This window comes from Rhinolophus sinicus, chromosome 4 (assembly GCF_057876585.1).
Source record: "Rhinolophus sinicus isolate RSI-liver-muscle chromosome 4, RSI-T2T, whole genome shotgun sequence".
Lineage (NCBI taxonomy): Eukaryota > Metazoa > Chordata > Mammalia > Chiroptera > Rhinolophidae > Rhinolophus > Rhinolophus sinicus.
Genome location: NC_142504.1, coordinates 80235813 through 80357708, shown reverse-complemented (window position 1 = coordinate 80357708; position 121896 = coordinate 80235813). Strand labels below are relative to the sequence as shown.

The following is a 121896-nucleotide window of genomic DNA, read 5'->3' as shown; positions in this document are numbered from 1 at the left end:
AAATGTAAATTTACAGAATAATTTTTAAAAACCTCACACCAACACATTACCCACATTTGCCCGTCGTCCTTACATAATTTGAGAGCTTTGTTGTTGTTTTTTCCTAACACTGAGTTGAAGCCTGGCAGCTTGGGCCTAACTTACAAGGCACTAAGTATGTAATTGGAAAAGAGTGAGGGTGCCCTATTTCAAAACTTAATTCGAAAAATCCAAATCAGACGAAATAGACCCGACGTTTCTAAGGGTTTGTCCCAAGAAGCGAACCCCTCCTCTGGTACGCTAGCCAAGTTGGCCGACTGCCCCTGAGTACTGGACACAGCCCTGTTTCCCGATTTTGAATCAGGCTCGCTTCCAATTGTTAGTGACGACGTGTGCGCGTGCGAGACTGTGGACCCAGAGGTGCGCATTTGGGGCGTAGCCGAGCCGTTTAAACCAGCGAATCCGCGTTCACCTAGTCCTCCACCTCTACCTTCTGTCAGCAGATGCTCCAGCGGTTTGCACCGATTCCCGTGTCTTGACCTTCCTCCTCCCCTATCCGGGGTGCCTAGACAACTCGAGGAGGGGTGAGGATAAAGTTGGAAAAATTGAACTAGATCAACAACAGTGCCGAAACGCAGTTGGAGGGACCTTTCAGCGCGCCGAGGAGGGAGGCAACTTGCACCCGCGTGAAAGGGGCGGGCCAGTTCGGGCCACTAGCATTTCCTGTGACGGGCTGCCCCAGCCTCTCACTCTCCCGTGGCGGCGGGACCATTTCCTGAATCGCTGAAGCGGAGGGAGGGCTGGGGCGCGGTCCTACCATTAGCGCAAAGGGACTGGGGGCCATGACAGGAAAGGTTGAAGAAAGAGAGGTCGATCAAAAAACAGAGAAGTTCCATGGGGGCTTCGATTCTCAAATAACATTCAGAAAGAGGACGTCTGTGGGCCAGAGTTCCTCCGTTAGGCCAGGCAGGCCTCCCGTTTGTTCGGCACTGGAGCATCCCCCCTCCCCGCGTTCCCGAAGTGGTTCAGCCCGAGAGGCCGGCGTCTTTCCCCCCAGTTTGCTGTTCACCCGGTGCGCTCGGGACTTGCCGATAGTGGTGACGGCGGCAACATGTCTGTGGCGTTCGCAGCCCCGAGGCAGCGAGGCAAGGGGGAGATCACTCCCGCCGCAATTCAGAAGGTGAAACCTCGCGGGGACGGGGATGCCAGGCCCATCCCGCCTTTGGGAGAGACCCCCGGGGGCCGGGCCGAGAGTCGGTCGGGCCGGGGGCGGAGGCGGGCCTGCTGGGAGGCGGCGTTGTGGCAACACGAGCCACGGGCTGTGCCTGAGTGGGTGGCGGAAGACGGCGAACTGGTTCTCTCACCGAGTCCTTGGCACATTGGGGCTCTTTCCTACAGGCACAAAAGCCCAAGTAACCGCCGCTGGATTTCTCTAGGGATGGGGCGGCGTTCGGGCTGCGGGGCGCGTGCGCCCGGCGGCGCTGATCGCGCGGGGTAAGGGCTGTTACAGCCGGCGCCCCCCGCGGCCCCGCGCGTCGCTCCGGAGTTACTTTAGCGTCGCCCCGCCCAGCGCTCCGTGGCTGCTTGGTGTAGACCCGACCTGGGTCGCGGGAGGCCGAGGGGAAGTCGCCGCCCTCCGCGGTGCTGCAAACTCCAGCCGAGTTGCGGAACTCCGAGAACTTGGGAGACGCTACAGGGAGCCTTCGTAGCATCAGAGGGGTAGGCGAGGGAGAGCCCTCTGGACTTAAGGGTTAACCTCGGAGTCCCCTTCTCCATTCCGGATTCACCCCATATCCGTTTACGTCTCAGCAAATTTCATTGAGCGCCATGTCTAGGCTCTGAGGCTACAGTGGTGAGCCATGGACCCTGCCTTCATGGAGTTTACAGTCTAGTGGTAGAGACAATGTGATAATTATAACCAATTACAGAAGTCGTGATAAATACACTGGGAGCCGCCTCCCTTTTAGAGAGTAGTACTGTCTCTTGTTGCCGTGTTACTGCCAATTAGGGACACAAAGGTTCTTTATTGTCTTCTACCCTGGTTGCCTTATGAGCAAAGCAGCATTCTGAATTTTACTCAGCCTGACTTTGAAAAGTTACTTGCTAAACTTCGTAGTTTACCTTAAAGATTTCGAGTTTGTTTTATGCACTGGAGTAGGGATGAAACGTGAAGAAAGGTGAGTTTTTAGTACTAAGGCAGCATCGCATGTATTACTACTACATCGTATGCCCAATAGATTGTACATCAGTTTCTGTTTACTGTCAGGTTCTTTGTAGTGTGCCATTTGACATTTATTTGCCTAACTGTGACCTTATTTTATGAGCAAACCGGCTTGGCAGTGCCTGGGTGCTGTATTTTCATACAGTGCATTGGGCTAAGTCTGCAGTGTGGCGAACAGCTCCAAGAACACACTCAAAAACATTTTTTTTTGTGGGGGGAGGGATTCACTTTTTATTTTTGGACTGTAGGAAATTCCTGAGTTTTTCTTTTTCCTACAGAGTTTTTCTTCTTAAGATATTTCTCTTGGGTGATTATTTAAGGAGATGTTGATCAATTAGTTTTCATCTTCAGATGAGAAGGGAAAGTGGATTCCAAATCAAGTGCCTCGTTTTACAGTGTGAGGGATTAATTTTAGATATGAGACATTCTAATGATACAGTTTGTTGGGCTGAGAAATCTACTGAGAAGATACATTGTGAAATGGTTTGATTGCATTATAAGGACAATTTTTTTTGGCATCCAGTGAGTCTATTTAAGAAATTAACAGTATTTTTTTCCAGCAAGTTAAGATTATGATTCATATGCAGAAAAAAAATTAGTTACTGTCAAATGGATCTTCGTTTTTAATTGAGTTATATTAACTAAATTATTGAGATAGAGTGATTATGGTATTCTACTTCATTGTTCCTCCTGTACTTGCCGGGAGGGATGGGGCAAGTATAGGAGGAACAGCTACTCCTGTCCCTTGATCTTTCAGATAAATCTGAAATTTTAAGTGGTTTGCATGGGATAGCAAAGCTGGCACTAAAACTAACTGGCCTTTTAATTGCCATTAATACATGAGTATTCTTTTCTCAGTGTCACTTTGCTTAGATGAATTATTTAATCCTTAAAACCAATATTGCTTTAAATTGTTATAACATGATAGAGTGATAAATAGGTATGCTTTTGTTTTGAAACTTTTGGGACAAGTGAATTATAAGGTAAGCCTGCAATAAATTTATTATACATAAGTAGAAATTATTGTATTTGATTATTTCATGTTTGGAGAATCACAGAACCATACTGTGTAAAACTTGGAAACTGGCCAGCTATCTCCTCAAGCTTCCTGGGCTGAAGTTTTTATGTATTTACTTCATTCTGGATAAGGAAGGACAATTTTCTTTACTACTAAAAAGCTTTAGAATGATAGAAAGCTAACGTGGACTCAACAGTTAGTCTTAACAGGCTAAAGCTTCTATTACATATATAGCAGGGGTAATTAGTGTTTGAATACAAAAGAAACTTCAAATTTTTCCTTCTGGGCTGCGGGAGCATAATTGGAATAGAGTTATTTAAAAATTGTTGATTAAACATGACATTCCAGAGGTGTAAAATAAGATTTAAAAGATCTGAGTGGATTCAGTTTCTGTATAAATATTTCTAGAAATTTGAAGGTCTTTTAAAAATTTTACTTGATAACACTAGATTTACAATAAACTTTTTCCAATTTTATTTCAGATGTTGGATGAAAATAACCATCTTATTCAGTGTATAATGGACTATCAGAATAAAGGAAAGACCTCAGAGTGTTCTCAGTAAGATTGATATGAAATTTTCTTTTAATTTTCATTTTTGTGTTGAAATTTAAATTTCATTTTGTGTTAACTTTTTACTTTTTTAATAGCAGCTTTATTGACATATAATTCACATACCATACAATTTACCCATTTTAAAGTATAATTCAAGTGTTTTAGAATATTGATAAGTTGTACTACCATCATCTCAATCAATTTTAGAACGTTTTCGTTATCCCGTCAAGAAACTGTATACACATCAGCAGTGATTCCCCATTTCTACCACCTAATTCCTCACCCCTTGACAACCACCAATTTTTCTGTCTGTGTAGATTTGCCTGTTGAGGACATTTCATATAAATAGATTCATACAATATGTGGTCTTTTTTGACTGCTTTGTCTTAGCATATTTTCAAGATTCATCCATGCTGAAACATGTATTAGAACTTTCTTTTTATTGCTGAATCTTCCATTCATGTATAGCTATGCTGCATTTTATCCATCAGTGATGGACATTTGGGTTGTTTTCATTGGCTATTATGAATAATACTACTGTGAACATTAGTGTGCAATTTTTTGTGTGACCTTGATTTTTACAAAAGAAAATTTTCTTTGGGATGGAGTGGGTATTAATTGTTTTTTACACTTCTTACATTATAAAATAATGACTTCAAATTTGTGTATAGTCTGATTTGTGGAAAAGTTAGGTCTTCAGATAGATAGGATGTTTAGTTATATCTATGTATGTGATTGAGAAAGCAAAACTCCTATCTAATAAATAGAGAATTGGTCATCATTAAGAACTAAACTTGTTAATTTGAAGTAATATGTCTGAAGAAAACAGCATCCCTTAATAGTATCTGATGGAGTGGGGCAAGTTGAACATTTTACCAAAAGTCTCTAGAACAGCACCATCCAGTAGAAATACCAGGGGTGCCAAAAAAATGTATACACATGATTTGTATTCATCTTTTGTTATCGATATATATTATTACAATCTTAATACAGTTTTTTCTTTTCTTAAAACGTGTATACATTTTTTTTGGCACCCTCTGTATATTGCGAGCCAGATATGTAGTTTTACATTTGCTAGTAGACACACTGAACAAGGAAACAGACACAGGAGAAAGTAATTTTAATAATATGCTTTAACTTATCATTTCCAAAATAATATCCTTTCAATATGTAATCAAAATAAAATATTAATGATAGTTTACATTCTTTTGTTTCATACTAAATCTTTGAAATCCAGTGTGCATCTTAATCTAATAATATCATTTTGCACTAGCCACATTTCAGTGTATCTAATGGTTACCATTTGGCCAACACGGCTCTAGAATATGCTCACGATCATTTTGGGACATATTTGTCTTTTAGGGATCTCACTGGTCTGCTCTCAAGATAAGGTACTGCATTTAGTTATCAAGTGTCTTGAGTATACTTTAATCTGGAACTGATGTTCAGTCTTTCTGTTAACTTGGACGATATTAACTAACATTGTTGAAGAGTACAAAGCTGTCACTTTGTGGAATGTCTCTCATTTTGTATTTGAGGGGTGTTTCCCCTTGATTAGATACACATTACTCGCTTTTGACTGGAGTATTACAGATGTGATGTGTCCTTCTCAGTGCATCCACAGGTAGCCATATGATTTGTCCCAGCATTTGTCCCAATATTTCAGTCACTGAAATGGTGCCTGCCAGTTTCTCCACTCTAAAGTTAGTATTTTTTTCTTTATAATTCTTACGTGCTTTGTTGCGGTATCTACCTGAGACACATGCTGTTTCTTATACTTTCACACATTAATTTTAGCATCCATCAATGATTCTTGACTGAAACAGATATTACTATGGTGGTTGCCAAATGATAACTAAATCCACTATTCCTTCTACATTTATTTGGAGTTATACTGTAAGGAAGAAATTTTCATTCCCTTGCCTCATTCATTCATTCATTCATTCATTCATTTATATTTGAATGGATTTAGGGATTCTTATTTTATTCTCTTGGTTATAATCTGTTACTCTGTTACTTATTCTCTTTCTCAAATTGTCCTTGATGGTGGCCACTGGGAGTCCCTCAAGCTAGCTTTTTGATGAGTCTCCATTATTTTTTGAGAATTTTCTTATTTTCTTGCACCACAAAATGTTCTAGGCTTTTCTTGTACTTTTTCCTGCCCCAGTTTGGAATCACTTATTTCTTCACGCCCTGGTTCATTTTTTTTTGGAGAATGATATATTAGAAACTTAGGTATGAATGCTAGGATATGTTACTTTCTAATCATAGCACATTTTGCATTTTATATGACCATTTTCTTTTTTGTATATTGTTTCTTTGACGAATCTAGTCTGTTTATATTTGAACATACTTTTTTAAAAAACGAGCTGATCTACTTCTTCAGTTTAACTATTGATAATCACCACTGGTAAGAAGATCACTATCTGAAGTCAACCATCTGAAAGTTTAGAGGTTCTAATTAAAATTATTTTCACCTATGGCTTTTAAAACTAGGTAGAACAAGGGGTTTTGTGGCATAGCACTGGTTCATTAAGGAACCTAGCAGCACATGGCATGGGTAGAAAACACTCAGTTCTAGAACCAACTTTTCCACTTAAGTCAGCAAAAGTTTATACTATTTTATTTTTTATCTTCTTAGCCTTTTTTTTGTACATATGATAATTTCCTGCATTCTTTGCATATTGGAATAGACCTTATTTTCTCACATATTTGGTACAAATGGGGCTTAAAATTGACTTAGGTAGAATCTTAAATTCCGCTCTTCCTGATGGATTTCACTTCATTCATAGAGTTTTTTAGTTATTATTTTCTCAAGTTGTCAGAATTGGTTTGTGAATGAAGAGCAAAAAAATCTCTCAATCTTAATAAATGTTCGTTTCTTGTAGTAGAAGTAAAAGGAAAATTAAGAGGAACATCAGTAAATTACAGCCATTGAATTAATAGTTCAATTATAATTAATTCTTAAGATGTGTTAATTTTGCCTGAAACTGTTTTCAATTGAAAATAAGTTTATTTTTATGAAATCAGTATATGCATTGTAGAAAATTAGAGAAAACACATATGTAAAAATGAGATCATGAGCACCATATCCTTGCTACCCAAATGTTTTACACTGGTGACATCTTTGTACATGTTGCTCTTTGTATATTTATTTACGTATACACAGTTACTCGTATATTACACTCATGTAAGTCAGTGAATCAATTGTGGAACTCATATGCAAAGATCCTCTTCTCTTTGAATTCTGATAACATATATGAGAATGTATGACTGCTCTTTTGTGTCGTGGTTTGAGCATTTTCTAAATCAATGTATATATTTACTTAAATCAGCCTCTTATTTTTTTGTATTTGAATGCAACTATTTCAGAGTGTGCTATCAATAATTTTTAAGCAAAAAATTTGTATTCATCATGATATATGGGAATGTAGTTTTAAATTCCTAGTTATAGGAAGATAACGTTTATTCTGTAAATTGTATTCCTGTTGTCTTATAGACACAATCATCATAGCTTCTCTAATTTCTTTTAAATGAAATCTGGCTTCAGATTCATTTTTTAATTATATCAACAAATTTAATAGTGGTTATTTTACCTTATTCAAGGTAATTGATGTAGCGGCTCTTAGTGGAATCTCTGGGAAGTGAACTGCTTCATTTATTTAATAAGTTAATGATGGGTATTTCGGAATCATCAAACATAAAATGTTGAATATGTTTTATACCTGCTCTTGGCTTATATACCCTATTTCATTAATGGAGACTATTTTAGAAATCATAATACATTAAAATAAACTGTTTCAGTGACAAATGTAATACTATTTATAAAAGTGTCTCAGGAAAATGTTTCTTTACTGTTTGTAAAGGAATATACTTTTATCATTTCAGTAGTCTCAGCTGAAGCTAGATTTTTCTAGAATATTTGCTTTTTTTTTAGGTGACACAAACACAAAGAATATGATTATATAGTATTTTCATGAATGTTCATCTTTGGGCTTTGAATAAGCTTATTTCAATGCTGTAAAAACCCAATTTTACACAAAATAAAACCCGCTAAAGTGAGAAAACCGTTAAAAATGATCATTTTTGCCTACTGCCTTACATTACATTAAATAAAAAGATTTGAGGCTATTGTGACAGTTGGAGAAATTTGAATGGGTTCTGTGGATTAGTTGGTAATACTGTATCAATATTACTTTTCTCATTATAATGGTTCTATAGTGGGTATATAGGAGAATGTCCTTGTTTTGGGGAAATAGACACTAAAGTGTTAGTAGTAACGGGGTATACGTCTGTAACTGACTCAAATGGTTTTGGAAAAAAAAGTGTGTGTACTTGCGTGTGTATATGTTGGTGTATGTGTTTAGGATGGAATACGACAAATGTAAAATGCTAATGATTGGGGAGTGTGGGAGAAAGATTTTTGGGAGTTCTTTATATTCTTGAAACCATAAGTTTGAAATTGTTTCAAACTTCAAACTTAAAAATATGGTTGGAGAAATGGCTTTCCATTGAAGTATTCAATAAAAAATGCTGTATTTGTAGGTGTTTAGAACTAGAAGGGGCTTTGAGATCTACTCTGACTTTCATTATTTTACAAATGAGGCCTTAAGAGTGTGGCAGATTAGATTTAACAGTATTTTAACAGTTTTATTGAGTACTAATCAGCATTAGCATGACTAAAAGTTTTTCTTAAAGGGTCATGAGTAAACCATAGTCTCTTAGTTAGGTTTTGGTATTTTTACTTTTGATAGGGTAGACAGCAAATTTCATATCTGAGTATAATACAACCACACTAATAGAGAAGAAAAGGAAAACTTGAGGGAGTAGACTTTGAAATGGGTTATGTGTCCTTATTAAAAATGGCTGGCTGATTTAAAAAAATGGCAAGATTATGGAACCTTGTATTACTTAGAGTGTATTGACAATCTATAGAATAATAAAATAGTTCCAGCTAGTGGTGTCTGTTAGTGCTATTTGAAGAATTTCAACAACGTAATGAACTGTTATGAATAATTCAGTACAATATAATACAATAATGCTTGGTGCTTGTTTATATAAGGTTCACTGTAACAGACTGCATCAGGTCTGATTGAGCAATATCAGTGCATATGTGAGGAGGAGCATTAAGAGCATAGACTTGTTTTTAAACAACAAAAAGGGAAACAAGGAAACTTGGGGAAGTGATAGATGTCTATTACTTTGATTGTGGTGTTGGTATCATGGGTGTTTGCGTATGTCCAAACATCAAATAATACACACTAAATATGTGTGTTTCTTTGTATGTCAGTTATACCTGAATAATTGTGGAAAAAATTAAAAAAGAGCATAAACTTACTAGTGAAGAAACTTTAAGGTCAGTGAGATATAATTTTTTTTTTCCCCTAATTAAAGATAGTGAAACCAGTTGTTTCTAATAGAAAAAAAAATGCAAGAATTTACTACGATTCCTTTTATGGTGTCTGTTTTAGAAAATTATTTCATCTGGGATGTATATTAAAAGGCTTTATTTAGCTTCATAAAGTTCTTTTGACTTTCATTATTTTAATTTGTATTTAATATTTCTTAGTAAATGAAATACTAACAATTCGATGGAAGACTTATGTTTGTATATTGAGGGTTTGCAAACACTACTAATTGGACTGCTACTAATTTTAACCTGGTATTGTCTTAGTTAATTTTTAAAATTATGCAAAGAGTTTTAGCAAAACTAATTCACAAGCAAGATCACTATAGATGTGTTTCACCCTTCACTCCAGTAAGAGAATCTGCGTTATTTTTTAAAGTTAATCTTTAATGGTGTCCTATCATTTCCTCCATCTCTGTACTTTAGCATATATACATAAATATATTGTAATTGGAGACACTTATTTCATTGTCTTTTCTCTATGCTGAGTCCTAATAGATGGACAGTATAACCATAGCAGGCATAATTTGTTGGTTACTGCTGCAACAGTGAGAAGGAAAAAAATGTGTGGTTCCCACCTCCTTCCTGACATTTTAGCAGAGCATGTTGACTGTTTGTGGGTTTGAAGTTTCTGGCAACATGAAAATGGCAGAGGGAAGGTAATAAGCATATTCGTTTCATTGAATTCCTTCATTCTAGACCTCTTAAAACACACACATACACACACACACACACACACACACGGGGTGCCAAAAAAATGTATACAAGTGGACACTTTGGTCAGCGTTGCTCAAGCAGTAGTTCACTGTAATCAGAAGTGTCTGGGCACTGATGGTAGCCACTTTGAGTATCTCTTGTAATTGCAGGAGTCAAATGTGACTTGTGTTCATCTTTTGTTATCGGTACATGTTGAGTATTAACAATTCTAATACAGTTTTTTCCTTTCTTAAAATGTGTATGCATTTTTTTGGCACCCTCTATATATAGTGTGATCAAAAGATATGGTGAATGTTTAAAATAAATTTGTTACAGTAAAAGACACATTGCCATTAATCCCTCTCAAACTACTCCCCCTTGCTTCGAACATACTTATTCCATCGTTCTTCGCACTTTGTGAAGCAGTTCTGGAAGTCCTCTTTCGTGAGTGTCTTTAGTTGCGCTGTCATGGCTGCCTCAATATCCTGAATCAATGCAAAATGTTTTCCTTTCATGGTCATTTTGACTTTGGGAAAGAACCAGAAGTCACATGGTACCAGATCCGGTGAATAAGATGAGGACACACTGTAATGTTTTTATTTGACAGAAATTAATGTACCAGAAGTAGTGTGTGACACGGAGCGTTGTCATGATGGGGGATGAAGTAAAGACACTCATGGAAGAGGACTTCCAGAACTACTTCATAAAGTGGCAAGAATGATGGGATAAATGTGTTCGAAGTGAAGGGGTGTATTTTGAGGGGGATTAATGGCAATGTGTCTTTTACTGTAAGAATTTTTTTTTTAATGTACACCTTCACTGTATCTTTTGATTACACCTTGAATATATACAAGGTATGGAGCCAGTACATATCTCAGATACTCCCTTTACTAAGCTATGCAAGCTTGTACAAGTTACTAACCTTTCTAAATCTGTTTCCTCATCTGTAAAATGGAGAAAATAAGAACTTTTACCTCATAGTGTTGGATTGAGGATTAAATGAGATATATAAAAATATAAAACTAGTCATAACAGTATCTAGCACATGGTAATAACTTAGAGTTTATCATCATCTTTGAATGTATTTATTATTTGGAATTATTTTGCAGAGGAACTAGGAAAAAATGAAGTGCTATTGCTGTACAGGTAACAAATCTTTTATTAAACTCGAGAAATGATTAGAATGCTGTTTGTATTTAAGCAGATAGGAAGAAATTCATTTTTTAATGTTGATATTTGTTTTGTTTTAATAGGTATCAGCAGATGTTGCATACAAACTTGGTCTACCTTGCTACAATAGCAGATTCTAATCAAAATATGCAGTCTCTTTTACCAGCAGTAAGTACCTATAAAATCATGTGAAGTAGACAATCTTGAGTTATGTGTGGTATTACACATTTTTGTTTAGTGATTTTTGAGATTTTGTTAATAAGTCCTGCCCTCTTCTGAGAACATGAAAGTATTCACCTATATGATCTAAAAGCTTTAATGTTTTGCCTTCATATTTAATTTAAATTAATTCACCTAGAATTGATTCCCTTCCTGAGGAAGTTATATTCATCTATTAATTCACCCACACACCCATCTACTGACCTACCTACCTATTTTAATCTGTAATTGCGCAAATAATTTATAAATAAATCTGTAATATTTCAAAGCAAGTCCGAAACGTTTTATAAGCTTGTTGGTAAATACTTCAATATATATCTTTATCACATAAGGACCATTATCCCACCCAACAAAATTAACCAAGATTTCTTAGTATTTCATAATATCCAGTCTGTTTTCAGTTTTCACCTATTATTTTTTTTAAAATGTTTTAATGGTTGGTTGCCACTGAATCCATATAAGGTCCACATGTTTCATTGCTTGATATGTTGTAAGTCTCTTTTAATCTATGTCAGTTTATCTTTTCTATTCTTCATTTGTTTGTTGAAGAAACTGGGTCATGTATTGTGTAGAATTTCTCACGTTCTGGATTTGGCTGATTGTATCCTCATGGTCCATTAATATGTTCCTTCATCTCACCTGTTCCTCTAAACTGATAGAGAAACTTGATTAGAGTTAGATGTAGTTTTGTGTTAAGAGTATTTCATTGGTGGTGCTGTGTATTGCCTGTTGTAACATATCAGGAGGAACATGTTTGGTTGTTCCATTTTTAGTAATGGAAAATCTAAACTTAACAGATTTTTACATTTTTTAATATGTTTAAATCCATTGCAGTCATTCTTTGATACTCCAGTTAGCTCTTTGTTCAGTGGAAACCTCTTCCTTTGGCTCCTATGTCTTCTGATATGATTCTAGTATCCTATTTTTTTTAATAAAGATTTTATTGGGGAAGGGGAACAGGACTTTATTGGGGAACGGTATGTATTTCCAGGATTTTTTCCATGATTTTGTCCTTTCAGTCGTAGTCGTGGAGGGCACAGTTCACCTCCAGGTCTAGTTGCCGTTGTTAGTTGCATGGGGCACAGCCCACCATCCCTTGCAGGTGTCTAACCGGCAACCTTGTGGTTGAGAGGACACGCTCCAACCAACTGAGCCATCTGGTAGCTCAGCGGCAGCTCAACTCAAGGTGCAGTGTTCATTCTTAGTTGCAGGGGGCGCCGCCCACCATCCCTTACGGGAGTTGAGTCGAACCAGCAGGCTTCGGCCGTTAGGAGCCCGGACCTCCAACCGCCCGAGCCACCCGGCTGGCCCTGATTCTAGTATTCTTGTATAGCTTCTTTGCTTTCAGGATTTGAAAGCAATATCAGATTGATTGTATTTTCTGCCCCAGAACTATTCTACCTCAGCTATTTTTCCAAGCAATCCTTTTTCAATGAGAATTGATATTTAGAGGTCGTAGTTTGGATGTTTGGGGCATTCACTATAACTGAGTTTTCATTGTTAGGTATTTTTAGCGGACAGAGATAGTAAACACATTTTTTAGAAAAAGCAAATTTAATTAGTGATATTTCCTCTTCAGGAAAGGTTTTTTTCCACTTAGCTTTGATTTTAGGTATTAGGTTCTCTTGTCCCACTCTTAAAAATCTTGGTACCTTAATGACATTATAGTTGTTAATTTGCTGTATACTACTATATATTTTTTAAAATTTCTATATAACAATGCCAAGTTTACTACTAAAAAAGATACTTGTTCTCAAGATATATCCCACTGAGGATACATCATCAATCAATTTTGTTTGAATCTGAAATAATTCTTTATGTGATTATTGACATGAATTTGGTTTCCATCTAGGTAGAATTTATTTTTTGAATGCTGTGAAGACTAGGTTCAATTTCATTCGTTTCCATGTCGTTAGTTCTCTGTCCCAGCTTTGTTTACTGGAAAAGCAGAGGTATCTTTTATTTTGTCATGCCACTTATATATCAGCTGTCCATATATGTGTGAGTCTACATCTGATCTCTCTATTCTGTTCCATTGGTTTTCTTTTTATAAATTACACTATCTTGTCATACTTGTCATAGTCTAATAAATTTTGATTATATTAGAGAAGTTCTTATTCTTTATTTTTTTCAGAGTATCTTGGCTATTGGTGCTTAAATTTCAGCATGTCCAACATAATCCTGTTGTGATTTTTCATTGAGATTACCTTGACTCTAAATCAGTTTGGGGAAAATTGATACTTTTATAATAAAGAGTCTTTCAAATCAAGATCATTGCCTATATTTTAATTACGTCCTTTAATATCTGTCAGTGAAGTTTTATGATTTTCCCTGCAGAGGATTTGCAATCTCTCATTGTACTTGTTGCTAGGTACTTCATATTTTTTGAGGCAATTTTAAATGGAGTCTTTGTTTTTCAAGTTTTATTTTCTAACTGTGATTGCTGTTTTCATGGAAATGCAATTGATTTTGAATTTCACAGTCTTGTTCAACTCTTATTTCTGACAGTTTTTCTGTACTTTCAGTTTTCTATATTCACAAACATATCATTTATGAATGATTAGTTTTGTTTCTTTCTTGCCAATCCTTACACCTTTTATTTCTTTCTCTTGCCTTACTTCCCTGGCTAGGACGTCCAGTACATTCCTGAATAGAAGTGGTGATAGAGGACATCCTTATCTTGTTCCTGATCACAAAGGGAAAACTTTCACTATTTGACCATTAAGTATGATGTTTGTTGTAGTTTTTTTTCTAGATATCCTTTAGCAGATTAAGGAAGTTCCCTTTAGTTTCTATCATGTTAAGTAAGAGTTTATATATTAAATGGATGGTAAATTTTATTAAATACTTTCATTGCATTTAATGCAATGATCATAAGTTTCTTTTTTTTAGTCTGTTAATGTGGTGAATTACATTAATTCAGTTTTGAATGCTTAATCAATCTTGCATTCTTGTAATTAACCTACTTTTTTCGTGACTCACTTGGTCATGATTTTTTTTGTCATGGTCTTTTTAAAAAGTGGTATATTCAGTTTGTTAAAATTTTGATCAAGATTTTTCTGTGGTCATGAGTATAATTAACCTTTAATTTTCCTTTCTTACAATGCTTTTGTTTGGTTTTTATTTGAAGGTTATGTTAGCTTCATAAAATTAGTTGGAGAGTTTTTAAACTTTTTTTACTCTGGAAGAATTTGCATCATAGAGCTGCTGTTTCTTAAATGATGGGTATAATTTTTTAGAGAAGCCATCTGGATTAGGAGTTTTCTTTTTCAGAAGGCTTTTAATTAATTTCTTCAATGGTTATAGGACAATTTATATATTTCTGTTTTATGAGTTGCCTATTTTGGTAAATTACACTTTTAGCATTTTATCTAAATTTTCAAATTTATTGCTATGAAGTTCATGAAATCTTATTTTTCTAATGTCCTCAGGATATGTAGTGATATTTTCTTTTTTCTTTTAACATAGCTTATTTGTGCTTCTCTTTTAAAATATTTTTTTTGATCACTCTTGCCAGGTGTTACTTTTTTTTTTAAAGTCTTTTCAAAGAATCAGTTTTGGGTTCTGATCTTTCTCCGTTGCAGCATTTCTCAAACTTTTTGTTCTCAGAACGCCATTACATTTAAAAATTATTGAGGACTCCAAAAAGTTTTATGTGGGCTATGTGTGTTGATATATTTGTAAATTTTTCTGTTTTTAAATTTAAACAAATAACTGAGAAAAATTTACAAATATTCATTTAAAATGAACATAATAAACTCATTGCATGTTAATATTAAATAACATTCTTTAAAGGAAAAACAACTATGTCTTTCAGAACAAATTTAGTGAGATGTGAATGACATTGTTTAATCATTTTGCAAATTTCCTTTAAATGTCTGGTTAATAGAACATAGCTGTATTCCCATATCTACTTCTGAATTCAATATAGCATAGTATGTGTTGGTTGAAGTAGAATGAAATCCAGTCTCACACAGATAGGGAGTTGGAAAAGAGAAGAATATTTTAATAGCCTTTTCAGATTGTTGTGGATAATCTTTGATAGTTCAGCAGATCTCAACAAGTATTGTTTTAAAGGCTAGTTGTAGTATGAAATCTGAAACCATATCAGTATACTTTTCTTACTCTGTACATTAAAGATCATTGGTCTGTCTTGCATATTGGATGGATCTTTTACTCATGCATGCTTTTGTAACACCGTGCTGGTGTTGATTATTCGGAAAATATAAGTTCACTGAGTTATGCACATCTTCCAAATATTGACATATTTCATTATATGATACCAGAAACCACATTTATTGAAGTCACTACCAGTCTCATCAGAAAAGACTTTAAGTAGTGAGATGCTGTAAATCTCAAGACAGTAGATATAAATTTGCCAAATTCCCAGTTCTTGCTTGAAAAGTTGAATATGATCACTGGCAGCAAATGCTGTTGGTTGTTTTCCATGCTAACTCTTTATTTTTGAGAAAATGTCTGCCAGATACCCAAACCTGGATAAGCATAGTTTATCTAATAATTGTTCTTTCAAGTAAAAATATGTTCCATGAAAACAGTGCCTAGATCAACTTACAGCTCAATCACAACGTGCTATTATCTTGCTTTGATTTGCAACATGTGTATTATTTTCTCATTTTGTTACACAGAATATTTAACTGACACAGCGCTTTAATGATTAATTTTTACTGTTTCATCAAGGACATTCTTAAGTGAAAATGATTTTTTCTTTTCTTTTTTTTTAAAGATTTTATTGGGGAAGGGGAACAGGACTTTATTGGGGAACAATGGTCAAATTGTTGTCCTTTCAATCTTAGTTGTGGGGGGTTCTGTTCAGCTTCAAGTTGTTGTTCTTTCAGTCTTAGTTGTGGAGGGCGCAGCTCAGCTCCAGGTCCAGTTGCTGTTGCTAGTTGCAGGGGGCACAGCCCACCATCCCTTGGGGGAGTTGAACCGGCAACCATGTGGTTGAGAGGACAGGCTCCAACCAACTGAGCCATCTGGGAGCTCAGTGGCAGCTCAGCTCAAGGTGCCGTGTTCAATTTTTTAGTTGCAGGGGGCGCTGCCCACCATCCCTTGCGGGAGTCGAGGAATTGAACTGGCAACCTTGTGGTTGAGAGCCGGCGCTCCAGCCAACTGAGCCATCCGGGAGGCAGCTCAGCTCAAGGTGCCGTGTTCAATCTTAGTTGCAGGGGGCAGAGCCCACCATCCCTTGTGGGACTCGAGGAATTGAACTGGCAACCTAGCCTTCGGAGCTAGGAGCACGGAGCACGGAGCTCTAACCGCCTGAGCCACCGGGCCGACCCCCTCTTTTCTTTTTTTTAACTGCTAGTAGTCTGTTGGCAGTTTTAAATGATTTACAGTAGAGTTTGTTGCCTTGACTCATGCATATTAAGGCTCCAGCAGTCATATCCACTTTTTTTATTTTGCACCATCATTGTAAATATCAATATAGCATAAAAGCCAAACATTATCTTAGTATTATTATGGAAATAGTTTTGACCTTTTGGACCTCCTAATAGAGTCTTGAGAACCACTTTGTGAACCATTGCTCTTTTGTATGTTTTTGGTTATTACTAATTTCTGATCTTACCGTTGTTATATCCTTTTATTTTCTTTTGGTGTATTTTGCTGTTCTTTTTTCTGAGTTTTGAAGCGAAAGCCTACATCGTTAGTTTTCACCCTTCCAAGTTAATATATTTGTATTTAAGGGCAGAAATTTTTCTCTAATAGTTGTGATACGTAGTATATTCATGTATTCACTTTCAAATAGTTTCTAATTTCCATTATTCTTTTTATATGGGTTGATAAGTATATTTCTTTGTTTCTAAACATGAAAAATGTATCATTTACTTTTTCTTAATGATTTCTGGCTTCATTGCATTGTGGTTAGATAACATTTTGTATGATTTCAGTTCTTTGGAATTCTTTGAGATTTGTTTTGTGGTGCCTCATATGGTCAGTCTTTGCAAATGTTTCATGTATACTTAAAAAAGGAATGTGTTCGTTAGTGTCTGAGAAGAGGCTCCGATATATGTTTGTTAGGTCAAGTGTGGTAATCATGTTTGATTTTTTTTAACCTTTCTGATGTTTTGTTTGTCCTGTTAGTTACTGGGAGATGTATGTTAAAATGTGTAAGTGTAGTCGTGAATTGATTCTTTTTTTTTTTTTGGTAACTCTTCCAAGTTTTTGCTTAATACGTTTCAAGGCACATTAGTAGGTGCAAATGTATTTAGAAATGTTAGTTTTCTGGTTCTTTGTAACATTTGTCATGAAGTATCGCTTTTTATCTTTAATAATGCTTTTTGTTGCTGTGTCTACTTATTTGATATTTGTCTAGCTCGTCAGCTTTCTTTAGTGTTTGCATGGTATATCCACCTTTTCATTTCCATGTGTTAGAGATAGATATGTCTTATGAACAGCATGTAGATTACAAATAAAAATCCATTCTAGCAAACTTGGTTTTTCAATTGGAACATTAAATCCATTTATAGTTAATCACTCCTATATCTGACTTTAAACCTACTGTCATACAATTGCACTTTCTGTTTATTTGTTACATTTCCTTTTTCTGTTCTTTTTGGCTTCTTTATAATTATTTTTTTTATTGTATTTTTTTTCTGTGCTAGTTTGGAAATTTTATACTTAAATTATATACTTACTGTTCTCTTAGTGTTTATTATACAGTTTGTAAAATGCATCCCCAGACAATTACAATTAAAGGGCCTTCAGATACTTTATTTTTATTCATTACTTCAATGACATCTATTATTGTCACACATTTTAAATCTCTAAATGTTTACTCATGAGTGATTGTTTTAACTGTCTTTTCAAAAGTTAGTATTCATTAGAGTTATCATCATTGTTATTTCTGATACTTATCATTCCTCCCTTCATTTATAACCTTTTTTTATGAGACTTTTTTTCTGTCTGTGAATAACATATTTTCACATTTCCTTTTAGCACTGGTTTATTGGTGACAAATACCTTCAGGTTTTTTTTTGTTTGTTTGTTTGTTTTGTTTGTTTTTTGGAAAATGCCTTTATGTCACCATCATTCTTTTATTTTTTCTTATTTTTTCTTTTTTTATTTTTATTGGGGAACTGTGTTTTTCCAGCATCCATCAGCTCCAAGTCAAGTCGTCTTTTCAATTTAGTTGCAGGGGGTGCAGCCCACCATCCCATGCGGGAATTGAACCGGCAGCCTTGTTATTAAGATCTCGCGCTCTAACTGAGCCATCTGTCTGCCCCCTCAGCATCATTCTTAAAGGATGTTTTTGCCAGGAACAGATTCTAGGTTGGCATGTCAGCGCATTCAATTCATCATTCTGTTGTTTTCTGGCATTTATTCAAAATTTAGGTGTCAATGTAAATGTTACTATTTTAAAGGTGATCTGAGTATTTTCTTTGCATTGAAGATTTTTTTGCTTTGTCTAGTTTTCTGTAGTTTTATTACTACATCTGTAGGTGTGGATTTCTTTTTACTTGTCTTGCTTGGTGTTTGTTGAGATTTCTGAAATTTGTGGATTGATGTCTTTCATCAGTTTGGGGAAATTCTCAATTGGCTTTCCAGATTGGCTAACATTCCCATAACAAAGGTCCCCCCAAGTTTGGGCCTATCGCTGGATATTTTTCTTCTCCTGGATCTTGGCCTGATCATTTACTACTTTGTCTGCTCTTTCGTATCTTTAAACATACTTAGTCCAGCTTTTATTATTGTCCTCAGAGGGTTATTTGAATGTCATAGTTTGTCATTATCCTAGGTGATTCTTTTAACTATTAGAATTGAATTATGTTTTGCTATCCACATAATATTAATGACCCTTATGGCTTCTCAAATATGACTTTTTGGTGAAAGAATAAACACTTACAGAATGACTACTATGTATGGGTCCTTTTAATACTTTATTTTATCCTCAGGATTCTTTAAGATACTTTATTAGTCCCATTCTGTGATTGAGGAGGCTGAGTCTCAGGTTAATTAACATGCTTAGGGGCTTGTAGTTGGTAAGTGGTAGCATGGCAGTTAAACCTAGACCTTAGTGAAAGCAGTTTGTGCATTACGCTATCAAGTCATGTTGCTACTAGGATGAAATGGAGTAAAATACTTGACTCATTTACTCTTATGCTTGTGTATCAGGGTAGGACTTAACTCATCTTCTCAAAGCTTGAATCTAAAATTTACAAGCTGCAGTGTCTTCATTGTTCTATCGTATTGTTATAGAAATGAAGAAATGAATGCTTTATCATTTTTGGTTTATCTTGTTTGGTGCTATTTCTGTACCTAGGTATTAAATAAAAAAGTTCAATGAGTCATCTGCTTATACTTTGGGGACTAAAATACAGGTTGAAGTGTCAGGTTAAGAATTTAGCTTATATCACCATGGTGACCTGTAACTCAGTGATTTGTAACCTTTTTTCTTGTTCTAGCACATATGCAAGATATGACACATTCTCAGCATGTTCTCGTCAGTAATAACTCATTATTACTGACTAGAGGGATTCTCCAGTCAGGACATTAAGAGTAAAAGGGAGCACGTTTCCCTCTAGGGAGTCTTACCAGAATCTTGTTGGGGAAGAGGTGTAGTTTGTAGAGTGTGCTTGGATGATTCTGTATCCCTTTTACATCCCTTCTACCTAACCAACTGAGATTCTCTTAATTTATGATACTATGGAAACTGTGGATTGTGTCAGTTTGTCTTAATTTGAAATAATGTCTCCATAAAATGTGGAAATATCTTAAAATCTTAAACATTACAGCTTCTCAAATATATTTTACATTCTCTTTAGCTTTTATAAAGAACCCCAAATATTTGTTTAGATCATGTATTTTGAGGTTTACTCATTTCTTTTGCCCTTTCTCAGGAAGGTATTAATTTTTGAGATGCCAGTAAGGTAAAATTGAGCTTACCATAAAAATTCATTATGATAACAGCACAAAATCTGTAATTCAGAACTTACTATTCTTAACCTGTTGTTGTTAAGTTAAAAACTCCTACTGAATTTTTTATATGTTTATTATAGTATTCACATTTTTCTCTATAGATAAATTAGGGCAGTAAAAATTATTACCATTTATATTCAGGCAAAGTATATTATTATTTTACCATTACCTAGTTATCAACCATTTCAAAGGAAAGAGACACATTTCAGTACAAATCTACCATTATTTCATTCATTTACCATTGAGTCATCATTTTATATCATATTTTACTATTGAATATAAATACTGATATTTGTATATTTTGAAGTAAAATGTTTTCCTCTTAATACTAGTCAAAGTTTAAAAATAGATGGTGAAGATTTTACTTAAAATAGTAGATATTTTGAAGGTCAAGTTGCTTGGGAAGCTGAGTTAACAAAGGAGGAGAAGTTCTAGAAATAGAAAGAAATATATATCCTTATAGTAGTGGGAATAAAAGAGGGTTGAACCAATAATGAAAAGTGGGGCTAGAGAGGGGAAAAAAAAAATCAACTAGAAGGAAAACAATTGTTTTGGAGATAAAATAGGAAGTGAAGTGAATTTTGGGAAAACTAGAATGAAAGAATACATAATGAATATAACCAATCTGACAAAAGGGAGCGTATACTAGTTACTAACTGTACTTTGAGAAATTGACCCTGAAAAAGACCTGTGTGGCGTAGAATGATTTTACTAAAGTTTTGCAGAATGGAATTTTCACTTTACTTCATTTATCTGTTGTGGGAATTGGAAGTATGCTCATAATTACACTCGTGTGTAGGTTTAACCATCAGATTTTTTCATGTCCCCCAAAAAGAAGAATTGTATATTTATAGTAATACCGTGTTTCCCCGAAAATAAGACCAGGTTTTATATTAATTTTTGCTCCAAAAGACGCATTAGGGCTTATATTCAGGGGATGTCATCCTGAAAAATCATGCTAGGGCTTATTTTCCAGTTAGGTCTTATTTTCGGGAAACACAGTATTTCATGTACCTGAAACTAGGCTACATCTAACAAGATTCTATTTGAAAGGAAGTCAAGAATTCAAAAGCCAGGAATAAATGGAAAAATACCTATAAGGAGAAAAATAACTTATAAAGAAAGCCAGTGCACTACATAGACATTTTACTTTTTTAGGTCGGGCCCTGTATATTCTTATTACAAAAGCATTACAGGCATACCTCAGAGATAATGCAGGTTCGATTCCAGACCACCACAATAAAAGAAAAACTGCAATCAAGCAAATACCACAGTAAAGCAAGTTATATGAATATTTGGTTTCTCGGTATACATAAACGTTATGTTTACACTATACTGTAGTTTATTAAGTGTGCAATAGCTTTATGTCTAAAAAATGTACATACCTTAATTAAAAAGTACTTTATTGCTAAAGAATGCTAGTCATCATTTGAGCCATCAGCAAGTCATAATATTCTTGGTGGAGCGTTTTGTAAAATGCAGTATCTGAGATGCCTAGGAAATTTAAGTGCAATACAATGAGGTATGCCTGTTTAAGTTAATAACAGAAACTATTCTTAAACTTACACATATTTTAACATTTGTTTCTTTAATGTTAAGCCCCCCCCCCCCACCCCCATAGCTGAGAAGCAGCAAATCAGAAATGGGAGAAGAGTGTATTCTATAGGCAGGCATGCATACGAGCATCTTATCTGACAGCTAAGGTGGCCCAGAAAGACTGAATATTTATAAAAAGCTGACAATTCAAAATGTACAGTACTCTTGCCCCTTCCTTGGTAAACCTTGGAGGCATTGTTTGAATACTGGTTCTCGGAGTTGGTATTTACTTTCTGAAACAACATAAACTATTGACAATTATTTTCATCATATGAACTAGGAACAATTTTACTAGTAGAAAATAAGACTATATTATGTGTATGCAGTTCTTTTCTTTCTCACATATACTTTGAAGAAATTGCATTTCTAAGTTTTAGCCTAATATTAGTTATTGTTCATTTATTTTTGTCATCTGCTAAATTTTAGCATATATGAAGTGGAAGGCACTATTGGTTTAGGAAAGAATGAGAGAACAATTTAAATCACGAAAAGTTTTTGTTCATTACTTTTTCTTTGGGGAAAAAACTTGAGAAAATAGTCTTTCTATTTTAAGGCCTACAGTCTGGAAGTATTTCTACAGAGTTAAACATTTTAGCACTGGAAGGAACTTGGATAATGACACAGTCTAGTGGTTCTTTTCCTTTGCTGCACATTTTCAAAGCTTCTTAGGTGATTCTAATGGTCAGCTAGGAACTGAGGACCTTTTCATGCTTTTTAAATGGAGTATCCAGTGACATTCTGAGGATATGTGGAACTTGAAGAAAATCTGATTCCTATTCCTGTAGTATCTACTTCATTTGATGTGTACTATGAACTATTTTTACAGTATAAGAAAGATAATACTTACTCTGTAATGTTATGAGGTTTAAATAAAACAATTTACGGTATCCAACGTGAAGGAGGTGCTCAGTAAATTTTGATGATGATGAAGATGAAAGTAGTACACAATTGGAAAGTATAAATGGAAAGAGAAGGCAGATTCAGGAGTATTTGAAGCAAGACTAGCAGGATTCATTTACTGAATAATACGAAGAGTAAGGGAGAGTTTGGAGACTTGACATAATGATACCATTCACTAAGATTGAGTGTGTAAGCTTGTCTCAATTTTAAAAGAAGGCTGAAAACTGATTGGAATTGCTTATCTCGCTTTCACTTAATTCATTATAAGTTTTTTAAAATCCCTAATTTAATCAGATACACTTCTTGAATTTTAAATTTATTATGAATAATTTTATTTGATGTCGACTAATAAAAATTGATTTATAGTAGTTTAATATTTTACATATTTTTCATTTTCTACGTTGTGTTATTTTGGTGATGCCACACTTGATGTTCTGAGCAACCCTTGGGCAGCACTTGAATATCTGTTCATTATACAAGCTTCAGTAAAAACAATCATCTATTAATCTTCAGGTTCAGTGACCATGCTGGCAGAGCATCTGTTAAGGTACTTTAATGACTAAAATTTGGTATTATAGAATTTACTGTTTACAGGTGTGATCCAAGTGAAGTGAAGGAACACATGCTTAGAGCTGTGGAACATTTTTAAAGATCAGAATATATTTCATTTATAATTTTTAATTTAATTTTTAGCATAGGTAATACTTTGACATGGTTAGAATATCAAAAACTACAAAAAGGCATACAAAGCCTACTGCCATCTGTATCTTCTATCTGCTTTTTATGCAATTAAAAGCCACTATAAATGCATACTTCTTTTCTATGCAAGTAGAACCTGGCCATACACACTATTCTGTGCCTTGTTTTTATTACAAATACTTTTTTTTAATGAAAGAGTTTACCGTCTTATTTAGAATTATGAAAATAGCTTTTCTTAAATATTGTCATTGCTAAGAAGTTTTACATTTTAAATGTTTGGTAAACATATTTGGTATGATTGTGTTGACTTTTCTCCTTTGAAACTTTTTTTGGACTTTGTCACAAATATGAATCTTTGTTCTGCAATAAATGTTATATAACTCAAAACAAAAACTTCAATATTCAGTCTCAGAAGAGGTGTGGCTTAAGGCTCATTCCTTTAAAACCTCTGTTCCTTGACTTCTGTGATAGTTTCCTTCTTACCACACTAGCTGCTCTGCTTCTTATCTTTAACATGCCCATCAAATATTATGTTTTCGAACATCTTTTTACTATAAACACACTTCCTGGGAGATTTATCCATATTCCTGGTTTCTTATATTCTTGACTTCAGGTTCCCCAATACATTGATAGCTCCTAAATACGTACCTTCTTGCTTGAGTGTGAAACATGAATCCAGCTTCCAGTAGGCATCCATTTGGATATTCCACAGGCCTCTCAACACAATATGGACAAAACTCCCATTTTCCTCAGCTCCCTGTTTTGTTTCCTGCTGTTAAAAGGGAAAAAAAGTCCACAGCTTGCGGCTTTATATTTCCTATCTCAAGTGAGTAGTATAAACACAGTTCTTTTAGTCGGAAACATGGTGGTCATCTCAGACTTCTCCCCTTTAACACATTTACCTTCCATAGCTGGTTTCCAAGTCGTCTTTCTTTTGTACCTTATATGGTACTGCACAATAAAAGGCGTCTTATTAAAACATTTTGTCATTAAAAACAGAAGCAAGACTATAAGTGAAATGTCTTCTGAAATGTTTATTTGTATAAGATTTAGTATAAATTTAGTATAAATCAATTTTTATCTGATCTTGAAGTGTGAGGATGGCTTTATTGAGAAAAAGGAGGAAACTGTAAAGGTATTGATATGATTCTTTAAAAAATGTGACATAAAACCTTTAGTATGCCCATAAGTTCTATAACTGATATTAAAGACAACTCAACAGATGGTATAATACATGCTATTTTAGACGTACTATATATGTAAGTATATTTGAAACATGAAAGAAGTGATTAATTCTGCAAAGTGAGTGGTAGGGGAGGTTTCACAAAGGAGATACCCCTGTATTTTATAGATAATTGATTCACGGGGGCACATTTCTCTGGATTAATATAGGCAGCATTTTGCCAGTATTGCCAGCATTCTCTTTTCAGAATCCTAGAAAAAATCATGTTAACTATTTGCTGGACAGTATAAAATTCAGAACTGTCTAATTGAGTTTAGATATTGGATATATCTTATGTGAAGAATATAAATGTTAGTGTGTGTATATGCATGTATGTATGTGTATATGCATGTATGTATATATGTTTGTGAGTATATTGATTTCTTTTACAAAACTGTATTAAATCAGTGAATGTAACTTCCAAATGTACTAGGGAACCTAAAGATTGTTCCTCTGTCATTAATTGAAAATACTGTATCTAGCTCTCCCTTCTACAAACAAATTTCTGTGGTATATAGCTCAGGGAAAAAAAACAAAACCCTAAGTGTTGGAAATTAAGCAATTCACTCTTATCTGCACAGAATAAATACAGAGAAGTATTTGTACAAGACTGTTAATTTAGGCATCGTTTACGTTAGAAAAAGCAGACTAGGAACAAGTGTCAGTATTGAGGTGGGTAAAAACTGTGATAGCTTATACAGTTGAATTCTACAATTTTGAATGAGGTTGAATCATATAACTAGTAAATAATGTCTACAGTAGAATAAAAGAAACCACTGAATAGTGTGACCCTGTTTTTAAATATTAAATGTATGAATTTTTAAGAAGTTCCTGGAGGAATGCATATAAAGCATTTAGCAATGATTTCCATTTGTATTTTTTCTGTTTTTAAAATGGTTACACATTACTTTTGTAATTCAGCCAGATTGGTATAGATATGAAAATAATATAAAAAAATAAATTCAAGATTAAATCAATATATCTTCTTGTTTTCTAGTGGATGGTGTTATAACTTTAAGAAGGGTTTAGAGTCCTATCACCCCATGTTTCAGGAGTGTATTTGGGGTGTGTGTGTGTGTGTGTGTGTGTGTGTGTGTGTTAAGTATTTTCTAGAGAATTCTCTTGGTCTGGGAAGAAGACATTTACTTTTTGTTAAGATTATATGGATATGGAGAGGCTGTTGGTTAACATTATCAGGATCAGGTAGTATAAACACAGAGCTGATGTAGTCTAATGTTGGATTTGTTATCATGGGAGTGTTGCTGTTCCATAAAGGAGGAAGACTGAATTTAATGGGGAATTATTACTAAAACTGGGGAGAGTATTGTTAGTAGGTGAATCATTCTAGGGCCTAATCCCTTAGGAAAATGGGGGGAAACATGCTGTAAAAATAAGTGGGAGGTAATTAGTTAGCAAAAATTCATCCTATCAAGTTTTATAGTAGGACTGAATTTTGTATTAGCTGTCTTTTTTGAGGGCACAAGAAGACACGACAATTGATGAGATTATTGAGGAAATCAGTTGGTAAAGTTGAAAGCTTGTATAAATTCAAGGCTTTTTTGAAATTTCTTGTGGGAATGCATGAGGAATCAAGGAGATCTTCCTTAACTGTTTCAGATATGTATAGGACTCATTTTTGGAGACTGATTTAGGACTAGGAAGTAAGGCAAATGTGATACTGATGGGGCTTTTGGAGCTATTCCTGGTTGTCTAATCAAGGGCCTTTTGTTTGTGTATATAGAGGTCATCTCTTTATCAGCTTTTCGTAGTATTATTATTTATATATGTCTCCTACTTTGAATAATAATTTATTTCTAAATCTACTTCTATGTGTTATTTTAGTGCTTCCTTGTGGGGAACTATATTAATGACAGCTATACTAATGATAGTTATACAAATGAAGGATTATTAAGCTAAAAATTATATTTTGCAGTGATATTCTTATATTTTAAAGAAACACTGAAGATAATTTTATCAGACTTATTTTTAGTTTTATGGGCATTTAAATTTGAGAGTTCATTTATTTACTAAATATTAAGTGCCTACTGTGTGACAGGCAGTAAGTAACTTTGAAACATCAGTGAACAAAACAAACATTTCTGCTCTCAGGTTTTATATTCTAGCAGCAAGGCAGGCATAATAAATAATTTGTAGCCACACACCCCTCCTTGCTATAAATAAATAAATAAAGCTTGTTGGAAGATAATAGCTACGGAAATGAAAAAAATAGAACAGGGAAAGGTATAGTGGGAATGCTGGAGGCGGGGGATGGAATTTGCAACATGAAATAGAGTGTTCAGGGTAGATCTCATTGAGAAAGTAACATTTGAGCAAAGACTTGAAGCAGGGTGTTTGAGGCAGAGGAAATAAGCTGTGGAAAAGTCCTGAAATACAACTGTACCTGGCTTGTTCAAGGAACAGCATGATGGTTTTTGTGGCTGGAACAGAATACGGTAAGAAAGTTGTGTGGACAGATCCTATCTTGTAGGCTATTGTAAGTACTTTGGTTTTTACTCTGAAATTGGAACCTCTTGAAGAATTTGGAGTAGAAGAGTGAATTGATGTATTTTAACAAGCTTATTCTGGTTAGTATGTAGAAATTTACTATAAGGAAGCATGGATCGAAGCAGGGAATCCAGTTATGAGGCTATTGTAGTCATCAACATGACACGTGATGGTGGCTTGTACCATGATGGTAGCAGAGGAGGTGTTGGTAGAAGTGGTCAAATTTAACACTTGCTGAAAAATGCGAGTAACTTTTAACTTCCTTTATCTTGCTGTCTTCAGTGTTAGTCTTGTCATATGTTTTATACTTCTGCGTATGTTAAACCATACAAGTCATTGTTACTGTTATTTTAAATACCAATATTAATTTATATTTATCTACCAATTTATATTTACCTTTCCATTCCTTTCTATCTCTCCAGTTCTGTACTTCCATCTGGGGTCTTTTTCTTTTAGCTTCATGAATTCCCTTCACTTGTAAAGGAGTTCTCTCAGCTTTTGTTCATCTGAAACTATTACTTCATATTCACTTGGAGGATATTTTCTCTTAGTATAGAACTCTAGGTTGATGGTTTGTTTGTTTTGTTTTTTTTTGGTCTTAGCACTTTAAAGATGTCATTTTATTGTATTCTGTTTCCATATTTTCTGATAAAAAATTGGTTGTTAGTATTATTGGCATTAGTTACCCTAAAGGTAGTGTGTCGTATTTTCCCTGGTTACTTTTTAATATTTTCTCTTTTAAGACTTTTTACTCTGATGTGTCTAGGTATGTTTTTTTCCCATATCATGCTGAGGTTTGTAGAGGTTCATTCATTTGCTAGAGACTCATGTCTTTTGTTAGCTTTAGAAAATTCTTTACCAGTATTCTTCAATATTACCTATGGTTAATTTTCTCTATTGTTACTTATAACTCTAGTTAGAGGTGTTGGACCCTTTCACAATGTTGTACATTGTCTTTGCGCTTTTTAACCTTTTAAAGTATGCAGTTCATTTGTTTTTAGTATATTCACAGTTCTGTGCAACTATCACCACTATAACATTTCCATCACCCCCAAAAGAAACCTCTTAATTGTTGACAGTCAATCCCAAATTTCCCCTCTGCCCATCCTCTGGCAACAACTAATCAATCTATTTTCTGTCTTTCTGCATTTATCTATTCTGAACATTTCATATAAACAGAGTTATACAATGTGTGGCCTTTGAGTCTGGCTTCTTTCACTTAGCATAGTGTTTTCAAGGTTTGTCTGTGTTGTTGTATCAGTACATTATATAGCTGAATAACATTCTATCGTATGGATATACCACATTATGTTTATCCATTCATTAGTTGATAGACATTTGGTGTTTTTATCCTACTTTTTGGCTATTACAAATATTGCTATGAACATTTGTATCCAAGTTTTATGTGAACATATTATGTCTTCAGTTCTTTTGGGTCTATACCAGGAGTGGAATTGTTAGGTCATATGGTAACTCTATGTTTAACTCTGAGGAAATGCCAAATTGTTTTCCACAGTAGCTATACCCTTTTACAATCCCACTAGCATGTATGAGAATTTAATTTGCTCTGCATTCCTGCCAATAGTTGTTGCTGCTGTAGCTTTTTTTTTTAATAACCTAATGGGTGTTGGCTGTTTATTCTAGTTTTTTAGAATGTTTGTAATTTTTTTTTAGCAAGTTTCGTTTTATTATTTACAGACTAGATTCAAACAAACCACCCACTCTGCAAACAGCAAGTTTTGGCTTTGCTCAGAGCCCCCAGAATATAAATTGGAGCCTCTGTAATACAGTTTCTTTCCCAGAGAGGGAAGTAAGAGAGAGAAAAAAATAACCTTTTGCTTCCATGCTGTTTGGACAGCCCTATCTATAGCCACACACCCTTCCTTGCCTTAAACTCGGGGTCCAGGAGGAGGCCTCAGCCTGAGGGCAGACATGAACCAGTCATTCAACCTCCATCTTATTCTTCTGCAAAGAATCAACGAAGGCTTATCACTCAGCTGGATAAAAATGCTTAGAGACACTGATCTTATTCCGAATCTGTCTCGGTGTGTCTCAATAATAATTATTCTCATCCCAGGCGCGATTGCCTTATAAGTCCTCCCCATGGTTCTCCACCACGTAGCCAGCCTACATAGTCTATGAGGTCCTGAGAGCGCATTTCCTTTTCTGGGAGGCTGGCTTCTGCCGCCAGGTCATTTAGCGCATAGGGCTTCCTCTGAGGCCTCTCCTCTGTGGCCTTACCTTTCTCTTATAGAGGGGCACTGCCTTGTTGGGGTCCTTGGCCAGCCCCATCTTGGCCAGGTTGCAGCACAGTGACTTGTCATGGTCCCAGGTATGTCAGATGTAGGAGTGCTCAGTCCGCTGCGCTGCCTGCAGTCTAGCATTCCGGTTAAAATGATTCATTTAACAACCTAATCAAACTTCTGTCTCCGGGTCTTCCCCTTGGCCTTGGGCATCGCGCTGACCACCACACAGCAACTCAGAATCTGCGCCTCTCACCCAGCACCTGGTGTAGCCGACTCCTTCTGCCAGTCCGCGCATGGCTTGGCAGGCTTTTTGGGATATGTAGTCCTCCCCGTAGTTACACAGTGCTGATTACTACGACTCCAGGAGTGCAATCAAACGCCTTGTACTTTTTAACGGAATGCCAGACATTATGAATGAACAATTGTGGGGACTCTACTTGGTGTTATTTTCTTCCAAAGAGTTAAATTTTTACTTTGGTAGGTGAAGTACTATGAAATCACTTTGAGCTTATTGACAGTTGATTATAACACTTGTTAGGGTTGATCTATTTCAGTTTTGACCTTAATCTAAGGAGAGACTTTTTGAAGTCTTAAAATGAGGGCTTGAGTTATTTATGAAGGCCATTTTAACTTGGTGGGACCTATACTCCGGTTTTCTCTTGTTAGCACCGGACAGAAGCTAAAATCTCTGTTCCACTCTTTAGCCTAACTGCCGTTCTCTGCTAGTTTTCTTGAATTTCCCTCCTTTTTGTGGTTCTTCTTCTCTGAGGCTTTGTTCGTTAGTTTCCAGCTCTCTGGTAGCCAAAAACTGTTGTCTTCTCAGTCCAGTAGACCTGCCACTTTCTACTTGGACTCTTGTTTGCCACTTATACTGCAAAATCAGGGAAAAAGCCAAGGTGATTGTGTAGTTCATCTTCTATGCTTCCCTTCTTTCAAGAGTTGTAACCCTTCCTATTCTTTTCTGTGTACAGTGCTCTTTAGTGTTTTCAAACAGTTTTTACATTTGTGTAGATAACTTATCAGCAGGAGGGTTTGATACAATCCTACTCTATTATGGGAACCATGGATCCTGATGTTGTATGAACTGAGAAATTCATACCAATTGAGAATGAGAACATGAATTTTCAATATAAAATTTGGGCACAAATATAGGAGGATTTTTATTTTCAAACAAGAGGGTCAAGGTCAACCATGTTTGAAGGACGGTAAATAAACAATAATTTAAAACTAAGATATGTGACACTGAGTTAATGTTTGGTAACTTTTTTGAAAACTGAACAAGATGGTTAAGTATTTAAAGACTACAAATTGAATAAAGAATTTCAGATGAGAAAGAGACAATGTTTAATAAAAAGCATTATCTGGATTTAGTAGTGAAGAAATTAAGATTATGTATTTTAAGTGGATACTATTAGAGTAACACCTGGTTATATTTGTACATGTTAGTGATTATGGATGGAGATTGAGTGTTTCCATATGACTAAAAAACAATGTATATCTGTTAACTGTGCCAGAGAGGACTGTGTGTACAATATCTTGATGGTACAGACACAGTAACTGGCCATCTAAAAACGGAGAAAGAGAATGACTGAAATTACAAGGATAGGCATTATGTTTAGAACATAGATAAGCAGAGAAAAGAGGCAGAAATATTAGGTTGGTGCAAAAGTAATTGTGGTTTAGAAGGTTAAAAATAATTGCAAAAACTGCAATTACTTTTGCACCAACCTAATAGATATGTAAAGAATAATACTTTCCTATCCTCCTGCAGGCTTAAAAATGGGAGTTTGGAAAGAAACTAACCATTTGCTTTCTTCACCAAAATATCCCCAAGAAGGGAGCCAGGTGTTGCAGACCACCTTGTATCTATCTGTGTTTTTCCTTTCGCCCTTTTGTGAACTCTCAAGGTTAGTCAGTGATTTTCTTCACACTTTCATTAGGAAATTTGCCAAAGGCATCCTTTTGAGGCAGCTGTCTCTGTACCCTTGGAGGCCATCAGTAATGTTTCCAATCTATAGAAGCAGTCGGCACAGAAATGTTAGGCTGAACTGAGTCTTTGTGGTTTAAAGCATTCCCCAGCCAACACCATTTCCCCCCTCCCCAAACAGTATAACGTATATTACATTTGGGGGCTCTGGTTCTTTAATAATTTTTTGCTCCTGTATCTTTTAAGGTAAAATCCATCATTAATGGAAAATACATCCAAATATATTAATGATAAGAGACTTAATTTTTAAAACAATTTAAATAACAACAATGGACACATTAGAAATCCTTATACACATATAAATGAAAATTTTTTTTGTACAGGATGTTAACATTTTTATTTTCATTATTGAGATTTTATAGAGTAAAATATACTTTCGTTGTGTTCTTTTGGTCTAAGGTGGTCAGGTGATGTATTCATGCTAATGATCTTGTGAAGTTTTGGGGGCATATTAAATAGGATGTTAGTAAGTCCATGATTAAAATGCATTAAAAGAAATTTAAATGCGTATGTGATTTTGTTCCTAATTTAATAATATAGACAACTGTTATGCCATATGCATCTTTAATATATTAATCTAACTGTTTCTTGTTTTACTAAACTGTCTTCTTTCAGCCACCCACACAGAATATGCCTATGGGTCCTGGAGGGATGAATCAGAGCGGCCCTCCCCCACCTCCACGCTCTCACAACATGCCTTCAGATGGAATGGTAGGTGGGGGTCCTCCTGCACCACACATGCAGAACCAGATGAACGGCCAGATGCCTGGTAAGTTTTTCTCCTCTAAGACATTAACACCAGAGTTGCTTAGCAACTGAAACGACATGGGGGCTCAAGGGATACTAGATTGTTGATGACAAAACTGCTTTGAATGCCCCCGAGTACAAGCTCTCTTAGAGTTTGTTAGCTACAGAGCTACGTGACCTGTATTCAGTGTTTATCAGGCTGCCCTTGGGCTTTGATGTAGCTGACACACAGCATTCCTCTGATAAACAGAACTGGCTAAATTTAGTCTGTCTGAAACTATGCAGTGCAGCTGGCTTAAGAAGCTTTTTGGAAAAAAAGGCATTGTGCGATGCTTAAGAATTAAATTCTGTTTATAAAAAGGTAGTATAACATTTCCTTGAGTTTTGTATTAAAAATTTATTGGTCTCAGAAACAGTATTGCTGGAAAAACACATAGGGAAAAGAAACAACAATTTCTAAAGTGCTAATATATTTAGTATTTCCTCTTTGATACTATTGAGGCTGAGTATAGATTTGTATGAGTACATATATTTATAGCATAAATATGGAAATGAACATTAAAGCAAAATTAAAAGCTGAAAAATAATGACAGCTGTCTTATATAATGAGCCATTCCCTTTACTGTTTATCCATTCTAAGTTTAGAGCCACTTAGAATATCTTTCAAGCCATTGGATGCTTATTTAGTTACCCTTTGTTGGTCTGGATTTTTAATCTGAAAAGTAGCTTTAAATTATTTTGGTTTTGTAACAGCCACAGCCCATACTTAAACTATCTGGTGGGGTGTTTTCTACATTTAATACAAGAATATTTTTACTTTCTAAAGTTAAGTCATTAACTAAAGAAAGTATTACACAAATAGCAGTAATGAAAGTAAATTAAAATAACAGCAATTTATTTTTAAAATTAGTAATTAGCATCCTTAGGATAGTTTCATCTTAGCTGATTGTATTGGTTGATAGCATTGGTGTCCAGGGACAATGAGTGTAGACAACCAAGCTAAAGAGCACAGAGCAAGAGGCCAAGTAGCCTGCTTCATAGAAGATTGTTGTGTGATTGCTCAGTTAGAAGGGCCATGGTGTTTCAGTGGTTATCTTCTATTTTCTGCTAAAGCTTGCCCCAGTCAGTGGCCCACAGTAGTATGGAAGTAGGATTAAAGACATAACTACTTGTCAGGTTGTAGCCAGGAGGAATCTTCTTGCTGAATCCACATTTAGCTTATCAGGACACAACTTTGTAAAACTGGAAGGGTAGTAATTATACAAGTTAGCAAGTTAGAAGTTTTGTGAGTTTTTTTTTTTATGGTGGTACCTTTAATTAAGATTTTGACTTAACTTGTCCATATAACATTCAAGCCTAAGGCTGAAGAAACAGTTTAGCAGCAATATAATTACTGTTAACATGATATTTTATTTTTTGTGTAAGGTCACCTGGAATAGTTATGTTCTTTATAAGCCAGAGATTTTTAATCAGTTAGAACCTAGGTTGTCCAAAATACTGTAGAGCTTCCAAAACAATTTATAGATACCATGTTTTCCCAAAAATAAGACCTAGCCGAACAGTCAGCTATAATGCATCTTGTGGAGCAAAAATTAATATAAGATCCGGTCTTGTTTTACCATAAGACCCCGGTCTTACATAAGACCGGGGTCTTACGTTAATTTCTGTTACACAAGATGCATTAGAGCTGATTGTCTGGCTAGGTCTTATTTTCGGGGAAACACGATAGTTATAGTTAGGTGTAGGAGAAATTGAAAGTCTAGTTACTTATATTTTCTTTTTTTAATAAGTTCCTTATAGCATTTCGTTAACTGTTTTGTACACAAATTAATATATATGCTTTACATTTACTATTTTAATTTTGTTTTTAATATTTTATAATCTAAGTTGTAGAGCTATTTATATACTGTTTAATCTTGGTCAGACAACCTCTCAATCTCAGTTTCCCTTTCGAAAAAAGTTAACTGAATTTTTTTTTAAAAAAGACGAGAGAGTAAATGCATATAGTACCAAAATCGAAAAGTACCAAAATGTATACAAACCTTCACCTCTCCAGACACTTCCTGTCATTGGTGTCTAGTTCTCCTTCAAGAGAGATTTTCTGTATATAAAACGTGTATGTGTGTTTTACATATTTTAAGGATATATATTCTTTTGTCTTCTTACTCTTTTTTTAAAAACAAAAAAGTAGCATACATTAGTATTATATATCATTTTTTCCCCCATTAAAGGTGTGTCTTGGGAGATCATGAGTATATAAAGATATATTTTGGAGACCACTCAGTGTATAAAGAGCTGCCTCATTTTTTTTTTTTTTTAATTGGTGACATTGTTGCATTCTTTTTATGGATGCTTCTAATTTATTTGAGCAGTTCCCTTATGATAGAAGTATAGGTTGTTTCTAGTCATTTGGTATTAAAAATTATGCTGCTTGAATATGCCTGTAAAATATATATAACTAAGTAAACAAACACAATTTTGCATCTGTATACATATGCACACAAAAACTTGTATATTTATTTATAGGATAAATTCCAAGAACTGAAATTGCTGAGTTAAAGCTATATTCTTTTTAACATATGATAGGCATTGCCAAATTGCTGTACATAAAAAAATAGTACTTATTTGTATATTCTGTGAACAATGTATGAAAGTACTTCTTTCTTCATAGTGTAATTGGATCAAACTTTTGATCTTTGCGAATCTGAAAGATGAAAATGGGCCTCATAGTTTTAACTTGCCTTTTTGTATTATAAGCGAAGCAAGCAGTCTTCCCATGTTTATGACCCCTTTTATAATTTTTTGTGTGAACTGGTCACTCATGTCCTTTGCTCTTTTTCTGTTGGCAGTCTTTTATTTACATTATGTGTTAAGTAACTAGTTTGGTCTGTAATATATATGTCTTATAAACAATTTTTTCCCAGTATATTTTTTTATTTAATTTTTTTTCTTATTCAAATTTTTTATTTTCATGTAGTCTAGTTTATCAATCTTATGGCCCTGGATTTTCTGGCATGCTTAATTTAAGCAGGCCCTTGCACTCCAAGATTATTTTAAAAATTCTGAAATTTTCTCTTCTTTTTCTTTTTCTTCTTTTTTAATGTTTAGGTTTTTTTATTCATCTGGAATTAGTTTAGGTGGAAGTAATGTGGTAGGGATCCAACTTGTTTTTTTCCAGATGACTACTCATTTGTCACAACACCGTTTATTGAATTATCTTTCTTTTACCCACTGATGCTTAATACCACCTCTATAATCATTTACTAAATTATGCATTTGGGCCTGTTTTTAGACTTTGCTCTGGGTTCACTGATCTGTAATTTATTTATGTGCTAATACTACACACTTTTAAGTACTCCAGCTTTATGTTTTGCTGTCTTATAAAGCTAGTACTTCCTCATTACTCTGGTTTTTCAGAATGTTCCTGGCTTTTCAAAAGCATTTACTTTAATCTGTAAAATAGGAATAATAACCACCTCACAGTATTTGCTAATCATTCATGTAAAACACTTTCTTTGTTTGCTATTGATAAATACTCAAGTTATTGTTTGGTATTATTACGGTAATGCAAAAATAAAAAACTTTATAAAGATATTTCTCTATAGACCATCTGTTTAACTTTCATATTTTGCTTCTGATCACTTTTCTTCAAAGGACCTAACCATATGCCTATGCAGGGACCTGGTCCCAATCAACTCAATATGACAAACAGTTCCATGAACATGCCTTCAAGTAGCCATGGATCTATGGGAGGTTACAACCATTCCGTGCCATCATCACAGAGCATGCCAGTACAGAATCAGATGACAATGAGTCAAGGGCAACCAATGGGAAACTATGGCCCCAGACCAAATATGAATATGCAGCCAAACCAAGGTAAATAAGCTTTGTGTTTTCTTAACTAGAATGCTATGTCAGCTTTTGAAAATAAAGTTTCTCAAGTTGTTAGCTGATGCATAAAAATAGAAGTTTGAAGGGAGATTTTATACCTATAAAAAAGGAACGTTGAGTTTGAAACCAGCTTAAAATAATTTTTTGACATTTAGAAATTGCTTAATTTAGCTTTTTAAGTTTATTTATTTTTGTCTTTTGGGCAGTTTATTTGAGGGTCTATATTTTTGGATTTAAAAAACTAATAAATGAATAACCATACATTGGGTTTAAAGCTAGAAAATTGAAAATATAATTTTATTGTTGCAAGTACAGCTCCTTACAAAACATCTACTCTGTGGTTCATTTTACTCATTAAGACTATATTAATTTATATTAATGTCCCTTGATTTATACAGATGTTTTTTGATGTTGTGTTTCAACATTAAAAGGTAATTGTAACATAATTTGTTATTAGAATGTTTAATGGAGGTGCTTCTATATTCTTGTATTAGACTTGTGTGAGGTCTGTTAAAGTTTATTACCAATCTCAGAGAATCAAATTGTTATCATGTTTCTCTTTTAAGTATTCTTGTGACTAATAACTAAAAACCAGTAAGTGGTGCTCTGTTCTGCTAATTGCCTGTTAAAACATTTGGCATATTGCCAGCCTAAAGCTATTTCAATTACAAAAATGTGGTGAGGTTAAGAATATAAGATAGATTTAATGTATTTGCAATAAAATTTTATAGATCTTGATTATGAAACACAGATCACTACAGTGAACCCAGATAAAGGAAATTAATGTTAACCTTATACAATAATCTAATTTTTCAATATTAATACAGATATTTTCTATAATTTTGATGAGATCCACTGAAAACAAAGGGACATAATAGAATAAATTGTCAGTGAATATAGCGTCACAAAATTGGTGCTTGCTCCATTTTTTTTCCCAAAGATGTTTAGTGCCCACAATAGAATATTTTTTTATTAGGTCAATTAAAGATTCAAAACAATAGCAAGATCCAGTCAGTGCTAGGTCAGAATGGAGTTCAGATGTCTCTCCATATATATATGGTTTCCAGGAGAGAGAGCAAGAAAATTGATAATAATTTGGATAACAACTATAATAATGATGGCATACTTAGAAACTAGTTAAGAAAAGTTAGGGTGTACACAAAAAGTGTTGCTGCAGCATAGTTTGATATGACATCATAAGATTTGAAGAAGGAAAAATAAAGCTTGCAGCAATGTCCATGTAGAAAAAAAATAGTTACTCTTTTTTGGAGAAAGAAGTTGAGGTATTTATAGGAATTTTTCATTCTAAACTTAGGGATCAACTATTCTTTTTAAAAATGTTGTATTTTGTGCTTATGTATAATTTTTTTTCTTTCACTATGGTAGTTATCTTTTTTTGCTTTGTTCTCATAATTATGAATTTTGTAATACAAAATACACTGTACATACACTGCACAGAAAATGACTGTAGGGATCTGATTTAAAGGAAAAAAAAGTTACTTTTCAAAGAGAGACTATGGTGGAAATTTTCAATGTTTTAACAATCTCTTCAGGACAAATAAACTTCCAGTTAAATTTTGATATTTCAGAATCAAAGAAGACCAAAGAAAATTACAATTACCAAAACAAAAAAAAAAGAAAGAAAGAAAAAGAAAATTATGCTAGTTTCTAGCAATATCCCCTTTCCTAATCATATGAATTTCTTATAAAAATAATTTATGTACGTGTTGAATTAAAAAAAAAACTTTAGCATCATGAAAGTTTTATTGAAGTTTTAATATTTATTTCATTATAAAACATTTTCTTAGCTAGTTTACAAAAATGAACTACATATTTTACATTAAAATTTTTCTGCTTTTTTGAATTTGTGGAAGAAATTAAAGGAGACTACATTGTAAATATTGTCCTTAAAAGCTTGGAAAATCCCAAAAATTTATAAGAAGAAACACTCTTGACTTTTAAAAATTTCTTTTAACATTTGTTGAGATATTATTACCTATTCTTTGAGTTAAAAACAAAATATTAAAATCTTCTGATTATCTCTATAGACATACATATTTCGGTATAAAAGAGATACTAGAAAAGTATTAAAGCTAATCACCGTTTTTGTGTTTTTTTTTAAAGATTTTATTGGGGAAGGGGAACAGGACTTTATTGGGGAACAGTGTGTACTTCCAGGACTTTTTTCCAAGTCAAGTTGTTGTCCTTTTAATCTTACTTGTGGAGGGTGCCATTCAGCTTCAAGTTGTTGTCCTTTCAGTCTTAGTTGTGGAGGGCGCAGCTCAGCTCCAGGTCCAATTGCCGTTGCTAGTTGCAGGGGGCACAGCCCACCATCCCTTGTGGGACTCGACGGATCGAACGAACTGGCAACCTTGTGGTTGAAAGCCCGCGCTCCAACCAACTGAGCCATTTAGGAGGCAGCTCAGCTCAAGGTGCCGTGTTCGATCTTAGTTGCAGGGGTGCAGCCCACCATCCCTTGCGGGACTCGAGGAATTGAACCGGCAACCTTGTGGTTGAGAGCCCACTGGCCCATGTGGGAATCAAACCGGCAGCCTTCGGAGTTAGGAGCATGGAGCTCTAACCACCTGAGCCACCGGGCCAGCCCTAATGACCATTTTTAATAATGAGATTTATTAGTCATGCAAAAGAAATATTTGTTTTATTTCTTAGATTAAACCTCTGTCAAGTGACAGAAAAACGGGAAAAGTCTAATGGTGAAAATTTTGTTTTAAGAAGGAACAATTAAGTGGCAATTATTTAATTATTATTTTAATAGTTACTAATTAATTAGGTGACATATTTGGGAACTAACTGGTGATGTGGTAGTATCTACACAGCATTGTAAGTCAAATTCTAGATGCATTTATTCTGATCGTTTTGAAGTAGATTTTTAGCCTCGCTTCCCTTTCTCAACTTTGAAAATGAAATTAAGGGGAATAAAAGTAACTCATCTGAAAATCTTGTCATTGTAATTTAAGAATCTGAAATTAATCCCAGGGACAGATATCTCATATTGTAATTTAGGAATCTGAAATTAATCCCAGGGACAGATATCTGATACATTTACAATTTATCATTTTGATTGTTTAAAAATAGTAATAAAGTGTTCTGCTAACTTACACTGTTAAGTCTGCTATAAGAAGGCACATTGTATACCAGTACACTCATCTCTCTTCACTGTTAAATTGGAAAATCTACCTAATATTGCTAGTATAGCAGGTTTCTGTTTGTTACGGTTTTAGGGGTGTGCAGCTACATTATAGTTTAGACCAGATGTTTTGTCCATACATTTGATTAATATTGCCACATTGGATGAGTTTTTCAAGTTTGTAATTTTTTCCCCCAATGATGACGTTTTTTGGTTATAAAAATAATATTTAACATGAAAAATCTGGAAAATGGGGAAAACATGGAGCATAAAATAAAAAATCACCTATAATCTTGCTCTGGTAAGTTTTACATTACTCCATAGACAAGGTACAGTCTACTTCACTTATGTAAAGTTAAGTAGCCTTTACTTAGGTTCTTTGTAGCAGCAGTTTGAATACTTGTAATTACATAATTATTTGTAAATACCTGTTTAATTATTTTTCCCTAGACTCTTAAGTTCTATGGAGTCAGGAACTGTGTCTGTGTTCATCATTTCTTTATCCTGTTTGTTGACTGGTAGATTAGTTAGATTTCCTCCTGGCCTTAACAAATTAGAAAACTAGTATCCTTCTCTATGGTATTGTCATCCATCAGCTGTTATTTCATGAATGAACCAAAAAAGGAACTGTCAGTTACTGTCAGGTAAAACAGATGATTGTCAGTTATACCAAAACCTTTTGGGTTTAGGAGACAAAATCCAGATGCGTTTCTAGTCAACAGGTTATAAATTCAGTTTCATTTTTTAAAACTTTTTATTTTGAAATCATTATAGGTTTATAGGAAGTTGCAAAGGTAATACAGAGATCCTGTGTCCTCCCTTCAACCATCTGTAATCCCTGGCATGCACTGTTACTCTTCTTTCCATTTGTATAATTTTATCATTTTCAGAGTGTTATATAAATGGAATCAGACAATATGTGACCTTGTCAAATTGGCTTTTTTTACTCAGCATAATTTATATCTTAAGTTGTTGCTTGTATCATTGGGTCATTCCTTTTCATTGCTGAGGAGTATTCCATGGTATGGATGTACTACAGTTTGTTTAACCGTTCACCTATGAGGGACATTTTGGTTTCCAGTTTTTGGCTTTTACAAATAAAGGTGCTGTGAATAATTGTGTACATGCTCATGTTTTTATTTGGACGTAAGTTTTCATTTCTCTGGGATAAATAGCCAAGAGTGCAATTGCTGGGTCATATGGTAAATATATATTTAGTGTTTTTAGAAACTGCCAAACTGACTTACCAAAGTAGCTGTACCATTTTACAATCAATCCCACCAGCAAGGTATGAAAGATCTCCTTTCTCCAAATCCTTGTCAACATTTGGTATTGCCAATATTTTTTTATGTTAGGCATTCTAAAAATGTGTAGTGATACCTCCTTGTGGTCTTAATTTATATTTCTCTAATGGCTACTGATACTAAACATCTTTTCATGTGCTTATTTACCATTATGTATCTTCTTCATTGAAATATCTCTTCATGTCTTTTGCCCATTTTCTAGTTGGATTGTTTGTTTTTTTACTGTAGAGTTTTGAGAAGTTTTTATATATTCTTCTAGGGTTAATTTAAAAATTTTATCCCAATATTTTATTATGTAAAGTTTCAAACATACAGAAAAGTTGAAGGAATTGTACTTGTATATTTGCTACTTGTATTCTACAGTTAATATTTTCTTAAATTTGTTTATTATCCATCCGTCTGCCCATCTACTCATTCATCAGTGACTCTTATTTTTCAAAATACATTTCAGAGTAATTTGCAGATATTTGTATACTTTACCCATAATACTTTATTTAGTCTGCATATTATTAGAGTTCAACATTTTTTAATTTTTATTTTTTTCGTCAGGTAACATTTATATTGAATGAAATGCACAAAAATTAAGTGTATTGTTCAGTGAGTTTTGGTTATATTTGTAACACACAACCCTTAGGGTTCATTTTGTAGCTAATATCCTAAGTGCTTCCCTATGGGAAGCAGCCCTCCAATTTTAAATGTTTTATATGAACTGTAATCTAGCTTGTTTTATGGTAAAAGAGATTAATTGGTTATTTTTTCCCTTAGAACTCTATGTCAGTGTGTGGTTCTAGGATTCTCTGGCTCAGAATCATCTGGAGTACTTGTTAAAATAAGATTTGTCTGTCCCACCCTATGCCTGCTAAACCAGAATCGCTAGGAGTAAATTTTATGAATTACATTTTAACAAATATTTTAAGTCATGCTTATTTGTAGTCCATTCCCTCAGAATTTTTTCTGGACTGGATAATTTCTTTTGAGTCAGATGGTTCATAACTTTTCAGCTTCCATGCTAAGTGAAACCAGGCTATACGTTCTAATGTAGCCCATCTCCATGGCTTTCTCCTTGGGCAAGATAGGATATTTACTTCCACAGCAGATAGTCACTTGTGCCACATAAACCTAGAGCATTTGGAGTGCCTTTCAGTCTACAATAGATATTTAGCAGTGACTTCGTTTTTGAATTACTATTATTTATTACATAGTAGAAATTATATGAGAGGTTGTCTTACTCTAAGAAATTGTATAGTCTTTTATTTTGCTGAATTCATTAAGTCACAACACATCCTTTTTCCAATTTTCAAATCACCAGAAAGCTACATACATAATCTAAATCCCAAACTAATTTGTAGAGATGCCTATGATGTAAAATTATGCCCTTGAGATACAGGATTTCTTAACTTGGCACTTATTGCCATGATGAGCTGAGTGATTTGTTGTGGGGGCTTGTCCTGTGCAAGGTGAGATATTCCGCAGTATTTCTGTCCTGTACCCGCTAGGTGGCAGTAGCCAGTTGTGGCAACCAAAATAATCTCCAGACTTTGCTAAAATGTCCTTAGGGGGACAAAATCTTGCCCACAGTTGAAAGTCACAGCTTTAAAAAATGGTTAATATAAGGAACTACATATAAGGATGGTCTGTGTTACTAAAGAAAGAAATGACAATTAACAAAAGTTATACTATTAATGTTTTAATACTTTTTAATATTCATGAGAATTTCTCTAAAACTTTCATGTTACAAAAAAGTTTGTATCTGTTAATGAACTGTTACTCTTTTTATTATCTAAAATCTGTCATGGTTCTATTTTTTCATTGGTTGCTTGGAAACTCAACTAATTTTGTACTAGTTATAGAACATGACTTTACTAAGCTTCTAGGGTTTTCTTCATGACTTGGCTGTTCTTTTATCTTTGGTATTGTATTGTATCTATACGTCTTTTTATGAACTATTTAAAACTCTTGATGAGGACGGCTGTATGTTTTAGGTAAGTAAAGAGTTCTATTCATTTTAAATGGCTATTTAAAAGGTAGAGAGCTAGCTAATTGAGTTTGCTGGAATACAGAGATTTTTCTGTCTTGGAATAAAACTGTTAGTAATATCTTTAAGTGAGAGCTGTAAATTTTGAGATTAAATGGTTTACTTTGAGATTAAATGGTTAAGGAACAGGTAGTAAAATGTGAGCAGTAGATGATGAAATATGAATGAGAAAATAGGCTTGAGGAGGGTATTATCTACACAGTTTCATAATCTAATTCTTAAAACATAGATATAGGTGGGGTGAAGGAATTTCTTATATTTTAGGATTTTTATATTATAGAGATAATATGACATAGAACTGTTTTCCTGGGAGGTATACATTAGAGAAGTCTGATGTGACTTTGTAGAGGAGATGCACATGGTGTTTAAGACCATGGTTTTATAGTTCTCACCATTTACTAGTTATGCAACTTTAGGTAAGATTCTTAATGCTTGTAAGACTTAAATTTTCTTTTTTTAATTAAAGTTTATTGGGGTGACAATTGTCAGTAAAAGTTACATAGATTTCAGGTGTACAATTCTGTAATACATCATCTATAAATCACAGTGTGTGTTCACCACCCAGAGTCAGTTCTCCTTCCATCACCATGTATTTGAAGCCTTAAATTTTCTTACCTGTAATGTCAAGTTGATAATACTGTTTCATAGGGTTTGGGGAGGATAAATACATAAAGCTCTAGTGTAGTAAGCCTGGCCCATAATAAGTGCTCATTAACTGTTAACTGTCATTTTTAACCTTTATTTAAAATAATTCATAGATTAATGATACGATTTATAGTTTTAGTGTATTGGTTTGCATCTGAAAATGTGAATATATATGCGTATATGTATATAGAATTTTTTAAAATTATATAATTCTCAATTCTTTACAGATTAATTAAAACTTAATATTAGTTAAAAAAATTCTTCTTAAGTAACTAAGATACAACTAAGTATTAACTGTCTCATTGGAGCAAAGAATTCCAGTAATGTGAAATAGGGTGATTTGGGAATATTTTACATGTGTTTCAGATATACGATGTTTCCATAGAATATCTGTTAGAGTTGAAAACTCAAAATGGGAAGAAATAATGTGATGATGAACATTTGTTATATGCCCTTTCAAAACACTTTTACAAAAACATTGTAGATAATTAAGATAGTAGTGGTACCTTTGCATATGTAATATCACACTTTGTAGTGTGCAGCTTGGCATCAAAATTATTTATATACAAGATGAAGAATAACCTTTAAGCATATAGTAATGTGTGATGTTATTGTTTGTAGAAAATGTTATAATAGACTTATTTGTAATCTTCACTGTAGTACAAGTTTTTAGAACCTATTTTGGGGTAACCTTTTGAGATTGAGCTCTCTGATTTTCATTGGTATCTCAAGGGATAATACACATTTGCCAGTGTAGCATATTTCATTATCATAAAGAAAACAATATGCTTCCTAAACAGTCAGAATTGAAGTCATAATTTTTATTTTGATAGATAGAGCTTCAAGGAAAAAGATGAAATGAAAAGCACTGTGTTTAACACTGCTATCCCCCTCCATTCTCTGTGAGTTTAAGCTTGATCCTGAATGATGCTGAGAATGCTCAGAGGGAGAGAAGTGACGAAGAATAAAGGAAGGGTGGTAATTGAACTCTTTGGGATTGGAACTGCTGATAGTCCCAAAAGATAAAGCACAAGTGCCATGGTCTTTTCCATCTAGGGCTTATGCTAGAAATACTTCTCTACTTTAGAGCAAAGCTTAGAATTTTTTTGTTGTTATATCCTTTTGGATTTCCCCCTGGCCATTATGTTTTTGCTTTCTTCCTTTATTTTTAATTTTGGTTCTAATGCATATTATACGCCTTAGTTTTATAGTTATATTCTGTTAAGACAAGAGGTCATTAATCAGTGTTGGAGAAGAAAGACACCTTCATTTACACAAATGCCCAATCATGCTGTCTATTAAATTATACATGCTAGTTTTCAGTACTTCATTACATAAAAAATGTATTTTAAAAATTAATTTTTAGTTAAACTAGTTAGTGTTTTGGAAAGTTTTTTGTTGGATAATTTGCTTCTGAACTACTAGATTTGCTATAGCATAAGTAGAGACAGTGAAGAACACTGGAATAAACGTGCTTTGAAATCAGACTTGGGTTTGTCTTATTCCCAGTTGATACCTATTGACTACATAATCTTGATCTTTGGATTCCTTGGGTAAAACCTTAAAAAATAGGATCCTTACCTATGGTAGTTGTTAATAGTTTACATGAAATAAATGTTGAAAGTATGTCTGGCAGTTAAGTGCATTTAATGTTAACTTCTCTTCCCCTCCACTCTCCACTGAGTCACCTTCTCCCAACTATTAAGAGTTCGTTTCCTTGTTGAAAGAAAAATCCCAGAGGAAACTTTGAAGGCAGATATTGGTGATAAAATTAGGCAAAAGGAATTTGAAAAGTAGTAGACCAGTAGAACGTAAATAGAAGAAAAAGAGGTCTGATAAATTACTTCTATAGATAATACAGTGCTTCAAATTGGAAGAGTTGAATTCTTTCTGTTTACGTTGTTGCTGCTATTTTAGGTCAGTGATATATTTAAAGAAGTGAGTGTCTTTTGTTTGAATTTTTTATTTAAGAATGAGCTTTGGCTCATCTGGGCAATTTTGCCTGTAAACTTTTCTAGATTCTAGTCCTTCCTTTTGTATTTCTTTAACTGTCCTCAAGTAAGTAAAAGGGGAGTGTGTAGCTATTTAAATAGTAAACTGGAGATGACTCATACATACTTCTGAGGCAGTAATGGTTATAATGATGAACTCCGCATATCATATCTTGGCCGAGTGAATCTTTGAGGAACTGTTTAATAGTTAGCTGGTAACACAGAACTTTATGGCTATTGTTGATTATTTCGTGTGATATATTTCTACTGTTGCCAATGTGATGCTATAGCAGAGGTAGTTTGGCTACTTAGGTATTGCTTACTTTGGAAACTGCGTAGTTCTGATTTCGGAGTCTATGGCATATTAATAGTTCTCTGCCTAGGTGTTTTTGATTGTCTGTATGTTAGAACTTATTAAGAAGCACTACAGCCCTTGATTTCTGGAAGACCTTTTTAGTTTATAAATCTTACAGTTGGAAAACAGAAAGAACATCCTTTAAACTTTTGTCTAAAATGAAAGTTTAGGAAGTTCTGCAAACGTCTATATATAGTTATACGTGTTTGTGCAGTTTTCCTATCGACCGTTATATAATGAGTGGCATTGAAAAGGAAAAAAAATCGATATCCAGAAATTAGATTTTTCTCTTTGTTTGACTGATTTGCTGTGTGATTTTTATGAAGTTTGGTTTGTTTTGGTGTATTTTGTGTGGCATAAGGATTCTGTTTTCTAGAAAGGTTGTACAGATAAAATATATGGTACATAATGAAAAATGCATATTTTTAGGATGTTCATATATTGTATCTAGTTTTTTAAAAAATTATTAGAATACTCCGGTGGATTTCAGATCACCTATCATGGATCTGTTGTTTTCCCTTGTTTGCAGATTACTCTAGGCATGTGGACTTTAATTCAAAGATTTATTTTTATTACTTGAAGTCAATTTTTATTACAATGAATGATATATATTTTGGGGATTATATGATAAATTTTTGTATTTCTTTAAAGATGTTAAAATTATATATAAAAAAAATCATGTGCATAATGTTTTTTCTATTTTCAGGTCCAATGATGCATCAGCAGCCTCCTTCACAACAATACAATATGCCGCAGGGAGGTGGGCAGCATTACCAAGGCCAGCAACCTCCTATGGGAATGATGGGTCAAGTTAACCAAGGCAATCATATGATGGGTCAGAGACAGATTCCTCCCTATAGACCACCTCAACAGGGTAAGCTTCCATTTGGAAAATGTCCTGCTTAATATAAATGAGTAGTTGAAAGGCTTTACATTTTAATGAACTAGCCATAGTCAGGGTTTCTCTCTTTTTAAAATTTTATTTATATATGTGTGTGTGTGTGTGTGTGTGTGTGTGTGTGTGTGTGTGTGTGTGTGTGTATATATATATATATATATGTAAAATTTTTTAGGGCATATATATATATGCCCTAAAAGGTAGTATAGTAGGTACAAAGGGTTGTGGATTGAATAGGAACTTCCTGGTATACAGCTTTCTTTATTCTGGGAAAAGATTACATCATAAAATTTTATATCAAAAGCTAATTTACAGCAGAAAATACTGTTTTACTTTTGAGAAGTTACTAAATATATGATTAGAAACAATTTATTTCAAACTGCTCTAATATCGAAAGAAAAAGAAAATTTTCTACTAGTTTGACCCTCTTTATAATAAGTTAGTGTTTTCTTTTTTGAGTTGGTATTGTTTGATATTGCATGTATAATCTTAACATTAATTTTTGTGAAATGTGGTGTGTGGTGTTGGCTGTTTATGTGTAAGTGTGTGTGTGTGTGTGTGTGTGTGTGTGTGTGTGTGTGTGTATAGTTAAAAGTATATGAAATGCCAAAGCCTGGGAGGGGAATCTACAGCTGAGAAATAATCTCTCATAACATCAGATTAGAACGAAAGTCTTTGATGACCTAGAGAACAAATTGAAAGTCTTTGATGACCTAGAGAACAAATTGTTTACATCTTGACTGGTTGTGGTTTTTCAGGCCCACCACAGCAATACTCAGGCCAGGAAGACTATTATGGGGACCAATACAGTCATGGCGGACAAGGTCCTCCAGAAGGCATGAACCAGCAATATTACCCTGATGGTAATCTCTCCTACTGTTAACTTTCCCATTTTCTATCCCCGTCCAATATTGATGTAGACAGCTATTCAAAACATTTTAATGTGGATGAAGAAACTAACACTATGTTTCTTCTAAACTTAGAACACTTTAGTAATCTAAAGCACTAATGATAGTATTAGTTCATAATCTCTTTCCAAGCATATTTTGTTTAGATATTCTGTATTAGTACCATCAGGAATCATGTTCTGTCATTGGAATCCTTTATTATATAAAAGAGGATCCTTTTATATTTGGAATTGTTCTTTTGAACCAATGCCAATGTTTCTGATTTATTTTTCTAAAATAACAGCTTTATTGTGATGATTCACATACCGTGAAGTTCATCTATTGGTTTACTTTTATGCACTGTATAAATACAAAGAATTTCTTGAGTTTTTTTCCTCATGTTTCATCATTTTAATGTTGCATACGTCTTAAAAAATGATGTTTTGCATACATTTGCATTTGAGAAAAATTTGAAAGCTAAATTATATCCATAATATAGTTGCACATATTGTTAGTAGAATAGGAAAGGCATTTGGAAACCAGATTTTAATTTTAGTGATTTAGTGTAATGGGGTATGTATTTTTAGTAGGAAGATGGCTTGTGAAAAAGTGGTTAGTAAAGATGTTGCTACACTTAGTAACAATCCAAGCATCCAAGTAGGCTTTCACTTGTACAGGTCAGTCCTTTTAGATTTTCTGTATGTGTGAAAAATTTATAATACAATGGTAAAGGAAAAAACTATCCAAACATGTAAAACTGATAAATTAGAGGTGGTTAGTCACTTTACAAAATGATTTGTTATGAAAGGATTTGCCAAAGTCTTCATTTATATAGTAAGGTTTCTTGGTGTATTTAAGGTAAACCACTTAACAGAGAAACTTGGGGAAACTAAGAATTTAAAGCTAAAGTGTTGGGACCATTGACTAGAAACTAATGTAAGCTAGCAAGAACATCTAATTTGGTGTATTTAAAAACTCATTTTGCCTGCCATTTTTCATCAGTGTATAAAGCATAAAAGTACATCACTATAAGGACACTGGTTTCACTGTAGTCTATGCCTGTAGAGGCAGAGCAAACACCTATAGAATTTTGCATACAATAAATGTTAGTGATAGTAATGATACGTATGAAAAATTCCGGTTAGAAAACCTGTTTTACTTAGGTTTTCTTGTCCTGAATTATTCAGATGGTGGGCTTTTTTTCACATGTAGACATTGTATTAAGACTTTCTTTTAAATGAAAAACCAGTAAGTTTATATATGTAGGTATTTTTAAAAGGTGAAATCTAGGTTGTTAAATTTTACATATTACGAAGTCTGCTAAATGTAAATGGTTTAATTTTTAAAATATGATTTAAGTAATTGAGTTGAATTTGACACTGATATTTTTGTCTGATTATTTCCTGAAATGTGAAATTTATATTGTTATAAATAGGATCTTTTTATTTAAAATAGATAGAAATGTAATTTTTGTAAATTTCAGAATTTTAAGGTTACTATAAATAATTCATCTTACTACAGCAGGGGATTTAAAAATTTAAATGGTATCATTTTTGCAAATGTGTATTAATATATTTGACATTGACATTTACGTAGAGTATTTATAACATAACAATAATTAATTTTCTTAGACAGCATTGAATATTTTCTTACTATATTTAGATATTATGCCCATAAATATGTACATTAGGAGTTGGCAAACTTTTTTCTATAAAGGGCCAGAGAGTAAATATTTGAGTCTTTGTGTGCCATATGATCTTGGTCTCAACTACTGAATTCTTGTATGAAAACAGCTATAGAAAATGTGAGTGGGCATGACTGTTTCAGTAAAACTTTCTTTACAAAAACAGGCCACTGGCCATATTTACACTGCAGGCCACAGTTTGCCAACCCTTAATGTAGATATTTATGAGGTGGTTTGGGACCATTGGAATATTAGAGCACTGAGTATAACGATAGCATTTATTCATAATGTATTTCTTCTTCTAAAATGTAGTTTAGATTGTAGCTACCTGAAAGGTTGTTTCCTGCATTTTCTTTGTGCAACTTAGTTAAAAAGGATGAGAATATTGATTTTCATTAAAGTCCAGTCATCTTGTAGTTGAAATTTATCATGTCTTAAAACTAAAGGTGTACTCTAGCACTTCACATAATATTAATTTTATGAAAGTGTATATTTATATTACTCTAGAAATATTAAAGGCTTCTAGAATGGTAGCATTAAGCAATATATTTTTACATCTGAAAATATTTTGAGATACATATATTTTATTAAATAGAGTGTGAAAAATTTGTTTCAGTTTTTTTCAGGGGAAAAAACTTATGGAGTTCTTTTATATTTTGCATTATTTAGCATATGCTGTGGAATTGGCGACCAGCTGAACAGGTGTTTGAGAAAATATGATAATTGCTTCCTTTGTTCATTCTAATTTGATTCAAGTTATTTACATGTAAAAGGCCTAAATACTTTCATTCTCTTTAAAAAAAATGGAAGATAAAGTTTTTTTTTCCTCCTCATGAAGATTATCAGATTTAATTCTAAGTGTAATGTTTCTAAAGCTATTGTTTTTTGCTTTAAAAAAATTTGCACTTTATCAATATGAAAACAGTCACATTGGTAAATATTTGGCTAATGCAATTGAAATTATTTTTTATGTATTTCCATTTCTTTTTCTTTTTTTCAGTTTTATCTGAAAGTTTAAATATATTTAGGGTTTTCACTCAGTGGCCATTAACGTTTCTTCCTGTCTCTTGTCGAATTGATGTAGGTCATAATGATTACGGTTATCAGCAACCGTCGTATCCTGAACAAGGCTACGATAGGCCTTATGAGGATTCCTCACAACATTACTACGAAGGAGGTATCTATATACCTTCACACACATACACATATATATCCCCTTCTAAAGGAATGAAAATTCTTGCATAAGACAACTTCTACCCATGCAAAGCTCTTGTAGAATAATAGTTTGCTGGCTGTCTTGAAAGTTAGAGGGAGCCCAGAGCAATCAAAATCATTTCCTTACAAATATTTAAAATGTATAACCATGACTTTCCATTTCTAACAACAATAAAAAGACTAAAACATTTAAAAATAATTTTTTCCTCAGTGGAAATTTTCTATTTGAACATAAATCCATCAACCCAATTTTTTTTCTTGTGTGTGTTTACATATGTATAATTTCACATATAAGTATAGTACCTTTAGGAAACAGCTTGCTGATCTTGTGTAGCTAGTGTGTGCTCTTGTAGCTGTCTTTAATTTTGTCTTTTTTATTTTATTTAGCATAGTCATGATCTTATGACTGTGATGTTCCAGTAAATGTAATGCTCGTATGGCAGAGACGCTGAAAATGCTGCAGTTCAACCTTGCAAAATTGGCTTTAACTGCAGTTTGTTTGGCCGAAATCCTTCTGTTTGGTTTGAGTTTTTTCTTTGTTTTGTTAACTTTTAAAAATCAATATGGCATTTTATTTTGTTCTTGTGTTGTTGGCTATGCATCTTAGAGGAAAAATTTAATTAAGCAAACTTCTCAGTTTTTTTTTCTCTTCTCCAATTATCCTGTAGGAAATTCACAGTATGGCCAACAGCAAGATGCTTACCAAGGACCACCCCCTCAACAGGGATATCCGCCCCAGCAACAGCAGTACCCAGGGCAGCAGGGCTACCCAGGACAGCAGCAGGGCTACGGTAATAACTTACTGCAGTTTAGTTTTGTCCCCCCAAAACCTGATGACTAATGTTTTGAAATATGGAAGTGGATGTTGATCATTTCTGAAAATTCACAATTTTAGCTTAGTCTGTTATTAGAGTGTTTATTTAAAATGTTCTTAGATAAACTATTAATCAGTTTAAAAAGAAACTAGTAAACTAGAGATGGTTCACTGACCAAAGTGTGCCATGTAGCCATATAAAAGACAAGAAATATGAATTCTTAAACCTATTTGGCATTCATGACCAGCCAGTACTTTTGTATGTGCTTGGAAAATTGATGAATTGGTTGATTACAAACCATATCTACATAATCCACTTAGCAAATTTGTTTTGAAAACTAATGACTATTACTGTGAAAAGTAACACTGATTTTTAAACTACAAATGTGATCTATTCAGAATGCATAAAGAAATGTTTTTGTCATTCTCTAGTTAAGTATCAACATACACATTCCCAGGGGTATATTTAATGCAGCCCTGTATCTTACAGAGTTTGGGGAAATTTTAGCTATATTTTCCTATTATATGCTCACTATCATATCTACTAGCTGGATATCTGACTTTAAATAACTTTATTGGATAAGGAATGGGAAATGATAAGGACCTGATACCTCAGTCTTAAATTTCAGGCTACTGTAACTACTTTAGATATAGGAAAATAACAGTTTTAATGAAATTGAAGTAGCTGTTTATTAATATCACATCATCTCTTGCTAACATGTCTCTTTCTTATAACAGTAATGCCGTATTAGTTTTGTTCATTGATTTAAGCTGTGCTATCACCATGGCACCTCTCTCTACTTGTAATAGCAAATCTAAGAACCAAGATCTGGCTGAAAATTCTCTTGTGCCTTCAACATATGCATTGAAATTCAGTTAGATATTGGGAGTCAAGCATTGTCCCCAAAATGATAAGTTCTCGTTCCCTAATTCCAGATATGACTTTAAAAATATTCCATGGATTTCTTGGTTTTACAGAGACTTTCTTGCTTTTCTCAAATTGTATTTCCATTTAATGACCATTGAATATTTGTACTTGGAATAAATAGAGTATTCTGGTTTTATTGTATTTGCATAGAAACAAATATGTAACTAAATCAGGTAAACTTACTGATTTAACAGAAATACTATTTTCAGTGGAAAGAGAATAAAAGAAATTAAGTATTTTTGGTTTAAGTAGCTAAATGTTGTTTTGTTAGACATCAGGAACCCTAAAGGAGAAATTCTTATTTTGCTTATTGATAGACTTCAGTTACCAAACTTTGTTCTAGAGTTTTGATAATTGAATGTATAATCATTAAATAAAATACTAGACTGATGGAATTTATTTAAGCTTGAAAATTTATTGTTCTCTTTTGGCACTTTGCTCTGCAATCAATTTTTTTTTATGGTAGGTTTGAGGCTGTGATAGAAAATACAAGTATCAAAGCTTTTCAGCTTATGCTTTGTAAAACATGCTTTATAATAGACAATAATATAGTTTATGAAATAAATGTATTTGTTTGGCAAGCCAAATTAGGCCTTTGCCATCTCTGAAATTTGAAATAATTCATTTTTATGGATTAAGTATTAAAGGTGATTGGTACACAGATTGTAACTTTTGAGTCAAGTTTTTCCACATGCAACCTGTGGCTTTTGAAGTCTTTAGTTTCTGTGTGAAAATATTGTGATAATAAGTTTGTTGGTGCAGAGCATAAAGCATTCTTTTGGTGATTGCAAGTATAAATCTAGAGTCATACAGTAGTAAATATCATAGATTCCCAAACTTTATTCAGAAATCATTTCAATATTTTAATTTAAATTTGCTTCATGCCTTTTCTTTTACTTCTTGGTTATAGTGGTTAACTTAACAGAGGGTAGATGAATTTTCATAATACGGAGTTAACCTGCCTTACAACTTCTGAATCTTTTACTCATTTTGACATACAAATTTTTAATGGCTGATGCATAATAGTAGTTACACTGAATCAAAGCATCTGGTACATGGTGGTATCCTTACAATATTTGTGCTCTTTCTGTAACCTTTGGAATTTAGTTCAAAAAGCATTTGAGAAAAACACGATACCGAACCATCCTTTATATTTTAGATATAAAAGTATAACACCTAGTTTTAAATTCTTTCTAGAGTTCTAGGAACTTATATTTTTATCTGGGCTCTTGTTTATGTTAATTATTTTGCAGGTCCTTCACAGGGTGGTCCAGGTCCTCAGTATCCTAACTACCCACAGGGACAAGGTCAGCAGTATGGGGGGTATAGACCAACACAGCCTGGACCACCGCAGCCACCACAGCAGAGGCCTTACGGATATGACCAGGTAACTTATACGGCCAACTCTGTGATTGCCCCCATTGTTTGTTCATTCTTGATTAGGTTAAATATTTTTCACTTGAAGGCTCATTTTTCCCTTCTGTTCATAATATATGAGTTAACAACAAAAAAAACTATTTACTTTTAAGTCTTTTTTTGTAGAATGCTAGCACAGTGGATCATAATTACTATAACATAAGAAAACATGTCTTACCTCTAGGTACCAGCATTCATTCACAATCACTCATTCATATTTCATAGTCAGTAATTCCCTGTCTCATCTTTACCCCCGGGTATACTTCCCTTAGCTATTCCAAACATCATTCCTTGTTCAAAAGCCCCGAATTTCTCTGATCTTCCTTTTTTATTGCTGAAGACTATGCATTGACCTATTGAGATGTGGAGTCCATCTGTCAGTGCTATTATTAGCTCTTCTCTTCACTTTAGCATATCCACTATACTTCTTTCACCTCTGTGATATTCCTTCTTTTTTAATTCATACTTACCACCTGTCTCTGTTACCTCCTTTCATACACATTATCCATTTTCTCAAGTAATCTTTTCTCTTAATCTTTCTTCCCTGTTATCTTTCCTTTTACCTTCAGTATATACAGGTGTACCTCATCCTAAGACAACTGTATTCTCTTATATCTAGTGTTTAGTTTAGTTCTTTCTTTTCAACAGGAAACTTCTTAGAATTAATAATCTGTGCCATAGTCATTGTTTTGTGAATATTCTCATACATACTCTATAATGGAAATGAGTTATTATGTAAGCAATTTCTTTAGATTGATTGTAGGTTTGTCTAATGACTTTCTGGTGAGGGTAATCTGGTCTGTTCACCATTTAAGCTACCCAAAGTAGGTTATTTTTTGTAAGGTAGGGTTCCAGGGCCAGTGTAAGTGAGGTTTTTTGGTCATTAATTACCTCATTCAACAAATATTTATTAATTTTCTCTGGGTGCTGGACACCGTATGAGTAAAACAGACATGCTCCCTGTGACTCGTGGAGCAACTGTCTTCATCTTTTTTGACTTCACTTGAACATTTGACACATGTTCTTATTTTCATTCTTTATGGTCTCTTATGTTACTGTACTATTTTGTTCCTCTTAACATTTCCAGCGATTCCTTTATGCGTATCTTTCTTTTTACCCAAATATTAATAGATGGCTCAGTGTTTTCTCAGTCTCTATATTTATCCTGTCTTAATATTTTCAGCATCCTTAGCTCATCCCGCAACCCAGCTTTAGCTCCATTTTTCAACCTGTGTACAGAACATTTCTCTTTGGGTGTCTTGCCATTTCACTCAACTTCAGCATGTTGCAGCATAAACTAACCATTTTCTCTAGATCAACGTATTTCTAAATCCTCTAAATTTAACACGATTAAGGAAATGTTTCTTGAACAATATTTATGTGTTAAGTACCCAAGATTGGGGCATATTGGGAACTAAGATAGACATGGACTCTGTCTTTGTGAACTTAAGTATAGATGGGATACAGACACGTAAGCAGGTGACATATATAGTGTGAGAAATACTTGGATGAGGAAAGGCAAGATTTTTGTGGAAGGGAGCTTCTAATCCAGATTTAGAGAAAATGTTCCTTGGGAAGTATTACAGAAGTGTGAGGGCCCAAGGATGACTAGGTATTATTAGCCAAGTAGACACAGAGGGAAGGGTATTCTAGTCAGAAGTAAGTGTATTCACAAAGGACTGATGTTGAGATGTATGGTCCAGTAAAGCAGCAACATGGGGAAGAAGAGGCAAGACTAGAGTGATCATTTGGGGTTGGATTAGGAAGACTCTTATAAGCCATATTAGGGCACTTGGTAAATATGGTATATGACATATATGACACACAGTTGACCCTTGAAAAACATGGATTTGAACTGCTCAGGTCTACTTATACATGGATTTTTTTCAGTTGATTGCAGTTCAGTTGACCCACACAGTTCAAACCTGTATTGAACTCCACGGTTGGAAATCTGCCTATGTGGAGGGCTGACTGTAGTTATATACAATTTTCAATGGTGCAGGAGGGTCAGGGCCCCTAACCTTCGTATTTTTCAAGTGTCAACTGTACTTTTATTATCATATTCCACCCCCTAACATTCTTAGGAATTTGGGACTATACTGTAGATAATGATCCATGAAGTTTGGGTAATTGCCAGCCACATCTGCTTCCCCACTAGGAAAGGATATGAGGAGGGGACCATTTTAGCTACTTTCCACATTGTTTTATGTTTGATCTTACCTGTATCCCCCAAACACCTATTGGTTTCTTCATTTTAGGGAAAGTAGTTTATCTCTTCAAGATGGTTAAGGCAATGGAAAACCAATACAGATTCTTAAACCCAACAGTAATATAATTATAATAGTAACTTTTAATACAGATGAATCTTATAGCAGGATGAATTAAAAGGGGTAAATTGGGAGAGAAAGCCTTATTAGGAGACTCCTGTTTCTCTGTCAGTCTTTCCCATCTCAGTAAAGAGCAGCTCGATTCTTGTAGTTCCTTAGGCTAAAAACCTGAGTCATCCTTGACAGCCCTCCTTTTTGCAAATCAAACATCTCATCAACCATTAAATCTCATCATCTTCAAAACATATCCGGTATCTAGCCATTTTTTACAACCTCCTGCTCTTACCCTAATCAAAGTCACACCTGTCACTCATCGGGACTGGTACAGCAGTATGCTCCCTGGTCTTCCTGCTTTTATCCTGGCTTCTTTACAGGATATGCTCCACATAGGATCCAGAATGATCTTTTAAAAACGTTGGTCATATCATGCCACCTCTCTGCACGAAACCCTGTGGTGGCTTCAGTCTCACTCAGAGTGAAAGCCAGACCTTATAATGGCCTACAATTGTGTCCCCACCTTCTACCCCACCACCTCGTCTCTCTGTTTATATCCCAACTATTCAGTGCCCTCATTCACTCTGTTTCAGTCACACTGGCATGCATGCAAGCTTGTTTGTACCTCAGTACCTTCATATTTACTGCTCCCTCCTTTTGAAATTCCTTCCCTTGTACCTGCAGTGCTTGCTTCCTCACTTTCTTAAAATCTCTGCTCTGAAATGTTAGCATATCATATATAATTGAGTCCTTTACTGTTTAACATAATAACATCCTCCACTGCCTCGCTCTATTTCCCTATCCTTCTTAATATATTTAAACAGCTTTATTAAAGTTGACATACAGTAAACCACCTATTTTAAAAGTGTACAATTTTGTATATTTTGACGTGTATATACTTGTGAAGCCCTCATCAAAGTCAAAATAATGAAATTCCATCATTCTCAGAAGTTTTCCTGTGCCCTTTGAAATTCTTCCCCTCACCACTAAACCTTCCGTAGACAACCACTAATCTACTTCCTTGCACTATAGATTAGTTAACATTTTCAGAATTTTATATAAATGGAATCATGTAGTATGTTCTCTTTTTTGACTTTAAGTCAGCATAATTATTTTCATGTTTATTCTTACTGAATGTATCAATAATTCAGTTAATGTATCAATAGTTCAGTTAACTGCTGAACAGTGTTCTATTGTTATATGGATATACCACTATTTGTTTATCCTTTGACCTAGAAATAGATAAAGTTTGGGTTTCCAGTTTGGGGCTTTTACATTTTAAAGTATTGTGAACATTCATGTATAAATCTGTAGATACATGCTTTCGTTTTTCTTGGATAAATACGTAGGAGTAGAAAGACTGGACCATAGGGTAGGTGTATGTTTAATTTGTTAAGCTGCTGTATTGTTTTCCAACTTGACTATACCATTTTACATTCCCACTACCACTGTTGAGAGTTTCAGTTTTCCCCATCCTTGCCAACACTTGGTATATTATAATCAGTCTTTCTATTGTACCTATTCTAATATATACATAGTGATGTTTCATTGTGCTTTTAATTTGCATGTCCCTAAGGACTAATGATATTGTCCATCTTCTCATGTATTTTCCATCTATGTATTATCTTAACAGGAAGGACTTCAAATCTTCTTTGCTCCTGTTTAAATTTGGTTCTTTAGTTTTTCACTGTTGAATATTGAGATCGTTATATGTTCTACATAAAAGTTCTTTATCAACTCTGTGATTAGCAGATTGCAGATATTTTCTTTGTTTTTTAAAATAAAGTATGGCTTATTTTATAATTTTCTTAACAGTGTCTTTTGAAGGGAGGAATTTTGAAATTTTGACGTCCAATTTGTCAAGGTTTTCTTTTATGGGTATAGAATTCTAGGTTGAGGTTTTTTGTTTTTTAATAATTTTTAATATTGATCACTTTTTTTTCTTTCCTTTCTTTTTCCCGTTCCACCCCCCGTCCCCCACCCACACTTCTTTTTTCAGTCTAGTTGTGTAGGACACAGCTCCCTGGCACATGCTTGTATTATGAGCCTTGCGCCCCCCCCCCCCCCCCCCCCCCCCCCCCCCCCCCCGCTGAGGCAGTGTGTTGCCACTAGTGGGTTGGCGGCTCACAGCTGCTTACGGCAGCTTTCGCCAGCCGCTCATGATGTCTTCTGGCCGCTCCTGGCAGCAAACAGTAGCCGGCAACAGCACATACACACAGCAGCCCAGCTCTAGGGAGAGCCATTGTTCATAATCTTAGCTGTAGAGGGCGCAGCTCACTGGCCCATGTAGGAATTGAACCAGCGACCTTGGCTTTAGGAGCACGACGCACCAACCACCTGAGCTACTGGCATAGCCCTAGGTTGAGTTTTTTTTTTTTTTCCCTTTCAGCCCTTAAAAACTGGCTCCATTGTTTTCTCACATTGTTTTCCAAGGAGACATCTGCTATCATTTTTATCTTCTTTGATAGTGTATCTTTTTTTTTTTTTTCCTGGCTGCTTTTAAGATTTTTTCCCTTTATCAAATTATTTAACTGAAAACAAATTTCCCTTACTCAAATTGTATTCAGTAGTTTGATTAGACATGCCTTGGTGTAGATTTCATTTTTCTTATGTATGGCATTTGTGTAGCTTCTGGGATTTGTGGCTTTATAGTTTTCATCAAATTTGGAAAAATTCTGACTAAATATTTCTCCTGTTTCTTTCCCTTTTCTGTCCTCTCCAGACTCCAATGACATGTATATTTGTCTGCTTAAAGTTGTGCTATAGTGATGCTCTATGCATTAAAGAATTTTCTTTTATTTTAGATAGTTTCTGTTGCTATATCTTGCAGTTCACTAATCTTGTTCATTCTCTATTAAACTGCTTTTAATTCAATTCCAGGTAGTTTTCATCACAGACATATTTTTGATCTTTAGAAGCTTGAGTTAGGTCTTTTTTTATATCTTCCATGTCTCTGCCTAAATTCTTGAACATACAGAATACAAGTACCGTGTTTCCTCGAGAATAAGTCCTACCCTGAAAATAAGCCCCAGTTAAGATTGTCAGCCAGATGGATGCATTTAGTACATTATGACGCTGTTCCAGAAGATGACATGACTGTATTTGAATAAATACAGATTGTTGTACATGAAAAAATAAGATATTCCCTGAAAAGACATCGTAATGCATCTTTTGGAGCAAAAAGTAATATAAGACCCAGTCTTATTTTCAGGGAAACATGGTATGGTAACTGTTTTTATATATTTTCTGTTAATTCTAGCATCTAGCTTTGATTGACTGCCTTTTTTTCCTTCTCATCAGTCATATTTTCCTCATCCTTTGTATACATCATAATCTTTGATTGGATGCCAGACATTGTGAATATTACTTATACTTTGTTGGGTGATGGATATATTTGTATTTTTAGAAATAGTCTTGAGCTTTGTTTTGGGATGCAGTTAAATAATTTAGAAACAGCTTAATCTTTTGGGAATTGCTTTTAAAATTTGTTAGCAGTGTTTAGTCCTAGGCTAAACATTCCCACTATTAAAGGTAGACACTTTTGAGTACTTAGCCCAATGCCCTTGAATTATGAGGTTTTTCACTCTGGGTAATGGGAATAGACACTATTTCCGGTTCCTGTGTGTGCACCAAGTATTGTTTCCGCTAATCCTTTTGGGTGTTTCTTCCCTTAGACTTGGGTATTTTCCTTGCATGCATTTTAGTACTATGCTGAACAGAATAGTTTCATTGCCCTAAAAATCCTCTCTGTTCCCTCTATTTATTCTTCTCCCTAACCCCTAGAAATAACTGATTTTTTTTACTGTTTCCATATTTGCTTTTTTCAGAATATTATATACTTGGAATCATGTAGTATGTAGCCTTTTCACTTGATAGACACTTCTCACTTGATGTGGCTTGATAGTGGATTTTTTTAGTGCTAAATAACATTCCACTTACTGGATGTACCACAGTTTGTTTATCCATTCATTTATTGAAAGACATCTTTGTTGCTTCCAAGTTTTGGGAATTAGGACTAAAACTGCTATAAACTTCTGTGTGCAGGTATATGTGTGGGCATACATTTTCAACTCATTGAAATCTAGCAAGATTGCTGGATTATGTGGTAAGAGTATGTTAAATTTTGTGAGAGACAGCCAGACTTGTCTTTCATGGCTGAACCATTCTGCATCCTCGCCAGCAATAAGTGAGAGTTTCTGTCACTCCACATCCTCGTTAGCATTTGGTATTGTCAGTGTTCAAGATTTTAGCCATTCTAATAGGTGACAGTGGTATCTCATTTTAATTTGGCATTTCCCTAATGACATATGATGTGGACATCTTTTCGTATGCTTGTTTGCCATCTTTCTGTCTTCCTTGGTGAGGTGTCTGTTGAGGTCTTTGGTCCATTTTTTAATTGGGATGTTTTCTTACTGTGTTTTAAGAGTTCTTTGTATATTTTGGATAATAATCCTTTCTCAGATGTATCTTTTGCAAATATTGTCTTCTTGACTTGTCCTCTTATTCCCTTAACATGGTCCTTTGCAGTGTAGAGAAAACACAGGTTTTTGATCCTGGAATTTGTTAATGGTTGCAAATATAGGGTATACTTTTGGGGGCTTGCCAGTGATTTGATTTGATCCTAGCATTGTGATCAGGTGTGGGTCAATTTACTTAAATTCTCTGCCTCAATTTCTTCTACATAAAATGGAGATAATATTTACTGTTTAAGTTGTAGATGGACACAAAGCACTTACAGTGTTCAACACATGGTAAGGTTTTATTTAATTGAGGTATATTAAGAATTAGCTATTGTTAATACTAGCCAGACTTCAAACTCTGTGTTACCAAATAATTAATAGCTCCTACTCCTCATTATTGTATGTTATCTTTTATTCTCCACTTCCCTAAGCAATCTTAGTGATTTTTTTTCCTCTATGCCTTTGCTTTTGCTATTCCTTTTATTTGAATTGCCCCTTTTTCTTTTGTATTTAAATTTTACTATTCTCTTAAGGCTCCCACATTCTCTGAAATGTTTTTCTAATTAATTTAGCTGTGTTAACCTTTTCCTTTCTGAACTCTTGTAGAACTTCTGTAATTGTACTTTAATTATTTGTTTTCAAATTTATTAGGGTGATGAGCATATAATATTTGCTCAATAAATGTTTATAATTGCTTGAATATAATATTTGGTATACATTATTGAAGCAGTCTTATGTGTGAGGCACTCTTCACTACTTGGGGCATGAGGATGGATAAGACTTAATCTCTACCCTCAAGTAATTCATAATGTAGTAGATGAATTATAATTTATATAGCACAGCAGTTTTTAACCTCTCTTCTGCTTTCACATTATTCGTAATGTATGCAACTCATTTTCGTCATACAGGAGCATATCCCTTCAACATTGAGACTTGCTTATTTATACTTATTTATAATTTTAAAAAGCCCTTTTTCATGTTCTCTCTTATTTAAGTGTCCTAACAAACAAATGAGGGTAGGAATTAATGTAGCCATGAACAGAAAGGAAATTGAGATTCAGAGATGGAGATGTTACAGTCCCACCTTAAAGGTGAAGAAACTGAGTCTCAAAGAACTTTTTTAGACTCAAATAGAAAGTTAACAATAGAGTTGGGACTTAAACTCAGCTTTAGTATTTAGATCATCTAGCAATTGAATATATTAGATTGGTGCAAAAGTAATTGCAGTTTTGCAATTTTTAACCTTTTAAACTGCAGTTACTTTTGCACCAACCTAATAATAAGCTCCTGTATGCCGTGCATTGACTTATATTTCTTATTTTAAACTTTGTATTATAGAAAAGAGAAGTATCATATGATTTCTTTGTACCTACTAACCAACTTCCAGAATTATCAACATTTTGCCGATGTTGTTTTATGTACCCCCCCCAGACTAATTTTTTTCTTTCAGAGTATTTTAAAGCAAATCCTAGATTTGATATTCTATCTACCAAATATTTCAGGATGCGCATTGACTTTAAATTTTGCTAAATATAACTGTAAAGTATGGTAATATTTTAAATACCTTAATTCTACTTATAGTGCTTTAATCCATTAGATATGTAGTGGAATTCAGTAGATTTTCAAGTATATCTACTTATATGGAAATGTGAACTTTTAGGGCACTGTTTCCTATGGTACAGAGGTATTTCAACTCTAGAATATTTTGTTGATAAAGTTAATGTGACTTAGAGAGGGAAATTTAACCAAAGGAAACAGCTGATTATGTACTTTCTAATGAGTACTATTTTTGGAGAATAGGTGCTTTAATGAGCATCTATTTTAAAAACATTTAAGAAAGTTTTGTTATATATGTTTTCTAGTATGTTTCTGTTCTCTTTTTCTTATTTTAGAGGGAAGATGTTCCTTCTGTTCTCCAAAAGTGAAACGTAACAGTTGTATACTAGACATCATTTCCCTCCTTTGTAGAATTTTGCTACTTTATCACACCTCTTTGATATCTGTACTCTCTATTTCTCTCCTATTCAGTCAGGTTACAGGTTGTCAAGTCTACTTTATTAAAAGCAACAAAACCAAAACAAATTTCCCTTGATTTAATGTATCAGCTGCCTGTCTGAATACCTCTCCTGACACTTTGTTGGCCTCAGGGACCCTAATTCTTTAATATGGATAGAAGGTTCTTTTCCCTTTATCTTCTTCTAGCTATCTTTCCATCCTTGCCACTTATCCCAATACCCTTCATGTTAACTTATACTAGTAGTTATAATAAGTTAAATAGTCACAATGTTTTTATACTAGCATAAAATTTATGTACTAATATATATACCACACCAGGATTTAGAACCAGAACTTCTCACTCATTTTTACTCAATTTAATTCAACAAAATTTACCAAACTTTAAAATTTCCACTGTGTGACAGGTAATATTATTCTATGCTGAGAGACTCTGAAATCCATTTGCAATTGAGTGTAATATCAGAAGAAATTTCAGAGATACTGTCTACCTAAATACATAATAATTTTTGTTTGTGGTAGAGGCAGTTGCTTTTGTAGTATGGCAGTGTTAAGATTTGTTTGTAATTTTCTGTGCCAGACTATTATGATCAAGCTGTTTTCTAATTATCTTTTAAAATTTATCTTTTAGGGACAGTATGGAAATTACCAGCAGTGAAAAAGTACTTACATTCCAATAGCCTGTATCTATTAGCAGCCATATTGTCACCTCAGCACTGTGGACACCTCCTTGTGAAGAGATCCTTCCATTCCATCTAGTTTTTGGAAAAACCTTGTGGATAAGTGGCTGTTTCATCAGTAAGCAGTCTTTGTGGCTTAGTTGTAAAAGGCTTTAGTAGCTCAAATATACTCTTAATTTCGCATTTCTACTCTAGATGGCAACATTGGACAGAAAATACAACATAACCAATTTGCAATGATTACGGAACTGTGTTTCAAATGGACTGTTACAGACTGAAAGGTGTGAACAGCTTTGTATGTTTATGAAGGTTAAGGGAATTTAATACTTTTCCACAGATTCTTTTGTAAGGGGAAGAGGGAAATGTACACTTTTTACAGCAGCAATATTTTGTATATTATGTTTATTTCGTGTGGTGAATATGCAAGGCGGTACAACGCATTGGACAGAATCATAGATCCTCTATTAATGTGGATTGGAGCATGGTGGATGCTTGGTTGTGTTGGTCTCAAAATGGTGTACTATAAAGATAAAGGTGAGGGAGAAGGCAAAGCACACCATATGTCCACTGTTAATGCTTTTTAGAGGAAATTCAGATGTGTTTTATCTGTTAGATAATCAAGAACACTGTGATACAGTTTTGAGTAAAACGATGTTTTTTTAAAGCTTTCCAGTTTTGTGGATTAAAACCTTTTTATAAAGATCATTTATAATACAGTTTTGAAATGTGAGGCAATAAGAATTCATGTTGGATCTGAAGAATCTTGGTAACAGTTTTATGTAAATGAAATGGTAATCCTCTCCTAAAATAGCAATAACTGAAAATGGAAGTGTTAATTTTACTTTGAGTAATCAGGGAACTTAGTATGTAATATCACAGCATTTTATAAATGATATCAAAGAAGTCAACATTGATCCAGTAATTTTATTTTTTAACATTAGAAGGTTAATTGGTTTATATAATAGATGAGTTTAGGAGACTTACAAACCTTTATTTCAACTTTCTAACTGGAAATAATACCATTTATAAAGGGACACATTTAAATTTTTCCCTTTTTTATGTTGGTTAATATAACAGATGTTTAGGGAAATGCTTATTGATGAGGTTTAGTATGATCTGTATTAAAAGCATAGAGTTTGCATTCTAGATGACCTTGTTTATTAGCATGGCATATTTAATCATATTTGAGACTGTCCTGTGCCTGATAATTTTAGCTTAAGTCAGGGATATTGCATTGAGCAGGAAATCATGCATTGAGAAGTTTATAACCACAATTATTTAAGTGTACTCTGAAAACATCTAGCCCAAAGGTAAGTTGCTATTTTTATCACAGTTGCCTATGCCCAGGGAATAAGATGTATTCTTTATAATTGAATTGGTTTTTCCCACTTCTAACTGGAAACAAAACAGAAGGGGTGCCATTAATTTGAATAAGCAAAACATACTGTCCTCAACATACTGTAATCAAAAGGAATTTCTGTGTGTGTGTGTGTGTGTGTATGTGTGTGTGTGTACGTATGAGAAGTGGGGGGGAGAGAGTGAGAGAGAGCGAGAGAGAGGTGTGGGGGAGAGTGAGTTTTAAGGTCAGAAAAGGTTTTTTTCCAACTTGGTCAATAGAAAATGGACATCAAGTTTAAACACATAAAGCATGGACAGCCTTATTGTGATTGAAATGCTTATCGGTTCTGTGCCAATTTTCCACCACTGTGTACTTTGTTGCTATTTAAAACTGTATCAACTCTAACGGAAGAATAAATTATTTGTGATTTTAATTTTCTCATTTGTTTCTTTAAATTGGATCTCTTTGACTTTCTTGTTTTGTCTGGAGACTATGCTGTGGGTTTCTTTATATAAGTTAGTCCAGTATAAGCAGAATATATTTGTATTCTAGGACTTTATCAAAATTCTCTTGCCATGCCCAAGTTAATTAGAATTAACTGTTCAGTAATCAGCATGTTGTGTGGGCTGTTTGTTACAGATTTCTTTCTCTGAAAATGAAGTCCATAAGGCTATAATCAAGATGACTGAATTAGATAAATGAGTTGAGGAGACAAAATTGTACTAAACCCAACCTGGTGTAGATATGTTATCTCATTTGAAATAAGCTCAACTGACATTAAGAAATAATTTGTCTTGCCAACCCATCTTCTGTTGTCTTATTCTCCTTTTAATGGAAACTAAAATTGCAATTTTAATAAGCAGAATTTCCTCTAGGACTGTCTTCCTGGAGACTAGTGTATTTGCAAGGTTTAATTGTTTTATAACAGTCTTATTTCGTAAAAGTTTTTAATTGGTGATGACAAAAATTACCTTACTCCTTTGATACCAAGTAAGAACTTTACCAGTAGCTTTCTACCAAATTTGACATTCCCATATGGACTATACTAAAACTGAAATTTTTATTTTATCAAAATGCATATTATTAAAATGAAGAGATATTATTACATCCCATAAAATTTCAGAAGCAAAATATTACTAAGAAAATGCAGGGTGATTATTAATTAACATTTAAAAATATTTAACTGCTAATTTAGTTGTTTGAGAATATATTAGTATTATTTTGTAGAATTGTGGTGACATTGTTTTTGCTTTTTTTTTTTTTTTTAAATCGGGTTTTCAAACATAAAGTGGAGAGAACACGTATACCGGTTACCCAACTTACTCACTTAGCAACTCATGGCCAATCATGTGTTGTCTATACACCGACCCACAAATTGAAGCATACAATATGTCCTTTAATTTCTGTAGGCATCTGTTAAAGACAAGTACTCTTTTAAAAAGCACCTTACTACTTAGGGACTTTATCTGTTTCTCAGATTCTCTATTTTAGTGTTAACAGTAAATTAGAAACCATCTCAGAAATTGTATGAATAAGTCACTGCCTTTTCTTTCATCTGAATCATTCATGTTAAATAGTTAAGACATTAGCAGAAATAGATTGCACAGAAAGTGAAAATTCTCCATAATTTCATCTCTTAAAGGTAACAATTTTTAAGAGGTTTGATACACATTTTTTCCTGTTTCATTTTACACACAAGCCAACATATATTGTTGGTTTGTCTTTTAAAACAAAATGGAATTACACTAGCAATAGTATTTTGCAACTTCCTTTTTTTTTTTTTTTAAAGTTACAAATATCCTGAATGCTCTCTATTCTTGTGTTGGTCCTAATTTTTTACTACTGCAAAAACAAAGCTTTCATAAGCTACCTGGCAAAAAAAATATTTTTGTGTGCTTACTCTGGGGTATTTCTATACAGTAAATTTCTAACTTGTTAGGTGTAAGGCAATGTACATTTTAAAAGGTGTTCCCTTAAAAGATATATCCTTGCCAAAATCATATTAATAGTCTTGTTAATTTTTGCAGTTCTAGTATGCTTTAAAAAATGCTATCAGAATTTAATTTGAATTACATTAGATTTATTAATATTTGTAAGTTTAAGCATCATTTCAAATGTTTAATAACACTTATTATTTTTTTGCCCTGAAATACCTTTTAATGTCTTTTGTCCATTTTTCTGTTGGGATATTTGTTTTGTAAGAGAGAGGAAATAATATAAATACATATACACAAATACGTATAATTATTTATGGTTTTCTGTATATACACATATTAATACTTTGTTTCTTCTATACATGGCACGTTTCTTTAGTCTGTTTATTTTTTAATTTTGGCTATGATGTATTTCACTGTATTAAAGTTTTAAGATTTTATATAGTCAATTTCATAGCTTGTTGTAACCTCCCTAACTTCCAAATGTTTAAAAATATTCCTATATGTGCTTCTGTGTTTTGAAAATTTATTGTACATGTATGATTTAGAACGTTAACTTTTTTTCTCTATGGATATTTATTTATTGAGTAAACCAGTGATTTGAGATGTCACCTTATTCTGTTTATTTAAAACAATTATAGTTAAGGCATGTTTGATTTATGCTATTTCAAAAACTAGTTACATTCTTTTAAGTATAACTTCATTTAATTGGCATAAAGTGGTGTGTTTTTTCCCTCTAGCAAGGTGTTTTTTATTAGATAAGAGTTAACTGCCAAGGTATAAACAATGACTGGTTTTTTAAGAGAATTACTGAAATGTGTTTTTACATAGAATAACTAGAATAGATTGGAGAGTTTTGCTTGTTGAAGTTTGCAAACTCTTTAATTTTTTATATCCTATTAATTATCTACATAGCTTCCCAAAAGTATCTTGATTTGATTACTTACCAAAAACATTAAGAAATTGATACCAAATCTTTTTTATTGTTTAAAACTCCAAGTTTTAGAAATAAACAATCTAATACATTTTCATTAATTCAATAAAGACCTATAAATAAGATGATCATACAATTTATTGCTCAATCTGTTAAACTTGAGAATGAAAGGGGTATATATGAGGTGTGATCAAAAAATACGGTGAATGCTGCTGCTGAGTGCCATCCAACGGAAAGGCAGGGATCTTCAATACAGGAAGTGGTGTATCAAACCTTAGTACCAGTGTGTGACAAGTTTCAATTAGTTTCGTGCAGTCAGTTGGGTGTGAGAGACAGTGTGTTTTAAAGTGTCGTAAATCATCCTCCATCATGACAGCACTCTGTCACATATCGCTCTGGTATATAGTAATTTCTATCAAATTAAAACATTACAGTGTGTCCCCATCCATTTATTCACCGATCTGTCACCGTGCAACTTTTGGCTCGTCCCCAAAGTCAAAATGATTCAGGACATCGAGGCAGCCACGACAGCACAACTAAAGACACTCACGGTAGAGAACTTCCAGAACTGCTTCAGAAAGTGGCAAGAACGATGGGATAAATGTGTTCGAAGTGGGGGACTATTCTGAGGGGTATTAATGTAATTAATTATGTCTTTTACTGTAATCAATTTTTATTTAAACAGTCACTGTATTTTTTATCACACTTTGCATATGTGTTATATAATTGTGCATATATGTGGATAAATGTATTTTTTATTATCTTTTTCCTGATAGAGAGCCATAGTTCAGTAACTTAGATATGTGAGTGATGGATGCATTTATGTTTGGGCTATAGTCCTTAACTATGAAAAACATTGGGAGGTTTCTCATGAAAACTACATTAAAAATAATTATTTGAAGTTAAAATACATGAATTAAATAATCCTGAATATTAGTGTTTTTTATCATTTTTTATCTCTTTTAGGGAATACTGATTATTTGCCATTATTGTTTTCCTCTAAAAATAACCCCCAAGTTTTGGGTGGGCATATGGCTAGCTATTGTGTTTCCCCGAAAATAAGACCTAACCGGACAATTAGCTCTAATGCATCTTTTGGAGCAAAAATTAATATAAGACCCGGTATTATATTATAGTGTGTATATCATACTATATTTATTATATTATGACCGGGTCTTATAGTAAAATAAGACCAGGACTTGTATTAATTTTTGTTCCAAAAGACATATTAGAGCTGATTGTCCAGCTAGGTCTTATTTTCAGGGAAACACGGTAGCCTCTTTTGAAGTTAGGTGTGGTCACATGACAAAGTTCAGCCAGTGGGATGTGAGCTAGAGTGATGTGTGCAGCTTCTAGAACGTATCTTTAAACGTGTGCTCTGTTTTCTGTTTTTCATTTCCAAAGGGCTGGAACATGACATTAGTGGTGAGCCTTGGCCTTACAGATTGGAAAAATACTCTACAGAATGTCAGTGCAACTGGATTGAATCAAAAGTCACCTGAATGGCCTCATGAATCCCACTCTACTGCCTATTAGCTTGGACTTTGGCATGAGAGAAATAACACTTCTCTCTTATTAGGTGTTTGTTACAGCAGCAAAGTCTGTACTTTAATGTTAGGCTAATGCAGTGGAAGGCCAGTTCATACTACCCTATGACACTACTCTGTATGGAATCATAGTTTCTTTAGGAAAGAGAGGTTTGTGTATTGTGTGTGTAGTGTACCATGATCATTCAGTCCCTATTTCTGACTAATGAAGTAGGACAAAATTCTTTGTTTCCTTTAAGATCATCCTCTGCTTTCAATCACTTGAATGAATTGGATGCTGTATTTAGTAACAGATTTAGTTAAAATGTTGATAAAATTTTATAAATAACATGTTTCCTAAGTGCTTATTTTGAGAATTAGGAAAGACTTCATAAAATCTCTTAGTTTTTTTTTTTTTTTTTTTTTTTTTTTGGCTTCTACCACTTTAATGTGTTCTTTGAAATTTTTTCTCTACTACTTTCTTGCTGTTTTCTTAGTTTTCTGACTTTCACTGTATGAAGTGTGTACTTTGGTTCTAGTTTCCCTGCCAACTTTCTTTTTGGGCAGGGAGGGAATGGTGTTCTGAAAGCATTTTGATTTTAACCTATAGTGGCTCTTACTATTCAGCTTAGGGAAAATAGGAAGAATTTTATGTATGCAAGAGGTTTAGCTATTCGCTAAGGAAGGGTATTTTGGAATAATGATTGTTTTTCATACAGTATTTAATACAACAATTATTTAAAACTTTTCGGGACTCCTGATATCTGGTTCAGAATACTATTTATAGACATCAAGGATTTTATCTTCTATCAATATGACTCTCCTAGAGAATTATTTCTGTTAATGCTTAGTAAATTAAGAGCAAGGAAGTGTGGCTGTGGCTTCTTTTCAGTACTAATATTATTCTATCCATAGAAATCCTATTTCCTGTTCAGTAATTTCAGTATTCCATTCTTTCCCAAGATCTCGCTTCACAGCAAGCTTTCATACTTCAAGCTCTACATGTTAGTGCTCAGTCCTCATTCCCACATAAACACAACCATTTTGAAAACATGAACTGATATTAATTACCCCCTTGGCACCAAAAAGTCAGGATTTCCTGATGCGGCACGCTAATGTAAAATGCATTAGTGCAAACGCTGGCTCCAAGGGGTAATACTCTCTAAATAAACACAGCAATGTTTTTCTTTATTCACGACTCTCAGGCTATTCTGAAAGTCATTCATCCTCCATACCTCCTCCCCACCCCCCAAAAAAGCATTTTGAGTTTTAATAAGTTATAACTGGATTTTCATAAGGAATTGAATTCCAAGCTGCAAATCAGTGGCACTTAACTCACTGGTTCTTTGAAATAAAATCTACCTAAATGTTCTGACAATTAAATGGCTTTGCACCGTAATTTGCAATAGTCTGTTGGAAGATAACAGTTATGTTTAATCATTAGTATCACTAAAAATGTGTCATTTTGACAATTTCTTTGGAAACAAAATGATCAAGGTTAGTCACTTAAGGCCCAGAAAGAATGTGTATAGGTTTTTTTCTTGGTTTGTTTTGGGGTGAGAGAGAGAGAGAGAGAGTGAACATTCCATGTAGAATTTTGGTCAAGGAGACAGTATTTCATGCTTTGATGTGCCCTCTCCAAACACTACTATTACTAAATAAAAAAAGAACCAAACCAAGGATAGCCAGGCTCAAACAAGGTCAGCATCTCAATGGAATAAAAATGGAGCAAACGTAAATTGGTGAGTGAGGCTGAAACCATGGGCTTCCTCATTTCTGAGTCTAGAAGCTGGTAGTGGTACTTGAGAAATGGGCTCCTATGAAGTAATAGATACTAAAGATACTACACAAGATCAGATATTGGAGCCAGGTTTACTGCTTGAAATCGGAAGCTAGAATGTGACTCCTCCACTATTCCCACTTATAAAAGGAGGCTTTAAAAAGCTTGCTGCTGACTTACCTAGGATCTTGCTTTGAGGAAGCTGAGCATGATGCTAGAAAATAACATTTAGCCTCTTGATCTGGAGCTAAACCAAGGTACTCTGAAGTTTGGTAATTATAGGTCTAAAGTATTCCTAAAATAATCATTGTACAGAATAAGTTCTCAAAGATTGGATTTGGTGTAAGGGCCCAGATTGGATTTGGTGTAAGAGGAAGAGTGGGGAAGAGAGAAAAAAAAAGACAAAAGACCTTTAAATAAGCCTATGAACTAAAACTTCAAAATACGTCAACAAAATCACTTGGCTGAACATGTCTTCCCACCACATAAAATTAATTTTATAGGACAGGCTGACATTTTAAAATAGAAATGTTTAGGATGCACAAGGAAATGATTAACTTACATAGATCCTCAAATAGGTAATGAAATTAAAAAAAAAGATGGAGAAATAAAATGTATAAAAATCATTGAGAAATGTTACAAGTGAAAAATAGAATCATTGAAATAAGCTTAACTGGCATAAACTAAACACAGTTGAAGAGGAAATTTGTGAATTAGATGATAGCATGAGAAAATACACTGGAGCACAAAAAAAAGGATTCAGAAATTTATATGGAAGTGAAGGCAGAGTTTTAAGAAGGTAGCTCCAGAAGGAAATGGGATCGGTAGAAAAGCAATACATTTAAAAAATGAGACGCTGACAGTTTTCCACAGTTGAATCTGAATACTCAGATTGTAAATTCACCCTAAATCCAATCAGGGCAAGGAAAAATAAATCCATATTCACCAATAATAATAATAATGGTGTTTAGAAAGAAAAAAAAAATCTAAAAACAATCTGAGAGAAAAGGCACATTATAAATAAAACTTAGGAATTTTCTACAACAATTAAAAGATACAGGGAAAATAAGTCAATTGGAATGTTACACAAGCTAAACTATAGTGAGAACAAAAATTTCAGACTTATAGAGACCAAGACAGTTTATCATCCATAGAGATGTACTTCAGCCAATAATAATAATAATAATATAATCCAGGAGGTATAGGAAGCATAAAAGAATAGAGATTACATAAAATTTGCCAAATAAAATTCATAGGAAACAGATGACTTCTTTTGAGGTGCAAAGAAAAGGTTAAGTTAAATGTGATAGGTCAGTTGCATTCATGACCTCAATTCTTTACCACTTTCTGAGTTCCTGCCCCTCTGCCATGGGATTTTGCAGTTCCTATTACAGAAGAGGCAGTTAATTTTCCTGCCCCTCGATTCTGAGTTTGGCTATGGAACTTGCTTTGGCCAGTGGAATGTTAGCAAATGTGACTCATACACAATCTTGTAAAAGCACTGGTGCAGTTCTGCTTCCAGTCTGTACCTTTGCATTTGCTGTAGAAATCTGCCCAGGCTAACCTGCTGAAGGAATGTGAGACATATGACGCAAAGCCAAATCAACACAATTGACACCAGCCAACTTCCAATCAAGATCAATAGAGCCACCGAGCCAATCAGCCAGCTGACCACAGATGCATAAGCAAGTCTAGTCCAGGTGAGCTAGATTCTGCAGGCTCTTAAACTAAACAAATATTTAGTGTTTTACGTCACTGATTTTTGAATTCTTTGTTATGCAGCATTAAATAGGTAGCTGATACAATAAAGATACAAATTACGAAGCATGATGAATGAATTGATAAAGCATGCTAAGGGACTTTCATGGTCAGGAGAATAGAAAGACAAAAACTTTATAGACTTTTGGGAAAATTTTCAGGTCAAGTTGTAAGAACAGTGTTAAAAGATTAGTATTAAAAATGTAAGAGTCAACATTAAAAAACAAAACAAATACAATTCATAAATTTAGAGCCAGAAGAGGGAGTGAGAAGGAAAAGAGAAGAAATAGAGAAAATGTATTAATCCAATGGAAAGAAGGAATGAAGGAAGAAGAAAAGAGAGAAAAGTAACAAAAAAATCACAAAAGAAAATGATAGAATTATATCTAAATATATTGATAATTACAATAAATATAAACAGATTAAAATTATTAAAAGACAAATTGGGAAACAACTATATTACGCTTATTAAGAGATATTACTAAAAAAATGAAGTAGATACAGGTATATTAATATCAAAGTAGAATTTAAAGCAAAAACAATAGGAATAAAGAAGGATCCTAAGTAATAAGAAAAACCATTCAAGATATACTAACTTTGAAATATAAAAAGCAAAAAGAATTACAAACAATAATGTAAAACTTCAAAATCGTAGAATTTTAATCTACTTCAAGCAGAAGCTCGTTAAACAGACAACAAGAGTATAGAACTGTTCTATCTAATAGAAATATAATGTCAGCCCCAAATAATGTAATTTAACATTTTCTAGAAGCTACATTAAAAATGTAGAAATGGGAACTATTTAGATATATTTCATTTAACCCACTATATCGAAAAAGCTATTTCAACATGTATAAAACTCATGAGACATTTTACATTCTTTTTTTCATAGTAGGTCTTAGAAATCTAGTTTGTATTTCACACAGCACATCGCTGGTCACATTTCAAGTGCTAAGTAGCCACATTTGGCCAGTGGATACAATGTTGGCTAGCACTGATGCAGAAAATGTAATAAAGAATCCTGTACCTTACAGTATACATTCTTTCAAGTACATGTAATATTTATAAAAATTGACCTTAATTTACAAAAGTCTGATCATATTTTGAAGAATCGTTATATAAATCACTTTCTCTTTGACAATACATGTACTGGGAACTTCCAAAATTTATTCATAAACAACTTGTAGTTAAACAGAAAATCACAGTGAATATTTAAAAAAATGAGAACTGAGTTACAATAAAAATTCTAAAATCTAAATTCATGAGATGCTGATACAACAGTTCTTAGAAGTAATAGCCTTGAATGCCTTTATGTAAAAACAAAATTTGGAAAATAAATTTAACTCAGGAATATAGATGAGGAAGTTAAAATTAAATGCAGATAAAAACAAAGTAAGGAAGGATTTTGAAGAGAATAATAAAGATAAGAGCATAAATTAAATAAAACAAAAAAATAGAATTGCCAAAAAGAACCAAATCTGTTTTTAAATAAATAAAAGCTATAAATTGACCAAAAGTAAAATAGTAAGGCACAAGAGAGCAGATTTAGGAAGAGAAGTAAATATAAATGTACTGTACATTCCAAATTTTGTTAAAAGTGTACCATAAAAGAGCTGTATAAGCAAGCCCGATTATGAATTTCTTACATTTTACGTATCAAATAACGTAAGTAGGTGTGGTGTAAGATGTGGTTTCTGGCCCTTTTAGGAGCTGTGCCTAGATTTAGGAATCAAATAATTCTTTAATCTGTAGCTCATTTATGAATTTCCTCATTGCCCAGAGGGGACTCATTGTCAGCTCCCTGAAGGCAGGGACCTTGTTTACTGCTGGTCACTCAGTGCCTAGAATAATGCCTACTATGTAATAAGAGTTCCATAAATATTTGTTGAAAGAAAGTGTATGGAGAACGTTGGTTATAAACTATGATGTATGCAGAAATTTAGGATTTATATATTGTAAATGAAGTAATAAAACAGATGGGTTAGAGGTAAAATTCAGGGATTTAACAATATACACAGTATCTTCTCCACAATTCCATAATACTTACCTATCCTGAGGTCATCTGGCTGCAAAATTAGGTCTGACCTATGGTGAGGTTATTTACAGTCTGTCTTTATCTGACTCAGATTCCCCTGGAAGTGCCATGTCACATACTGCATATGCATACATCTGGTCCTAGGAGTTTCGGATAAGGGATTGTGAACCTGTGTAAATGTTTATATGTCAGCTGTGTAATAGAAGAATACATTTCATATTTAAGTCGGTCAGGCGTAGTTTGCCTGGTCATACTAGTGATTTATTAATGAATTATAGCACTGCAATAATTTTATGGTTATAAAATAGTAAGCATAGCTAACTTTGTCCAGTATCCCCTTATTAATAAATAAAAATAAGTTTTCTTGGGGGAGTTCATTTTTATGGGAATGCAGATGGACAAATGATGACATTGATGACATTCCTCTCTTTATTTTGGTCTCTGTTATCCTCTTCTGTGCCCAGCACTAAACCATTAGGATTCTACAACTTGCTAGGAAACTGCTATTTTGCTCCTTCACTAATATAGCCAACTATATGATACATGTAACGATCTTCCCATCATGAACTTCTTGTGCTTTCTCTCTTTATAGCTCTATCATAGCCTTTTGCTGCACGCTCATTCTACCTTAACAATGCTCTCTTTCCCAGCATTTCTCCTTCCCTCTGTAGTACTCTCCCCATTCTGTTACATTCCAAGTGGCTTTCCTTACTCCATAATATTCACTCAACCATATTCAATTAAGTTGCCTGTTAAACCTGTTTTCTTCATTAACATTTTCATGGTTTCTAAGCATTTCCAAGTTCTTCTAATAGACAGTTTTCTTACATGAGGGGTGATAGGCTTCTGGCCTGACATGTAATTTTTAGTAATAATTTCTTTTATGAAAAATAGATAGCAAGAGCTCCTTGGTAAGCATCTGTGGATCTGTACACTCGTGTTTGGACTGGTGCATTAATAAGTTTGCCACAGCAGAAAAAGGAAGATGTGTGAAAATTCAGGCTGAAAAGGATAATTCATATTATATCACTTCATAGTTGGAAACTCAGATCTAAAATTATCTTCAGAAAGGAATACTACCTTCCAGGTTGAACTAAATATACTATATTTCATCTAATCTAATCACATCATTTTAACTTATTTTATGTTCTTAAGGGGGGCGTTGGGAAAAAAGTCTTAGCTGCTTCCTTAGCAAATCCTGTTTAGGTGGGCCACATCCTTATGTGGGATTGTTTTGGACCTCAGCCTCAAGTAAGGCTAAAATAAAAGGTCCCACTTTTAATACACTAGATTTTCAACCTCTCCAGAGTGCTCAGCAAAAACGAATTCTCAATAAGGGTTGAATGACTGAACAAATGATCCTATAAATGAATGGATAATTTTCATTCCTTCTGACTACCTCTTGGTATCATTTCACTGTTCGCCACTCCTTATTTCTCACGTCACTCCTCGTTTGGCACCTCTGACCGCCCTCTGCGTACTCCATTTCCACTTCTTCACCGGCTATTTCTCATCTCCCCATGCTCACTTTTTACTGCCTGCCCTTTAAGTGTTGGTTTCCTCCTCACTACCTTATCTTACCTTCTTACTAAATATCCCCTTCCTGGGGGAATTACATCCGTATCCCTGTTTTGACTACTACTAATACACTTTATGTCCCAGCCCAGACCTCCTCACTTCACGTTAGACCAATGATGTGCTTCAGCCAGGTTGTGCCTGCTCGCAAGAGCCAATTGTTAGATTTTCAGAAATTTTGTGAGCTAGTTGCTAAACACAGCCATTATTAAAATTGTGTAAGTTTACAATTATAAGCAAAGGTGATAAATACTTAAAACTCATTATTTTCTAACAATTTTGCTACATTTTTCTAATAATCAGTGATCTTCAGATATTATATGTCTATTGTATTTGTATGTTGGAAATTCAGTTAATCTTTGAACAACACAGCTTTGAACAGTGGGGGGGGTCACCTATATGTGGATTTTTTTTCAAAAAATACAGTAAAAGTATTTTCTCTTCCTTATGATTTTAATATTTTCTCTAGCTGACTTTATTTTAAGAGTACAGTATACAATACATACAACATACAAACTCTGTGTTAATTGACTGTTTATGTTATCAGTAAGGCTTCCATCAGTAAGAGTAACCATCCCCGCACTATACAAAAACAACCCTTTCTTCCTACATTGTTAACAGTTTGGTATATAGCTTTTCATGTACACGTAAGCACGTATGGAATTTACAGGTATCTGTAAATATATACATAAATATCATATGTAATATTCTAGTTTTAACCTGCTACTTTTCAGTCAATAATATATCTTGGGTATTTTAACATGATTAATTTTACCTTTTTTCATAGCAACCTAATATTGCACGGTATAGAAGCACCATTACTTACTAAACAAATTGTCCATTGATGAGTATTTAAGTAGATTCTATTCTCTGTCATTATAAGCAATGGAATAATGAACATTAATGTATACTTTTTCTACTTAGCTAATTATCTTAACTAAATTGCTAGAAGTAGATATACTAGATCAAACGGTATGTTTTCTTTTTTTAAAAAATTATAAAGTTTATTGGGGTGACAATTGTTAGTAAAATTACATAGATTTCAGGTGTACAATTCTGTAATACATCATCTATATATCACATTGTGTGTTCATTACCCAGAGTCAGTTCTCTTTCCATCACCATATATTTGATTCCCTTTTGTACATTGATTTTGTAGCCGTCAACTTTACTGTATTCGTTTATTGTTTCTAATAGCTTTTTAGTGAAGTCTTTAGGGTTTTCTATATATAGCATCATGTCATCTGCAAAGAGTGACAATTTAACTTCTTCATTCCCAATTTAGATGCCTTTTGTTTCTTTCTTGCCTGATTGACTTCCAATACTATCTTGAAAAGCCGAGGTGATAGGGGACAGCCCTGTTGTGTTCCTGAACGTAGTGCAAAGGGCTTCAGTTTTTCACCATTAGTTATGATATTAGCTGAGGGCTTGTCATATATGGTCTTTATTATGTTAAGGTATTGTCCTTCTGTACCTATTTTATTAAGTGTTTTGATCATAAATGGATGTATCTTGTCAAACACTTTTTCTGCATCAATTTATATAATCATATGATTTTTGTCCTTTATTTTGTTTATGTGGCGTAACACATTGATCGATTTTTGTATGTTGAACCATCCTTGTGCCCCTGGTATAACCCCAGTTGGTCATGATGTATAATTAATCTTTTAATGCATTGTTGCACTCAATTTCCTAGAATTTTGTTTAGGAGTTTTGCATCTGTGTTCATCAGAAATATTGGTCTGTAATTTTCTTTTTTTGTGTTATCCTTACTAGGCTTTGGTATTAGGGTAATGCTGACCTCATAAAATGAGTTAGGGAGTACTGTGTCTTCTTCAATTTTTTGGAAGAGTTTGAGTAGGACAGGTATTAGATCCTCTTTGAAGGTTTCGTAGAATTCACTAGTGAAGCCATCTGGTCCCGGACTTTTGCTTTTGGGAAGGTTTCAGATGACTGAGTCAATTTCCTTACTAGTGATCAGTCTATTTAGATTTTCCAACTCTTTGGGATTCAGCCTAGGAAGGCTATATGTTTCTAAGAACATGTCCATTTTTTCTAGGTTATTGAATTTGGTGGCATATAGTCCTTCATAATATTCTTGGATGACCTTTTATATTTCTGTGGCATTCGTGATAACTTCCCCTCTTTCATTTCTGATTATCTTTGTGTCTTTTCTCTTTTTACATTAGTCAGTCTAGCCAAGGGTTTGTCAATTTTATTAATCTTTTCAAAGAATCAGCTCTTTGTTGCATTAATTTTTTCTATTGTCTTATTGTTCTCTATTTCATTTAGTTCTGCTCTGGTTTTTGTTATTTTCTTCTTTCTGCTGACTTTGCGGTTCATTTGTTCTTCTTTTTCAAGTTCTTTAAGGTGTAACGTGAGGTTATTTATCTGGGATTTTTCTTGTTTCTTGAGAGAAGCCTGTAATGATATAAATTTTCCTCTTAAAACTGCTTTCACTGCATCCCCCAAATTTTGGTAGGATGTATTTCATTGTCATTTGTTTCAATGTATTTTTTGATCTCGCCTCTTATTTCTTCTTTGACCCAGTTGTTCTTTAAAAGTATGTTGTTTAATCTCCACGTATTTGTGGCTTTCCGGGCTTTCTTTATGCAGTTGATATCCAATTTCAAAGCCTTGTGATCAGAGAATGTGCTTGGGATGATTTCACTCTTCTTAAATTTGCTGAGGCTAGTTTTATGTCCCAATATATGGTGTATCCTTGAGAATATTCCAGGTGCACTAGAAAAGAATGTATAATTTGATGTTCTTGGATGAAGTGCTCTATAAATGTCAATTATGTCTATTTCATCTAATGTGTCATTTAGGGCTGCTTTTTCTTTGTTTATTTACTGTTTGGATGACCTATGCATGGCTGTCAATGATATAGTTAGGTCCCCTACTATAATTGTGTTTTGGTCAATTTCTCCTGATGACTGTTATGTCTTCTTGTTGTATAGTCCTCTTTATCATTATGAAATGTCCATCTTTGTCTCTTGTTACCTTTTTTTATCCTGAAGTCTGTTTTATCAGATATCAGTATGGCTATATCTGATTTTCTCTGGATTCCATTTGCTGGGAGTGTCAATTTCCACCCTTTCACTTTGAGTCTATATTTGTCCTTGTAGCTGAGATGTGTCTCTTGGAGGCAGCATATGGTTGGGTTCAGTTTTTTGATCCAATCTGCTATTCTGTGCCTTTTTATTGGTGAATTTAGTCCATTTACATTTAGGGTGATTATTGATATATGAGGATTTCCTATCATTCTATCTTTGGTTTTCTGGTAGGACTGTGTCTCTATTGTTTGTTTGCCATTTTGTTGCTGTCTATTATTTCTGTGTGGTGGTATTCTATGAATTTTCCATCTGTTTCTTCTTTTAGTATGTCATGTATTTCAGCTCTGGAGTTTTTTGAATTGTTACCATTAAGTTTATGTAAAAGAATGTTTCATAGTTAGAGTATTCCATTTTCCTCAGCATGCTTACTTTCTCCATTCCCTTGTACTGGTTCAGACCCTTACACTGTGTACTTTAATGTTTTCGTTGTCACAAATTATCCCTATTTATGCTGTGAGTTGATTCCTGTGCTGCAGTAGCAAGTTGTCTCTTTCTCTTTTTCTTTAAGTGTTTTTTTTTTCTTATTTAACCTGTATGTTATGTTTAAGTGTATAGTGTCCTATTTGGCATAGGGGTTGTCATTTCCTGCTTTTGTCTGTTCGTAATACTACTCATGGTTTTGTATTCTTTTAATTTTCTGTTTCAGGTTGAATAGCCACCTTCAGTATTTCTTGTAGTGCAGGTCATGTGTTAGAAAATTCCCTTGGCTTCTGTATGTCTGGAAAGGTCTTTATTCCTCCTTCACATCTAAAGGATATCTTTGCTGGATATATTATTCTTGGCTCATAATTTCTCTCTTTCAATAGTTTGAATATTTGAGTACACTTCCTCCTGGCTTGTAGAGTTTCTGCTGAAAATTTTGATGATAATCTAATGGGCTTTCCTTTGTAGGTTACCGTCTTCTTTTCCCTAGGTGCGTTGAGGATTCTTTCTTTGTAGTTAATTTTTGACAGCTTCAATACAATGAGCCTTAGAGAAGGGCTGTTGGGGTTGAAGTAATTAGGTGTTCTATTTGCTTCTTGGATTCAAGGATCCAGTTCTTTCCACAAGTTTGGGAAGTTCTCATTGACTATTTGTTTGAATGCACTCTCTGTTCCCTTCTCCCTTTCTTCTCCGTCGTGTATGCCCATCATTCTTATACTGCTTTTTCTGATGGAGTCAGAAATTCTTGTAGAGTTCATTTCTTTTAACGCTCAAGTTTCTCTCTTCTTCCATCTATGTCATGTCCAGATTTCTATCTTCGATGTCACTGATTTTTTTCCTCCATCTGGTCAGCTCTATTACCGAAGCTGGCTATTTCATTTTTCATTTCTTTTATTGAGTTCTTAATCTCCAGAAATTCTATTTGGTTATTTTGTAAAATTTCAATCTTTTTGGTAAAATGTTCATTTTGTTCTTTGATTGTGTTTCTGAATTCATTAAGCTGCCTGTCTGTGTTTTCTTGCATCTCATTGAGTTTTTTCAGAACTGCAATCTTGAATTCTCTGTCATTTAAGTCACATATTTCCATGTCTTTAAGTTCATTTTCTGGAGACTTTTCACTTTTTTTCTGAGCTGCCTTGTTACCTTGGTTACTCATGGCAATTAGTGAATTATTATTTCTCTTCCTATGCATCTACAGGAGTGGGTTCTGCAACAGGTTGTAGGAAAATGTCTTTTCTTTCCAGTAGGTGTTGGTAGCATGCTTTATTTTCTTTCCAACTGCAGCCTTTAATTCTGTCTCACGCTGTAGTATTATATTTTCTCTGCACTGTTACAACTTCTCACACAATGAGGGGATTCACTGCTTATCCTCAGTGAGCAGGTTGCCTGAGTCTCAGGGCACAGCCTTCATTGGGGGATGTGGAAAGCTTCTGACATTCTGAAGCTCTTCCTGCACCAGATTCAGGACCTGTTTGTTTCAGCGGCTCTGTTTACCCTTGTAGAGATCTGCCCAGTTATTTGTGGACAGTGGCAGGGTGGGTTGTGAGAGGTGGCTCAGAGCAATGGCAGCAACCACCACCACAGCCCATCCTGCACACAGGGCTCCCTCCTCTTCACCAGAACTAGTTGGGCTGCAAGTCCGTGGCTGTGGGCCACAGTTCTCAGACTGCAAATATTCTGTTCTTTTGATCTGACACTGCTACCATTCCACTTCTAGCACTGGGCACGTGGGGGTGGGGTGAGCTCTGGCAGGGTGTGGAGGAGGCAGCTAGGCTCCATGCATATACCTTCCATCCTCTGCTTGGCAGTGAGAGCTTAAACATCTATTTTCACCCTTCATCCCTCAGTCTTTGCTCCAAGATCTCTTCTGTGAGCATTGGGTTCAGCTGTGTTATATGCTGATCCATCAGGTAGGACTGTGAGCCATTAGGGGAGTGCTAGCAGTCCAAATTCTTCCGTCTTCCATGACTGCAGTAGATTTGGAATGCAGGGATCTCGGAGCTCTGAGCTATGTCTGTGTTCTGCGCCCACATAGCCCATGTCCCCGCACTTCCCCTTTCCCTCCACCCCTGCTCGCCAATTCTGCCCACCTTTAGATGATTTTAGTTGCGCATCTCTTAGTCTTGCCTGTATGTTATGCAGGGTGTCCTTTGTGGAATATAGTTGTTCAATTTGTTTTAAATTCCAAGGGAGATTTCAAGAGGCTTACCTAGTCCACCATTTCTATGACATCATCCCTAAAAGGTATATTTTCAATACCAGTTAACTTGCCAGGCTGCTTTCCAAACATTTGCATGCATTTACTCCCCAGCTAATGGTGGAGAAGGCTGCTTATTTCTTTACCAACTCAGATCTTTATCAATGTTGCTATCCGACTAGTTAGAGACATATTTTAAGAAACTATTTTTAATAATCCTGGTGATAAAAGATGAAAACTTATACCAGGAATGAAGACACTGAAGATGGTAAATATCCTTTGGGTCGTTGAGTTCAAATGCATGTTTAGTAGTTAACTTTACTGAGGACCTCTTCTAAGTTTATTGAGTTGATTAGAGGGTATGGAAATCCTGAGGCTGCTGCCTTCATTCCTCATTTGGTCTGAAACTCTTCCCCAAATCCATGGAGGTGAACTTCACCTCTATGATTGGAGGCAGTAACCTAGTAGAACTCCTTTAAGAGTTTACTTGTGATATGCAGAAATGGTACTCTCTACCTTTTAGTATGTGGAGAAGGCTTCTCAAAGAAGCTAACCTCTCCTTATTCTAGAACCATTATAAAGTTCTTTAAGTTTTAAAAGAAAAATGCCTTAGGTTTTTTTTTTATCATCAGTAAAAAGAGAATAGATTAATGTCAGCTATTAGAATTACCATATGCACAAGTGAAAATATACATTCAAATGAAAAGGACATTGAAAACATCATCATTATAACAAATGTTTTGTTAAAAGTTTGTGTTTTTGTATCCCAGGTTCATCTTGATCTCTGTCTCTGGACAATTTTTCCTGAATCTTTTGGTATGCAACTTTGAGACAAAATGTGATTTTAATTCTTAGGCTCAGTTCTTCACCCTTTCTTGCATTCACATCCTTGCTGGATCCTCATGACATGGATGGAGTGTACTTCCCTGCTCCTTGACTTTGAGCTTCGCACTATTCATTGCTTTGGCTAACAGAATGGGGTGGAAGTTTTAGTTTTAAGTCTAGACACAGAGGTGAATATGCTCTGGCTAGCCTAATGGTTCAAAGATCATGAGATACATGGAAAGATCCAGTCTTGTATGTGAAGCAGAACCATTAAACTGATTCATAGAACCATGAAAACAAGTGCTTATTGTTGTGTGTCATTATAGTTTTTGTGGTTTGCTATGCAGCATTGTTTTGGCAATAGCTAACTGGTACACATTAAAAAAAATTCTTAGTGCTCCTATAATATCTCCACTGGTTTTTAAATTTGGCTTACTTCACTCTAACATATTTGTATTTGATGCTTGTGGTATTTATTTTGTACATGAGTTTCTTAGTCAAATCACAGTCCAAGAGAAAATTCACCATTTGTTTCCTCATATACTCGGTGGGAGGGGGGGGGAGCAAGCTCAATTTTATTTTCCTCAAATCCCTATTTAATTGTAAATAAACTTTGCCTATCCTTTTTAATTCTATGATAGGGTCATGAAAATGAGAAATGGATACTGAAGTTCTTAAAATGTTTCCTTTTTTGCATTCAGTTTTCAGAATTCTCTTTATGCCACACGGGTCTGAAAGGTTAAAAATAACTGTACCTCCAGAGATGACTTCTTGGGCTGTATTCTTTCTTGGAATCCTCTAAGCTTTTTCCCACCCAAATTGGGTCATCATCCTTGCCTAATTTAAAAATCTCCCAGATCCAATGCTCTACAAAAATCAATGAGATCTCTCCCACCAGATAATCCCAGCAGCCACACATTATAGTCTCTGGTCTGATTGTGCATGAATTTGATTTTATATACTCTATTGTAATAATTTATTAACTTGATAAAATCTGCTGACTCCTCATGGAAAATATTCTGTTTATATTTTATTTTCCTGCAGCTTTCTTTTTATAGCCTTTATTATTGAGTATTTACATGAGAATAGGGCCTTTGTTTTTTAAAAGTTCATCTGTGTCTGCTGTTTATTGTCTCCCCTGAAGTCACAGCCCTCTGTTTGTGACATACATCGTGCTTTTCATATTGAAAGCACCCAATGAACTCTGAATAATTAATCTTCCCATCCTGTGTGTGAGTTATCTAATTATAATTAGATAAATTATTTCAATAAATGTTCTTGGTGAGTTGAATTAGCCCCATTTTTCAGGTGGGGCGAGCCTGAGAGATATAGAAGGTGGTCACTTGAGGATGTCTGAGTTCAAGTGTCAAGCCTTTGCATCTCTTGTATTCGATGAAACTCCTCTCCTTGGTTACAGTTAGTTCTGCTGGGTTATTATTGTGTATATTATATCATGCCTGCTTTTTCTCTGCAATATTTCCAAATGATATTATTAGGAAAAGAAAGATTAGCATTGGGTGACAAAACTTCACAAATACATGCTCCAAATATTTCTCAGGAGAATGGTTGCTGGATCTTCTGTAGTTTGTAAAGTTGGGGCAGTGGCTGTATGTAACAGTATATTTGCATGGACTGAGGGGCAAGTTCTGACTTTGGGCCCTCCTTACATGTTGTCTATTCCTGGACCACAACTTTAGGGTCAATTAATTGGCAAATAACAAAGTGAATCATGCATAGAAGATCCAGTGTATTTCCATTAAACTAACTTGATTTCTTCAGTTTCTTTTGATTGTTGTGCCCAGATAACATTAAGAATTTGCTTACTGATTAGTGATCAACAGCTGTGATGATTAAGACAGAACAAAATATTTTAAATCTCTGGAGCAGTTTTAATACTCAATTTGGTTTTTCAGAAAAGTGTAAGTCATGCAGTTCTTACAGATCAATGTTCAGGACCATGGGCAATGGGCTGAAAGTGTCTCATGCTTTCCTGCTCTCTGAAATGTCCTCCTCAGTTTTCTGTTCCTCTCCCTCTCCTTGATACAGTCCTGTTAAAATTCTTCAAGAAACTTCTCAAATACAACAATCTCTATCTCTCAACAGATCCTTCTCTTTTGAATCCACGTTATATACTGTTTGAATCTCTCTTATGTAAGTTATCACCACCTACAGTCTTATCCTCCTGTTAAATTATAAATCTCTTCAGGGCAAGAACTGTAATTCATTTTCATATTCTCCAAAGGCCCAGGATTCCAGTGGTATCCTTCTATTCTTACCTTTTGAATAGTGTTCAATTCAATGTTAAAGTAACTAAGAAAATTTAGTACTTTAAAAAATATATATTCCCTCCCCCGAGGTGGGTTTGACTTATATGGAGTGTCTAGTATCTGAGTAAAACCATGATGAAAACCAAACATTAACAAATAGTGTGTTATAATAGTTCTGTTACTAGAGCTAACCTAAACCAAATCCAGGACCACAGTTTTGGTGAATTTCACAGTTTTTGTAGTTCATGTAATAGAAACTCCAGAAACATTTTAGCTCCAATTTTCTTTTCTTTTAAATTAAAGTTTATTGGGGTGACAATTCTTAGTAAAGTTACATAGATTTCAGGTGTACAATTTAGTAATAAATTATCTATATCTCACATTGTGTGTTCACCACCCAGAGTCAATTCTCTTTCTATCACCATATATTTGATCCCCTTTACCCTCTTCTACAGCCCCCTCCCCCCTTACTCTATGGTAACCATTAAACTATTGTCTGTGTCTATGAGTTTTTGTTTCTTCATTTGTTTGTCTTGTTCTTTTGCTGTTTTCAGTTTTATATATCACAAATCAGTGAAATAATATGGTTCTCTACTTTTTCTGTCTGACTTATTTCACTTAACATTATAATCTCAAGATCCATCCATGTTGTCACAAATGGTACTCTTTCATCTTTTCTTACCACTGAATAGTTTTCCATTGTGTATGTATACCACAACTTTTTTATCCATTCATCTATCGAATGACATTTTGGTTATTTCCATGTCTTGACCACCATAAATAAAGCTGCAATGAACATTGGAGTGCACAAGTCTTTATGGATAAATGTTGTCAGATTTTTTGGGTAGATACCCAAGAGACGGATTGCTGGGTCATATGGTAATTCTATTCTTAATTTTTTGAGGAACCTCCACACTGCCTTCCATGGTGGCTGCACCAGTCTGCATTCCCACCAACAGTGTATGAGACTTCCTTTTTCTCCACAGTCTCTCCAACACTTGTTACTATTTGTCTTGTTGATGATAGCCATTCTAACTGGGGTGAGGTGATAGCTCATTGTGGTTTTTATTTGCATTTCTCTGATGATTTGTGATGTTAAGCATTTTTTCATATGTCTATTTGCCATTTGTATGTCCTCTTTGGAGAAATGTCTCTTTAGGTCCTCTGCCCATTTTTCAATTAGGTTGTTTGTTTTTTTGTTGTTGAGTTGTATGAGTTCCTCATATATTTTGAATATTAGCCCCTTATCAGAGGCGTTGTTTGCAAAAATCTTCTCCCATTCAGTTGGTTGCCTCTTTATTTTGTCGATGGTTTCTTTTGCTATGCAGAAGATTTAAAGTTTGATATAGTACCATTCATTTATTTTAGCTTTTACTTCCCTTGCCTTTGGAGTCAAATTCATAAAATGCTCTTTGAACACAAGGTCCATAAAATTAGTACCTATGTTTTCTTCTATGCAGTTTATTGTTTCAGGTCTTATGCTTAGGTCTTTGATCCATTTTGAATTAATTTTGATTCATAGTAACAGATAGTCTACGTGGTTTTGCACGTGGTTTCCAATTCTCCCAGCACCGTTTATTGAAGAGGCTGTCTTTTGCCCATTGTATGTTTTTGGCTTCTTTGTCAAAAATTATCTGTCCATATTTATGTGGGTTTATTTCTGGGTTCTCAGTTCTATTCCATTGGCCTGTGTGTCTGTTTTTCTGCCAATACCATGCTGTTTTGATTATTGTTGCCCTGTAGTACAAGCTAAAGTCAGGGAGTGTGATATCTCCAGCATTGTTCTTTTTTCTTAGGATTACTTTGGCTATTCAGGGTCTTTGTGGTTCCATACAAATCTGATGATTTTCGGTTCTATTTCTTTGAAAAATGCCATTGGGTTTTGATGGGGATTGCATTAAATCTGTATATTGCTTTGGATAATATGGCCATTTTACCTATGTTGATTCTCCAAATCCATGAGCACAGAATGTCTTTCCATTTCTTTGTGTCTTCTTCAATTTCTTTCAAAAATGTCTTATAATTTTCATCATATAGGTCTTTCACATCCTTGGTTAAGTTTATTCCCAGGTATTTTATTACTTTTGTTGATATTGCAAAAGGAATTGTTTTTTTAATTTCTTTTTCTGAGATTTCATTGTTAGCGTATAGGAATGCAATGGACTTTTGTACATTGATTTTGTAGCTGGCAACTTTACTGTATTCGTTTATTGTTTCTAATAGCTTTTTGGTGGAGTCTTTAGGGTTTTTTATATATGGCATCGTGTCATCTGCAAAGAGTGACAACTTAACTTCTTCATTCCCAATTTGGATGACTTTTATTTCTTTCTCTTGCCTGGTTGCTCTGGCGAGGACTTCCAAGACTATGTTGAAAAGGGGAGGTGATAGGGGACAGCCCTGTCACGTTCCTGAACACACACGAACAGGATTCAGTTTTTCACCATTAATTATGATATTAGGTGAGGGTTTGTCATATATGGCCTTGATTATGTTAAGGTATTGTCCTTCAATACCTATTTTATTAAGTGTTTTAATTATAAATGGATGTATCTTGTCAAACACTTTTTCTGCATCAATTGATATCATCATATGATTTTTGTCCTTTATTTTGTTTATGTGATGTATCACATTGATGGATTTGTGTATGATTTACCATTCTTGTGCCCCTGGGATGAACCCCACTTGGTCGTGATGAATAATCTTTTTAATGCATTGTTGCATTTGATTTCCTAGAATTTTGTATAGGAGTTTTGCATCTGTATTCATCAGAGACATTGGACTGTGATTTTCTTTTATTGTGTTATCATTACCAGGTTTTGGTATCAGAGAATGTTGGCCTCATAAAATGAGTTAGGGAGTACTGTCTCTTCTTCAATATTTTGGAAGAGTTTGAGTAGGACAGGTATTAGATCCTCTTTGAATGTTTGGTAGAATTCACTAGTGAAGCCATCTTGTCCCAGACTTTTTCTTTTGGAAAGGTTCCGGATAACTGGTTCAATTTTCTTACTGATGATTGGTCTATTTAGATTTTCCAATTCTTCCTGATTCAACCTAGGAAGGCTATATGTTTCTAAGAACATGTCCATTTCTTCTAGGATATTGAATTTGGTAGCATATAGTCCTTCATAGTATTCTTGGATGATCCTTTGCATTTCTGTGGCACTCGTGATAACTTTCCCCCTTTCAGATCTGATGTTGTTTATTTGTGTCTTTTCTCTTTTTATCTTAGTCAGTCTAGCCAAGGGATTGTCAATTTTATTAATCTTTTCAAAGAACCAGCTTTGTCACATTAATTTTTTTCTATTGTCTCTTTGTTCTCTATTTCATTTAGTTCTGCTCTGATTTTTATTATTTCCTTTCTTGTGCTGCCTTAGGTTTCATTTGTTCTTCTTTTTCTAGATCTTTAAGGTGTAACATGAGGTTATTTATTGGGATTTTTCTTGTTTCTTGAGAAAGGCCTGTAATGATATAAATTTTCCTCTTAAAACTGCTTTTGCTGCATTCCCCAAATTTTGGTAGGATGTATTTTCATTGTCATTTGTTTCTATGTATCTTTTGATCTCTCCTCTTATTTTTCTTTGACCCAGTTGTTCTTTAAAAGTATGTTGTTTAATCTCCACATATTTTTGACTTTCCCCACTTTGCTTTTGCAGTTAATATCCAATTTCAAAGCCTTGTGATCAGAGAATGTGCTTGGGATGATTTCAATCTTCTTAAATTTGCTGAGGCTAGTTTTATGTCCCAATGTATGGTGCATCGTTTAGAATGTTCCATGTGCACTAGAAAAGAATGTATAGTCTGATGGTCTAGGATGAAGTGCTCTATAAATGTCAATTATGTCTATTTCATCTAGTGTGACTTTTAGGGCTGCTTTTTCTTTATTTATTTTCTGTTTGGATGGCCTATGCATGGCTGTCAATGATTTAGTTAGGTTCCCTACTATAACTGTGTTTTGGTCAATTTCTCCCTTTATTGCTGTTAGTAGTTTCTTGCCATATTTCAGTGCTCCATGATTGGAGGCATAAACATTGATAACTGTTATGTCTTCTTGTTGTATAGTCCCCTTTATCATTATGAAATGTCTATCTCTGTCTCTTGTTACCTCTTTTATCCTGAAGTCTGTTTTATCTGATATCAGTATGAATACCCCTGATTTTCTCTGGATTCCATTTGTTTGGAGTGTCAATCTCCACCCATTTACTTTGAGTCTATGTTTGTCCTTGTAGCTGAGATGTGTCTCTTGGAGGCAGCATATGGGTGGGTTCAGTTTTTTTTTTTTTTATCTAATCTGCTACTCTGTTTCTTTTTATTTGTGAGTTTAACCCATTTACTTTTAAGGTGATTAGTGATATGTGAGGATTTCCTATCATTCTATCTTTGATTTTCCGGTAAGACGTTGTCTCCATTGTTTCTTTGCCTTTTGTTGTTGTCTATTATTTTTGTGTGGTTGTATTCTATGATGTTTTCCCTCTGTTTCTTCTTTTATTATGTTATATATTTCAGTTCTGGATTTTTTTTTTGAGTGGTTACCATTAAGTTTATATAAAAGAAAGTTTCATATTTGAGTATTCCATTTTCTTCAGCTTGCTTACTTTTTCCATTCCAGTTCAGGCTGTTACTCCCCCTCCTTCATGTTTCTTCTTCTTTTTTTTTTTTTTTGTCACTAATTATCCCTGTTTATGCTGGTCAAATAGCCTCCGTCAGTATTTCTTGTAGTGCAGGTCATGTGTTAGAAAATTCCCTCTGCTTCTGTACATCTGGAAAGGTCTTTATTCCTCCTTCATATCTAAAGGATATCTTTGCTGGATATTTTATTCTTGACTCAAAATTTCTCTCTTTCAATAGTTTGAATATTTGATTACACTCCCTCCTGGCTTGTAGAGTTTCTGCTAAAAAATCTGATGATAATCTAATGGGCTTTCCTTTGTAGGTTACCATCTTTTCACTGGCTGCCTTGAGGATTCTTTCTTTGTCATTAATTTTTGACAGCTTCAATACAATGTGCCTTGGAGAAGGGCAGTTGGGGTTGAGGGAATTAGGTGTTCTATTTGCTTCTTGGATTCGAGGATCCAGTTCTTTCCACAAGTTTGGGAAGCTCTTGTCAAGTGTTTGTTTGAATATACTTTCTTTTTTTCTTCTCCCTTTCTTCTCCTTCTGGTATGGCCATTATTCTTACATTGGTGTTTCTGATGGAGCCAGAAGAAAGTTCTTGTAGAGTTCTCTCATTTATTTTAAGTCCCAAGTCTCTTTCTTTTTCCATCTGTGTCATTTTCAGATTTCTGTCTTCAATGTCACTGATTCTTTCCTCCATCTGGTCAACTCTAGTACCCAAGCTGGCTATTTCATTGTTCATTTGTTTTTTTCCCCCCTTTCTTCCGCTTCCCCCCCACCCCCACTCCAGTTCAAGCCATTGTTTCTCAGTCTAGTTTTGTAGGGTACAGCTCCCTGACCCATGCTGGTATTATGAGACTTGTGCTCCCCCGGCTGAGGCAGTCGGTTGCCAGTCATAGGTTAGCCACTCACAGCAGCTCATGGCAGCTCACGGCAGTTCATGCCAAACTCCGGCTGCTCATGGCAGTCGAGCTCCAGGAAGAGCTGTTGTTCACTATCTTAGCTGTAGAGGGCGCAGCTCATGTGGCCCATGTGGGATTTGAACCAGTGACCTCGGCGTTAGGATCATGGCACTTCAACCACCTGACCAACCAGGCCAGCCCTCATTTTTCATTTCTTTTATTGAGTTCTTAATCTCCAGAAATTATATTGGTTTCTTTTTTAAAATTTCAATCTTTTTGGCAAAATGTTCATTTTATTCTTTGATTGTGTTTCTGAGTTCATTAAACTGCCTGTCTGTGTTTTCTTGCATCTCGTTGAGTTTTTTCAGAACTGCAATCTTTAATTCTCTGTCATTTAAGTCACATATTTCCATGTCTTTAAGTTCATTTTCTGGAGACTTTTCATTTCTTCCTGAGCTATCTTGTTACCTTGGTTATTCTTGGCTATTAATGATTTATTATTTATCTTTCTAGATATCTACAGCAGTGGGTTGATAGAAAGAGGTCTTTTTTTTTTCCCCAGTAGGTGTTGGTAGAATGTTTTATTTTCTCTCTGACTGCAGCCTTTTATTCTCTCTCACACTGTAGTGTTATATTTTCTCTGCACTAGTCCAGGTTCTCACATAATGGGGGGATTCCGTGGAAGGCCGACTTTTCCTCTGTGAACAGTTTGTCTGGGTCATAGGGTACCACTTCTGTGGGGCGATGTGGAGAGCTTCTGAAGTTGGAAAGCTCCTCCTGCACAAGATTCAGAGCCTGTGTGTTTTGGCAGCTCTGTTTACTCCTTCAGGGTTCTGCCCAGATAGGTGGGGAGAGCGGCATTGTGGGTTGTGAGAGGTGGCCCAGAGCAATGGTGGGGATCACCACCACAGCCGGTCCTGTTTCCATGGTTCTTCCCCTTTGCTGGAACTAGTTGGGCTGCGAGTCTGTGTCTGCTGACCGCAGTTCTCAGAACTGCAAATATTCTGTGTTTTTTTTTTTTTAATCTAACACTGCTACTGTTCCACTTCTAGCACTGGGTAGGTGGGAGCGGGGAGAACTCTGGGTGGGTAGGGATGGGGTGGCTAGTCTCAGTGCCTAAGGTTTCCATTCTCTACTCGGCAGTGAGGACTTAAACCACTGTTTTCAGCCTTCTTCCCTCAGTCTTTGCTCCAGGGTCTCTGCCATGAGCCTTGCGTTCAGTCGTGTTATATGCTGTCCCCTCAACCCTGTGGCCATAAGCAGAGCCCTAGCAGTACGAGCTCTTCCCTCTCCCGCAGCTGTGGTAGTTCCGGAATGGAGTGAGCTCGGAGCACCAAGCTAGGTCTGTGTCCTTCGCCCACAAGGCCCCATCTCCACACTTCTCCCTTCCCTTGTCCCCCACTCGTGTAATTTGCCCACCTTTAGGTGAATTCAGTGGTGTGCCTCTTACTCTTGCCTGTCTGCTGTGCAGGGAGTCCTTTGTGGAGTTGTAGTTGTTCAATTTGTTGTAAATTCCAGGGGAGATTTCAAGAGGCTCACCTTACGCCACCATTTTTATGACGTTCCCCTGTTGAATACCCCAATTTTCAAAATGATCAGGTTGCCTTAGTAAGAAATCAAGGACTGTGAATGAAAGCTCTGCTTGAGCGTCATCTATATGAAAAAAGCACGATGGGATATAAGTATGGGGAGAGCTTGTTCTCATATGAATTCAAGAATTAATTCCACTGCTATTCATCAATCTTTAGGAATCTGGAAATAATATGCCTGGTGGCTATTTGTGTTAGAATAGGTGTAAAATCACACAGTTTAGCTAATAGTACCAGGTCTTCCTTGGCCAGTAAAAGATTTAAAAATAGTTCTGCCAACAGAGGAACCATAAAAAAGGCCTCCAAATCACATTATTCGTAGGCCCAAATATTGTCATTGCATTATAGTTACTCATGTTTTCCTTCTCATGAATCATTTTTACCTTCTCCCAGGAAACACAAGGTCATTTCCTTTTAAAACTCTCTCTTGCTAGAAGGCAGTTTTCTTGGCCACTGCATCAGTGCCTTCTTGGAACGCTTTGGTAAGAATAATGTATCTGACCTGAGCAGCTAGCTCTTCAGCTGCTCTTCCAGAATTCAGAGACTCTGTCCCTTGAAAGACTAAGAAGCAGGGGATGACCCTGTTTGATTCTAGAGGACATACCTGTACTCTGTCAGCCATGGTATTTGGAGAAATATACACACACACCCCCACCACCAGTTCTCTGCTGCCTCAACCTGCCCTTTTGCTGCTAACATAAAAACAGAGATAAATTCTTTCAATAAATATTCTTGATTCCCAATCATCTTCCAAGACTGAGCAACACAGGGAAGTTGTTAATTAGACTGTTAGATGAGAACGACACCTACAATTCATGAAATACATTAAAGGAAACCAAGACCTTTATACCATAAAAAACAATGTTGACAGCATTTCACTTTGAGTAGAGGACCTCAGCTTGAGACCTAACGTCAGTATTTTTAGACCAATCCCACCCAACAGCCAGTAAATATAAATATTGGACACGTGAACAACTTTGTGGTACTTATCTAGAACCCTCCTTGCTTGTTTTTTTACCACATTCTCCAAACATTTTTTTCTATTTTGTTCCTCTCTTAACTGTCAGCTTTCTTTATAACCTAGATTCAAACTCACTTCATTGCAAGTCAAATTCACTTCACTGTTAGCCTCTTTTAGCTAAGTTTTCCAGCCCTAACACCAACCCCTGATGACCTAGTTCCTGCACTGGCTCATCCAAGAGCCTGTGAGAATAGGAATTACACATAAATTCTCAGAGCTTCAAGTTTCCTCATATATAGAATAGAGCCTAAAATTTACCTCACATGATTTTGTGACATTAAAGCACCATGTTAGCTCAATTTTATTCAACAAACTTACTGACAAGTGTACTTGGTACTGGGATCTACAGATATATAAGTTAGAGTTTTCTGGTGAAGACAAACAAGAAGTCAAGGCTTATAGAGGAACAGAAAGGAAGTCATAGGAATGGGAGATTGGATGATAGAGTATCAATTTATTAGCTTGTGTAAGAGAGAAGGTGCTTCAATAAAGGCTTCCAAAAGAAAGTCACACTTGAGCTGAGTTTCAAAGCACATTTTGGAGTTAGACAAATGAGGAAGTAGGGTAAAATCCTTTTAGACAAAGGGAACAGATGGGTGTTAAGAAACAATGGCCATATCATAGAAAGCAGGCCTCTGTGGTTCTCGGCAAGTGGCTTAACCTCTGTGAGCTTTAGTTGCCCAAAGTATAAAAAAAGGGTGGGGGGAAGAGTGGGCATTATTTATGATCATGGGGCTGTATATTGAGAGTTGGTTATTATTGTTATTTCTTATTTCCCTTCCCTTCTTATAACTGTATGTGAAGTTTGCTATGGAGAAACCACCCATTTCTCACATTTGGGTGAGCCTCATGAGGCAGAGTTCATTCCCAGATTCAAGGCCTGGGTCTGGCTATTCAGAGCCTTGTGTTCTCCTATGGCAATGGTTGGTTCAGGAATGGGCACATGAGGGACAGCAAGTTCTCAATTTTGAGAACTTTGAGTTTACTCTTTTGTTCTGAGAAGGCTTGAATCTAGAATAATATTGGGCTACACCTGCCACAGCCATCTAAATCCCATAGAAATGCCAATATCAGGAAAACAGAGCTCAGAAGTGGGAAAAGGAAATCTGTACCCCAAATTCCTTGCTGTTGCCCCAATGAGGCCAAGCCTGACACCAGTTTTCCTCCTGTATTCTATTATGAATCAAATCTCCTTTATGCATAAGCCAGTTTTTGTCAGGGTTTCTGTCCCTTGCCATAACAACTGAAGTTCTAAGATAGGCTACTTTGAAGACTGAATGAGACAATGTATTACAAGTGCCTGGTACCATGTTTGACTCACAAGCTTCAAGAAATGCTAGCTCCTGTTATGAGCAGAGGCCAGAACGCTGAGAATGTGCTGTGCATTTCGGGGGTTGCTGGTAAGTTGCTATGGTGGGGATGAATTGTGCACATGGGGAAGTGGCAGAACCTGAGCTGGGCCCACTAGCAGTAAAAGCCATATGTTATACCACAGTAAAGAGTTTGAACTTCCTCCTTAAGTGGTTTCAAGGGTGATGAGAGCCATCATGAAGAAAGGCAGGACACTATGAGGACATCTGACCTGGGCACCCAACGCAGTCAGTAGGGTGAGGAAAAGCTCTCTTAAGTACATGGCATTGCAGCTGAGACCTGAAGGAAGAGTATAGAGTTGGGACCATCCTTCTGACATTATTGTGGAGAATGAACTAAAGTGATATAAGACCCACTAGCATATAACCTGCATGAGGGGGAGATCCCCCCCCCCCCGTTATATCAAAGTCTAGAGGAGTCTTTATCTATTTAGCACAAAGTAGGCACTTAACTATTTGTTGAATGAATGCTGTATGAATGGGAGCAAGGACAACTTTTAGAACGGATCTTGGTTTGAACTGCTATAACATAATACCCTGCTTGGTTGTCTTATACAAAACAGAAATTTTCTATAGAGATGAAAGCAGGTTAAAAGGAATATTTAGTACAGGTTCAGTCCTATGAGGCAAAGTCTAAGGGAAAAGTGAATATGGGAGTGTGGACTTTTACACTGATAATGTAGTTGTGGGAGTGTGTTTATATGTACATTGTTATGGATTGGTATTCATTTGTTTATTCAACAAATACATATTTATTAAGTACCTCCCCTGTGCTAGACACTATTCTAGGAATTGGGGATACAGGAGTGAACAGAAATGACAAAATTCCCTTTTCTTGTGGCACCTACATCCTAGTGATGTGTGTGTGTGTGTGCGCGCGCGCACGCGTGCACACGCAGTGACTTTGGAGAAAAAGAAAGCAGAAAAGGGTAGGGGCTTGGAGTGGAGGGGTTGCAATTTTAAATAGGGAGTCAGGGTATTCCTCTCTGAGAAGGTGGCAATTGAGTGACCTGGGAAGAGGTGTGGGAGTGAGCCATCATGACACTGCTTGAAGAGTATTTTAGGCAGAGGGAACATAATCATATGAATAGCTCAGATTTTTTTTTTTTTTAACGTTAGCTAGTAGAGCCATTACCTCTCTCCTTGAGTCACTCCGCAGAAGCAGTGCAGGGTGGTGAGTATGAAGCACTCTAAAAAACAATAGTTCTACTGAGAGGAACTTTCCATTGGGGCCTCTTAGTCATTACTTCCTCTAGTCAAGTATATGGGCCCTGTAGGTTCTGGGCATGAGATTGACCAAAAAAAAGAGGCGTAGTCACCCTGAAGAGGTTAGAATAGCAACTGTCGAGACTGGTAAAACTTAAAGTATCAATTTTCCCTTCAACTTTTATGTGTAAATTTACAATTATGCTTCACTAAGTATAAATGAGTTCATTTTGCCTTTGCACAGAGCAAGTTTATGAGGGAAATGTTACAAATCATCTTTTTGTATTTGCTAAATCTGGACCTAATTCCATTTTCGAGAAGTCATGTTTGAAGAAATAAGGCACATGGAAATGAACAAATAATGAAAAATAGAATATAACAAACCTCTGAAGTCCTAGAGAATTAAAACTCTGTCAGAATTATTTATAAAATGTGCACCAGTATCCAAAAGTATTTACAATTTGCTCCATGGCTTATAAAATCTGGTGCAACCCAAACATACTTGGTAGTTTCATGAGACCCAAAATATGTTTCTGAAATCCTGTGCCCAACTCCAATGCAAAGCAAAGATCTCCATATGGTGGGATCATAGCCGTGACATGCAAAATTCTTTTTAGCTAGAGTCCTTTAGGATTATGCAGAAGAGAAGTTGAATTCTGCGTGTAACCGGGTTACTCTCTAAGAAGTCTAAGTGTAGATGAATATCCAATTTCCTGTAACTCTGAAGTTGATGCAAGCTCAGGGAGTCAGGAATCCTGAATTTGGGGTTGCTGAGGGTGAAAGGCTGGATTGCAAAAAAATCAATGTAGGGAAGAATGAGTGAAGATCATAAGGGCCTTTGAAATACAAAGGGGTATCTCAACGTTAAACAGTCAAGTGATGTGTTAGTGTTTGAGCGATGTAGAAGCAGCTCAAGCTTTAAAAGTTCTCCAGTATATAGCAGTGCTGGGAGGGACACTGGAGAGATTTCCGTGTCATGTCCTCCACCACACATCCCTTGCTCCCATGACCCATTCAGATGGTAGAAACACAATGCCATCCATCTGTACATCTTTGAAACAAGAATCTCATGTTCAAGTGTCCCTTTTAAATGGTGGCTACAGAAGCCAACTCTTGCTGCTAGCACAAGGTCTCACAAGGCTGTTAATCAAGTACTGATAGCTACTGTTCCACATTGGATGAATACTAATGAGAGAGCTGGGGCGACCTGAAGAATGGAGAGGAGAGAGCAGTGGGGGACTGGCTTTGTTGTTTTGGGGAGGGGTTGCCAAAAAAATGTTACCTGGGGCGCCAGTGCTCTTCTCGCCAACCCTGAGGGGCGACTGATGCAAATGACAGGCTAATTTACAAAGTATAAAGTAGGGGATATATCAGAAGCATCATATTAGTATTAATAGAGTTTGTTTTTTCTAGACAGTTATGGCTGAATCTTATTTGTTTTTAGTTTTAGAGTCAGTCAGTATTTTTCTGAACTTTTGTCATTTTGTTTGCATTTTCTCTTATGGTTATCTCCTAAAAGAGGTTGTGTGAAGCCCCAGGAAAGATTAAAAGGAAAGGTTCTGGAAACAAACAAACAAAAACAACTTATCATATACAAAGGAGAAGAATTTACCAGGGAATGTTTAAGAAAACAGAATAGAGTTCTTCCAAGTTAAAGAATGTCTCCATAGGAACACAGTCCAAATTGGAGCAGGTAGGTTAAACAAGTAGGGCTTTCATCAACATGAGATTTTATGTGCTCCTGTACCTCTCTCTACTCCACCAATGACGTACAAAATCCAGCGTTCATTGCAGAGGGGTCTCTTGAGAGGCCCCTCCTTTGTCTTGCTCAAGTCCCTGCCTGGTATCAGAAATCTCTCATATTTTTAATCTCTCATATTAAAAAAAAAACTTTATTTTTTTTAAAAATTAGTTTCAGGTGTACAAAACAATGTACTAGTTAGACATTTACACCCCTCACAAAGTGGTAACACCCCTCCCCTAATCTACTACCTCTCTGACATCATATATAACTGTTACAAGTCTATTGACTCTATTCCCTAAACTGTACTCCACATCCTCTCAGCACCTTTGGATGCATCTTGGGGACAGTGATTCTCAATATGATCATAGGGTTTTATGACCAGCTACTCTATGTCAGAAGCAAGCTTGTTGAGAACCAACTATATACTTGGGACGAGGGAAAGAAAAACATATTTCCCCCCAGTTTATTTTAGCGTTGTCTTCCACTGTCCCAGAGTGCTGAGAACACAGCGTGGAGCTGTTCAGAAATCCTGATTAGGTCCCATAGTGCTAAGTACATAGAGTTTCAAGAGGCTGGAAAATTGTTACCATTGGAAGTAGTATGAAAAATGGTCCATGTGGGGGGAGGACAAAAATTAAACTGAGATGACTAAGAAACATATTAACTAAAATTATGTTTGATTTGCCATCAAGAGCTCTCTCTTCTAGATGCTTGGGAAAGTGCCTCTGTGGGGAGTTCAAAAGTGTTCATGGCCTCTTCTGAATTGATAGTACTCCCAGGGCTGATGTGAACAGTTTAGGAGTAGGGAGTCACGGAGACCTTCAAATTAGCTGGGAGGCCCTGTGGTGGATTTGAGAAGAACAGATTGAAGTAATAAGAAAAATATTATTTAGCTGTAAGAGTTGTTCCTTTGTTCCTCTGTTCCTTGCATAGGCATTGAATAGATATTGATTGAATAAAGGAATGTTTATTCTAACATATTAAACTAGTATGTAATTTGAAACCAAGTAGTGGATCTGGCCAGATGTTTGTCAGATGACAAGAAACACTTCACTCAATGTGAAAATAAAGTCAAAAGGTTGCTTTGTAGAAATTTCCCTTGGATTTGAGTTTATTGGCTCATTATTTGCTCAAGTGATTCATGATCAGAAGATCATGGAAGCCATAGAGTACTGAAATTGCCAAGTAGAAATAACAGCAAATCCTGTGTAGCAAAATCTTGGATTGAACATAATCATGGAGGCAGCTGACAAGGAAGTATATTTTAGGGAGGAGAAGAATCTACAAAGGCTGCTTCCTGTACAAAGCAGATATTGGCCTTTTGGTTGATATACTAGTTACCATAGTGATTGATTGGACTTTGCTCTCCTTCAATCGTTTTTGTATCTGTATGAACTTGATGCAATGGACCTGATGTAGCTGGGTTTGTGTTTTGGTCTTTCCTTTTTATTAAAGGTCATTAAAGGGTATATGCCCTCATGTATCAATGTCCTTTGCAGTCTTCCAACAGAATCACAGAGGATAGGAAACACTGTTCCATTTCTGTTGATAGTGTAGGGTGAAAACGTGGGAGCCTGAGAAGGACCTGGAAGAAGGCCTTTGAAATCATTCTAGGGAGAACACATTCCTGATTGGCCTTATCTATAAAGGACAAATGTCACTTTACAAAGAGTTTCTTTTTGCATAAAGACTATCAGACCAAAACCAGTTAAACCCAGACAAGTAAAGAAGAGAAACAGAAAAATATCTGAAGAAGAAAAACTGGAAGAAGAATAGAAAACTTCATATACCTGGGCTGCCAAGTTGCAGCAGATTGTGAGATCAGGGGAGACATATGTCAAGCATAGGGAGAAAACCAATCCATCCCAACAGCTATTCAGGGGCAGAAAGATCAGTCTAAGGACTAAACTGAAAATATATAGCATCAATGTCTTGTCAATGTTTCTGTGAGGAGCTCAGTGAAAGCAGTTCTTCTAAAAAGAAGAGAAGGGGGTTCAATCCTTTGGGCCAGTGGTACCGGGAAAAATTCTTGGAAGCTGCCAAAATGGAGTGTGACTTTTGGGAGTTCTGCTACATCGTGAAAGTCAAGGAAGTGATTGACAAGTGGGGAAGTAGAGAAAGGAGACAACTGTCCTGTGACGTAAAGGCTTTGTGGATTTTGGTGTCTGAAAATAGGTAGGATGCAAAGGGTCTAGGTCAGTGCTTCTCAAAGTTAAATACATGAATAAATCATCTGAGATTCTTGTTAAGATGTATATTCAATAGGTCTTGGGTAGGGCCAAGGTTCTGCATTTCCAACAAGCTTCCAGACTTCGCTCATAATATTGTTTAAAAAACCATACCTTTAATAGCAAGGAGCTAGTTCCAAAGACCATCGTCTGAGTAGCTAGTGTCAAGAGGTGGGACCATTATATCTTAGTTTGGTCAACACAAATTGTTGTCGAAGAGCTTAACATGGTGCCATGTTCATGATTATATATATTAATTTTGCTAGGTAATTAGTTAACATGTTTTAATTGTTAATATTCCAAGTATATTGGATTATAGGTTGCTTAAAACTGCCTTTAGTGACAACTATTGTATCAATGTCCTATTCAGATTACTGACAATTTATATTTTGGGTTGTTGGGATTTGATTGTCTCTTTCCAGATGGTATTATGCTGGGAAAATTCTGAGAACTGTCATTACCTTTATCTAATTCTAACTGCAACAGGACGTACTAGGACTCCTTTCTTCCCCTTTTCTTCTCTTGATATATTTTTTTAAACCACTACTGAGTCCATGGATCTCAGCCAAATCCCTGGAAATAATCCAGACCTACACATTTCTCTTGCCCATTACAACCAAAACAGGAGTAGCAAAATAGATATAGCTCTATTTACTAAGACATTTTCCCCCTACAATTTAAGATTACAACTGGCATGCCAAATCAATATTAGGGACATGTTTAATACACTTAGGTATTTTGGGGGTGGGGAATAGAAATAACACCTTTTATTTCAGAATCAATTTGAAGGGAGCTGACTTTATACGCTGAATAGAGATCTCAGCCCATAATCTTGGGTTCCTGAGCACATAGCACCAGTTTAGCTTCTAATTTACTCTCGGGTGACTTAATGCTATTGCTTAATTATAACAGTTGCAAATTCCATCCCCCAAAATATATCACAGGCAGCCAAACATCTGTGGGGTTTTGTAGTAGGGAGGATGCCAAAATGAAATGCTCATTTTTTGTATTATTTTGCTTTTATTAGTTTTTAATACATATATGTAATAAACAAGATGAGCAAGACAACACTTAAATATGCACCAATGGTAATCAAATGTAAGATATTAAGTTGCAAAAATGCCCATTCTATGGAAAGGAATATGCTCCTCAGGAGAATCTAGGCAGTGACAGGGGACATTTTAAAATAACATTAACTTTTCAGTGTAGAAAAAAAGTAGGAAGACTTCTCAACATGGGAAGTGCAGATCAGAGCTGGAAAAAAACCTGCAGAGTATACTGAACACTAGCGAAAATTTTGTTTTTCTGTGAAGAGGAGGCCTAACTGTTGACTAATTGAAACCCCTTCATTACTTCAAAATAAGTTATAGAAATGCAAACGGGTGTCAATAAACTCAGAAAGTTAAAAATAGACTAGCTCTGGTTTGTCTCAAGCTTGTGACAAATAATAATGAAAATAATCTGTTTTTTTTTTTCAATTAGAGAAAAGATGTTTTCAAGATAAGCACATGATACATAACTATCATTTCTAGAAATTAAAATTATACCTTATTGGCAAAGTAATGAATTATATAATTCTACATATACAATAGTTTTAGAAAGTATTTTAGAGCCAGTTTTTCTTTATTTTGTTGTACAAAGATATTTCCCATCATAAAGAAAAATGTATATATCTCTAAATTGTCTAGGTCTAAAAAGAATATTCTTTACCATAATGCTTGAAAAATGTCCTTAACAAATAAAACTTTAAATTTCACCAATGACTCATCTCCCTTGTGCAAGAGTATTTGTGTAAATTTAAAAAGAGAAAAAGAAAGAAAAGTACAAAATATAAAAAAAAATAGCCAATTAAAAAAATTGCTTCTGTTTATGCTCAGCAGGGATCTGGTAAAAATTAAGCTGGGGCTAATGAAGCTCCAAGCCCCTGCATAACGCCACAGAGGGAGGAAGACTGAATATTGCCTGCTATGAGGCAAACTGCTTAAGAAGCTCTGTGAAAGTCTCACTGAAACCAACTTAGCAAACGCTCCTGTCCCCCAGCCTTTATGAAGATCAGCGCCAATCAGACAATATTGCTGCCACCACGGAGCTAGGTGTGACTCTAGTGCATGCTTACTGCTTAGTCACCTCGGTGAGATGTTAACTTGAAAGTCAAGGGAGCCTGGTAAGTAGGTCTTATTAAACAATCCAGGGCTCTAGGCTCTCATCGAGGCCCAGGTGGGTGCTAAGCATCTAGATGGCTCTTTATAAGACTTACCCATTCCCTTTACTGAACCCCACTTTGTGGTTATTTTTTTCTTTCTTCAAACTAGGCAGATTCCAGCAAAACAGATATTTTGGTGCCTTGCGTTTTCTCTGCCTCATGAGCACAGCCAGGCCCTTTCTAGAGGATTTTCAGAATGTTCTACAGTAGGAACCCCCCAAGGCCTGGCCTTTCTGAATCTGGAGCTCCTGCTGAAGTCTCATTGCCAACAGATCTATGCCTGTTCTCTTGCCTCTAGGTCTTGTCGGGAGACTTGTTTGCTAACTTCAGACAACCACTCAAAGCGTGGTCCTCTCAGGCCAGCAACATCACAGCACCTGTGAGCTTGTTTGAAATGCAGAAACTCAGGCCCCACCCCAGAACAACTGAATCAGAGGCTGCTTTGTAATGAAAGCCCTAGATGAAAGCTTTGCACAATTTTCTGAAGCACTGTTCAAATTTATTTTAATAATGACTGAAAGAAGACCTAACCAGGAGCACTAGAATTAGAAAAAGGGACTTCTGGTGATGCAAAATTTTGTACTAAAGAACAAAACTATGTGATAAACAGGAATCTCTACAAAAAGACTTGGAAATTGGGTACACTTGGGCATTGCCATACCCACCCCCCTCGAAGTTCCACTACCTAAGGGACCCCCTACCTCATTTCAACTCAAGGCCGAGTTTGGGAAAAAGCCATGGCCAACCATGATGATGGACTTGAACATATTTTCCTTGAATTGTACCCTTATTTTTCCATGGAATAGGAGATTAGTGCAATGATTCAGCAATTATTTTTTTAACTTATGACCATAAAAACTGTAAGCAGTGTGACAATGGCAGTAATAACACTGTTGCTGGGAATCCAGAGACCTAGGTTTCAGTCCCAGCTAAGCACTAACCAGCTGTATTGTCTTGGGGAAGTGACTTAATTCAATGAACATTTATGGAGTTGCTGCTATAGACCAAGACCATTAGGGTAATAAGAAAATAAGGGCCATCTAGTGGCTTTTGTAAATAAGTGTACCACTTTTGATCAGGATTTTGTTTTCCCAAGGAACCCTTAAAAAAATAAAAATAGAAAGAAAGAGAGAGAGAGAGAGAGAGAGAGAGAGAGAGAGAGAGAGAGAGAAACATGTTCTGAAGCCTAATACAAAAACAGGTAAAATTTGAGCTGTTCTGTTTGAAGCTGAAGTAGGAAGTCCTAAGCCTCATGCTCAGTCTCCCCCTTACTCCTGGTGGTGATGCTGAAGCATTTCTTTGGAATTCCATGTTTCCAGAGTTTGAAAATAATTGAATTTGATGATATCTATAGTCACCCTTTGTCACTGCCAATTTTACATTCCCCAACTGTCTATGTATCTTATTACTATGGAATTACTGTGGTTCTGCTGGAGCCAGTGCCTCCTCTTACTTCCCTCATATATATCACTCCACTCTCTTTTAAGAACTGTGGGCACCAAGTAGTACTGTGGACAACTGAAAAGGAAGGAATGATACACTTGATTCATAAACGATTTTAAACTTCTTTTTGGCAGAAGAAAAAACAACACAATTAATAACATAGAAAAATCAAACTGATAAACTGGAAAACAAAACAAAGCACTTGCAATTTATGTGGTTAAAAATGAGTATATTTATTTATTTTTTAAATTTTTATTAAAATAAAGCTATCATACAACACTATATTAGTTTCAGGTATACACCATAGTTATTCAACATTTATATACCTAAAAGAGTGATCACTATAAGTCCAGCAACTGTCTGACACCATACCACACTATCACAAAATTATTGATTATATTTCCTATGCTGTACTTTATATACCCATGACTTATTTATTTTATACCTGGAAATTTGAAACTTTTACTCCCTTTCACCTTTCCCCCATTTTAAAAAATTTTCAATTACAGTTGACATTCAATATTATTTTAATTTTATGTTAATTTCAGGTGTATAGTGTAGTGGTTAGACATTTATATAATTAAAGAAGTGATCTCCCTGACTAGTCTAGTACCCAGTTGGCACTATACATAGTTATTACCATATCATAGACTATATTCCCTATGTTTTACTTTACATCCCCATGACTTTTTTGTAACTACCAATTTGTACTTCTTAATCCCTTCATCTTTTCCACTTTGCCCCTCAAACATCCTCCCACCTATCACCCCAATAAATCTAGTAGTCATCTGGCACCATACAGAGTTATTACAATATTATTGACTATGTTCCTTCTGCTATACCCTACATCCCCATGACTGCTGTGTAACAACCGATTTGTACTTCTTAATCCCTTCCTATTTTTCACTCACCTCCTCAATCCCCTTCCCATTTGGCAAACATCAAAGAGTTCTTTGTATCTATGAGTTTGTTTCTGTTTTGCTTGTTTATTTTGTTCTTTAGATTCCACATATAAGCAAAATCACATTGCATCTGTCTTTTGCTGTCTGACATACTCCACTCAGCACAATACCATCCAGGTGCATCCATGCTGCCCCAGATGACAAGAACCCATTCCCTTCCATGGCCACACAATATTCCATTGTATATATGTACCACCTCCTCTTTATCCATTCTTCCATCGACACCCATGCTGCACATATCCCCTGGAAGTAGCGTTTTGGGTTTTTTCGGATAAATACCCAGAAATAGGATTACTGAGTGCTTCTCTGTCTCTTGTTATAGCTTTTGTTTTAAAGTCTATTTTGTCTGTTATAAGTATTGCTACCCATCTTATTTATATTTTTATGAAATATCTTTTTCCATCCCTTTACTTTCCCTCTGTGTGTGTCTTTGGATCTGAAGTGGGTCTCTTGTAGGCAGCATATGTCAGGGTTTTGTTTTCTTATCCATTCAATCACCCTATGTTTTGATTTGAGCATTTAATCCATTTACATTTAAAGTGATTGTTGATAAATATGTAGTTATTGCCATTTTATTATTCATGTTTTTTATCTTTTTTTGTTTTTTTCCATCTTAAAGACGTTCCTTTAATATTTCTTGTAATCCTGGCTTGGTGATGATGAACTCCTTTAGCTTTTTCTTGTCTGGGAAGCTCTTTATCAGCCTTTCAATTCTAAATGATAGCTTTGCTGTGTAGAGTAATCTTGGTTGTAGGTGCTTGCTTTTCATCACTTTGAATGTTTTGTGCCCATCCCTTCTGGCCTGCAAAATTTCTGTTGAGAAATCATCTGACGGTCTTATGGGAGCACACTTATAGGTAACTAACTGCTTTCTCTTGCTGTTTTTAAGATTCTGTTGGCATTTTAATTATGTGTCTTGGTGTGGGCCTCTTTGGGTTTATCTTCTTTGGGACTCTCTGTACTTCCTGGCATTGTGTGTCTATCTCTTTCACCAGGTTAAGGAAGTTTTCTATCATTTCTTCATTTAGGCTTTCAATTCCTTGCTCTCTTTTCCTTCTGGTACCCCTATGATGCAATTTTTTTTTTTTTTTTTACTTGATGATGTCCTTAAACTATCCTTACTTTTGTGAGATTCTTTTTTCTTTTTGCTGTTCTGGTTGGGTGTTTTCTGCTATCTTATTTTTGAAATCACTGATTCAATCCTCTGCTTCATTTAACCTACTGTTGATTACCTCTAATGTATTTTTCACTTCTGACTGATTCTTTTTTACGTTTCCTATCTCTTTGTTGAAGTTCTCTCTGAGATCATGAACCATCCTTATAAGCAGAGTTTTGAACTCAGCATCTGGTAGATTGCTTGGACTTTTGGCAGCTACCAGAAGCTGGAAGAAGTGAGAAATGCATTCTCCCATAAAGCCTGTGGAGGGAGCACAGACCTTCTAATACCTATATTTTGGGCCAGTGATACGGATTTCAGATTTACAACCTCCAGAACTATGATAGAAAAATTTTATTTTGTTTTAAACCTCTGATTTTGTGGTAATTTGTTACAGTAGCCATAGAAAAGTTATATAGGCAGTTTGGAGCAAATTATTTCTAAAGTCTATTTTGTTCTAAAAGTATTAAATTATATAATTTGCTTTGTGAGATGGAGAGAAATTAAGGAATAAATATTTCCAAGCAATAATTTGGATAAAATGGATTCTTCCCCTATTGTATATTATCTATTTCTTTTAAAATAGATGTAAAGGTAATTAAATGTTACAAATACAAAGTTATGTAAGGGAGCAAGTAGCTTTATATTAGCTTATTTTATAGAGAACCAAATTGTGCTATTTATTATAATGAATTGTGGGGCCATCTTTATTTGCAGTTACTTGTAGACCACATTTAGCTACTTCTAGACAAATTGGAGAAGGGTGAGAAAAAAACCCAAAGAATAACATAGTTATCAGAGGTGTGTGCTCATTCCCCAAGTCTCTGGTGGCAAGGAAATTCTTCATTTAGTACCATGTTGGGAACTATGAATCCTTCTGTAGCAGTCCTGTGGAGCAATGTGGAGAAATGTGAATGCATTTGGTCATGAGGCAATTATAGATGGAAGTCATACACCTGGATATGCCCCTTTTAATAGTTTCACTAAAACTTTGTGTTATGACAGGAAGTTGCATTAACATTTATACAAATGTAATATGTATTTCCCTCCTTTTAGATGTATCCCTACATGTAATATGAGGTGTGATCAAACAATATGGTGAATGTTTAAATAAAAAATAATTCTTATAGTAAAAGACACATTGCCATTAATCCTCCTCAAAATACTCCCCTTCACTTCGAACACACTTATCCCAGTGGTCTTGCCACTTTCTAAAACAGTTCTGGAAGTCCTCTTTCATGAGTGTCTTTAGTTGCACTCCCATGGCTGCCTCGATGTCCTGAATCATTTTTGACTTTGTCGAAGAGCCAGAAGTCTCACGGTGCCAAATCCAGTGAATAAGGTAGTTGAAGACACACCATAATGTTTTATTTGACAAACGTTGCCATACCAGAAGCGAAATGTGACACAGAGCCTTTCTGTTGTGATCACAAAATACAGTGAATGCTGCTGCCAAGTGCCATCCAACGGAAAAGCAGGGAACTTCAATACGGGAAGTGGCGAGTTGAAACTTAGTAACAGTGTGTGACAAGTTTCAACTTGTTCAGTGCAGTCAGTCGGGTGTGAACTATAGTTAAGAGAAGGTATGTTTTAAAGTGTGCCGTAAATAATGGATCATGAACGATGCAGTAACATGAAATGGGGAAACAGTTTCAACCTCCATCATGACGATGCTCAGTGTCACACATCGCTTCTGGTACGGCAATTTCTGTCAAATAAAAACATTACAGTGTGTCCTCATTCACCTCATTCACCAGATCTGGCACCGTGCGACTTCTGGCTCTTCCCCAAAGTCAAAATGGTGATGAAAGGTAAATGTTTTGAATCAATTCAGGACATTGAGGAAACCACGACAGCACAACAAAAGACACTCACGAAAGAGGACTTCCAGAACTGCTTCAGAAAGTGGCAAGAACGATGGTGCAAGTGTTTTCAAAGTGACGGGAAGTATTTTGAGGGGGATTAATGTCAATGTGTCTTTTATTGTAATAAATTTTTTTTTAATTTAAACATTCACCATAGTTTTTGATCACACCTCATATTTCATCTAAAAATATTGTATTAAAACAGTATAAGCTGAATGTTTACTACCATATTTTCCAGTCCTCGCTTTATCATATTCTGATCTATTTTTAATGCTCTCAACAGATATTGTAAAACTATTGAGAATAGAATGTTAAAAAAAATGTGATCAGTTCTGGCTCAGGTTACCAAATACCAAGGTGCCAAATACCTCCAAGTTCCAGACCACAAATAGTAATGAGGTTGTCTGAGAACTGGTTTAGTAACTTTTAGTTGATCGAGCTCTTGGAGAGACTAAGAGGAGAAAAGGAGCTTCTACCATTCCAAAGGGAGAGGAAGAAGGGGAGTTTACTCTCACTTCATGCCTAGGGAGAGATACTTCAACAGGGATGACATTGTTGCCTTGACTGAAGTGGGGATATTGGCTTCTGGGTAGGGGACACAATCAGAATTCATGGAGGGGACAAAAAAAAAAAAAGCCTGATGGTTTCTCTGGAGCCAGTCTGGGTGGCAAAAGAGAGAAAACTCGTGCAGGATTGTCCAAGATCCTTCCCTAAAGATCTAGTTGATGGGTGAGGAAATCTTGGCAGGAAGATGCTAGAGGAGTATAGCCAGATGGCAGAGACTGAGGGAGGAGGTGTAAGCTCCAGCCTAAGACAGTACCTTCCCTGTGTCCCGTATGTGGGAATTGCACATAAGAGAACTTCTATTGCCCAAGAACCCACTAGAGAGCCCACGAGAGAGAGTCAGCTCTACAGGTTTTCCCAAATACAGTTTAATATCATATTGATCTTGCCCCTTCTCTCCCATTCCCCTCCAACCCTGTCAGGGCTGAAGCTTTAGCTAGAGCTGAGTTGAGTATGGTGAGGAGGAGAGGCCTTGTTACTGGCAGAGTAAATAAAGAAGTCAATCAGGCTTATTTTTGCCACTGTTGATGTCCAGCCTGAATCAGACCTAGCTGCCAAGGGGAAGAGCACTTAACTTTAAGCATGGTTGGAAAATTTGACAGATATCAGGGGTTGAACATTTTATTAATGAACCAAGACTGTTTGAGAGACTAGAGTCACCGTAGGAACTTTTGTTACTTAAGGGTATCGTGAAAAACTATGCAACATGCCCTAATTTTTCATTCCTGGGGGAGGGAAAAAATAGCTTCAGAAAGGGCTGATTGAACGGTCATGGGAGATGCATATGGTTGCTTTATGACTACCAGTCCTATTTGTTCAAATGAATAGTTTTACTTACAATATTAATTTATTAATACGCTAATAGATCCCTTTTTTAAATCTAGAAAAGGTATTGCAAAATCAAACAATAACTGTATTAAATTCTGAAACCTTGTGAGTTTAAGACACTGTAAGTTTAATAAATGGTTGCATATGTTACTACAGAACATGTAATCAAGGTAATTTGAGAACATGCCATTGAAAAGTCTCATTTTAGGTTATAAATTATATTGTTTCAGGTTAAAACTTTCCAAACCAACTGGTAGGTGTCTTTTTAAAGCTTCAGTTGGGTCACTTTAGCCATATTTGAGTCATGTGAGGGAAAAAAGCACACTTTTTTTTTCCTCTAAAAAGAGTGCTCTGACCTTTTTGGGGCTTATATAACTTAAAGCTGAAGCCATAAACTTCAAACTGAATGTGAGTAGAGCTTTCATTGAGCAAGGAAAATGAAGTCAAATTAGAAGACAAACAGTTTCATATATTTTAGATTGGAGTATTAAAAATTTAAGCCTGTTTCCACACATTTAGACAATTTATGACAATTCACTTGCATTCTAGAGATTATCAGGTAAGGCTAAAACAAGACACCATTTGTGTTAACTTTTAACTTTGCTTTGTTCTCTACTGAGGAGGGTTTATATTCACAAAATTAAATGCAAATATTTACGTTAATGAAATGTTTAGATTAGAAAATGAAGTACTTTGGCCTGAAGTTTCACTAAAACTGGGAAAAAAATAGAAATTGGTAATGTGGCCAAATTATTAATATTTTATAAAGAGTTCCTCTTATTGTAGACTGGAGAACTTTATCTAAGGGAGTGAGGAGACTAACTCACTAGACATTAATGTAAAAACTACGGACATTAAAAAAAGTCATATTATTAAGTTTCTGACCAAATCACTAATATTAAATACATAAAACATAAACAAGCAGGCATATGCTTCTCTTGGTTTTGCTACTGGATTTTGCAGACTGCATGGACAATTAACTTGACTTCTTTGTTCCAAATACATTCATCTACATGGATATTTTCCTCTATTCTGCAATTTGGAGTTAACATAAAAGAGCAAGTGAATCTCATCCTTCAGAAGGAGGGATCCACTGGTTGGTGTAAAGGACATTGAAACACTCTTACATACTCCTAGGAAATCATTTGTTAAAGCAATCACCCAGTGAACCCAAGCCTAGGACCCGGTTTAGAGCATTTTTGTGCTGGGACTTCTATCAGTGATGGATATTGATATTTCCCTTCCTATCAATTTCCTCTCCCCAAACTTCCTCTGTGTTTAGCATAGCAAGGAGTGGGGAGAAATCTTGCTCTTTTAAAAGGTACTGATATTGTGGCGGGGATGATCCTTTCCTTTGATAATATTTTCGTCCCTTTTCTGAATTAAACCTCAGCTTTTAAAATACATTTATTGCTAATCCATGAGAAACCTATCCATATTCTTGAATCTTTTTCCAGATATCAAGCTGTGAATGTAATGACCCCTGTTTTGTTTTTCTTTTAAACTTCTTCTTGTTAGATATTTCCTTCTTGAAATAGTGCTCCCTCATACATATTTTTAGGATAAAACACCTTGACCTTTTAATGTGTTCCTCTAATTAAACACTGCCAAAGGCCGTGTAGGAATGCATATAGTAAAAAATTAATTTTATATGTTTAAAATATTTTTATTTTCTCTTTATTTTGATACAATTTCAGGAATGTCAGATTTGCAGAGACCTTGCAAACATAGTACAAAGAATCCCTGTTAGATTCTCCAGATTTTTATAACACACTTGCTCTATCATATATGTCCTTCATTCTGTATGTGTGTACAACGTACACATACACACTTTTATTCGTTTTTTTCTGAACTGTATTTTGAAGAGTAAGTTTCGGACATAATGCTCCTATACCCTTAAATATTTCAATATATGTTTCCCAAACAAGGACATTCTCGTACATTAACACAGTATAATCATCAAACTCAGAAAATTACCCTTGTTATAATACTATTATCTAATCGACATTATTCAAATTGCTGATTTTCCCAATAATCTCCTTTATAGCAAAAGAAAATCCCAGATTGATGCATTGCATTCACCTGTCAAGTCTCTTTAGTCTCCTTCAAGCTGCAAGTCTCCAGTCTGTCTTTGTCATGACCTTGACATTTTTGAAGATACAAATCAGTTATTTTGTAGAATGTCTCTCAATTTGGGTTTGTTTCCATATTTTTATAAGTATAAAATATTCACTCTGGAGGAGCTGGAAAATTCTTGTTACTCTAGAAACCCATAACTTCAAAAATGCATTGACTTATGTGAGCTCAAATATGTGAAACACTGAAAGGATCTATGTAATCTCTGAATTTACACACATGGTTCCTGAGCCATGTGCACATATGCATTTATTCTTTAGATTCTGTACACTTTGTTCTTAAATAAAAATAATAAATGGCCAAACTCATGAGTTTAAAAATTTGTGATTCATTTTTAAGAGAAAAGTTCCAAGTTCTTTATTTTAGTAAACATTACTATACTTTTTTTTTTCCTCCTAGGGCTATTTGTCTCGCACTGTCTTAAGTAACAGATAGGAGTTAAAAGTTGCTAGTGAAAGGTTCAGGAGAGATTTAATAGATAATTGAACTAGTTTACTGAAAAAGTCCAAAAAGATATGCTGTCAACTGAAGGCCTAGCTGGCCCATTGCTACTCAGGGATTCTTTGTCTCTTTATTCCAAGACTGCTCTTCTTCAGTCATGGCTTTGTTTGGGTGAGTCTGTAACGTGCAGGCCTGTTAGCAAACATGACTTTCCACATACAACATTGTAGGATTTGTTTTTAATCATCAAGTCAAATTTTGGAATGTATTTTTCTCTTTTGTTTTATTAAATTTATTAGGGTGACATTGGTTAATAAGATTATATAAGTTTCAAGTGTTTAATACATCATCTGTATATTTCATTGTGTGCTCACCACCTAAAGTTAAGTCTCCTTCCATCACCATATATTTGACCCCCTTTACCTTTTACAACTTCCCTCAGCCTCCTTAAATTTTGGAATCTTGAGATCCTTCACAAGTGCAGTGCGGGCTTGAGAATCAACATTCTTTCTCTTCTATGACAATAAATGAACTGAAACATGACGACTAGCTCAGGAATTGTGTCTCTCCTTAAACAATAGATTTTTACTGTAGAGCTGAGGGGGTTCTGCTTGCGGGAACACAAATGTTGTTATTATTATTATATTGTTAGGATAACATGTGAGCATAAAGCCCTTTCCCACTGAGGTTAAAATTTACTTCCTAGGATACAATAAATTCATTTCTTTCTTTCTGTTTTTTTTTTTTTTTTTTAAATAGAAAGTCAAAAAGAAATGATGATAAATAAATTTAAAAAACACAAATAGGGAGTGACATTCAAGTCCCTATTGATGGCTGTTGACTTTGGTAGAACTGTCAACTAGACATAAGGAACATTTTTGTGCTGGACCTTTTGCAGGTCTTCTGCTCTTATGACCACCAAGTCCCTCTCTTCAAAGAGTTTCTCTATAATAACAAACAGCTAGTGTAAGAATTATTGAATAACTGTCTTGTAAAGGCAACTGTAGTCCTCTTCACCATTATAAAATATGACTGACACTTAAAGTGCTATGCTTCTGATTTTAAAAAAGCAACAATAGCCTATTGTACACACCTTTCTTTTAGATTTATTCTGTTTTGCAAGTGAAACGACTAAAATTACAATTCTCTTAATTGGCCTCAAACATTGCAGTGCTTCTTTCCCAGAGAAATCAATGCAAAAAAACCCCTTTCTTCTCCTGTTAATTGCTACCACCTGCCTTCTAGAGGTGCCTGAATTATTATTATTTTTCTTTGGTGGTCTTAATATTTACCTGATTCTGAGCAATAGTAGCTTACTTTGCCACTTACTTCTCGCCTCCTAATGTCATCCAGAATTTTCTTGCTGAATCAACTTGAGCTCTCAACTTTCTTTGCAGTCGTCTCACCTCTGTTGCTGATCTGTCAGGCTTAGGGATTCAGCTTTGTTGCACCAACGCACACTTCAAAAATGTTTCAGAATTCGCACTTCAAAATTAAAATATACATTTTCTTTTCAGTGACTGAGCCATGAAACAGAATCACATGGGATACGGAAGTGGAAGAGTAGAACAGAAAAAAAACTACAACATAGAAGCAAGCACTTCCCAGGGAATTAACTTTCTCAAACATGTGTTTCCCAGAGCTCACAAAACACTAATTTCTGTGTTGTTGGTATTGTTTCTTTGTTCTACTCTGCCACTTCCTCATCCCACATGATTCCATTTCACACCTCAGTCACCAAATAAGAAAATGTGTATTTTAGGTTAGATTTTAACTTTAAGCACATTTTTGAAGTGAGCCCTTAGTACTTAAAATGTTAGCACTGGGGTTTTAGCTGGAAGCTGAGTGATAGGATCTGAAAAGCTCCTTAAAATCAGAAAAACAAGGGTAAATACATCACCTGGAGACAGACTATAGCTCCTTCCATAGATAATTGAACTAGAGTCCTGTAGGGACCAATGGAACCTCAGCACCTGAGTTTCCTGTTGTCAGATGTGGGAGGGTTCCATATTTCAGAACGTCGCACAATTGTAAGGCTGTTGTGATGGGGGTGAAATGACCCACTGCTGTGTTGATAGGTGGCTGATTTCAAATGATTCCATATGTTCCTGCCTATCAGGGTCTTTCCCTTTCTGCCATCACCCTGAAGGTGGTGATGTTCACTCTATTTTGAGAGGTTCCAGAGCCATTTTGGGATGAGAGCCTTGTGTAAGAGGAAGGGTGGGGAGAGAATGGGTGAGGAGAGGAGAGTAGGCAAAATTTAGGTGACCTTATGAGAGTCACTCCAACCCAGAGAATCCCTGGGTGATTGGCTGGCTGCTGTCAGCTGGCGGTTCGGGAACACAGGAGCGAGAGGGTGGTTTTCTTCTCAAATGCTCCCCGTAGTGTGATCACTTTTCCTCTTTTCTTCCATTTGAAGCTGAGAAGAGAACGTTTTCTTATTTCCAGGAACAGAAAAACCCACTTTGCAAGTACGCATTTGAATCTTTCATTTTGGATTAAGGTTAGTAGATCGCCCCCCCTCCCCCGCCCCATCCCCGTCCCCAAATAGTTAAGTGCCTGAAGCTTTTCCTTCTGGTTCTATTCAAAAAAATATTCAATGATACTTGTAAAAGATAGTAAGGCGGGCTTTATTCAGGACCATTGCAATAGGTATAAGGACCACTGCAATGGGATTTTATAGTGGGGAAGAGAGATTGGGCTCAGCTCCAACTACAGTATGAGCAAGTGGGAATTTATAACCAAGGAACAGTATGGGGGTAAGTGGATGGAAAGTTACTAGGAGGAACCATCAGGGCTAAGGGGGGGTTCTGGCTAAACCAACCTGACAGGATTCTTGCTGAAGACAGGCCAGGATGATCAGACATCACCTGGCAGATGGTGGAGAGACCTGATCAGACAGCAAGGGCGATAAGATATCAAGGGTGGGAGTGCACTGGTTAGACTGACTTAGCAGGGTTCTTGCTTAAAGTAGATTTTACAAGGAAGTACACAGATGGGTCTAGAAGAAGGTTCAAGAGCCTGACAAACATTTGGTTAAGCCAAGTCCTTGTTTCGTAGTGAGAGACTTCTGACCAGGAGCTGAGGAGAAAAGAGGTTCTGGTATCTAAGATAAAATTCAGGGGGTCTGTGGTGGGAATGAGGAGATGCAGGCAATAACAAAGTAAATATTTCAAAACATTTCCTGTCAATATGTTCTATAACTTCACTGAGCACCCAGTTCTTCTTTATCCCAACTCCTCACCAGTGCAGCTCTTGAATTCTAAAAGGTTAACTCTAATAAGTCTTAAGAATCTAATTTGAAGTATGGTACACAGCATTGGAAGTATGAAGACCTCACCCAAGCCATCTGGGAGCCTGGCAAATCCCTACTGTAACATTTGGAATTTTTCATCAGACTTAAAACTCTTGTTCAGATAGTTCAATAAACCCTAATTAAGCCCTCAGAAAATGGTAAGCCCTTTGCTAACATTGAGGATTACAGAGAGGGGTAAAAATCTCTGTTTTTGTGGAGTTTAGAGTCAAGCATGAGAAATAAATACACGAAATGATGCAGGCAGTAATAAAGTCTATACAAAGTAAAGAAATAGTACAGAGCTTGGAGTGATTTATTCTCATGGAGAGAAGGCATTGTCAGGGAAATATTTCTAGAACTGATAATGCCTGACCTGAGTTTTGAAGGATGAATAGGATTTTGACAGACGAACAAGAGAGAAGTAGGCCCATCCAACTGGAAGGAACATGTGCAAAGGCACAGAGACCTCCCCCAACCTTCTGTAATATACTACACTCCTCTGCTGGCTGCATATTGGACCTTTGAGGCCCAGAGTGATTTAGGGAAAGAAGTTTAGAGCCTGCTGGGGCTTTCCACATCTGCTTGTGGATCTAGGAGAGTCTGGAGAGTTCAGGGTAAGAAGTGGGTTCTAAATCCTCCAGAAAACTCTTGTGTAACCAAGTTTGGAAAGCAGTTATTGGAATCTTGTCTTACTCCGGAAGTTCCACTTTTGGTCTCTGAAATCCCTATTTTTTGAATAGCATTGGGTGCTGAGTAGTGTTGCTCCTTTCTTAGGGATGGAAAGCTAGGTGACCTCTGGGCAGATGTCTGGTGATAAGGGCTGGACCAAGGCTGAGATGTTGCAGGGACAACCCAGCATCTGTCCAGGGGACTAGAGGAATACATGCTTTTAAACTTTTAGAGAGAGAATGAAGAAGCATCAGCAGCCCTGGTCTGTCATGTAGCATTGTGGAAATGGTCTTGGTTCTTTTGGGAAGGTTATCCAGTGCTTCCAATGGGCTTTCAGTGAAGTTCAGAGCACTCAGAGTTCAGGATGAGTCCACTGAATATGGAGGCTGCTTCTTTGAGAGAATTCTTTGTGATCCTGTGTACTAGTCCTTGGTGGATTCTTTGGTCTTGCCTTGGTCAACTAGTCCACCAGTGTTGACTGAGAATTCAGAGAAACCCTCATAGTCCTGTTACAAAATTCCAGGTCACATAGAAGTGTATCTGTGCTAAGTGACAGTTCAGCTGGGTGGGCAATTGAGCTTAGGATATTCAGTTTTACAGAAGAGTCTCTAGGATAGGATCTTCATTTTTTCCAAACATGTTTCTACTGTTAGCAGCAACATTATATTAGGTGGTCCTACACAGACTATTATTTAATTATATGCTTTGGTATTTTATTGAGCATTGATTTAAGGTATTAGTAAATCTGCTCTTGACTATAGTCTTCTCAAATTGTTCAATATCACTTCCATAAAGATTTATACAATAAGTTCTCCTCAAAAATTATAAAGAGATCCTGATAAACTGATATTCTTCTTTTTTTTTATTTAATTGGGGAATATTGGGGAAGAGTGTATTTTTCCAGGGCCCATCAGCTCCAAGTTGTTGTCCTTCAATGTAGTTGTGGAGGGCACAGCTCAGCTCCAAGTCCAGTCGCAGTTTTCAATCTTAGTTGCAGGGGGCGCAGCCCACCATCCCATGTGGGAATTGAACCAGCAACTTTGTTGTTAAGAGCTTGCGTTCTAACCAACTGAGCCATCTGGCCGCCCCTCTGGCAACTCAGTGGCAGCTCGTTGTCTTCAATCTAGTTGTGGAGGGCGTAACTCACTCGCCCATGTGGGAATCGAACCAGCAACCCTGTAATTCAGAGCTCATGCTCTAACCAACTGAACCATCCCGCTGCATATTCTTCTTTTTATTAGTTAATGAGAGCAGTGTAACCCAGGATGTTGGATATTTTACATTTTGCCTTAGCTACCATGAAGCTCAGAGATAAGTCCTAACTTAATGTAGTTGATTTGTAGGTTTTTGGAACTGTGGCAAAATGATATTTAATGAAACCAATTTTACCATAGGCTAATTGATGTAAACAAGAGTTAAGTTCCTACAGCATTTCATCAACAAAATGAAACAACTTTGAATGAAACGTTATTTGAAGATCTGCTGTATTATTAATTTAGTCATTCTAGTTTTCTGTTATGTCTCATCTTCTCTTGTCTTTTACAAAAATCTTCCTATTGTATAGATGTTTTTCATTATAAGTGATTTCAAATCCATTTTTAGAAACAGTAGGGGGTGTAGAAAATAAATATGTGCAATGAAACCATAACATTTTATTAAATGGTATTGTCTTATTTTCTAATGAAACATATATGTGGAAACTCTTTGTACTAAGCACAAGTGAAGGCTCTGATTGTGGCTGTTACTCACTTGGAAGTATTATTGACAGGAAAGCACTCTCATTCCTACTGGAATGCCTGTGTGGGCATTTCTCTGTTAAACCCTCCTAGATTAACTCGCTCATCTCCAGACACTCCTATCGAGTCTAAGCACCCCTAAGCACTCATGTATATGTGTCTGGGTAACCATAACTGTCATTAGTTATGTATTTCATAGAACATAGAAATTTAGAGCTGGAAGGAACGTAATCACCCAAATCCCATTTAGCTAAAATGATAGATGGGCATTTTGCAACCACTAAAAGATTACAACAGAAGTTAGTGCGCTGTAGGTTATTGCATGGGCTCTAAGGGACTCTCTTCCAAATGTGTAGACTGGGCCTGGGAGACTCTGGGTGGTGTTTGCCTTGTTCTTCCTCGAATGGCAAACAGAAACTTGGCTTTGGGACTTTCTTCTTGAAAATAAATTTTCATCTAGTTATTTGTTTCTGGTTTTTATTTATACACTACTGTCTTTTCTGGAAGGACTGGGCCTTGAGGGCAGGGGCCATGTCTCAGTCATCTTTCTGTCTCTGGCACTAGGTCACATCCTGGCACAAAACAAACACATAATAAAAATTGACTGAGTGAATGAATGAATGGCATACGGTTTCTTTGGTAGGACTGTACATTCACTGAAGGGAAGTCCTACTCCTGCCATTTATTTTCTGCCTTGCAAGATGAACTGCCCAAGAGAACACAATGGTCAGTGACTGACAAAAACAGAGGATACAGCCAAGACAGTGATCAAAGCGTCATGTTATGAGGTTGGCAAGCAGCTTTAGTTGCTGCTGTCACTATCACTACCAATCAGATAGCTGCTCAGGCAGAGCCAGGTTAAGAGGGAAGAGCATGCAGTGATGAAAGAATTAGAAAGACGTAGCGAAGGGTTTGCTGTCTGATGACAGAAATAAGGGAGCTGAAGAAGATGCCAAAGTTATGAGTAGTTTTGTGTCTGGGACGGTAGTAATGTTGTATCTGGAGACTGGGGCAGCCTAGAGGAAGAAAATTTGAGATTTGAGAGGAAAAATAAAATCATTTGTGAGCAATTTTACAGAGTTGTCAGGAGCCCAGTTTCCATCTACTTCCCTGGGGTGCGGCCCTTATCTGTGTGGTCCCAAATAGCTGCTAGTGCTCTGGCTGTCACAGTGGAGTCAGACACAGAATGGAGGAGGGGCAAGCAGGAGGAAGAAAAAGGCCACGGGTAAAGACTAAATTGTAAAGAGGCTTCCTGGGAGTCACACATTTGTGCTTAAATCTTATTGGCCAGAACTTTGTCACATGGCTGTATCTAGCTACAAGGACGTTTAGGAAATGCAGTTATAGTTAAACACATGCCCTAAATAAAATTGGGTTGTCTTTTACTATGGAAAAGATGAGGCTGATTACTGAGGGTCCACTAACAGTACATGTCACACAAAGCTGGATGTGGAACTCGGGCTCAGACTCCTAATCCAGTGCTCTTTTAACTCTACTACACACCTGATGATGGGAACTCTGCTTTGTGGAGGAAGAATGGGGGACAGAGCAATGCCTGAGGCTTCGTGGTCAATGTCCTTGTTCTGTCATTTACTGTTATCTTGGATATAACATATAATTTCTCTGAATCCCTGCTTCTAAGTCCGTAAAATGGTTTGCTATATAAAATGATCTCTGAATTTCTATCAGCTAAAATATCTTATGGTTTTTAAAAAATGATGGTAGTTAAAACTGAGAGAGCAATTGAACACATCAAAGGAGTCTTTGTAGTCCTCTAATTAATGGCCATTCTGGTTTGAGAGCCATTGTGGAGCCCCATGATTAGGCTGAATTATAAATACACCTCTTCTCTTCAGAGATAATTTACCCAAATGGGGTCTAAGGTGGTTGTCTACTCAACAATTATTTCTCCACTTTTTCCTTGTTAGCAGGATCCCATTTTTATTTGAATGTTGGTCAGAAATCCTGTGGTAACTTGATTCTAAAGATGGCTGCCATGAATTCCTTCCCCCTGTTTAAACACATGCTACTCCCCCTATTGAGAAGTGGAGTCTCTAGAATCTGGGTTGGATTGATTTGACCCATAAAATATGGCAGAAGAATTTGACACAATAGAACATGGCTAGTTCTAAGCTTAACATTAAAGAGGGCTGGCAGTTTCTTCTTCCTGTCTTTTGTAGCTGCCATGTAAAAGTCTATTCTGATAGAGAGAGAGGCCACGTGGAAGAGTCCCCAAGGACAGATGACCAGATGTGTGAGCAAGAAAGCCATCTTGGAAAACATCCCAGCCCAGTGGAGCCTTCAGAAGACTTGAGCTCCAGTCATTATCTGACTGTGGCCACATGAGAGCCCCCAGAAATGCCCAGCTGAATCCAGTCAACTCACAAAACTGTGAGATAACAGAAAAATTGCTGTTTTAAACTACTACATTTTTGGATGGTTGGTTATGTAATAAGAGATAACCAGAACAAATGTACTCAGGAAATGGCTTCTTTTCAGTTCTAGGAGGCAACTCATGATTGGTTTAAGCCAACTTTGGTAACTCAATTTTTCCCCCAAGTATTTTAATGGCATACATATGACCATTTTCAGTTGATGAGTTGCTGGATGGCTTTTTCTTATAGATAAAAAGACACTTATGGGGGAAAATGTGTGTTTTTTCAGTCTGATATTGTTGTGTCTGCATTTGACTTCTGGAACTATGGCAGCTATATTGTGACCATAAGGGGGTAGCTTTAAGGACCCAGCCAGTAAGCTTAGGATGACAGAACAAAAAAGATGGAGGAATTTGTGTCCTGAAATCAATCTCCAAACCTCCCAAACTCTAGACTTCCTTTACATAATATAATAAACCCTTTTGTTTAAATCAGTTTGAATTGGGTTTCTATTACTTATATCTGAAATCATCCTAATTGATAGAGTGGGAAAAGGAATCTCTGTACTACTCCCTTCCATTGATGGAGAAAGAAGAAATTGAAATTACAAAGACTCTTCTCTTTCTTTTATGCTATTCAACTATGGGCCTCAGAGTACATAGACCTTTTCTGGAAGCCTTGGATATACGAAGGTAACAGCTGAGTTGTGAGTGAGACCTACATTGATTTGCATAATTAAATGAAAGGAACTAAATTTTGAGAGAAGAAGGTCAGAGAACACAGAATCAAGGAGGGAGAATGGAGACTTGGGCTGGATGTGTAGCAGACTCTGGATAGGCTTATACCCTTGGCTCTGAAAGCTCCTAGCCCTGGGAAGGAATCATGACCAGAGAAGGGTCAGAGTGTGTTTGTCTATAATCTAGTAGCAGGAGCAGGAGCAGAACACTTTCCTTCTTATTTGGGTCTAAGGGTGAATAGTGTATACTGATACATAGAGTTAGAATGAAAATCTCACCTGATTTCCTTTCACTTTCACCCCTTCCCCAGAGGTACCCACTCACTATCAATAGTTGGATATATATCCTTCTGTGATGGTGAATTTTATGTGTCAACTTGGCTGGGCTATGGTACCCAAGATATTTAGTCAAATATTATTCTAGATATTTTCTGTGAAGGTGTTTTTGGATGAAATTAACATATACACTGATAGATTTTGAGTAAAGTAGATTACTCTCCCTACTTGGATGGGTGGGCCTCACCCAATCAGTTGAAGGCCTTTATAGAACAAAAAGCGCCCTTCCCAGAGAAAGGAATTCTGCTATCGGATTGCCTTTGGACTGGAATGGAACTCTTTCCTCTGTCTCCAGCCTGCCACCTTGCCCCATCAGATTTTGGATTCACCAATCCTCCACAATAGCATGAGACAATTCCTTAAAATTAATCTCCATTTCTCTATATACACACATCTTATTGATTATGTTTCTCTGGAGAATCCTGACTAATTAGCCTTCCCATCATTTTCCTGCACGTTTTCAAATGTACATACTCAAACATAAACACACACACACACACACACACACACACACACTTTCTTTTGTTTATTTGTTTTTAACGTAAATGGAATTCTATTGCCCTGCAATTTGATTTATTCACTTTGTGTCTTTGTTCCATGAAAATAGCTATGTTTTAAGTAATATAATGCAATGAAGTGTTCAGCACTGTACTTGGCAAAGTTAGCACTTGATAAATGTTAATGCATTGGTGCATGGAGCATGCAGGGCTATCATCAGAAAGCGAATGTTTATTATCTCCTCCTGACCATTTAAACTTTATTCAGTGGGGGATGTTTTCCCCTTGTTCTAGAAATCCCACAACTCTTCTGATTATCTTTAGGGAATGTAAGGTCCTAAAGTCACTTTAAATTGTAAATATAGAGTCAATTCAGAAATTAAAATATCCAGGACCATGTAAGAAACAAAACTCTGAGCTTGATTTACAAGTAAACCTAAAACCTCTTCTCTCATTCAGCTAAGACCTGTTGTAGGTGGGAAGTCTACTCCTGGGAAAGGTGGGTTGAGTTCAAGTTCGTTCTCCATATTCTTTCTCCATCTTATCCTTCTACACCCCTTCTGGCATATTCTATGGTCTCTGACACATACAGGGTTGAAACAGGGAGAATAAGTAACCACAAAGGGGCAGGAAAGTTATTTCATAGTTGGGTGATTTTGTGCTTTCTGAATCTGGCAGCTTGTAAACGGACTCTTTTTCTTATGGATGTTTGCATGGGTTCTTTTGGGATATCCCGAGTCACTAGGGACATCCCATCTGTATTTCCCCTGACAAGAATGATGCACTGGCTTCCAACTGGCTGCTTTTCCATTATGCAGCCCCCGAAACACATTGCTACCTTCAGCTTCTCTCTGCTGAGGCCTGTCCACCCTCTCAGTTGGCCCAATTGGACAGGCCCCAAAGAAGACATTAGGCTTGTTGGTTCTCCCCAACAGCCCACATCCGACCCATGGAAATCGTTCAAGCCTTTCTACTTCTATAAACTCTGGCAGTACAGGTCACCCCCAACACAGCCACCTCATCTTCAATTCATCCATCAGTAGCTAGACAGTCCGCCTCTCCTTTTTAATTTCTTACATTGGATCAAACACCAGGTTCACTGTATCCCCTATCCTCTTAGCTTCAGGGGTATTTATTTCTCTCTCCGAGTAGTCTCCCCAGAATCCCTTTCTCTTGACTTGAGATATACAGGGAGCAGCTGAAACCCTTCCCTCGGGGTGATGCCCAGTATATTAATAGCTTTCAGTAAAGAAGTATTCTTCAAATCCTCTTTATTTTCTATAAGTTGATCCTTTTGTATCTTGGAATAGAGCAAGATATTTAGGAGTTCACTAACAGGTTTTGGATTATTTTCATTGAGAATTATACTGGTACTGACTGATACACTATATTCTTGGTGCCTGAGTTAGAATTTCCAATTTAACATTTTGTTACATTGGCTATTACAGTTTATCATTGTTATTTACCATTAAAAATGATTTCATGGT

General features: G+C 35.5%; 1 protein-coding gene and 1 pseudogene across 4 annotated transcripts; one reads left to right on the top strand and one right to left on the bottom strand.

The window, feature by feature from the left end:
- The first annotated feature begins 1001 nt into the window (after positions 1–1001).
- On the top strand, positions 1002–64559 carry SS18 (SS18 subunit of BAF chromatin remodeling complex). 4 transcript variants are annotated; one of them, XM_074340210.2, is made up of 12 exons: positions 1054–1159; positions 3701–3777; positions 10984–11020; positions 11128–11212; positions 31971–32124; positions 35757–35978; positions 46178–46345; positions 47128–47232; positions 50025–50117; positions 50824–50946; positions 53151–53284; positions 62739–64559. In XM_074340210.2, the coding sequence occupies exons 4-12, from the start codon at positions 11138–11140 to the stop codon at positions 62763–62765; spliced, it is 1101 nt and encodes a 366-aa protein (XP_074196311.1). In that variant the 5' UTR covers positions 1054–1159; positions 3701–3777; positions 10984–11020; positions 11128–11137; the 3' UTR covers positions 62766–64559. The 4 variants fall into 4 exon arrangements, with proteins under 4 accessions (XP_019596804.1, XP_019596805.1, XP_074196311.1 ...); XM_019741245.3 differs by lacking the exon at positions 10984–11020 and having other exon boundaries at positions 1002–1159; XM_074340211.2 differs by lacking the exon at positions 50025–50117 and having other exon boundaries at positions 1056–1159.
- Positions 28937–29578, bottom strand: LOC109452378 (nucleolar protein 16 pseudogene; annotated as a pseudogene).
- Positions 64560–121896: the final 57337 nt, after the last annotated feature.

What these genes read in the sequence shown, in the direction of transcription:
- SS18 (XM_019741245.3), top strand. Translation starts at nt 1,091, where the DNA reads ATGTCTGTGGCGTTCGCAGCCCCGAGGCAGCGAGGCAAGGGGGAGATC. An exon ending in TGCAGTCTCTTTTACCAGCA is followed by an intron (nt 11,213 to 31,970) that starts GTAAGTACCTAT and finishes GTCTTCTTTCAG; the next exon opens with CCACCCACACAGAATATGCC. An exon ending in GGCCTTACGGATATGACCAG is followed by an intron (nt 53,285 to 62,738) that starts GTAACTTATACG and finishes TTTATCTTTTAG; the next exon opens with GGACAGTATGGAAATTACCA.